The 144,179-nt window shown below is 36.9% G+C and overlaps 4 protein-coding genes and 2 long non-coding RNA genes across 10 annotated transcripts; 3 read left to right on the forward strand and 3 right to left on the reverse strand.

The window, feature by feature from the left end:
- Positions 1–2,967: 2,967 nt before the first annotated feature.
- Positions 2,968–58,686, reverse strand: mpp7b (MAGUK p55 scaffold protein 7b). Its single transcript, XM_065269968.2, has 15 exons — positions 58,578–58,686; positions 56,802–56,879; positions 53,312–53,392; positions 50,345–50,485; positions 47,542–47,623; positions 46,738–46,823; positions 45,310–45,384; positions 45,019–45,215; positions 44,560–44,624; positions 30,480–30,644; positions 24,340–24,420; positions 9,148–9,241; positions 7,101–7,209; positions 6,144–6,287; positions 2,968–3,161 (listed from the first exon to the last, which is right to left on the reverse strand). The coding sequence occupies exons 1-15, from the start codon at positions 58,647–58,649 to the stop codon at positions 2,970–2,972; spliced, it is 1,662 nt and encodes a 553-aa protein (XP_065126040.2). The 5' UTR covers positions 58,650–58,686; the 3' UTR covers positions 2,968–2,969.
- On the reverse strand, positions 10,148–17,698 carry LOC135751209 (uncharacterized). The gene is made up of 8 exons (XR_012336832.1): positions 17,576–17,698; positions 17,338–17,486; positions 16,933–17,127; positions 16,305–16,381; positions 15,905–15,992; positions 15,679–15,799; positions 10,741–10,779; positions 10,148–10,645 (listed from the first exon to the last, which is right to left on the reverse strand). It is a non-coding gene; the product is annotated as an uncharacterized lncRNA (long non-coding RNA).
- A 2,073-nt stretch (positions 58,687–60,759) lies between the features above and the next one.
- wacb (WW domain containing adaptor with coiled-coil b) lies at positions 60,760–79,857 on the forward strand. Of its 3 annotated transcripts, none has more exons than XM_065269969.2 (13): positions 60,760–61,008; positions 61,209–61,242; positions 61,829–62,021; positions 63,494–63,570; positions 69,612–69,727; positions 70,691–70,803; positions 70,927–71,163; positions 74,451–74,573; positions 74,993–75,138; positions 77,617–77,714; positions 77,949–78,117; positions 78,205–78,332; positions 78,435–79,857. In XM_065269969.2, exons 1-13 carry the CDS (start codon positions 60,968–60,970, stop codon positions 78,502–78,504), a joined length of 1,545 nt encoding a protein of 514 aa, XP_065126041.1. In that variant the 5' UTR covers positions 60,760–60,967; the 3' UTR covers positions 78,505–79,857. The 3 variants fall into 3 exon arrangements, with proteins under 3 accessions (XP_065126041.1, XP_065126048.1, XP_065126042.1); XM_065269976.2 differs by having other exon boundaries at positions 60,760–60,970; XM_065269970.2 differs by lacking the exon at positions 74,451–74,573.
- A 1,625-nt stretch (positions 79,858–81,482) lies between these two features.
- Positions 81,483–85,176, forward strand: bambib (BMP and activin membrane-bound inhibitor homolog (Xenopus laevis) b). Its single transcript, XM_065269989.2, has 3 exons — positions 81,483–81,932; positions 82,238–82,516; positions 84,471–85,176. Exons 1-3 carry the CDS (start codon positions 81,857–81,859, stop codon positions 84,875–84,877), a joined length of 762 nt encoding a protein of 253 aa, XP_065126061.1. The 5' UTR covers positions 81,483–81,856; the 3' UTR covers positions 84,878–85,176.
- A 39,959-nt stretch (positions 85,177–125,135) lies between these two features.
- Positions 125,136–127,784, forward strand: LOC135747660 (uncharacterized). 2 transcript variants are annotated; one of them, XR_012336927.1, is made up of 4 exons: positions 125,136–125,331; positions 126,084–126,123; positions 126,250–126,397; positions 127,116–127,784. It is a non-coding gene; the product is annotated as an uncharacterized lncRNA (long non-coding RNA). The 2 variants fall into 2 exon arrangements; XR_010531929.2 differs by lacking the exon at positions 125,136–125,331 and having other exon boundaries at positions 125,996–126,123.
- A 12,763-nt stretch (positions 127,785–140,547) lies between these two features.
- On the reverse strand, positions 140,548–143,395 carry adipoqb (adiponectin, C1Q and collagen domain containing, b). 2 transcript variants are annotated; one of them, XM_065270007.1, is made up of 3 exons: positions 143,282–143,395; positions 142,621–142,928; positions 140,548–141,931 (listed from the first exon to the last, which is right to left on the reverse strand). In XM_065270007.1, exons 2-3 carry the CDS (start codon positions 142,925–142,927, stop codon positions 141,393–141,395), a joined length of 846 nt encoding a protein of 281 aa, XP_065126079.1. In that variant the 5' UTR covers position 142,928; positions 143,282–143,395; the 3' UTR covers positions 140,548–141,392. The 2 variants fall into 2 exon arrangements, with proteins under 2 accessions (XP_065126079.1, XP_065126072.1); XM_065270000.1 differs by having other exon boundaries at positions 140,548–141,949.
- Between the last annotated feature and the right edge of the window lie 784 nt (positions 143,396–144,179).

Raw genomic sequence — 144,179 nt, forward strand, 5'->3', positions numbered from 1 at the left:
AAATCCGACAATGGCCTGCTAATGGACTGTTAGCAAAATCACAATTGAGGTTACACAGATGCGGTAACGTAGGACAAGTTTATAAAAGAATAAATAAAAAATGTGTGCCGGCACAAAAGCAGCCTGTTTCTGGAACCCGTCTTTGGAATTGAACCAAACGTTCCCATTTCTATAATTCTGTTGATTTATTGGTACTATAAAAACATTAAAATTGTGTGCTTTTTGTCATCGAACACAAGAGCGTTCATTGTAAAATATTTGTCTTTGAAATGTTTCAACTCAAATTTCAATAAATACTCTTTAAATTTAGATTTATGACCTATATAAACTGATGGATTCATAATCAATCTGTATCTTAACATCTCCATTGTATACACTTAACAAGAGTGTGAGATCTCAGGAGATGAATCAATTTACTCTGACTGAAGTTTCTTGACTAACTCTGGCTCCGATCATTGCATGGTTTGGCAAAAGGTGTGCAGGCTCTTTGCCGTCCAAAGCGAAGGTGTGGCCCTCTCGAGACCATTACGAGTGCACTTCTTAACCTTTTAGCACTCATCGTGAGTTAGTCTACTTAAAAAGCTATGTTTGACACAACCTCATATAAAATAACTTCCTTCTTTTGTAAACATGGGAGTAGTTATTGGAATGTCTTGTTTCTCTCGCTGACCACAAATGGTTGTTCTGTTTTGAGAGGTAATGAAGGACAGATCTTGACTATGGTTCAAGCAGCGGTCTGACAGGGAGGATGAAGTATGCTTTGTTTGATTTTAGGCTTTTGTTTGTAGTTAACATCAACATTGTTCTTGCGCTGATTCTAGTGCTCTACTTAGCGACCGAATCACGAAAGCACCGATTCTTTTGTTTCCAGCCGCTTTATTTAAATCGAAAAGTTATTTTAAATCCTTGTTCACAGCTCTGCTTGGGCTAGCCATATTTTTGTTGGCATCTTCAGTGCACGCGTGTCCACGCATTCAAAATGTCCTAGTCTGTTTAACGCACTCCGGCCTGGCTGTTCAGAATCAGATAGCCCTTTAATAGCAATGACGTCAGCCCATGAAGGAACCTGACCTCTTGTAAAGCCACAGAGCCTGGGCTTCCTACCCAGGCAGCTCCTTCGCACAAAACCATACAAATAAAGTGTCCAAATCTCTTTGTTGGTTCTATTCTAGCTTCTTTCTATGCATTATAAATCAATTACGGACAGCTAAAAGAAATACACCATTTGACATTTGGACAAGCTGTGACTGACCAATAAAATAATATCCTCCGCTGATACATGGAAACTTAAAGTGGAAAATGGTGGTTTCCTGCTTTAAACGTATGACTGTAATTTCATCATTAAAAAACTAAATAGCTCAGCAGGTGGATTATTACATTTTGTCTTAAACTCTGTGGAGAGCGGTATGGATAGGGATCGTGAAAAAGACCACACACTAGCAAAAATAGATGTCAGGTTTTTGGAGTACTACATATGGTAGTGTACATAGATTGGTTATAATAGAGAGAGACAACCACATTGTAGTTCTAGCGTAGTTGTTCACCCGCCACATGACTTTGAAAGTATGAAGGAGGACACTAAAAAAAATGCTTATTTTGCAGCTCCCCTAGAGTTAAACATTTGATTTTTACCGTTTTGGAATCCATTCAACTGATCTCAGGGTCTGGCGGTACCACTTTTAGCATAGCTTAGCATAAACCATTGGTCTGATTAGACCATTAGCATTGCACTAAAAAATTACCAAAGAGTTTCGATATTTTTCCTATTTAAAACTTCTGTAGTTACATTGTGTACTAAGACTGACAGAAAATTAAAAGTTACAACTTTGCTGCTGTGTAATATCATTGCGCCTGCTGCAGCCATGTTACGACAGCAAAGTCATTAATTATTACGCCAGAATGAGAGTGTAGTTCCTAGCCAAATTGGCCTAGAAAACCGCAAGTTTTAATGTAACTTTCTTATGAAGAGTCATGTATTAAATAAGAAAAATATCGAAACTCTTTGGTTATTTTTTAGCGTGATGCTAATGGTCTAATTAGATTCAATAAGCTATGCTAAAAGTGATACTGCCATACCCGAAGATCGGCTGAATGGATTTCAAAACGGTAAAAATCTAATGTTTAACTCTAGGGGAGCTGGAGTGTCCCTTTAAACGGCAGGTATAGTGTGTGTGGACTTCTGTCCCTCATGCTTGCTAGGCAGCTATCCAAGTTAACCCCAGAAACTCTGTTGTTACTCATCAGTTCTACTGAGTGCTGGTGAAAATAAATTTTACTTCCTCTTCTTGCTTCCAGAGGAAAGCTAGGTCACCTCTTTTCTGCGAAACCCGTGTGGGGAACTTGAGGTGCTTTGCATTGATCCTTTTGAGAGGTTGACCCACAGATCACCTCCTTTACTTGCAAACGTTAACTTTCCTCAGGAACACTTAGACATTTAAATCATTGTAAAGCCCCGGGTTAGGTTCAATGTCAGGAACAAATCTAAACTTGGATTGGAAATGTTCGAGTGCATAGAACTACCTGGACTTGTTTCAGAGGTCTAATCCAAAGTTCAATCTTGTAGTACAATTTTCAAAAAAAATAAATCGTAGTCCTACTTCACCTCACTTAAGTCAAATTGAGAACACATCTTTGCTGTGGAGATTCCACGTCTGCAAGTGATTAATGTCAGAACATGAGCCACAATGGGGCACCAAATCAATACATGAAGAGAAATCATCCATTAATATAACATAATGCATATCATTATGTAGGAATTGGGGCGGGGGGTTCGTCACAATTATTTGTTTTTTAACATAAACATTTGAAGTGCATGAAAGAACATTTTAATGCACTCTCACAGTATGTGTTTGCTGGATATGAATGGAGTTGATTCACGACTGGCCAGGACACTGCGAATAGTGTATTATTATTATAATCGAATGTTTTCTTATGCTGAAAATCTCCAAATGTTAACATACGTCTTCACATTAATTCGACCCCAAGACATGAGTCCATGTACGTGGGATCCACTGACTCTCTGTTTCAATCTTCTTGAGTTGGTCTCTCAGCTCAGTAAAAGCCATAGCCAGGTCATCATTGATGATGATTTTCTCAAACAAGTGGCTGTATTTACTCTCCATGGCTTGGGCACTGGTAATCATATCATTAAAGTCTTTTTCCTGTAAAAAAAAAAAACAAAAATAAAAAAATCTGTATGGTAGTACTGTGTTATTTAATTAATCTTCAAAAGAATCTTATTTTTTGTGTGGCAGTTTCTAAATCCACAGGATTTTTATTTGGTCTGGACATAAGAACCTTGAAGGATTCGTTTTCTGAAAAATTGCACAGTGATGAGTCAAAGAAAAGTCTTCATCATACTGCATCAATTACATGCAGTAATATTTTCCTAATATTTTTCATATAAATTTCAAATAAAATCCAAATAAAAATGGCAGAAAAATGCTCACACTGGGGTGGTACACTTTTAAAAAGTAGGGGAGAACCGGGGCAAAAGTAACTAACGCGGGACGAAAGTAACAAAGCAATTTTCTCCGAGCCCTGATAACGTTTGCATCCCAAACTATGACAGCATCTTTAGTACACAAACCCATGAAAGAGCTGACAAATATTGTGTTATTTACTCACTGTTTTCCGTGTGTAGATTAATTCCTAAAGCTGTCTTTTTTTACTTATATCACGTTGTGTTTTTCATTTCACGTGTTAAAGTACTGATCAATCTACAGGTTATTTAGTGACCTAACAGATCCTGAAGTTTCACTTTTCTGAGTTTTTCAAAATAAAAGTAAATCGTGTTTAAGCTGCTAATATTGTTGTATATGTTGAAAATTGATATTATTCTAATTTGATTTAATTTCATTTTCATAGTGTTCAAACTGTTGAAAACTTTTATTCTCAACAATTTAAGTTTGTACTGTTGGGTGCTTTTGTACGTAGCGTTAGTATGGAGCCCCTAAGGCAGGGGTGTCCAAAGTCGGTCCTGGAGGGCCGGTGTCCTGCAGAGTTTAGCTAAAACTTCCCTCCCCACACCTGCCTCAAAGTATCCAGTCTGCCTAAGACCTTGGGGCTGTTTACACTTGGTATTAAGATGTGTTTTCATCGATCTGATCACAAGTGGACGAGAGAGACACATTGCGTTTACACCTGGTATTTAAATCCGTCTCTTTTGTCCACTTTCGACCGCATCTGTCCTGAATACTGTGAGGGGGTGGTCTGTGAGACGGTGGGCGAGTCTCTCTGCTGTCATTCAAACGCGAGCGGGAGTAATTATGAGTTTATATGGACGCAAACTTATATTATGTCAGGGCCAGCTGCTTGTTTAGCAAGTATACATGCTGCACAGTGTTTTGTACGTTTATTTGTTGGAGCTTTCTCTGAATTTTCAGCGCAATTGATGAAATAGGATCGCGCAACTTTCACGCTTTCAAAACGAAACTACGGAGAACACCCCGCAGTAGTTTTATCAATAAAAGGCTAAAAATAGCGCTGTTCACCGTATGTTCACGGCAGAAGTCAAAAAAGACGTAAAATTAGTGTTTAATACCTCAGATTAGATAAATGGGCGGAGAGAAGGCGGTCGCATGTGGCTGTTCGAACGCATTCAACCACATTGCGTTCCGCAACTCCAAAGCGATCCGATCGAAAGTGGTTTCGACTACCTCTGAATGTGGTTGAAAGTGGTCAAAAGTGGACGCGTTCAAAACGTTTTGAACACCGTTTACACCTGGCATTAACGTCGTCCACTTGTGATCCGATCGACGAAAACGCATGTTAATGCCAAGTGTAAACAGCCTCCTTGATTAGCTGGATCAGGTGTGTTTGATTAGGGTTGGAATAAAACTCTGCAGAGACACCGGCCCTCCAGGAGCAGGAGTGGACACCCCGGGCCTAAGGGGACATGGAGCAAAAATTAAATAAAGTTTAGTTTCAAGTGCTCACGTGAAACTTTCATGTGCTCACGCAAAACCTTCATGTGCAAAATAAAAAAAAAAGTTTTTAGTTTTGCGTGCTCACGTGAAAGCGAAAGTTTCACGTGTGCGTGATAGTATCATGTGAACGCGCGATAGTTTCATGTGAGCACGCGATACTAAACTTAAAAAAAAAGTCTGCACATGAAGGTTTTACATGAGCACATGAAAGTTTTACGTGAGCACATGAAACTAAACGTTAGATTTTTTTACTCCAATGTCACCTTAGTGGCTCGGTACTTTTGAAGCATTTGATAAAACTGAAATTTTTAAATGAAAATGTAATTTAATATGTTTTTTTACAAAGATAAATTACAAAATATGTTTGCAGTTACATATTAATGAGGTCATAGTCATGTATACTTAATAAAAACCTGCTAAGTGTAATACAAAAATCTATCTTGTTTTGTTGTGTTACTTTTGTCCCTGCAGGACAAATTCACTACTTGTGTTTAAAGTGAAATTATACTGAAGTCGTTTTACATTTTTACAAAATTCCACCTGGTACTGATAGACCACACTTGTAAGTTATTTACCCCAGTAAAAATATATCTCTATCTATAACATTATCTTTTAAAATTAAGTTTTTCTGAAAAATGGTACTTTCGCAGCTGCTCTCCCCTGCTCTCACCTTTGCACCTACAGAGTTCATGTTAGTACCTCAAAAATACAAAATGTTACCAAATGTATACATATCAGTACCTATTGCATCTTAAAACTTCTTTTAAAGGGTACTGCTCCAGTGACGCTTGAGACCTATTTTTCTGACAGTGTACGTTCAAGATTGTATTAACTTTCTTTGTCTACATACATTAATAACCATTAAAAAACATAAGTTAAGATGCTTATCTATCTATCTATCTATCTATCTATCTATCTATCTATCTATCTATCTATCTATCTATCTATCTATCTATCTATCTATCTATCTATCTATATACAGTAGCAGTCCTCATAAATGGGCTTTTTATAGTCTGCTTATTATACTGTATGATTTATAATTGATTCACCCTTAAAAATCTGCCGTATCGAGCTGTAAAAAACCCCCAAACTATACTGATTTTTTACATATCTACAAGCGCACACAGTCATACACTCCAGACTTTCAAAGTATCTGACTGCAAACACGAACACAGGTGGCTGCGGCAGGAAACCACAATCATTATTATCTCTTACCGTAAATGTTTTTGTGGATTTCTGCTCATTTGGATTTGACAGAACTTTTGCTTTTCTTCGGCTCAGTTTCAAGCACTCAATTGATGGGGGCTTCACAAATACAACGTAGGGTTTAAACTCCGAAGTGTATAGGGTTGCTATAACCTATTAAATATGGAGATAAAACGTATAGACACATTTATATTTGGCACTTTGGTACATTCAAGCTATACATTCAATCAGTATTGTATACTGTATATTCCCTGCGAATCAAAACCATTCCCTTGCAGTTGTTGCTCTGCCACAGGAACACGGTAAACTAAACAGCAACATACGAGTACTACTCCTCAAAATAACACTGTTGTTTAGACATTGGCCTCAAATTAATTTTTCCATGTTGTTGTGACATTTCCATTTAAGCTCCTTTCACCAGTTCCAAATGAAAAGGTCATGGTCAAGAACATCTGTAAGCAGTAGAATGAAACACTTGACCATTTCCCAATATCTTTCTCAAAAGCCTTTCGCATCAGCCATGCATAATTTCAAATATGCAGCCGTGTAGTATGTTCATTAATACAGTGAGAATGTTTCTATAAATGTTTAAAAGCTGATGAAAAATAATCAGACCACAGGAAATGTACCAACTGGAGTGGAGTTGACAGAAGCTCCCTGTCCAGAATGACATAATTCCTGCCCTTGAGTCTATATTCCAAAGTCAACAGATATGACATGTAATATGGGGCTCCTTGGCTCTCTCAGACTCTGTTTATCCCTCTTTCCATAGTTCTCTCTCTCTCTCTCTCTCTCTCTCTCTCTCTCAAATCTTGCTCTAATTGTGGTATTTGTGTTATATGCTGAATGCGTGGTACTTTAATAATATGAAATGAAATATATACAATAATACATTCTTCAGGTGGTTTTGGTGTTGATAACACTTGTACATGGATATCTGATCCACGTGAAATATTTTTTACTTACATGTGGCTCCACATCGAGCAGACACACCTTGCCCTCCGCTAGGACCCTGCGCACCGAATCCACGCTCGTACCATAGTAGTTGCCATTGTGTTCACCGTACTCCAAAAACCTAAGTGAAACATTTCAGAGAGGATTAAATGGATGGAGCATTTAAACCCTTTTAATATCTGGAGCGTTTCGGATTTGTTAGCCAAGTTCTGGCTATAACTTAAAATAACAAAATAAATCATATATGAAAGACATTTAAGGATATATAAACATACATCTGTAGGTGATGTATTCCAGTTTGTTGTAGTATATCTTTGGCATGTTTAACATGTTTTATGAAAATACATTCACTGTGCAGTAATATGTGTTACTTGATGTGTCTGACTCCCGTAATCTCTCATTCTGGTGACATTTAGAGTAAGTTGAGTAGTATATTTCAGAGGAACATCCTTCCAGACTTCCAGTTTTGGCACAGTATGTTTTTATCCAATTTCTTGTGTTACACTTTGAATAGAAGCCAACTTTTTGATCATACATTTGAAGAATGATGCCAAAACACCCAACCAGGAACAATAAAGCATTAACAACATCAGATGTATTCTAATAAATTAAGTGGTTTATCATTTTGTGCCTGTGATACCTCGTCCTCCGTTATCAAGCTTGACATAAATATAACTTGTACTGTGCACACGCATCATGCTTTACACAGTAATATCTTTTGAAAGTAAACTTACAAGGAGAATCAGAAATGGAAAACATTTTTACTGTAAAGTTGTGGTTTGTCGTAAACTTTCCTTCACTTTATTCTTACATTTGTATCAAAGCAAAATCAATGTGTTAAAATGCAGATTGAGTTCTGATGTAAGTATGATCCTACTGCTAAGTTACTTCTGACTGTAAGTCGGGCTTTAACATTTGGCTCCAAGGCATTTATGATAATCAAAGATGATGGTAAACCGTTAAAGTGATTCAAAAAGCAGCCTGTGTTTCCTCTCTCTGGAAAGTCGGTCTGTCTGCTTTCTGTCATTACTGTCTCACTCTTTTTGACTTTTGTCTCTGTGTCTAACTAACAAGACAAAAAGTCATTTCAAACCACAAAGGGCTCTGAAAATATCCTTTTAGTTGAATATAATGTGACATTGTTCACAGACACATGCTTTTGAGATTTCCCCTCGCTTTGAGTGAAAATGGGAGGAATAAGAGAGTATCAGTTTAGGCTGTGATCTGGTTTTAAAGCGTTAACAAGGATTAAATGTGTGATTAAAAATCCAGAAACATTTTTAAAAACAGAAATGTGTCCCTCAGCTTCTTGTAAATCTTGTTTACGTTACACTTTTAGTTTTCTCTCAGACCAATGATCTATAGTGTTTTTACGTCACTTTTGGTATCAGCTCGGATTGCTTGGAACCCCAACCGAGGTGGTACGAAAAAAGTATTGGGTACAATGTACTGCACCCGATGGAAAAGCTCCCAAAAGTAAGCTGACCGACCCAAACTAAACCAAACTGTTAGGTACCATGCAATGGAAAAGCGCCATTTGTTAGTGGATACTGTATGCTCATGACATAATTTCATCATTGATACTAGCAAATTTCACTTTTTTAATGCATGACGCCTTTTTGTTTCTTTATTTATGTTAACATTTTAAACAATGAAAAAATAAGTAAAACAAAAGTTTTAAGGAGACTATATCAAAACGTAGCCCTCCAGATTGTGGTAGCCCTTGCTCACAAAAAGGTTGGAGACCCCTGTTGAGTCTTTTTTTCTTGCCCTCTCTATTCTATTTTATTCTTTTTAGTACTTTATCTATATGAAAGTGCTGTGTAACATAAAAAAGCTATTTAAATTAAGCTTTTATTTTTTTTTACAAAAGGATCGTTTTATTTTACATAATGAGATTATCTGTATTTTTAAACATGACACTACTAAACATAGTTGCACACCGAACAAAAGAGGTTAAACAAGCAAGCAGTGCAAAACAACTTAACACACAACCCAAAGTAGCCTCTACAATAATCTCTAACATGGGTTGGGTAGTACACATGAGCCGTTTGCTTACTTGTGGTTAAGAATATCTTTCTCAAATGTGTGTTTGGACACAAAGTGATACTCCACCCCATCTTTTTCTTGCTTTTTCTGCTCCCGAGTGGTATCTGTTGAAAAGAAAATACTGGCAATATCCAAACGCTTTAATGCAATAAAGATCCAATTTAACTGCTTAATACACAGCTTCGTAATGTTAACGTGATGCAACGGTTTTATGTAACAGCACAGTTGGACTTTTTGGAACTGATTTTGAGTCCACTGACGTTTAACATGACGAAGGCAGTCTGGTAGCATCTGGTCCAAAACTTTCTAGGGGTTATGTAGTATAAGACTTAGTTTAACTACACTCTCAGAAAAGAAAGGACATAATTGTACCTTTAGGGGTACAATGGCTTGTCACTGGGGCTGTACCCTCAAGGGTACAGTTTTTGTACCCTTAGCAGAGGGTACAAATTTGTACCCTTGTGATTTGTACCTTAAGAGACCAGTTTTGTACCTCTGGTGACAATTTTGTACCTTTATTTAACAGTACAAATATGGACCCTTCAAAAAGGGTACAAAATTGGCTTTGACAGGGTACACTCATTGATTATGCACTGTAAAAAGTTTATTGTCAAATTAACAGTAACTTACTGGCAACAATTATCCAGTAGTTCCTGTATTTCAAACAACAGTAAAATTACTGTAGAAAGAATGACAGTAGTTTAAAGCATACTGCAAAATGAAGTACAGTATTATACTGTTTTTTCTAAGATCAAACATACAGCATTTTACTGTTATACTGGAAATTTTACTGTTATTTATTTTACAGTATAAAATATATACTACTGTATTTTTCAATTTTACTGTTATTTATTTTACAGTATAAAATATATACTACTGTATTTTTCAATTTTACTGTTATTTATTTTACAGTGTAAAATATATACTACTGTGTTTTTTACGATTAAATTAAATACTGTTATTTTATCGGTTGGTGTTAAATATAAAGACAACAACTATATCTTTAAAAGCAGAAAATTTATTGTGCAGTTTTAACTGTATATTTGTAACAATATTAACAAAAATAACCAAAAAATGATTAGATTTTATACAAAAGGTTAAATAAAAATTAACAAAATCAGTCAGCAATCAATGTATCAAATGGTTGCCATAGTGTAGTTACCCTAAATGAGAAAACCACATCATACAATACAGTGAAAAGCATAATTACAATACAGTTTTTTTTGTAGGTAGTATGAGTGGTGGTGGCAGGATGAAGGTGTAGGTCAGGGGTAGGCAACATCGGTTCTGGAGTGCCAAAATCCTGCAGATTTTATTTCCAACCCTGATAAAACCTTGCCTACCTGTAGTTTTCAGGTGACTCTTTAGATCTAATTGTTCAGGTGTGTTTGTTTAGAGCTGGAGCAATACTCTGCAGGACAACGGCACTCCAGGACCGACATTTTCTACAGCTGGTGTAGGTGGTGGGGGCATCATATACAGCAGGGGGGACAGCACTTGTGATAATCCTGTAACAAATGATAAAAACAAATAAATAATAAGTCCAAAAATTAACTAATCATCTAAAATGCTTGTTTTTAGCAATAATGTACTTTGAGCTCACCAGTTATAATCTAGAACATGGCCAAGTCTCGAGATCCACCTTGAGAGAACAGAGAAAATATTACGGATAATGTTAAAATAACATTACATATTATTGAAAGCTTAAATAACCCAGTCGCAGTGCTGGTTGGTGACTTCTTTTTCGAGGGCGCACAATGCAAAGCTTGTCACAACATGTATTTAGCGCGTCATGTAAACTTATGTGCATCACGCATCATGTCAAGATGCTTCAAAGGGTTTTATTATAAAAGAGGCACTCACGTTTGCCAGATCTCGCTTAATCTCATGTGTAATCAGAGTTTAGTGTTAAGTTAGTGTCTTGCGAGTATTTTGTGAACGTGAGTGTCATAAAATCATAAACCCTTCTGACACTTTTACAGCAGGCACGTATTTTGACATAAGGCAAGATGCACATGGTTAACATGACGCAACGAACACATACTTTGACATGATGAGCAACACACATTACACTCTGAACACATATTTTGAATTTGCACCCCTTACGAGAGAAGTCACCAGCCACCACTGCGAAGTAGAATTACATTTTGAATAAATAATATTTAATAGACCACAGGTAGACTATTAAATATTTTCACATTCACATTTTCATATTTTGAGAGAATCGTCACGTCATCCCTATAATGTAAATATTAGCTTTAGCTTACTGCTAGCTTGCGCTGTGTCAAGCAAACATGTTGTTATCTGTGTTCTGCTATAAGTTTCCAAACACCCTTTTAGCGATGAAAAACATCCGCAGGTTGAGAATCCGGGACACCATAACAGTTTTTTCCAGACTTGCAGTTTGTGGCGGCACATTCGCGACGTGCACGTCCGCATTATATATTAGGGGTGTGCAAAAAAATCGATTCACATTTGAATCGCGATTAAAGCTTTGCCGATTCAGAATAGATTCATAGAATTCCAAAAATCGATTCATACATTTTTTTTAATGCCGTGTTACTATTGTCCTGAAATGAGTTTATTTCAGTATTCCTATATATGGCTTTGCTGCGTCGTATTCACTCTGACGCCTGCACACTCTTGTCACAGTGTTTCCCACACATTGACTTTACTTGGGCGCGCTGCCTAGTTATATTAAAAAGTGCCCAAGTATATCTGGCATCAAATTTTTTATCTTTTTTGTTTTTCTGTGATGATGACACTCTTAATAATGACATTTTGTGTGCGACATGATGAGTTCAGTATGCGTTCACGTGCTTTCTATTTCTCAATGAATTAGGATGCGACGCGAACAAGCTCGTGTGACATTCATGTTTCTGAACTTGAGCAGAGTTATACCATTAGAGGACTTCACGGAGCACCCACGGCCAGTATGGTTCCGGGTTTATATTTGAGATGGTCAGTCGGGTCCGGGTCAGTCATAGTTAAATTACTTCTGGTCCCAAAGTCTGATTAATATTGTGTGTAAAACCCGAGTCAATCGGAGAATGGCCGTGACCATGAGCGCTACCACGCTAAAGCTTCAGCGTGACGGCGGTTTCTATGGCTTGTTGATTTAAAAGACAAGACCACGCGCTGGATTTTCTGTCTCCCATTTTTTTCTATTATTATTAATCAGGGATGTGATTTTTCCGGATTAATCCGGAATTCCGGATTTTCCGACCTGAAAATGTGACCTACGTGAATCATGCAGATATGTAAAAAAAATAATAATAAGGGGGGAGGGGGGTATCTCACAGCCGTCGCCATGGTAACCCGGGACGGAACCACAATCGCCGTCCCCGCGCAACAGGGCCACACCGGTGGCAGATGACAAAGAGAAGCATTTTCCTTCCTTTCCAAGTATCAACAAGGACGTGTTTCTGACCGTTCGCAAATGGCGGATGGCGAAGTATGATTGTATTCACCAATCAGACCCGATCGTTTATCTCCTCTCTTCTCCTCATTTGCGACGTTTGGCTGTCACTCGCGTGACGCGAAACAAAGCGGCAAACATATACACGTCGGTTTACTTGGTGGATTTGGAGCAGCAATTTTCACAGAAATGAGAGGAAAAACGAGCGCCATTGCAGAATATCCTGGTGGCGACTGAGAGAGGGACGATGCAACAATATTGGTTCCGAAAAAAGGCAAGGAAATAAGTTACCTCATCGAGCCTGGTTTAACCTAACTGAGCATTACATTCGTGCATGAAACCTGATCGACGAACACGGAGGGGCGGGAATCGCGGGACGGAGTGTTTCTTCAGGCTCCGGCGTGAATATAAATTTCTCTTCTAAAGTTCGGTAAAAACACATAAATGGCTTAAAATCTTGTTTTATAATGAGAATCTCTCTTTCAGCGCGCCTACGTGTGTTTGCGCCGCGTGACAGCCGATTTGAATCTGACAGAGTTCGTCACTGTACATTAAAAAATCCCACACAGACATTACAGCGTAAATGCTAGGATTAAGATTGATTTTATATATAACAGATAATCTAGATACATTTACCCTAATACGTTTTTAAAAACATGGTAATGTTTTAATGTTTTGCTTTAGTGTTTTAATGCCAGACAATCATTGAAATGAGGGAAAAATGAAGAGAAAGGCAGCAGATATAGCATCCTTCTTCAGAAAGAGTAGCAAGAAGCAGCCAAACAAATCTTAGTAAAATACATTAAAGTAGCCTTCAAAATTCACATGATTCACATGAAAAAACATGGAGGTTGAATTATGACTATAAATTGTATGTTAATCTCAATTCATTTTAATAAAAATTAAATTATTGTAGCAATTGTATGTTACATTATTCTGATTAACACACTATAATACTTTAAGTATTTTAAGGTTGGATGATAGAGATTTTATATGCCACCCCAGAGTAACTGCTGGCCCCTGCCTGGCCACCCCTATGAAAAAATCCCTTGGTCTGCCACTGATTAGCAAAACTCAAAAAATACATTATATTATAAATCTTTACCCGGACAAGTGACTTTTGTGCATGGACAAGTGAAACACAAATTTACTTGTCCGAAGGACAAGTTCCTCAAAAAGTTAATGTCAAGCCCTGATAAACATATTACAACAATTTACGATTAACTAAGAATAATAGTAAACTTCATTATTGTTAATATTGTGACTCTTGATGAGTCTTGATGACGTATGCAGCTTAGAAATGCGACCTCCGGAAGGCTGCAGACTTAGGATTGAGAAACGGCCTCTGTATCATCGTTTGTTTCAAAGGTTTCGTAAAGTTTTAAGGTTGACCAGTTTGATTAAAATAAATAGCACCTGCACTTTTTTGTACAATTACTTCTATTTATTAGTGTCAACCTTCTATTGTTCATGTTTAACAGCTAACAAAGTTACTCATCTACAGGGGTCTAAAATTAGAAAAAGAGACCTTTAAGACACTTTATTATAACTAATGGTCCTGTGTAGCACATTTTACAGATATTTGTATTAAAATAATACTCTGGTAAAAATAGAAGTACTGATTTAACTTCTTTACTCAAGTAAAAGTATCAAAGTACAGGCTTGGAAGTGTATTTAAAGTATAAAATTAAAAGTAGCCATGCCTTTAGTTCTTAAGCCATTGCCTACATTTTATTTGGAAGTCGGCAAAATAGGCCTTCTTTTGACATGAACATTTGCATGTTGCACATCTAGCTGTTAAAGTTGGGTAAAAATGCAAAACAAAAATAAGTTAAAACATATTTTTTATCATGGTTGTTGATATAGAGAGAGGTGGTGATGGAGCAGTGGACAAGACACTTGCTTTTGATTCCCACTGTTACACATCCACCAAATAAGTTGTTATGTGTCATACTGTACAAAAAAGTAGCATGTTGCACATCTAGCTGTAAAATGAATTAAAATGTGTTTTTTTGTTAAAATAAGTTGTTATGGGTCCTACTTTACTATCCGTATAGATCCGCCACCAGTTTGATTGGCGTGTGTGTGTGTGGGGGGGGGGGGGGCTCAATATATTTTCCTGCTTTTTTGTCCTTAGCCAATCACATGCCTGATTAATAAACCATATATTTTCCAAAATCTATTGCACTGAACGAGCAAAGCTCAAGATTTACAAAACGCAAAACTGTAATGTAAAGTCCCCTGTCACTAAACAGCAAGTAGACTTTTGAATCTGAAATAATGAGTGGATTTAGCTTTTTTTATCGGCAAGAGAGAAATAGAAAGATAGGCATTTTTCCTGCTTCTGCTCTATCTAATAGAAATAATAACCATTATAACACCAGTCACATTTATAATCTATAGACCTGCACTGTCTATCATTAATATACTATATAATTGTATTTAATAGAGTTTGATAAAAGGGGTCATCTAATTGCTTCATAACAGTTTTTATTTTTGCATATAGACATAAAGTTATATTAAAACTACATTTAATTTGTTGTGTTTCTTTTCTTTAAAATTGTATGTCTACTACAATCAATCACATAGGAAAAAGTAAACTACATTTACATACTGTGAATCGTTTTTTTTAAATCAAGAATCGTTTTGAACCGAAAATTGATTTTGAATCGAATATTGAGCCTAAAAATCAGAATCGAATCGTGAAATTTTCTGAATCATGCACCCCTATTATATATGCTTAAATGCAACTTGAATGAGACTCAGCGGAACGCCGTCGACTGACGCCACGGGTTGAGTGTTTGAACAGAAACTGTCATGTGAGACAGAGGTAGTTATAAACGCGATGTGCAAACATCTATTTGTGGTGGCCAATTTTAATTTTGTGGCAGACTGAGAAATAAATGAATGTATGGGAATGTACAACAACGCTCTCACGTGTATGATGTCACAGCAGTAGGCAGCGTAAATATAACGACACGCCTATAATCCCTCCCACTCCGAAGTGATACTAAACTCGATGGAAAAGCTAACCACGCCAAAGTGAGGTGAGCTGACCCGACCCAAACTAAACTAAACCGTGGGGTACTATGCAATGGAAAAGCGCCATAAGAGATACAGTACCTCTGTTACCTCCACTTCTTCATTCAGGATATTGACACCATCCATTCTGATGCTGGCTCCTCACATCAAGGGGGTTTGAAGTGCCATGAAAAATTGTTGTTGGTGTTAGCTTTGCTGAATCCTGTGAAAATAAAATGTACTGAGTAACTAAGAATACAAGTTAAAGAGTTGAGTAATAAATTGCATCAAAATCTAAACTCTATTGTTAGCCAAACTCAAAACTTACATTTTCCAGACAAAAGTTAAACTTGCTGTATTCTCAAGATGAAGAAATAAAATGAGCAGTGCAGGGTTTTTCTCCATATCAGAAACACCTGTGTAAACATAAAAATAAAACACAAGTTATTGCCACACTGATTAAAATATACTGTACTAAGTATGGGAGCTGTAAGAGATTAATACACACTCATTAAATACACTCAGCAAGTAGTTGCTTACTTATAAATATTAAAATAATTATTAGATAAATTTAGTCATTGTTAATGTGCTCCCAACTGATGTGCTGTTCCAGTTCTGTGCATTTTTCAAGTGTATAGGCAGTTCCTGACCAAACGCTTGACCAGTCCAGTACAGTAAAGTAAAGTAATTGTTCAACATTTCAAATTGGGTATAAAAAATTCTTGTACCTTTTTGAGCCAGTATGTCCTGTCTTCAGATTTAGATGAAGGTCCTTCCCAAACCACATCTTGATGTCGTAAAGAATCTTAAACACATAACATTTCAACAGAATGATTCAGGGCACTTGCACAGTAATACCTGAAAATGAATAGATTTTGTTCTAACTCAGATGATCACATGATATTGTCATAATAACAACATAATAATAAGTAAGATATTGTTTCTGTCTTAATAGATTGATTGCAGGCTTTGCCTGATGCTAAATGCATGGTAAAAAAAAATTTATTAACAGATAATTGAACCACCACGTAAAAAAATAATAATAATTGAACCACGTGACTTCTCCCGATCATCCGGGACATATGACCATCATGTAATGGCAGCATATACAAAACAGGGATACAAAGGAAAACGTTGATCATTGGATTAATCCATATCAGGTCCTAGAACACATTTTCAGATCTCATGTCAGCAGAACACTAATACATTTTCACATAAATATTCGCGGATATTATTTAAATCCACAATACATCTTTGTGTATGGATCATAGTCCTATTATTAGCAGATGAACAAAAGTTATGTGACTGAAAAGAGTAGGCTTTTATGAAACTACACAATAATAAGTTAGTACTCACCCACTGTTTAAAAAAGCACTGCTGGTCTCAATCCAAGTGAGCAGACAAACACACCGCCACGCAACAAGCACAGGATCTCTTCAATGCGATTCCCGCTGTAGTGATGATCCCCACGCGATGGACGAGAGGACGAGCATGCAGGCGTAAAACTACAGTAGAAAAGTTGTCGTGGACTGTAGCCCAGATTTACATACACTAATAAAGAAGATAAAACATTGTTAAATCTATTATACGTCTTTTCAATACTTCTAGCTGCCATAATGTTCAGTCAAGTTCATGTTCAGTCATTAATGTATTATTTTAAACCTATTCCACAAATATTCATTACACAACGTATTCTGGCACAACATAATTCAAGTTTATAACGTTATTTATTTAACACATTAATTTCTTTCTCTTACTTACCTCAGCAAAGTCTCTGTCAACAGAACACGATAAGCTCAGACTCGCCCTGACCGTTAATTTGAAAATGCCCTGCGCGGGGTTTTACACAGTGAACATGCTTTCTTTTGCACACACCCAGACAATCGTTGTGAAGTTGCAGAAGTTGTTTGCTGTTATGACAGAGATTAAGTAAAATTTAGCCGAAAGAACCCTTTAGTGCCAATAAAGTCTCATACCAGATATTGCATATAGCACTTACCAGATAATGATGAAGTGAGTGAAGACAAACACGACGACACAATATCTCTTACAGTGTAATAGCTCTCTGTCATTTTGTGGTCACAAAATTAATGTTAGCATATACGTATTAATATTAACCCAGCAGACAGGGGCGTCATGCACCAATTTTTTTTAAGGGGGCACAGTGTCAACAGCTCACAGAAATTTGTGCATACACAGACATCAAACGAAATATTATAGAGCTTTCAGTCTTTTCCATGGCACTTACATTTCTAACAATCTGAAAACCGCTGCTTTCATGCAAAAACCTCCAAAATAAAAGTGATGACTACTTTCATATCATATACTATTCAATCGGAATAATGACACATTTGCATCATATTCACATCTGAAACGGCATGTTTTATTTAAGTCTTAATGGCTTGTTTAATTGTGTCATTAATGCATTTTGCACAACAACTACATTATCATATAAAATTAATGTAATTTTAAATCCATAAAGTATATAAACAACGAAAATGACATAAGCTATAGCCACGTGATTGATTTTAATGTTCAATAATGATTTTAAAAAATATGTTTAGATAAAATTATTAGAGGAACGGATTTTTGCATTAAATTTTACCTCATGTGAGCATGTGAGATTCCGCGCCCGCGTGAACTTTGGCGAACTTTGGCGTTGTGCCAAGAAGATGAATCTCTGCTAATATAACGTTGAGACGGTCACATTTAAAACCATACATTTTCTACACAGAGAAGGTCAACTGCACATTACCGTACTGGGGTTTGGAAATGTTGTGAGCGTTTCTAACACGTTTTAATTCCTCAGATAGCCAAATGCAGCAGCAAGCCAGCAACTTCAGAGAGCTCGTGAGCGCGCCCAGACACTGATGACGTCTGCGACTGCGCTCTGACTGCAGCCAGCGCCAGCTGCCGCCAGAATAAAAGTAATGTAACATGATCAAAACACTATCAAAACGGCGAAAATCTCCGAAAAGTGACAAGGATGCAGCACAGAATGTATAATATTGTGCATATTAACAGATTAAAAGTCAAATAACAGATTAATGGACGCTTATTTGATTTTGAGGTTGGATGAAAAATCCATTGGCTCAAAAAAACCAAGGGGGCAGGTGCCCCCTCAGTTTGAATGGGCATGACGCCTCTGCCAGCAGATATTAATAAAGAAATACGCGCTAGATGAGCAGAACAGATACGACGACACACACGCGTTCTCCCACTCCCCCTACTGACAGAACTGAGGAGCACATCATGTGACCGACTCGCGCCTGAACCCTCCGCATTTGTTTAATCAAATTCTAAAATTAGCGCTTTTTTAACTAATCGACTGCTATTTGAAGATTATACATATATATATTATCGCCTAAACTAATCTTAAAAATACATTTTGTGACCCAGAGGCAACAATATTAAGAACTGATGGTATGTCTATTGAATTGGCTGGTGATTTCATTAAAGCCTCAGAAAAGGCACGTGATTTATGTTAAAGGAACACACCGAGCATCTGATGTGAAAACAGACATTAAACCAAATATCTCACAAAAAATTAAGCATTTAAGATATAAATAGACGTTTGTAATTGTGTTTTGCAGTTGGTTGGTAATACTGTATTCAGAGTAATATTTCCCATAATGCATTGGAAAACTACAGTAGCCTACTGTACAAAGCTTATGCAGTAAAAAACTGTTGAAAATACATTAAAATACTGTGGAAACAACAAATCTACAGTAACAAACTGTAAACAACTTATACAGTAAGAAACTGTCGAGAAAAACAGTAAAAAACTGTGAAAACAACGAAAATTATTTACAGTGTGGTTTTAAAACTTATACATATATCTCAATCTAAGTACTGTAAACTTTAAATTATAAGTGCATATGACTCAATATATTTGTGTTGGTGTAGCCAATCGTTTAGTGTAAAGGTACATTTTAAACATTAGTATAAAAAAATGATAACAGAAAAGATAAAATACACAGTTTATTGAACAATCATTTATTTTACAAAAGGTTTAGATATAAAAGTAAATATAAATATATAAGAAGTGTGCTGTTCAGTCCAAATTCACAACATTAAAAACTAATATTACATTTACACTTTACTGATGAAATATCAAGTATTCCTTTATGACTTTAACAGACTGTCCAAACAGGGATATTTGAAAACAAAATCAGTGTGCTGTTCCTTAAACCAAACGACATTTAAACATTTTTTACAGGGCCACATCTGTCCTTGTCAAGCAGTGAGAAACACACAAATATAATTTTTTTCAGTGATAAAACTGTGGTGTACTCACAGCATAATGAGTAAATGAATAGGTCCATATGGAGTAACATTTCTTTAGTTTTTCTTGTGTTAATGACGTGTGGTAGAGGATAGTCAGTCAGCCTCCTTAATGGTAAAGATCGAAAACTGCTCTGGGCACGTTCATACTTATCTGTGAGAAAACACAAAAATATGAATACATTTTCCACTGACAGAACTGTGGTATACTCACAACATAAATAAATGTGGTACCTTAAAAGTTTTTGCGTGTCAGCCACCCTCAATGGTAAAGATCCAAACTTGCGCGGGAAACGTTTGTGCTAAACTGTGAGAAAACACACATAAATATGAATAAATTTTCCACTTACATAACTGTGGTGTACTCACACAACATAATAAATACATTAATAAATGTGGTAACGTTACCTTAAAAAGGTTTCTGTATAACTGACTGTTTGGTGGCGTGTAGACAGTCAGTCAGTTAATCTCCCCCCTGACTGACTGAGAGAGATTCAAACTTGCGCGGGAAACGTTTGCCCTAAACTGTGAGAAAACACATAAATATGAATACTTTTTCCACTTACAGAACTGTGGTGTACTTAATGCACATTAACCTGCTCATAAAAATTAGTCTGAGGCAATAGTGCTGTGTCAATATCGCGTTGACTCATCGTATACAACTTTACACAAATAACCGTAACCGAATCAGTATTAAAATGAAGAGCCACGACAAACAACACATTTTTAAAGTTTAAAAATGTTTTAAAGATGATGAATGAGTTTCCAGAGCTTACCTGTTAATGTTCTTTATGTGTCTGTCGCCCTCCTGCGCTGCTCTGTGAAACTGACTCCGACCGTGAGATGTGGGGGGATGGGCGCGTGTCAAAATAAAAGCGCGGGTTTTTTTTCGGTGTGTGTGAGGGATTCAGTTATTCAGTATTTATTCAGTTTAAATAATGGTTAATCAATTGCAGTTTTTGAGTTCATATCACAGTTTTTATTAAGTGAAATTAACTTTTTTTTCATTAAAATTTAAAATTTAAAATTAAACACACTGTCAATGAACATAAGAAAACTAATACTACTTCAATACCCATGTGTCCAACTAAAGGAAACAAAAATTGACACAATAGTTATTTACGTTACTGACCAGATTTACAGCAGTTGTCTAGAACAACAAATTAAAAAAAATGGCAAGAGACTGTCTCTTAACATTGTACCTTATCCTTTAAAAGAAATGGTACAAATATGTACCTTTTAATGCTTGCGAACAAATATGTACCTTTTTGACCCTCAAAAAGGTACATACATGTACCTTGAGGTCCAATAATGAGCCCTATGGGGTACTTTTGTGTTGATTGTACCTTGGGGGACAGAAATGGACCCCTACTGTACCCCTATTTCTGACAGTGTAGCCTGACTCACACAGAAAATATGTTCAGAGGTGAGCTTAACAAGACCAGAGGAGCTCGCCACACACCCTAACTCTAATTCTCCACACATTCTCCAAAATAAACTATAAACTTTTACCGCCATTGCGAGGGCAACAAGTCAGGCCGATTGTGATTTCTGTATGTCTGTGTCCATTTCTTATCATGTACAGGAAATCAAACAGATTGTTTTGTTTATGGGATTTGCAAACTAAGCTGATCTCTAAACCCTTAAAAATGCTGTTTTCAGACATTAAACAGCAAATACAACCCATTTCAACATGTCAGCTTTGCAGTACAATACTTTATATGGACCACTAGGGTTTATAGCAGTCAACTCAAGGAATTACAACAGAGGTATTAGTTGTGCTTATCTTTAGTTCATGTGTGGCTACCGGGTTTTCTAACTATTTTTTGCTGAATGGCACTCACTGCTCAGACTCCATAAATCAAATAAATGCATGTCAAACGTAGTTAGACCCGACCTTTGTCTCGCCGCAGTTCGGAAGCTTGAAACACGTCACAAATATGGCAAGCTGTTAGTTGGAGCTTCCAAAGGGGAAGAAGCAGGCAATACAGTACATCATGTTCCAACCTACAGCAGAATGTTGGTCAGTCTCCAAAACAGGGAGAAAAAGTGACACTGGTTTCTCCATCACTACATTGACAGTCTGTACAGTAAGTGCCTGAGATTACATATGTCCACATCGCTCTCAGACAATGAGAGTGGTAATAAATATGATTTTGAATGAGACTCATCCTCCACTGCCAGTATCATACGGCTTTAGGCCTCATTGTTGAACTGCCGTGTGGAAAAATTTGATGGTCTACGTACACAGATTTGGGATCAAGGCACATTGGCCTTTCTTTACAAAAATAAACACCTGTTGTTGATTCCTGTTTAGCTGCGTACTCGGAGGAAGCATTCTTGAGTTTTTAACTAAAAGTAGCGACGCTCCTGGAAAAAAGTAGCATCACGGTAGTACAGCTGTTTTCAAAAGCTTTTCAAATAACAGGCTAGTTTTTCCAATGAATGGTGATGTAGCATGACAAAACATCACATTGCTGTCTTAGGTCATAATGTATTGCACACAGCTTTACCACATTTGTTTTCCTAAACTGTCATTTCTCTCACATGAACAGTACTGTACAGTAGTGATGTTTAAAGTCTGATTCATTTAAAGGAATGGCAAGTCAAACAGTCCAGCAAATATAAATCATATTTCAGATACATTTCTGTAAATGTCTGTACAGCATACTTTAATCTGTGTTTGTATTCAAATATTTAGTTAAATGCGAGGTGTGACAAAAACCATCCTACATAATGTATAGAACATTCTCTGAAAATATAATCCTGATATCTTTATTGAGTAAGGCCATGTCAAAGATTGAAATCACTGTGAAATCAAACTTTGATGATCCTTATTTTATAATCAGATTATGATCAGAAGTTAGCCTAGATTTCACATACAAGTCGCATTTCGGCAGTGTTCAAATGATATCAAAGACAATGGGGGGGGGTCCTCTAGCTAAGCCCCCCAGTTATTCTTACAAGCTTTTAACACGTAGCCTTTGATTCTATTGCTATTTTATGTACAGTTGTGTTGTTATATTTTATTGTCTATTGATATTTTTTACTGGAAAGTGCCTTGTGCCACTTTTGGTTGTTGTAAGGACGCTCTATAAATAAAACTTGATTGATTGATTGATAGGGTCGGCATGATTTCACAAAATAAGATGTGATCCTGGATCAACGTGTTTTGTTGGTCCTCGACAGAGGTGATCTTAACATAGAGGCATAGGGGCCCCTACCAGTGGTCATATTAGGGGGGCCACAACCAACCTAATAATAAATAAATAAATAAATAAATAAAACCCTTATCATCATGAACACTTCAAAAGCATGGTCAATTGTATTAATATTCTTAAGAAATACGTTGAAACTTTGAAATAGTAGTTAAAATGTCCAGTTCATGTTTATCTGTCACTACACACATACACTCCATTCTTTCAAATTGAAATGGACTAGTCCATAACAGGGAAACACACACACACACGCACGCACGCACGCACGCACGCACGCACACACACACACACACACACACACACACACAATTACTTATTTTCAATTTTGGACTGTTTTTTTTACTTGGCATGTAAAAGATTAGTAACAATATTGGCTTTGATGCATTGCTAGTTTTTGTGCAGCATCAGATTTAATTTTTTTCTCCCTCATTTACTGTTCGTGGCTGTTTTTACCACATTGACTTTTTTCTCTATTTGTTTTTGTAGTGCTACACTTTGTGTTTTTTCTGCTTTCCATCTTCATTTTGGAGTAAAAAACATTTTTTTGTTCTCTTTTATAGATCGGATAGGGGGGCCCCATACATACCTTCGCCTTGGGCCCCCAATTTGCTAAATCCGCCACTGGTCCTGGATCAACGTTTTAATTAAAGAAACTCCAATTTACCCTAACCATTTACCCCTCAAATTAGTGGGAAATAATAGTTTGAGAAGAATTTTTTAAAACCCCAACCCAATCCTAAATCTAACAATCTGTCAATTCCTCCAGAAAACAGCGTAAGGCGCACTTAAGAGTTTACATTTATTTCCGACAGAATTCATATGGATTAGTTCATTGAGAAATTGGGACAAATAATGAACAGTATTGCTTTGTGGCAGCGCAGCAAGATAATTTTAAATTCATGTAGTATTTTAATTTTAATAAAAACTAGGGTATCCCAATTTATATTTTTGTGCTTTATCCCTCAATGCTTATGGTCCGGGACCACCCCAGCCACGCCCCCCCTCAAATCGAACACTGCATTTAGGATTATTTGGCCCCCTTACAGCAGTACAGTAAGTGTTCGTTTGTTGCTTGCATCGTAGTTTGACATTGTAGGTTGTCTGTAACATCATTAATAATGTATTGCACAATTTCAAATTAGCTTGGAGGTGTGAGCAACAATTCAGACAGCCACATAAATCTTCACAAAGTCATACCGGTTTTTCAAAACAGACAGATGTTGTCAGGTTGATTTATTGCAGATATGTTACATGAACTCACGTGGCACAGTTACACTGAAGTGCTCTGGGTCAGAGAGTAGAAGTTTCCTCTTTAACTCGGTCACACCAACACCACTCGGCCCTGTGCAACACACACACACAAAGCTTTAAAGCATGCGGTCTCAATAATTCACTCAATATAAATACACTCTAATCTAAATCTCCCTTCTCACAAAATACATTTTCATCACGCCAAAGTCAGTCCACTCATAATCTCTACTCAAGCATTTTTCTCTTTTATGTCAAGCCCACAAAACAGACCGAAAGCTTGGCTGGTTAAGTGGCACATGAGCGATTTCAGTGAAGTAACAGTTCGTAGACGGACATGTACTGTATTTAAAAGTGTACATGGACCGTCTGGGCCATGAAGTGGGCCTTTATTCCGGCATGCATCTGTTGTTTCCATCACTGGACTGTAAGCATAGGGATGATGGGGTAATGCTGTATTGATTTCAGCCTGTGGCTCCCGTCACTTGTACCCTTTCCAAAACACAGATCCTCTGTTCTGGCCCGCACACCCACAAAAGAAAAAGCCATATGCTGTAGTGAAAACTAAGAATTTGTCTGGTGCCCAATCAAAAAAGACTGAATGCTTGCGCGTGCCAGCCATGAACCGACTCGACTGTACAATCGGCGGGCGCATCTCTAGAAACAACAAAGGACGTATCCGCTCCACCTGCTGCATGTGGCCATCTTGGTGTTGAATGTTAGTCTATGAATTCCTCCCATGCTTGAAATAACTTTGGTGAACACATACTTTTTTTGTGCTGACTAACTAAAAATATTGCTACTAGTCTGTTTGAAATATTTAAATAAAAATGAAGCAGCAGTATTGCACAGTCATTTGTTGCACAGTAAAACGTTTAAGTTCTGTAGCACTGTTTAAGCTTTTTGTAAGGCTAACAAATGTGTTATTTGCAGCTTAATTGAATAAAAGGGCGATTGAGATGCGTATTGGATCGGTATCGGTATGGACAGATACTCAAGGTTGTGGTATCAACATCGGTATCATACATGAAAAAGTGGTATCGGCCAAGCCCTAGTAATAGGTACTAGTAATAACACGATATTGGCTTTTAAAGGTGCAGTGTGTTTTAGCGGCATCTAGTGGTGAGGTTGCGAATTGCAACCAATGGCTCAGTTCACTGCTCACCCCTCGCTTTTGAAATGCATAGAGAAGCTACGGTAGCCACCACCGTACAAACATGTCATCTTCGGAGACAACTTAGTAAAAAAGTTTGTCCGTAAAGGGTTTCTGTAGAAACATGGTGGCACAAAATGGCGACTTCCATGTTAGGGGACCCTCAGTATGTAGACAAAAACGTCTCATTCTAAGGTAATAAAAACATAACGGTTCGTTATAAAAGGTCTTCATACACCCCTGATGTACACCCCCTTCTTCTTCTTCTAAAAATTACACACTGCACCTTTAATTTTGTGATTATTGGCAATTCCGGTGTATTGCGAGGCCCCTATGCTGTAAGTTCGCCTCATTATGGCTTTCACAGTGAGTGTGAATTAAAAAATAATTGCATTAAAATTGCATTGAATTAAAAATAATAAAAAATAAAATATTCCATCTTCTAGTTTGACATACTGTATGATAGATGAGTATAAGGGCTTCCCTTTTGCCCGCCACTCATCTCACAAGCAAACCTGCGGCCTGATGGTCTTTGAAATATGTGAACCTGTCTGTGAAATCAGGTCTCATAAGCATTAAAGTTTGATTTCAGTCAATGATTATACACTCATTGATTTCAATCATTGACATGACCTTATTCTTTATATTATACAGGATGATTTTATATAAAAATCACTTTAGCTAGGTTTTCACAGGTGGGGTCACATATTTGCATGTTGTGTCTGTGGTCAGTTGCACAAACACATTAGGGAAGATACAGTTTATTATTTTTACAGAATGTTGTTTAGGCTACAGTTTTATATGGCATAGACAGAAAAGCAGAAATCATAGAGTTTGTCAAATTCAATGTTAACGTTCTGCATCCGTTAACTCATGAGAATGACACACATTAAGAGTGAAACTAGTAATTTGCGCAACAACCCGCTTATTATAAATCAGCAAGCAGCCTTGGTGGGCTAGAACTACATATTGTGAACAGCTTATTCACAATTATTATGTCTCATACAGTATATTCCAATATAACGTATACATATTCATTAGGTCATTTATTATTATTATTATTGAAAAATACTGTTTAAGCAGTTAATAAACTCCAAACTCTTTTTGCAGCGCTGTGTGTTTGAGACAGAAACCAAAGGATGCTGATGAATCGTAACAGGAATGGAAAAAGTCTTCTGTTTGTTTTTTATTCATATATCAATGGCAGACAAAGCAGGTTCTGACCTTGCTGAGGTGATTGTAGTTCTTTTGAAATAAATCCATAAAGGCCTGAACATATTGGCTCTTTGGTCAGCCTTGTCAAGGCTCACTTGAAGTCCATCAGCAATGGGATGGAGATCACTGCGCTCCTGTACATTTTCTGCTGTTTGTTTCACCATACACTTTGCCAGCTGCTGTTCTCGCCCCTAATATATCTAAAAATTAATGCTCCAAATTTACCACGGGACACATTTTTGGCGTAGCCGTGGATAAAAAAACTTGAATGATCTCACACGCTTCATCGAATTTCTAAGTAGAATATCATGCATTCGAAATTATACAAACATCAGAGCAATGTTGATGTCTCGGGCATATAGTTACTACTTTTGAAACAATGGAAATTTTCTGCATGATTTTAAAATCTAGACTCTCGTCAAGGGAGACTGATTAGAGTTTGTGCTTATGTCAACGTCTTCTGAATATTGTCATTTTCTAAACTCTTGTTGCTTATATAGGCTGTGGCAACTGAAGACTTAAATGACATGAAAAAATAGTGGCACCAGCTGTAAGGAAACTTGACTGCCATATTCAAGCATTTCTTTCATGTTTGGAGGATAAGCACAGGCTCATTTGGAGTCTGGCTTTGGAACCGTCGTGGAGGTGAACATTCTGCAGACCCAGGTCTATGTCCAGGCAGTATAATGAAAACAGATACATAGTGCACATAATACAGAAACATATGTTCATTTAACTATCAAGGCCTTTTCTTTGTATCTATATATGTTTCATAGTATTAATATTGAAGAATGTCCCTAAAGGAATTGTTCACCAAACAATAAAAAATCTGTCATCATGCTATTCCAAAGTCTTTCTTGCTCTATTCGTTTGTCATGAGACATGAGACATGCCAAAAGTTGTTAGGCTTGACGTCTATGTATACATAATTTTATTAATAATTTGATTTAAGTGACTCTGCCATGTTCTTGGAATATAGCACTTGAGTCATTTGGATCACTTCTATGCTACCTTAATGTCATTTTTGGAGCTTGAAAATTCTGAACCCCTTGACCTTACTGTAGCACAGACCGAAGCAGCTTTCTACTTTATGTGTGAGTTGGCCTCCAAAAATAATGAGCTCATGGTTTGTTTGTGCAAGCAGCTTATAATGATGTACAGTAACGTGGGGGTCCGGACCCACTACTGGGTTGCACAGTGGTATAAGGTGGGTCACGCAAAGTCACTTGGCTGTTGGAGTAAATGACACAAAAACAGTTTTGTCCTATTAATGACAATGGCTCTAATATCAGATATTTTAGCATTGCAATAAAACTCTAATTGAATGCATTCAATGACAATGAAAAATATATATACACTTTGTAGGTTTTTTTTTAATTGTGACAGTTTTATGCTTTTATTTTTATTATTTTTTTATTATATATATATATATATATATATATATATATATATATATATATATATATATATATATATATATATATATATATATATATATATATATATATATAATAAATACTTATATGGGAATGTTTTTTACCTTTTTGCGTAAGATGGGTATTATTGCTCAAAATGCCTAAATAGTGTAATATGTAATAAAAATACATTTAACGTGAAAAAATATATAAATTAAATATCACAATACCTGTAGCCAAATCATGTTAAAATGATACGCCAAAATACAATTTTATATATTAACTTGTTCCCCGCCACTGACGAGTTATCTTGTCAATAAAGAGAGAACATTTGCATTAAAAAACCATGTTCCTGGTGAATTTTTATGTTAATCTGCAATACCGTGATATTCCACTTACCCAATTTATGAAAAAACTGAAGCCTGAACGTTATTTACTAATTTTAAACTCTGTGTATGTTTCTATGATCATTCTGAATCTGATCTCTCACAAAATTCCTTCACAAAAATGCAATTATTTCAGCTTTTTGCTAAAAAATATTTTATTTTTAAAGACAAATACCCATATTTAAGAGTTTATAAGCAGAGAAAAAATATAGCCAGGATGAAAAGTTTTTCCCTGTTTTGTTTGTTTGTGTGTTTGTTTTAGGGATCAACCGATATGGATTTTTTAGTGCCGATGCCGATACAGCTTTTTGTTTCATCAGTCTTAGCCGACGATACAGGCTGCCGATCTTCTTGAGCCGATATTTGGAGCGATACTGCTTTTGCTCACTCGATTTACATCATAAAAATAACACAATGATGATGCCAAATGTTACAATTCTCAATTTAAAAAAGTAACATTTATTGAACTAAAAAAAAAATATATATATATATATTTAACAAATAGTAAAAACAGGTACAGGTGAGGGTGCTATGGAACCATGGACTGCACTCTTCACAATGACGAGGAACTATCAGCAAAGGATATTGATTTCTAGCACTTTACTACTACAAATATATATATATATATATATATATATATATATATATATATATATATATATATATATATATATATATATATATTCCTTGTGTCCATTTTGAGGCAAAACACAGGGCACTAATGTATTTTAAGATATTATTTTAGTCTAGGACTAATCCCTGTCCGGGAAACCGCCCCATAGAGATGAGAAATAAAAACCCGCTTTGTCCAGCTATGATCAGCTGTTAGGCCGAGCTTTCGATGTTGTCATGGAAAGGTTGGTTGTTTTTAGTCACATGACCTGCAATCGCTTGCGGCTTCCAGCACTCTGTCTGTAAATAATGCCGGAAAAAAATCGGCGAACATGGCAGCCACGTATCGACCGATGCCGATACACATAAAACTCGCAAATATCAGCCCGATATATCGTCTATGACTACTTTGTTTGTTTGTTTATTGTTGTTTGAAAGCAGATAGTCTGTTCTTTCATTTGATATATTTGTATGTTTATATATTTTTAGAAAAAAAAGCATTTCGTGAAAATCACAAAAAATGCTGGAGGGCAACTTTTCAAAAAATGGCTGGCGGGGAATGAGTTAAGTTTCACTTGCTGCTGGTAGATGCACTAATTTAGTAAACACATCTTTTGGTCATATTTAGGGGAATGGACAAACGACCTAAACAATCATACATGTTGGAGCTGGTTTGGCACAACATGAGAGTAAGTAAATGATAGCAGATTTTTTTGTTTTTCATTTTTAGCTACAATTTTCCCTTTAATAACACAATGTAAAAAAAAAATTGACTTAACTTACATTTTCAAGGTAACTTGGATGATGTAGTTCACCTAACTCAATTTACAAACAAGTTGAACCAACTTAAACTGATTAGGCAATAAGCAAATTTCTGTGTTTACTCAACTAGTGACTTACTGTAAGTCTTCTCAACTAAAACTGAGGAAATTGAGATTGTATAAATACCATTCCAGCATCCATAAAGTTAATCCGCACCCAAGTTGGGTCAATGGTAATTTAGTATATCTAATTCAGCTAACCTGCATGTTTTGGACTGTGGGAGTGTACACAGAAAGGTATCCTGAATAAAGTCTTTGTCTGACTTAGCCCTTGACCATTGTTTTTTTAAATTGCTTGTTCAGATTACTCAGTTTGGGAAGTTGGGTAAATGAATAGGACAAAAAGTTATATATCTAAGTCCAGTTCAACAAAATAATATTTGTTAGCTGGATGATTGTGCTTATTCCATTCAATGAACAAAATAATGAATTGACGCCCTTAACAAAAAAATATTTGTTCAAGTTACTTAATTTTCTTTGTTAAAAGAACATTTTGAAGTTGGATTTTTTACAGTGCAGCGTTACAGTGAATAAGATTAAATATTTCTCACCAGTTAGAAGCACAAGGCGATAAGGCTCCCCAGGCTGTCTGTTGTAAGGCAAAACCTCCATATATATTGGTTCAGGGATACTGCCATGCCCTTCAACCATCTCCTGTCTTGCTTGTTGACTCATGCTGTTCCTTTTGCTAAACCGGAAACTTCTCCTTAAACCAGCTGTGCAAAGAAGACAACTAAATCAGTTTAACTTTATTAAAACAATATAACAATATTCAGACATTTTTTTGTCATTTTTATCAAATTGAATTTACATAGTTATGTCATAATGTGTCAGACATGATTAAAGGATTCTCTTTTCTCCTATATTGAGTAATGTGTTTAGATATTACAGCGTAATTTGCTCAGAGTCATTACAAAGTAAAGACGCCAAAAATATTTGGATAGTTGTACTCACATCTGTTTCTTATTAGAAAGTGTGTTTGTCTGGATCATTAATATATGCTGTAGAATGCTGTCAATGTCTAAACTTGGACTGGAAAGGGTTCTTGGAACCCGACTTCAGACTTAAGGACCAAAAGAGGGTTAATAAAACTGAGAATTCAAAAGACTTCAATCTAAGAGGTTGTCAAAACAATAGGCCTGGCAAGGCAGCTGTTTGGTCCTGAAATGCATGCTCATGTGAGCGTAGCCGTGGCCTGCCGGAGAACCGTCAACGTGGATGTCAGAGTGATTCTTTCACCCATGAAGAACCTCATGCAGAAATTGCCCAACAGATCATTTCTGTAGTAAAACATTAAGGGTTTGATTCCTACAGATTATTAAAATATATACATCAAATGTATACAGCAGGTTGCTTTGGAGAGTATCAAATGCATAATATCTAGGGTGCAGACGATTTCTATTACATAATCATTAGGAGTAGACCAGCGTAGGCTATAAAAAAAACACATGGTAGTAAACACATTATATCATGACCATAGTAATAATGAGTGTTTTTTCTTCAATATTATAGCACAATAAGGAACCCAACCCTTTGTAAGGAAAAGTGTATAGATAGCCTACTGAATAGGAACAATCACTTCCTTATAGTAAGGACAATGTTGGCATTAAAGTACAAGCCTCATGCAGACAGTTTTGATATGCGGCTTTCACTAAGATTAATGAGTACATACTGTTTGATTCAGAGGAGCCTGGGAGTTTAAGATAAAGCCAAACTCTTTAAAATATAACAGGACTGCAGGCACAGATTACCAAAGGGCCAAATGTCTTAAACCATCCAGCTATACATCAGCAACTTAATTCGGCACATATAAATCAAGTATTGTGTAATCAACAACAGAAGCTGTGCATTTGTAGGACAAATTTGTGGCAAAGATGATATCATCAAGCACCATTTGTGATACAATGCAATTAAAATGATTTATAAGCCAATATAAAAATATTAAAAGACTAACTCAAAAGGGAGGAAAACATTTTTTGGGCCAAAAAAATAAATAAATGAATAAATATGAAAACTGGAGGCTATACAACAATCGCCCATGGCAAGTGTCATAAACACATTACAGAGTGTTGAATAGCTGTAGTGATGAGCCTGAACACAACGGTCTTGAGATGTAAAGCATATCTCACACTGTCTGCTGCTGTATCCTCTGTAAGTGTTTGATTGGTTTCACTAACATCAACATCTTCCAGACTTTTAGTGTCCCACACATACTGTAGGGTAATAACCAGTATGAAGGCCAGACTGCTTCTGTATAAATAAATCGAAAGAAAGCTAGGAAGGTTTGACAGAGATGATTAAACCAAGACCTGTAGATGTATTTTATTATTGTACTCCCACAAGATAAGAATCTCTTGACAGGATTTCTTTTTTATTGAGATCTTTAGATCTATTGTATTTTTGTTGTTTTTTTGCTTGTCTTTTGTAAAACAGATACATATGTATGTAGATTAAAAATCTGAATAATATAATTAAACAATATTGTCAACAAAAAAGTTCGGAAATAAAAAAACTTTTGTCAAGTAACATAAAAAACTTGCTTTATGTGGTAACATCCAACACAGGCCAGGATTGGCCATAGGGAGGACAATGGGCCAGTATGTTTTTTCTTTTGGCCACAAGGGCACTGTGTTGTCATGCTCCTGGGTTGAAGGTTGCTGTCCCTAGGCTGCCAGCACTCACACATTATCCAGCCCCACCGCTCTATGCCCAGGTTAATTGTGTCCCGAGTCCCTAACACTTATTGGAATAAATATTGCATTAGGGTCTATTAACATCTAAAACGCATCTGCTATTTAAAGCGCTTGTCTGTAAAAATGATTTGTGAGATGCACTTGCCGCGTATCTAGATATAAAATAAACTTAAGCACGAATGGCTTAAGTTTACGAATGGTAAAGTCATGGATGTTACAATAAATTGTCTAATAATCATTCATCGTCTATTGCAAGAATAACAAAAATCTATTTGATTAAAAACTCATTAGTTTATTGGAAAAAAGTACGTTTCATAAGAATATGATTTTTTAAGTAAAACTTAATTTTCAAAGTCCATTGTATATTTGTTCAAGGTAGGCCTTCTTACGTTGTTTGGCAATAAACATGATCTAAGTACTAGAAAATTAAGATAAGGATTTTTATTTTTTCATATTGTTTCCCCCGATACTTGATAAATCTTGGTCGTGTATTGTATATCAGGGGTTAACAAACTTTTTTCAACCCAACAGGTAATCTTAAGACCCACCATTTTTGTAAACAAACACATTTGTTCCCTTTCAGAAGTTTTTGATTATGTTTAATTGAATAATATTAAAATACCAGTAACACTTTACAATAAGGTTCATTAGTTAACATTAGCTGATGTATTAACTAACACAAACAAATCATGAGCAATACATTTGTTACAGCATTTATTGATTTTGTTAATGTAAGTTAATAGAAATAAAGCTTTTAATTGTTTGTTCATGTTAGTTCACAACGCGTTAACTAAAGTTAACAACATTTTAATAAAGTATTAGTAATTGTTGAAATTAACATTAACAAAGATTAATAAATGCTGTATAAGTGCAGTTCATTATGAGTTCATGTTAACTAATGTAGCTAACTAATGTTAACTAATGAACCTTATTGGAAAGTGTTGCCAAAATACCTTATGCTGCATGATTATGGCAAAAATCATAACAGCAAAGCCTACAGTGAAGAGCCGGTTTGGACTACAGCCCTCTACTTCCTGGTTGAATGACGTCAAAATAAGAGTTTCTGACTAAACTCCGCCCACTGGAATACATCAGTCGCCAGCTAAGCTCAAACGGCTCTGGCTAAGCTAAGCTGCTGTCGAATCACAACACACTAAACAAACTACACAGTCAGAACTCATTACGTATTTCTGAAGGAGGGGCTTCATATAACAATGAAGACATCAGCCCGTTTTTCAGGACAGTGAAAACAGTAAATTGTGTGAAAAATAGTGCGTTTTTTTACACATGAAACATGAACACATGTTATATTGCGCACTGTAAACACAATCAAAGCTTCAAAAACACAGGAAAAACGGGACATTTAAAGCCTATGTTTTGTGAAGGAATAGGGTTGTCTTTGAAATATGCTGTACGTAATAAAAAATGTGCAATTTTTATTCATACCATATCTAACAGACAGGAAAAAAACAAAAACTATGTCCAACAATGCAATAATGAAGCATTAGCATTTTGAGGTTAAAGAAAAACATTTCTTTACCACAACAATGCTGCTAAAGATATACTACGGACAATCTCGTAATGTACGACTCAATAATTCCATCAGCCTTCATACCCTTCTTCATGTTCCCAGATGATCTGGGTTAAAGTTACGAACATTACTGCTTGTTTCCATGCTGTTAGAGGAAAGCGGAGCGGCTGGCAGTAAATAAGCAGGATTTCATAATAAGTAGAGCTGACGAGCGGTGATCATGACATGGTGCTGACAGAGGCTGATATTATCTAGAGATTAGAGATTTCAAACCAGCAGCGTTTACCGTGTCGGAAAAATGACAGAAACGTGGCCACGTGACTGTTCTCGGAAAATTACACCAAGCAGGAGCCACCACTCCAGAAGGTAAATGTTCCTTAATTTATGGTCTACACAAAACAGGGCTTTAACCACATACATGTGGTTTCACAGAAGCCATGTTGTGGGCACCGTGAAGCCCTGGTTTACTGAAATGATATGGGCATCTTCAGCTCTGACATCAGTGGTAGAACAGACTACTTCAGTTTTATTATAAGTTACAAGGATTTTTGAGTTTTTGGAAGGGTTGACTCGAGAGCAAGATAATCCAAGCGGTCATGTTGTGTTCCAGACCTATAACATGGAAGATCAGTGTAGACAAGTAGTAATGGATCTCACACTAACAAACATATAAATTAGATGAAATAAGATACAACATAAGCTTAGACAAATCAACACTAATACAAGTGCCCCATATCAGGAGGATACCCTGTACAGATTCTCTCCAGGGATGACCATGGCTCAAACCAAAAATGTTTATTCAGTGTTTATGCAACTGAAGGTAAAATTATAAGAAAAACATACAGATGAACCCATATTTATCAACCACTAATCTGAATATGGTAGAATTGAAGCATTCCCCTTAATGTCTGTAGAAGTTACAACCCTGACATGGGTGCTGCTCTGCTCCAATGAGCCGTTAAATCATCGCTAGCGAATTACCGTGACCAATGAGGCAAGACAGACACCACATCCCATGCTGGGCAATTTGAAAAAGTCCGCTAATATGACGCAGAATGCTGCAATATCATTTTGTTACGCCTCTTCAGAAACCACACAGTGCACTTAACCTCATCAAGTACTCCAGCTATATAATCTGTCACAAACGGTAGATACAACTTATGACATATCAGATGTGGCTGGTTGCATCAGGCTGCATGTTAAAACCATCATCTGTTTAATGAAGACTTGTGATTGCCATATAACTGGAGTCGACTAATGCACACAAGCTGCGGCTACCTGACACCGAAACCATCCAAAAGATCTGGAGAAGCAAGCAAACGATCTGGAGTTTCAACCATGCATTAGTTTCTTGGCTCTTTGTAGCGTGTGGGACTGCATACTGATTAAATAATCTGGTTTGTAAATAGAGCCTGTTTTTAATGTGTCCCTGTTTTTCCATGTCTGGATCTTATTGGGATTCGCTGATACCTTTTCCAGGTTTCTCCAGTTTAATATCCCACCACACCTCTCCCTCATGAATCCTTTCATATCCCACAACGCCGTGGGCCTTGTATCTCTGCGAGCAGCACCTCTGAATTGTAGCGCTGAATAGATTTACAGAATAATGTGGACAATTGCTCAAAGAGCATCCAATGCTACTACACAGCAAAAATTGGAGAGTTAAAATTTCAGTGTTAAACATTTCTGAGTTGAATTCAACACCCAAAGAGTAAATTTAACATATTTAGAGTAAATTGTTGTTCAGAGTTGGAGTTAATCTACAGAGTTAATTATGCCGGTGTTAAACTAACTCCTTGGAGATGTAATTACACTCCGCCCACACATGTCAGTCTTCCATTTCCATGTGTCCTGGAGATTGAATTGTAAGTAAAACTAAATTGTTTACACTATTTTTTTTTAATGCTCTTCTGTAACTTTATCTTTTCTATCACCATCTCTGTTTGAAACATATAAAATTGCATTTTACATCTAACTTGTAAAGTTTGTTGGCTGTTTTATTTAAAGTCACCATCATTGTGATCAGTGTTTCCATTTCATTACCTCATTTGCATTTTAATGTTCACAGCTAAAGATGGCACACTTTTGCCTGCACCTACAAAGTGGTAATTTTAACAGCTAAATTACATGTGGGGTATTTTGAGCTAAAACTTCACATTTTCACTCTGGGAACACCAAATAGTTATTTTACATGTTAGAAATCTCATAATATGACCCCTTTAACACTTTTTTGAGTCAAAGAAACTCTGACCTAGTGTTAAAATTTTAACTCTGACATAGTGTTAAAAAATAACTAACACTTTTTTGAGTCAAAGAAACTCTGACCTAGTGTTAAAATTTTAACTCTGACCTAGTGTTAAAATATTAACTATCTTGAAAGTGTTAATTTAACTCTGATAAGTGTGGAGCTATATAAACTCTGAAAAAGTGTTGAAATTAACTCTGTGAGAGTTAATTTAACACTGGAGTTTTTGCTGTGTAGAGTTCTCCATCCGAAAGCATCCAGTTTTCCATCACATACCTGCTACAGTACACTACCACTGTGATAAATTTCAAAATTTAAACCTGGCACAATAACACCTATATGGCCGAGTCCCAATGTAATGTCTTAAGCATGTTGTCTAGAGGGACTGACGCTAGTTTGGCCATTGCGTGTCCTGGAGATTAGCCGCGGACATGCTGACTTTTGATGTGGGCTTGTGGTTGCCAAAAAGCTGAAAGCGGAGCATGTCTCTGCTAGAGTCATCCGGTAGCCTAGCTGCTAAATGAGCATAGTGTATGTCCGGCTGTCTGATGGTCTTTATCACTAATGGACCAGCACAAAGCACCTAGTCTGGAGCCATCAAAGCAAATTATGAATGCTCAAACCAGATCTGTCTAAATCTAAAACTAATGATGCTCACCTTGAATAAACATCATCTTTATAATGGTGTGCGAAAACACAAATGTAATGGGATGAGATGGATTTCTTTAATAACAGGCTCTTTATTTAAGGCGCACGTGGGGCTTTAGGACACAATGGCCATGTGCGCAAAGTATAAAAGAACGCACGGTGATAAGGTGATGACGTTACATTTTAGACAAACAGATCCTTACCTATATGAATGCCGCTTATTGCGCTGTAATCAACATCTTCTGAAGGCAGAGCAGAGAGAGAAAAGAAAAAAAAAGGCACTGATTAAAAATAATGCATTAGACTGGGTAAACCCAAGTTTAAATCCTAAGGAATGAATGGGGCTAGGCTAAATGCTAACACATTCATGACACGCTGTACAAAGATTAAGAGCATGCATTAAAAAAAGATAAGTATGTATTAATTTGTCTAAGTTGGGGTAACATAGTAAAATATTGAAAAACGGTGATGTTTTCCTTTTTAAGGGGTAGTTTTTTTTTTGCATTATTTGCTCACCCTCATGTCATTTGAATCCCCAGTATCCTTCATTGTTCTTCAAATACAGATTTTTTTGGTGTTGTTTGGTCTGTGTTTTAGGATTTATAAAACTGAAACAACAGCGACATCCACAACAAGAAATCACACGTCAAGTGGAGTTATTTACTTAAAGCAACACTATGTAGTTTTTTTACCTTTAAATAATGTCTCTAAAATTATTTCAGTGATAGAACAACTTTTAACTGGACAAATTGTACTGTTGCTGCAACCTGAGCAGCCTCATTGCTGCTACAAGCACACTCTGAAAGTGGCGGTGGAGGGTAGGAAACACAGCCCCGCCCCTCCCCCTGCCTGCAGAAGAGTTTCTGATACCAGGCACTGTTGCACTTTTCAACCACATGGGGGAGCTGTAAGTCATTTTTACATGGAAACTACATAGTGTTGCTTTAACACTTTTGAGTCACTCTATAGCTTGAAGGGTTTTCTGGTTACTATGGGAGTGGATGGTGACCACATGTATTTGGGTTTTGAAGAACAATGAAAGACACTTGGGGTTTAAATGACATGAGGGTGAGTAAATAATGCGCATTGAATAATGACAGGTATGTATTCATTCGTCTAAGTTGAGGTAAGAACGGAGCAAATATTGAAAAACGGTTGTGTTTTCCTTTAAAGTTACTGTTACGTCATTATGTGATAAAAAATAAAATTTACCTTCCATATCTGCTCCAAGTTTTAACAGAAAGAGAGAGAGAGAGGGAGGGAAGGAGAGAGATTGTAAATGCTTATTCAAAACTGCACTCAAAATACAGAAAAAAATGTGACATTTGCAGGAAAGTATTGTCAAGTGAGTTTTAAATGGGATAACAAGCACACTGTTTCGCTGTTTATTAGCTTGAATGATAATTTTGGGTATAAGGATTTTTCTAAAACAGTGTGGCAGTCTAATCAAGTTGCTGATTATTTACTTTAAACTGAAAATTATCTACATGTACTGATGTCTCTTAAATATAGTATGACTTTTATGTTGACTACAAAGTTTGTATTTGAACCTGATCCTCCTTGTATGCTAAAATAAAAATGTTCTACCTGACATCGTTGCATCTGAGTCATTAAGACTAAAATAGTACATTGTTAAAAGAGTTATTTTCCATTTTGTCACGTGTTCGCTCTGGTGACCCCTTAGAAAAAACAGTTACATGACGCCTGTTTTTAGAGGTTTCTACAAATACACCATGCTATCTGTCATAGAAAGAAGCAACACTTAAATACAGCAAAATAACAAGCACTTCATCAATCAATCTTACTGTATAATCAGTGAGGATGTGATGTCCTTTTAACTACCTAAATTTGGTACATCATTGAGGGTGAGAGTAAGAACGGCCCATTCCTTTAAAAACTCTAAACACCTCTCCTCATCGCCGCCCTTTCATTTGGTGGCTTTAGTATATAAACAATGAAATGATAGCAGGGTTTTCTGAGAGCAGTACCGTAAAGAAAGGAAAATGAAATTATTTTGGAAGAGTAAGAACATGCTTTTATTTCTCAAACGGATGAATTGAGGACCATAAATTCAAAGCTCACACTGTGTGTGTGGTCTGGTCTTTGTAACCACAATGCAGGGCAAGTCATCGATGTTCAATCCAATTGCCCTTCGTTCTGTAGCCAAGGTGGACTTTTGAAATAGTAATTGCAATTTTCTGTGACCACGCTCTACTTGTCCTAGCCATGTCCTCACCTGCGGTTTATTGTAGAATGATGTGTTTTGGGCTTTTTTAGGGATGCTAGTGGTGTTTTGACTTTAACGTGTGGCATTTTGGTGACCTTCTGCTCGGACACGGGCTCTCTGTGTTACGGGAAGGCTGTAAAGTGACCCCGTTCACCACTGACATGATGACTTTGAGTCTCTGAGCAGCTGTCATTCTCCACGCATTCAACCCGCAGATGGAGTTTTTATAGGAAAAGTTATCGCTTTGAACAGGCCTACAATGGCTTTTCAAGATGAGATGATCGAAGTACACCAGATCCGTTTATTCAGAATTCCATCCCTCTTCAATTCCCTAAACAATGGATACTGCAGCACAATGAACTTAACAAAAGGGCAAGTACTTTATGTTACATCGTAATTTTAAAGTTGAGATTATCATTATTATTTGAATGCCATTGACAAGTAATGATAGTATTAGCATATTGCACAGTTTTTTTTTTGTTATATTTAGGTAAAATTGTTCAGTTGCATTTTAACCCCCAATACTACATGGATGTGTGCCGCTTGCCGGTGCAAAGTAATGAAGATATTTCAGATGCTAGTTACATTAAGGGCGATTTGTTAGACCACTCTGTTTATTTACATTAAATCCTAAAATTATATAAATATTATAATTATAATAGGCTACACATTATAGAACAATGAAATCTAATTTAAAACAAAAACAACTTCTGATACCACAAGTATGTTGCATCTTTGATTATAATTCTTAAGATACAGTTGTTGCCTCTAAATTCAAATAGCTGCAGATTTTTTAAGGCCAGTTAAGCAAATAAACATCTTATTCATGTACTCAGTCTTTCTTGCCTGTTGCTTAAAGGAAAACACCACCGTTTTTCAATATTTTACTATGTTTTACCTCAACTTAGAAGAATTAATACATAGCCTACCTATGTTTTTTCAATGCGTGCACTTTTAATCTTTGTACAGCGCTTCTTAAACGAGTTAGCATCTAGCCCCATTCATTCCTATGGCTCCAAGCTAATGTTTTATTATGTGCCACCATATTTACTTGTGTAACTAGTCATGTAACATTCTTTAAATAGGCTTCTAAATTCATCCCTGTTTGGAGCCATAGGAATGAATGAGGCTAGGCTAAATGCTAACACATTCACAACACGCTGTACAAAGATTAAAGGTGCACACATTGAAAAAAGATAGGTATGTATTCATTCGTCTAAGTTGAGGTAAGACAGTAAAATATTGAAAAACAGTGGTGTTTTCCTTTAAAGGGATATTTACCCCAAAATAAAACTTCAAATAAAAAATGTCTAAAAAAAGAAAAGAAAAAATTCTAAATAAATAAATAATAAAAAAATTTAAAACAAAAGAAGATTTTTGATTGGTAAGCACACATCTGATTGTAACCATTGACAAAGTAGAAAAAACAAATATGATGTAATTTAATGCTGGGTACCATCAACTGTGTGCTTATCATCATTTATCAAAATATCTTCTTCATCATTTATCACAATACTTTCATAATATTTGTTTTCCTACTATGGAAGTCAAAGGTTACAATCAGCTGTGTGCCATCATTTATCAAAATATCTTCTTTTATGTTCATCAGAAAAAAGGAATTCATACAGGTTTAAAACAACATAAGGATGAGAAAATAATGACATATTTTTCATTTTTGGGTGAACTATCCCTTTAAATACAGAACAAATTGCCAATTGGAATCATCCATGAAAAATCATGATTAGTGCTTCACTAAAGTCATCTGTCAAAAGAACCAAATTCCTTAATTTAATCTCAAATTACAAATCTTCCTTTCTCTTTTAGCTTACCTCTTTAGTTACCTCTTAATACCTGTTATTAGTTAGTATTAGTTTTTATCAGTTTTTTATGCTCCTTATTGCAAATCTGCAGTAGATTTGTCATTTACAGTATTCCAGCAGTAATCTTCACTTGGTTCATTCGTCTTTGACAGTAACAGACTGCTCTGAGCAAGGCATCTGCAATCTTTTGTGGCTCAATATGACCATGTTCACACATAGTAAAACATTTTTTTAATATGTCTAACAGAGTCACTGTGAATTACAGCACTTCCTTAGACTTTATCAGGCTGTGCATTCAGCTCACGTCTCCAGAGGGCCACTCTAGGAAGATACCTGGCAACCTTACAAACTCTCTCATCTCAGGCTGTCACTAACATTCTCTGTAGTTCTCACACTTTATTTCCATGTCACTGTCTGAGACAATATTTCCTTTTCTGTTGTAAAATCATCCAGGCAGTGCTTGAAGTGGGGAAAAAAGGTTCCTTTACTTTTGTGCACATTAGATTTTGCTAGTACAACATGTGTGTGTGTGTGTGTGTGTGTGTGTGTGTGTGTGTGTGTGTGTGTGTGTGTGTGTGTGTGTGCGTCAGAGGTAGAATATTACCTTTGGGGATACATTTATCCAATTTAATGGTAAGTAATTTCACTTGTAATCTATTACACTGAAATATACTCATTTTCAAAAGGATAGAAAACTAAATTCTTTTATAAAATGTTTAAGATCAAAAGATGTTTACCTCATGAAACAGGCTTGTGAAGGTATTAGGGTACTGTATGGTAGGGTACAGCTGGTACTGGCCACTCATAGTCATGGTATTGTTAACATCACTGTCTTAGGTAATTGCAGCGTTGCTTGTGTTGCTACTATAGCAGACTGCCTGTTAGAACTGCAGGCGGAGGTTTACACACAGACAGTGTTTACTTGTGAAGTTCATCCTTGGTCCCCTTCAAACTAGGAAGGAAAACTTCCTTCCGGCTATTTTTCACATGTATTGTCGAGATGATAGATAAATCAGATAACTCACTTAGTGCCCCTCCCTGTACTGTTATGTCATTACTATTTATCACCCCTTCACTGATGCTTTGACTCGGAGAGACACAGTACCGCCAACATGTGAGAATTGCCGAAACGGAAGAAATAGTGCAGTACCGGCCCACTTCAAGCACTGGTTCCATTTTATGTCTCCATATAGCACTTTTTTTCAATAAATTGTCCGTGAAAGAAGATGCTAAACTTAAAATAAGTTTAATATAATAAATTCCTGTATAATATTATGTATTAATTGAGTTGTTTTATTTTACATTTCTTTTCAAAGGTATTTTGTGACCAGTCTGATTTACGGGTAAACTTTTATGTAATGAAATTATCTTATATTGTCTTGATGATATATTGGAGGCCAAAATTATTAAAACACCTGGCAGATCTAAAAAAATTGACAATTTTTGACTCCAAAACATGATTTAATTTCATAATGAGGGTTGCTCTGAGCACAACAAATGTACCAGACTTTGAGGGGACAAATAAGGAAAATGACCTAAATCTTCTTATGATGGCCCCCACTGTATCTACAAAGTCATCATTATGCTCTATAAACCATATAGAATAGAGCCATAAAGAGATTTAGGTCATTTTCCCTACTGACCCTCTCAATGTCCGTATTTCAACCCCATGAAGCAAATTTGGAGCGAGTTGAAAAATAAACTGCACCTGTTTAAAGGAAAGCCTTTGGTTTGAGTTGCAGAAGGCATGGGATAACATTACTGATGAAGTTCTGAGGAAATAGTGTATGTGACACTATGCCAGATAGACGTGCTTCTGTAATTGCTATATTGCAAAAGGTGGACATACAAAATATTACACTTAAAAGTGCATAAAAGAGTACAATTCACTTCATCTGATATTTGTTGTGTTCAGAGCAACCCTCATTATGAAATTAAATGTTTTGGAGGCAATAAAGGTCAATATTTTCAGATCTGTCAAGTTTTCATTGTAAAAAATCTTTGCTGCCTTTAATCAACTTAGATTTGCAAGTCATTTCAACTTACTATTATTTATCTTGACAAGAGATGAGTTGTTACAACTTAGAAAATAAAGTTGCCTTTTTTAACTATATTTTACAAGTTATAACAACTCATCTCTAATCAAGATAAATAATAGTAAGTTGAAATTATTTGTAAATCTGAGTTGATTAAACAAAAAAATTTAAGGCAGCAAAGAATGTTTTACAGTGTTAAACTAAATATAAATATTTAAAAAATATATTTACAATGGTTGAGACGGATGCTTGGCACAAAAAAATCACATACTTCCATACTATACAGCAGGCGAAAAGCGGTAGGCGGGCGAATAGTTATCCAAATTCATGATTCACGCAACGCGATTTACTAATGTTTGCACGTGTCTGGTATTTGCGTCATTATTTAACGCCTAAAAAGCATGTCTTAAATCATTTTGCGCTTGAAATAGCTGCAGAGAGCGCGTGATACAAGGGAAAATATTTTTTTAACATGTAACAGTTTTGAAACATACAGAGGAACATATTATAAAAAAAATGTTGTTTGCCAAGCCATGTTATTTTTTATTTGCTGAAGTAAATCACTAGGAGAAGTCACACAATACCAGGATTTTCAAAACTTCTTGTAAACCCTCATTTTTTGTCCTTCAGTTCTTTCCAGTGTACTATGACTTTGTTACCTGAGATTTCCCACCCCGTATTTTCCACTGCAATGTCCGTGGTGCCGAACTCAGCTCTGCTTATTTGCGACCATGAATTTATTTGCACTGCTCTTAATAGATTGTGTTGGTGATTATGGAAATCAGCTGTTGCATCTGTGTGATTTAATTTGCACCTTTTTAGTAAATAACCCGCAAATATTTCCACTACCATTGACGTTTTTTTGGAATTGCACTCTTATGCTAATTTGCCCCGTTTAGGAAATCTGTCCCTAAAGGGGGTCGCACACCGGACGCGCAGCTCAGCTCCGAGCCGTTCTAAAAAAAAATCGAACACATTGTTTTCTATGAGTTTACGCACACCGGCGCCGACAGGTGGTGCCTGTCCCCAGCTACAACTCAGGAAGTTGCTCAAATCCCTGTCGCGCCACAGAGCGCCATTCACATAGTTTAACATTAAATAACATCATATTTGTCCCAAATCATTAACGATTAACATTGGCTGCTAATTTATATTTTGCATATTGAAGTAGACGCTATCTGACTAAGCTCGCGCTATTTAATGTGCATTTCCGGTGTACAATATGCAACTCGACGCAGCGCTGAGCTGCGCGTCCGGTGTGCAAGCCCCTTTAGTGTCAATTGATGTCACTTCCTGAGTGTCTTCATTTGTTGTAATCGTCAAGCAATGTTGTAATCGTGAAACAAGGCTAAACATGACTAAAAAAAATCTTTCGGTGTACTGTTACAATACTGCTGTGTTTACTGTATTATCAGGGATTAAAGTTCTTACCAGTGAATGCATTCGATATGCTGGAAATCTGGAACAGAGCTTTAGGTCTCTGTAAAGCCACTCTCCTGCCGAGATGAACATCACGACACCAAAAACATTATAGTCAGCACTGTGATATTCTTGATCATTGTCACACAGCTGTCTAATCAAAGTCAGATCACAAGCTTTTGTCAGATCAAACTGAGGATTGATTTGGGCCAAAATGTGAAAGAATAGCAGCTTGATGGATTCCCACTGCAGTTGGATTTGATTCAGATTTTGATGAGAATGATTGTTTTACTTACAAGATTGAAGGCTTGACTAAGGGAGTGTCATTGACTGTGTCTAATTCACTACAGAGAACATGATGACAGGATCTATGCCTGACTCTCAATTCTGACAACAAAAGGATTTAGTTTCTTCTGTCTAGACTCGGAGAGAAACGTAGCAATAGTCTGATTATAAAAGTTTCTTGCATACCTCTGCTGAAGCTGTCTAGAGGGAATCAGTCCAGCTCTGGGGTTGGCCTCACCATGCTGTCTGGCCTGCCACCAGGTATCATCCTCTTGGCTTACAATCTGTAACACATCCCCTCTCATGAACTCCAACCCGGCGTCTTTGCACGGAATAGCAGGATCTGCATTGGGATCGTAATCAAAAAGTGCCCTCACGAAGATCTGCAAGAATGTATTTTGATGTCATTAGGTTTGGTTTTAATTATGTGGAGTGTAAGACAACAATGTGCTCAATCTAGACTTCTGACAAATAGACCTTGGTGTTTTTTGTCTTTGATTCTTCTTTGGTGCCTGGAATTACTTTAAAGGTCACGGCTCCCTCTGACAAGGCCTGGAAGAAGTGATTATTAACAGATACAGGTCCAAAGCAAGCTTACAATATATAGATTAAATAACACATACACTCACCTAAAGGATTATTAGAAACACCATACTAATACTGTGTTTGACCCCCTTTCACCTTCAGAACTGCCTTAATTCTACGCGGCATTGATTCAACAAGGTGCTGAAAGCATTCTTTAGAAATGTTGGCCCATATTTATAGGATAGCATCTTGCAGTTGATGGAGATTTGTGGGATGCACATCCAGAGCACATCCCAAAGATGCTCTGTAGGGTTGAGATCTTGTGACTGTGGGGACCATTTTAGTACAGTGAACTCATTGTCATGTTCAAGAAACCAGTTTGAAATTATTTGAGCTTTGTGACATGGTGCATTATCCTGCTGGAAGTAGCCATCAGAGGATAGGTAAATAGTGGTCATAAAGGGATGGACATGGTCAGAAACAATGTTCAGGTAGGCCGTGGCATTTAAACGATGCCCAATTGGCACTAAGGGGCCTAAAGTGTGCCAAGAAAACATCCCCCACACCATTACACCACCACCACCAGCCTGCACAGTGGTAACAAGGCATGATGGATCCATGTTCTCATTCTGTTTACGCCAAATTCGACTCTACCATCTGAATGTCTCAACAGAAATCGAGACTCAACCGACCAGGCAACATTTTTCCAGTCTTCAACTGTCCAATTTTGGTGAGCTCGTGCAAATTTCCTATTTGTAGTGGAGATGAGTGGTACCCGGTGGGGTCTTCTGCCATTGTAGCCCATCCGCCTCAAGGTTGTGCATGTTGTGGCTTCACAAATGCTTTGCTGCATACCTCGGTTGTAACGAGTTGTTATTTCAGTCAAAGTTGCTCTTCTATCAGCTTGAATCAGTCGGCCCATTCTCCTCTGACCTCTAGCATCAACAAGGTATTTTCACCCACAGGACTGCCACATGCTGGATGTTTTTCCCTTTTCACACCATTCTTTGTAAACCCTAAAAATGGTTGTGCGTGAAAATCCCAGTAACTCGGCAGATTGTGAAATACTCAGACGGTCCGTCTGGCATCAATAACCATGCCACGCTTAAAATTGCTTAAATCACCTTTCTTTCCCATTCTGACATTCATTTTGGAGTTCAGGGGATTGTCTTGACCAGGACCACATCCCTAAATGCATTGAAGCAACTGCCATGTGATTGGTTGATTAGATAATTACATTAATGAGAAATTGAACAGGTGGCCCTAATAATCCTTTAGGTGAGTGTATAAACAAAGACACAATGCAGGACTGGTATCCTCAGGAGAACATACAGACAAACACATACACAAATGCTTAAATGCATACAAACGGAGGCTTACTAGTATGGGAATAATGTCCTCCGGGTTCTTGTCCTCCATGGGAACTCCATTTACTTCCTTCAGCTTGTCACCTTTATAAATTAGACCTGTAATATTTAACAGGTGAAGAGCAACAAATTAGCTAAATCAATACAACACATTGTGTCTTTTTCATTGAGGCAAATCTGACTTTTGGATCCCTCACAGTTTAATGCTTTGAACTGACATGCAGAGATAGGAATTGGCAAAGGGCATACGTTCTTTGGGCAGTGTATACGTCTGAAACCTGATTTGCATAACTGTTGTTGTAAAACAGATGCTACTGTATAATAATGAAGATAGCAAGTTCAAATAAACAGTTCCTTCAGCGCGCATGATTCATTCTAGGTAAATTCCCACCTGTATATTCTTTAAAAAAATATTTTTGGATGTGAAACGAGCTTCTGTTGACATATAAGACTTCTAAGTAATGAAGCCACAGAATGACAGCTGTATACACATTATCTTTTCCCAGTTATTTTTCATTCAAAGTTACCTCCAGATGAATTGCAGGGACCATTAAACGCGGTGCAATCTGGGGCAAAGGCTTTAAATTTAACAATAATGGCTTTTCAATAGTTCCCCGAAACCCCTTGGGTTTCGCACAGAGCTCTTATTATCAAGAATGAGTTTTCACTGTAAAGAGTTGTTGAGTTGGTTACAGGTTTAATAGGTACAAAAAATCTTGATGTTATATTCAGACAAGAGTACTGGTACAGGCTTTCTCATATATGGACATCGGACTGGTGAACTTTTAACTTTAGAGTAGATGTAAATGTTTCTTACCACTTCGATCAGCAGCTCCTCCTCTCATAATCCGTGCCACAACTATATCTCCACTGGACTCATCTCTCTTTATAGTGGCTCCCTGGAACAAAGAAATGTTTACCAAGAAACTTTGAGCTGTCATTCAGAAATACAAATCGCAAAGTTCCAGCATTTATTCAAAGCAAATCGTCTGTAAAGCTCTAGTTCATATCTGAAGGGACCAATTACAAGCAAGCAATCCCAGTTTGCCTTGTAAATCGATTTGTGACTGTCAGGACGGGTCCAAGAAAACTGTACCGATATCTTCACAGAGGGTGATACAGGTGTGTTTACATTACAGAAACCTGAAGATATGCAAAAATTTGACAATTAAACCATGACGAAAAGTCGAGCCTAATGAAGGAAATTCTATTCCTGAAGGCTCAAATTAAGACAAGAAAGCTTTTGTTGAACTCACACAGCTTGTTGACATTACATGTCAAACATCTGATAAATGTATTTTAGTGTGTCAAGGAACAAATCAGCGGCCAGGTTTATTGGATCCGCATACTCGTAATGTTTGACCTTGATGAATTAGATACACGTCTGTGCATTTACTCATATTACGGCACTTCTCACTTAAAGATAATAATTTGAGATTTATTCACAAATTTTTGCACAATTTTGAGTGCCTCAGCTCTCGGGATGGTCAATACCACTGAGAAACCAATATTGTTTAGGTTAAACCCTCCAAAACAAATGAATAGCTTGCTAGAGTCCTAAAATAAACTCTAGTCAACATTTAAGTCCTCGCAGGGCCTCTTAGGTTTTAGGAGGTCACTCTAAGCTTCTACAAGCCTGCGAAAAAGTACACAATAAGCTACATGATGATAAACTAATAGTCAGGGTACATAGAGGACCATTACAGAAGTTAGGAGGCCCAGCATAGTTCCTTGACCACGAGCGAACCCAAAATGGCCTGTGGTCCTTAAACTCAGAGCTTAGGGCCCCTTTTAATGGTACAAAATCATCTCCGGCTTATGCAGAATTTGCGTGTTTCCTCTCATGTGCGGAACTGCTTTTTAAATAGAGAATGGAGAAACCACGACCCCATGTTTATAGCTCTCTATTCATGGTGTGGAGAAAACAGATGGGTTCTGGTCCGTACAGAACAATAAGTTTTAAGGTTCATTCAGTCTCATGGCAACATTACTGCTCCTCATCAATAAGGTATAACCTTCATCTCCTAATCCCATGGGAATCACATCAATTCACGGATCTGACGTCCATTAAACCGCAATCACAGGACCATCGGCCACGGCATAACTGCTGCTTGAGGCTGATTGTGCATGAGGTTTGATCCAGACCACAGAAACGATATAAGCTAAGATAGTGTAGTTTCATTTGATTATAGGACAGACAGACAAACAAAACATGTTGATTTATTTTTGTTTGGTGACAGCATCCATGTGTGTGTTCCCACACTGCTTGAAGATCTCGAGTCTTCTGTAACTTACAACATGTGCGATTTAGTCTCTGACAAATAACCTAAACCTCTTGACTAATTCATCATAGTCTATTCAATTCCAATCAGAATCACAATCGTGGCAGACAACAGATGGAAAAAAACATTCAGTCCAGTGAGCGGATGGCACGGAGGGACTCTTCGTCACGGACGTACCAAAAAATGATGATACACTTTCCGTTCGTTCTCTGGAATTCATAAAGCTCCATTCAAACGGCCGCCTCGTTCGGCGTTACTCGCCAGATTTTTTTACAGACAAAAAGAGACATAATAAGGGAAAGGCATTTTACATTATGATCGGGAAGGCAGCCATGCTGTGTGTCGGAACAAGAAGGACAAGCAACAATAAAAAGATAAACCTTGTTTGAGACGGTTCGTTCTGAAGTCGTGCGTTTTATTTGACGAGGGCTGTACAATGTTTCCTATTTGTTTTCAAACGTCACATCTAAGAAACACAAATGTAAGTGCAGATGGTTTTGTTCAATGATGGAAAATATGATTCTGAAGGTAGAGCTGAGGGCAAGACTGATCCAGGTTACGCTTTGATACTCTTTAGTATTATAATCCAAATCTTTACTCTAAATATGCGTGCCTTAATAATGCTGGTGATTGTAATCAAAAACAATTTTGTGAAGTTTTCCAAATCAAATTTCAGTGCCATGACCCTAACAGGATAGTTCACCCAAAAATGGGAACTCAGGTCATTATTTACTTATTCTCATATCCTTCCAAACCCATATGACTTTCTTTCTTATGTGAAACAAGTAGGAAAAAGTTGATATTGCTCTTTTCCACGCTGCTCTTGCTCATGTCAAACATGGCATGACAGGCTGCTCTTTTCCATACAATGAAAGGTGACCAGAGGTCATATCCAAAAATGACCATACAGATTACAATCCATGTGACACTTGTGCTATATATTCCAAGTTTCCAATGCCATAGCTTTGTGTGAGGAAATGAAAGATTATTATTTTTCACTGTTTGCTTATTCATAAAAACTTTACACAAAGTAATCAAATACTTCTCAATATTTTCCTGTTTTTTGTACTGTGAATCTGTACTGTATAAAGGTAAACAAAGCTGACTTGACTTGAAGCTTTCAGTTTAATCTAAGCATGAATGGTTTGATTTATGTTAATTTATAAGTTAAAATATGACAATGCATTACTTAAACAAGTAAAAAAAATCTAATTTAAAAAAAACGTAAGGGTTAAAGTTGACAAATTTCCTAGAAGCTCTTACATTTGTTCAGATCACAGTATTTTATTGGATGGCCTGCATTCTTATGACTTTTCTGATGTAACCAAAGGCACTCACCAGTGGCTCCTGGTTTTTAATCATACAAATGATCTTCACAGAGTCTTCTTCATCCTCTTTGTAATCATGCAATAGAGGCAAAGGAGGCAACCGAGGGTCATAGTCTTTTTGGGCCACCGTGTCATGCACTGAGAGAAGACCCTGAGGAGGACGATAAAGCACAGATGTGAGATGACTTTGATGAGGGTCATCAGATATCATGAGGGTACTGTGATGATGACTGTGTATGATCTCAATTATTACACTGCAAATATGGAAATTTTGATTTGAGATACAATAATTTTTTTTGTAAGAAGAAAGAGAATGGAGTGATACGATAGGCTTTAAACTAGTCATTTATGAAAATGGATGCCCGGGACAAAGGTCAGTTATACAGAAAAGCATTCATAAGTGAATCTGCAGCACATACACTGAAAAAAAAATGCTGGGTTATTTTTCCATTTTAACCCATTGTTGGGTCAAATATGTTTAACCCAAAGTTTTGTTAGTGCAAACCTAAAACACTACAGTCCTGCAACTGAAACTTTGTTCAAATTGTCTGTACTCCAGTCTGAAGACAAGCAACTCCAGGATGTCCCAGAGGAGAACATGCGTCTTGAACCAGGCCTGCTATGCTCTCCAGGAGCAGAGTGGACCGATGGGCACATTGTGTAAGATGCTGTGGGGGGGGGGGGGTTAAATTCCGAAAATGATGTAATAAAGTTTTTATTTTGTATATATATATATATATATATATATATATATATATACATACACTCACCTAAAGGATTATTAGGAACACCTGTTAAATTTCTAATTAATCCAATTATCTAATCAACCAATCACATGGCAGTTGCGATGTGTTTAGGGGTGTGGTCCTGGTGAAGACAATCTCCTGAACTCCAAACTGAATGTCAGAATGGGAAAGAAAGGTAATTTAAGCAGTTTTGAGCGTGGCATGGTTGTTGGTGCCAGAAGGGCCGGTCTGAGTATTTCACAATCTGCTGTTACTGGGATTTTCACGCACAACCATTTCTAGGGTTTACAAAGAATGGTGTGAAAAGGGAAAAGCATCCAGTATGCGGCAGTCCTGTGGACGAAAATGCCTTGTTGATGCTAGAGGTCAGAGGAGAATGGGCCGACTGATTCAAGCTGATAGAAGAGCAACTTTGACTGAAATAACCACTCGTTACAACCGCGGTATGGAGCAAAGCATTGAGGCGGATGGGCTACATCAGCAGAAGACCCCACTGGGTACCACTCATCTCCACTACAAATAGGAAAAAGAGGCTACAATTTGCACATTTCTCACCAAAATTGGACAGTTGAAGACTGGAAAAATGTTGCCTGGTCTGATGAGTCTCGATTTCTGTTGAGACATTCAGATGGTAGAGTCAGAATTTGGCGTAAACAGAATGAGAACATGGATCCATCATGCCTTGTTATCACTGTGCAGGCAGGTGGTGGTGGTGTAATGGTGTGGGGGATGTTTCCTTGGCACACTTTAGGCCCTTTAGTGCCAATTGGGCATCGTTTAAATGCCACGGCCAACCTGAGCATTGTTTCTGACCATGTCCATCCCTTTATGACCACCATGTACCCATCCTCTGATGGCTACTTCCAGCAGGATAATGCACCATGTCACAAAGCTCGAATCATTTCAAATTGGTTTCTTGAACATGACAATGAGTTCACTGTACTAAAATGGCCCCCACAGTCACCAGATCTCAACCCAATAGAGCATCTTTGGGATGTGGTGGAACCGGAGCTTTGTGCCCTGGATGTGCATCCCACAAATCTCCATCAACTGCAAGATGCTATCCTATCAAAATGGGCCAACATTTCTAAAGAATGCTTTCAGCACCTTGTTGAATCAATGGCACATAGAATTAAGGCAGTTCTGAAGGCAAAAAGGGGTCAAACACAGTATTATTTTGCACTGTAAAAAAAGTCCGTAAAAATTTCAATGTTATTGCAGCTGGGTTGCCGGTAATTTACCGTAGATTTACATTTATGTTATTTACTGGCAAGAGTTTGTTCAAAGTTAAATAATTTTAAATATTAACAAGTCTTTATCTTTACAGAATAAAACTATACAAAAACAGCCTCATGCAAAGCATTCTGGGAACCAGAAATCATCATCAACCTTTTTCTGTTTTTTGCTTCAGATTTTGTTTCCCAGAATGTTTTGCTTGATGCTGTTTTTTAGTTTTACTCTGTAAAGACAAAGACTTGTAAATGTTAAATGTTCATTTAACTTTGAACAAAATGTTGCCAGTAAATAACATAAATTTAAATCTACGGTAAATTACCGGCAACTCAGCTGCAATTTCTACGGATTTTTTTACAGTGTGGTGTTCCTAATAATCCTTTAGGTGAGGGTATATATATGTACTGTATATACTTTAGAAGAAAAATCTTCTTTATTGGCTTGATAAAACTCTTTCCACAATGAACATCACCTCACTTAGGAAACCTTGTTGCCTCATAAAATGTGCGAGCCAGATAAACGATCCAAAAACCAACATATTATTAATCTATAAGAAATAAAGCTGTCAAAGCCCTCATCTGTAAAACTTCTGAACTCCATAAACCTAATGTGTGTGTCTGGCTTTTAACAGGCCTAAAAGTCTATTTTCTTTAGTCCTTTTCTTGTCAAACTGACGCTTATAGTTAGAAAAACAGCTTAATTTCTATATTAGGTCAACTGTATATGATTACTGTACGTTTGATCAACTGTTCCAACAGAAGAATATCCATGCCAAAAGCAGACGACTTGTTTAGAGAAAAGAAAGAAACACGCATCATTTGGATTCATTCTCCACCAAATACTCTTCATGTGTCTTTTATCTAGCGACAAAAGCCCACCATCAATGCAAGAATTCCTTCATCTGCTTTTACTTTGAGTCACTTAAACTAGTATAGTAGAGATAGTCACGCTCCCTTGTGCTTGATCCTTTCAGATGCGAGCGTACATTCTCTTCTCACCTGTACATGAGGTTTGGCGAGCAGGTCCAATAGCTCTAATGTCTCTGGGCTGGCGACCGTGCCTCGCAGCTCCTCTGCCAACTGAAACATAAGGCAAATATTTTCAAAAGACATTTAGCATACGCAACTTAATAATGTCTATACAATATGTAATAACAGGCTCTGACCGCTCGATTCACTTACTTTATGCTCCAGGTATCATGGACTGATTTGGTGCCAGTTTGCTTTGGCAATGCTCAGGAGTCTGGTTCAATCTATCCAAACTCACTCGACAATATTATGCGAGTGTTTGCATAGCAGGTCAAAAAGCCACAGGACCAGGAGCCCTGGAGAAATTGTCGTTTCTGTTGTGGCTCAGCCAAACAACCACCAGCTAGACTGAATTTGGTTGTGAGTGACACCGGACCTGACATTAAACATACATTAAATCTCCACAACTGAAATTTTACACCAAGCTGCAAGGTAAGAAAATCACTTTTAATGGCTTAATGCTCCAAAATGTCCTCCTCACTTTAAGGCAGAGGGGAGATGGAAAGTGATATCGCTCTAAAACTACTTGTTGGCTTAATGAAATACAGCATACACAGACAGACACGAGCTTGAGATAATCTTCTGTTTCAGGAGTCTCTGCAGAGTTGAGCTGATACAGACAGGGATGATTGCTTTTGCAAAAGGTGCATGGCTTTTATATTATACGTTGGAAAACTGTAAAAGGGAGATAATAATAATGAGATTGGTTCTTTAAAAGGGATAGTTCATCCAAAAATGAAAATTCTGTCATCATTTACTCGCCCTCATGTTGTTCTAAATCTGTATGAGTTTCTTCAATCATAAGTTTCTTCACACAAAATAAGATATTTTGGTCACATATGGTAAGCACACCGTTGACGGTACCCATTAACTTCCAAAGTATTTGTTTGTTCTACTATGGAAGTCAAAGAGTGCCATCAACTTTTGGGTTACCGTCATTTACCAGAATATCCTCCTTTGTGTTAAACAGAATAAAGAAACTCATACAGATTTAAAACATCATGAGGGTGAGGACATTTTTGGGGTCATTTTTTGAATCTAAATTTTGTGGGAATAATTTGATTGGGAAGAATTTCTATCCATTTAAACAAATGCTTTTAAATAAATTTCCATTTAAAGAGCACCGATTACATTGCCAACAACAACGTTATTTTGTGTATTTGGTATAACACAATGTGTTTGCATGGTTCATGGTTCAAAAATACATTATTTTCAACATACCGTACATATTGTTTCTCCATAAATCCCTGTCGTTCTGAAAAGTGCAGTGTCATCCGATTGGCCAGCTAATCTGTATGTTGTGATTGGGCTGAATACCTCTGACGTCATCCAGAAATGTGACGCTCCACACCATGTTTTGAAGATTAGCTCACAATGCTGACGATGCAATATCGTCATTACTACCTTATCAATACAGAGCCGAATCTGATCCAGAAAATGCAGATTACCAAATTAATTGATAAACTTTCCCAGCGCATCTTGAGTAGGACGTAACAGATTGGTAACGTAAAGATTACTAAAACATTTACATCGTCTGCTTTCGTGATCATAGAAACGACAAACAACAAGCGCTACTCTGCACTGCACAAAACTGGTTTGAGTCATGGTTAAGTCAGTAGTAAATTTTTAAATATGAAAACATATACTACTTACAGGCTGTGAGTCAGAAGCGGACGAAATTATGATAATGACCACCGTTTTTACATCACCAAGTAAACTGTTGCCTACAATCCGTGTGTGTGTTGTAGTCAAAGAAAAAAAGATTTATGTTGGAAAGATAACTCGCGTCATTGTTTACTTTGGGATTTGTACCTTTGCATATTGTTGACATGTACTAATACACACTCACACACCAAAAGAAATGTAAAATGGATAGAATTGGATAATTGTTGCTCCTTAATTTCTGCTTTCCATGAGGGATAATAGCTCAAAGTTAATTGCACAGGTGAATAGAGTTTTTAGTGAACAAAAACATAGGTTTTAAACTAAAGCCTGAAGTATAGTTCAGTTTTTACACTTACACGAGGGTCCACGCACATGCGCGTACAGGAGTATCTTATGCAGTAGGCCAGGAGAGGTATTGCATTTTGTCGCAATGCGTTTGCGTCAAACTTCCGTGTACACATATGAGTTACATAAAATATGCTTTGCAAGGCTGTGCGTTCGACCGTGCACATAAAAAGCAAACTATACTCCAGGCTTTATAGCCAGAATTTCAGCGTGTTTTTTACTTAAGGCGCAGGTAAGAGATCACAGGCACAAAAATCTAATTTCCATAATGATCAAAGCAATCTATGAAGAGTAGCGCAAATTAGCGTAGGGTTTAAGACATGCTTTTTAAACATTAGGCTAAATAATGGCGCAAATACCAGTAAACTGACAATTGCAAACTTTAGTAAATCATGTTGCGTGATTCATTTAAATAGCACCTATTGTCCGATTCACGTTTTTACATTTTCTTTGCTGTGTAAGTGTGTATTAGTACGTTAACGATATGCAAAAGGTAAATACCCCAAAGTAAACGATGACGCGAGTTATCGTCTCCAATGTAAATCTCTTTTTTTGGACTACAACAAACACAGGGATTTTTGGTAACAGTTTACTTCCTGGAATTGGTGATGTAGACAATACCGACATCATCATGATTTCTCCCGCTTCGGACAAGTTAACTCCTGTTAGAATTGCATTGTGACTGAATCTTTCAAACATGGTAAGGAGCTAAACATTTCCGGCTGACGTCAGAGGTATTGAGGCCAATCACAATGTACAGATTTGCTGGCCAATCAGGGGCACAGAACTTTTCAAATCTGTGCATTTTAGGAAGAGAGTGAAATCTGGAGCTACAAAAATGTACTATATGTGTAAAAAATTTGTTTTTTAACCATAATCCCAGTGAGCACATTGTATTATACCAAATATACAAAATAACATTGTTTTTTAGCAATGAAATGGGTGCTCTTTAAATAGGCTACTCTCCTGTCCTTGAGTCTAAAGGGAAACTCTGTACTACATAATGTCAGTCTCAAAAAACAACTCCATGCCCTTTCAGCGCTTATTTTTCTCTGCATGTCTTTAGTAAATCCTGACAGTAGTTTTTTAATGCAAAAGAGGGATTTGCACAATTGCAAGCTGTTAATAAATCTAGCCCTAAATTAGAATTTTTATTCCACCTATAAAATAGCAAACATACTGTGTTTCTTTTCAGACATTTCAGTAGTCATCAGTATGGAACAGTATAAATGCATTTACACTGATTGTAACTAAAACCTCTTTCAGGTCCACTGAGCATTATCTAATAGCTCTGGTCTGGAGACACACAAACACCACAACTTACCTTAGAGGAGACTTTCATTCTTTTTATTTGTGTTAACTTTTCATGCTTTGTACAGCACTTTGGTCTGCTTCGGCGGTTTTTAAATGTGCTTTATAAATAAACATTGATTGATTGATTGAGACTTACACCCTGAACCAGGTCCTCTACGCTCTCCAGCAGTGGTGCAGGCTGCCTTTCCCTGTACTTCTGCAGCCTGTCATAAACCTATGAAAAGAAAAGAAGTGGCATTAAGCTGCAGTCTGCAGCCCCGGAGACTGTCTGACAACCCTGTTCACCCCCCAAAATTGGTCTGATAGCAAATTGTTTCTATGTATTATCTGAGTAATATGTCACTAGGGGTGATGATCGGATAAGCAGATAAGCCACAGACCTGTGCTAAATCTTTCAAACGAAATCTCCAGAACTTTAAGCAAAGACCATTGGCAATGAATGACCAACTGTCCGTCCATTGGCTGGACTTTTGTGTGTGTCGCAGGCAATGGGAAAACTATTAGAATTTTAGCCAAGAAAGATGTAATCATATTTATGGCCCTCACACAGCCAGCAATCCCTTATAAACACGAACATGTTTCATAACAGCTGTACAACTATGTAATTTTTTTAAAGATGATATCACACATCGAAAACAGACACACATGTAGGTTTCTGTAGAGATGGGATCAAGAAAACGGCACATATAAATCTGTACATTGTCAAATCTCACACATTATATGGATTCAAGCCAAAAAATAGCTAAATTCTTGAAATTAAATAGCTATCATATTTTCACAAAAAGGAATAAACACTCAGTGTTATGCAAAAGCTGAATTTCGCAAAGATGTATTCTTCTCACCCAAATCATATGCTGAATTTATTTCAGATTGTATGGTACTTTTTCCATAAAATTTCTCCTTGTTTGTAATGGCAGTGTAATTGCTTATTTTCCAACAGAAATGGCTCTGATTTTCTTTACAGTCACATGGCAGTGCCTTGGAAAAAGCAAGAACATTTTCTTCATGCGCACTTACTTTAATCCTTTAGTTGCATGTTTGTGTCTGGCACTGAAATTAGTTGGAACATGTTGTGCGGTGAGATTTGGTGAATCAATCTAAGATTTTTCTGTTTAATCTAAGACTCATGCTTTAATACAGTTGTTTGCTAATAAGTCATTTCATAGCTTGCCTCTTGGGAGACATTTGTGATTGTAACAAACATTTTTCTTCGAAATGGTCCTTTAACAGGTGTGTGTTTATGTGTGCATCTTATGACAGCATGCTATGCATGTTGCAGGTATTGATTATATAGTACATGTGTCAGAAAAGTTTTTTTAATTTCTCTAATGAATGCCAGATCGAATGGAAAATCTGATCTTGTCCTATACCATTCAATGACCTATTTGCAGCAAGGACTGTTAACAAACAGAGTGTCCAGAAGTCCAGCTGAGCTCTGTTTGGGCTTTTATCACTGTCTCGTCTTCCCCTTCCACCTCTCCTACCTCCCTGCTCACCAACCCACCACCTCACTCAGCATTGTAGACAGCATGTGCTGGATTCATTAGACCTGTCTGCCAGCAAATGATGATGCTGGGTGTGCGCACAACGCAGTGTTTGGGGATCTCAGCTTTCAACAGATTTCATCATAAAGATGCCTGCGAGTTTAATGCACAATATTTAAGAAAGAGCCTTAGTGAGTGAGTGCATGAGTTACGAAGTGAGTGAGTGAGTGAACACTTTAATGAAGTCAATGAAAGACAATGAATGAATGTGATTCAGTCAATCTCTAGTAAATGTCTTGCTATGGACAAGCCAATGGAATAACATGAACTGGAACATTTAAGTTCAAGCTGCACTGAAAAAGTGTATTCATTAAGTGGGCTAGTACCAACCTACTAATATACTGGTTGCTGCTAAAATAAACTCTGACCTTAATAAGCAGATGCACGGTATTGCCCATGAGCATGTCCTGTAGAAAAGTACTGTCCTCTGTGGTGTCCATGTGTGATTCTAACTCACAAAGCAAAGAGGCCAGTAGCCTACACACACCTGAGGATGGCAAGTGTAACATTTAGGAAAGAAATATAGGAAATTCCCTGAAGTGGGAATCTATAAATTATTGTACTGTAATGCTCATTATTTGTATCTTAAAGGAACAGTTCACTCAAAATGTAAAATTCTGTCATCATTTTCTCATCCTCATGTTGTTTTAAATCTGTATGAATTTCTTTTTTTCTGATGAACACAAAAGATGATATTTTGATAAAAGATGATAAGCACACAGCTTATTGTAACCATCGACTTCCATAGTAGGAAAACTAAACTAAAAATATTATGGAAGCATTGTGATAAATGAGGAAGAGGATATTTTAATAAATGATGATAAGAACACAGCTGATGGTACCCATTGAATTCCATCGTATTTGTTTTTCCTACTATGGTTACTATCAGCTGTGTGCTTATCATCTTTTATCAAAATATCTTCTTTTGTGTTTATCAGAAAAAATAAAATTCATACAGGTTTAGAACAACTTACGAATGAGAAAATGCTGACAGAATTTTCATTTTTGGGTGAACTGTCCCTTTAAATACCACAATATCGCCATCTACTGGAACTAAGTAAAACGTTTACAATTCACACACTATTTATTATATGATTTATTCAACTTGCCTAACACCTGCTGGAAAGCTTTTAAAAGAGACACAATACAAACCAACTAGAAGCAACTTAAACACGAAGCCATATTATTTTCTTAAAAGTCATTTTTACAGCACTATACATCGTACTCACCTCCTGGTCCAACGGGTGGGTTCATCATTATCTGTGTACGGTGAAGGAGATAAAGGGTTTTTTCGGAAGCCTGCTGAGGTAATGTTTGATGAAAATAATATTTTTAGACATTTTTTTTAAGATATTTTTATTTATTATAATTTCATAATTAATAACTGCATTAAATTGGTAAAACGTGTATTAAGACTGCAATAGTATAATTGCTAGTCCTTGGGTGCTTTCACATATGAGAATACTTCCATCTAGTGGTAAACATTGTCGTAAATATTTTAAAGGGATAGTTCACCTAAAAAGTGAAAATTCTGTCATCATCTCTCATCCTCATGTTGTTTTAAACCTGTATGAATTGTAACCATTGACCTCCATAGTAGGAAACAAAATTATAGAAGTATTGCGATAAATGACGAAGAAGATATTTTGATAAATGATGGCAGCATAGAGTTGACGGAACCCATTGAATTCCATCGTATATATATATATATTTTTACTAAAGTCAATGGTTACAATCAGATTTGATTATCCCTTTAACTTTGAGTCGTTATATTATATTATGTTTGCATTAAACAATGAGCTGAAAGTAGTCACAATACCTTTTTTTAATATTACAAATAAAGTATTTTTCAAAATAATAAAAACATTTTCCTACACTTACCTGGCTTGAAAAATATAGCTCAAATCCTTTTCAAAATGTTCCTCAGTTTTCTTCCAAAACTCAAAATTAAGTGTATGTCAATGGATCACTCACGGGCTTATATACGGCCAACTTGGTCTTTGAAAATGTTCAATACTGACTGACCCAAATAAAACAGATGACCAGAAACATCGATATAATCTCAGCATGTGACCTTATCTGTGCACACAACGTTAACGCATAAACGGCAGCCTTCCACGACAGACAGACAAACAAACACATTAAAAACACGTAAAAATTACACTTTGATAAAAAGCTGGCAAAATTGTTTTTTTTTCATGTGTTGGCCTCAATTCTTAACTAATCAAACTAAACTAATTAAAAAATATACAAAAAAGACTCTACATAAGTTTATTTGTAAACATAATTGCGTTATTTGATATGCTAAACATAAAAACCGTCAATTTTTTTCCATAAATAATTAGGTCGGCTACTAACATTATTAACTGTTACTAATGTAGCGTAAGACGTGAATAAAATAAATAATATTATTAAGTCATTGTCCAAGTTTGTATCCACCTTTGTATTAACATGTTTAATACCACATTTGACTAAAAACATCGGGAACACATCCAGTCGCGTGCACTTGCCTGCCGTTCTCTGACGCTTTGCTCGTGCACGTCTGGGTCACGAGCACTCTGCTCGTGCACTTGTGGGGCGCAGTCGCGAGCAAAACGAAACGATGGGCCGTCAGCTTTTTCCCGAATAGCGAAGCAGCATTGCAGCAGAGCTAATTTTACAGATATATCTGTGTATTAGGTGACAGTTATCTGTAACATTACGGTAGTTCAACTGAACTGCTCGAGCAGTAACACTTTTCCACATCCCTGCAGCATTAATGGTAATGCATGCAACGAATCCATCCAGACTTAATGATGGGTAAACACTCATTTACCTCCAGCTCGCACACTTTCAAAGCCGTAACGAACTGCATATCAAGTGATTTTTTGATGAACTGCATAGGCTACTCTTAGTTTTGTAGCAAGTTGTTTGCGTTGAGTTGTAGATCCTAAGTTAGCATTGTAGCTGGCTAGCCAGAAGCGCGTATCTGACTTTAATAACTTTTCTGTCTTTTACAGGTGTAATGATCGAAGAGATCCTCAAGCCTACCAGGTACCCAGTGAAATATTAAATCGTTAAAAGTAGTTACGTGTTTGAGTGAGAAGCCGAAATTGTGTCAAAAAGGGATTAGCCGGCTGTAGCATAACACTGGTGCTCACAGGCCTAGTTCCTGCTAGCTAACTGCAAATTATGATACACATTTCAATTCACGATTTTTGCTATTGCAATTAACCTATCTGGATGTAGCTAAATTACTATCAAATTTAACTGGACTAGAGTGTATTCACAGGCTTAACGTTTATTTACATTATATATACTTCGTATTTGCAAGCTTACTTCGTAGGTAGCTAGCCTAATTGCATTTCAATATTGCTTGCATTATAATGTCATATGCATTACTATCAGCAGCATGTGGTGTTATCAGACATCGGGTCAAATTGCAGTGTGCATTGACAGAAGGGGGGCATTAGGTTCCCTGACTAGCTATGGTTTAGTTTGTCAACATCCTCTTTAAATTCCCACCAAAACCACCAAGTTTACCTTTATTTGCATCTTTTTAAACCTGCTTGGTAGAAATATTTAAGATTAGTGTCTATTAAATCTTCTGGGATTCCTAACTCAAATTGTATTTTTTCAGCCTGTCAAGTATCAATCAAAGGGTCATTCAGCAAATGATCATCGCCATGAAAAGATGCGAGACTCATCAGACTCCACACCACCAACTAAAATGCTGCGGCGGTCAGACAGTCCAGACAACAAGCATAGTGAGGGAACAGGACACAGCCAAACAAAGGCACTCCATGTTCATCGGCCACGTGAGAGAGAGAGCGGTAAGAATACGAGCAAGAGGAGGTTGAAGATGACCAATTGCTCATGGTTTACATAATAAATAATATTATTATGTAGTCCTGTAATGCATTAGATTCAAATCCCAATATCATACTTGAACCTGTATCATTAACAACACATCATAAGTTCATATGTATGTTAGAAAGTGGCTTGTTGTTGACATTTTCAAGCAGGAACAACCAATGTGGACCACTTGTATTTTGACACTGTGATTGGCTTAACATGATCAGATTTTTTTCAAAACAATGTTGCAGTAAAATATGCCATACTGTTAAGTTACACACACTTATTTACATTTAATGATAGGTCCACATTTGTCATTAAAAGGTTTGGTTTTCTATGTCAAAAGTCACTGACATGGCATTAAAAAATGGCATATTGTTGCCTTAAACATGAACAATAAACATCATAGACGACAAAGATCCATTACTCAAAACCGTTTCAATAACAAATCATTAATAGTATCTATCATTACTAGTTTTCATTAGCAATACTTAGAAACAAAGCTGCTAATGATATTACATAATGTCTTTTTTACATTAACAGTCTTTTGCTTTTTAATTAGTATTATTTTAATAAACATGCATCTCTGGTAAGCTTCTCTTTTAAATTTGTCACAGACTAGCACTGAGGCGAATTAAGTTTGTTAGTGTGTCTGTTGATGCATGCACTCATGTGACATCTCAAATGCTTGGATCTGTATTTGCTGCGTTGTTTGCTGCTTCATTTTACACATTGTGCTTTTGTCAAACTGAAGCAGTTAAATAAAGAATAACCTTAATTATAATTTTTTGTCTTGAAAATGGGAAAAAGTCAAAAGCCACCATGATTATAAAATAAGGTTGGTTTTCAAATCCATAAGATATTTTTTTTATATAAAATATGTTCATGAACCAAATGAGATTGCAACGTTGTGTAAACACAGGATACTCTAAAACAACTTGTGCTCCTTTTACATTATTCTACTTCCTGCTGTTGCCACAATCATGAGGCTGCAGCAGGTGCACTGTTTATCTGGTAATCTTAAGTAGTCAGTGTCCCCTTAGTTTCTCAGAGAAAACCAATAAGTTACATGGCGTTGCCAATATTTTTTACCAAATGTTTGACATGGTTGTTTCTATATCTTTTACAAGCAGTGGTTGTGGTAATGGGGCCTAAACATTTATTGGTGTTTTCCATTTGAAAAAAAATACAAAAACAAGGCCTAAGAGGTTGAGTAGCATCTTGCTGGTCATATAATTAGAGATCCAATGGAAACTGCAGCTCATTGTGTCATGAGGCTATGTTTCCACAGCCAGTGGCCTGCTAACTCGTTCTTATAAAATAACAGTCCAGTGGGTTAATCAGACATGAAGAGGACTTGTATTACAAATAATTTATAATGCTAAAAAAGCTGTGGTCTCACAAGCTTGATCAATTGTTGCTAATGCTAACCATATTCATATTTCTCCAGGGGTCAGCTCTTCTCCACAGGAAAACTCTCATCACGTATCCAGTTCTCACCATAATCCAAACAGAACTTCAGACATGGTAGGTCAGCTTTCTTTTAAAAGTGGATGTATGCAAAATTGCATATTTTTAAGATCAACTAGTTGGTGGATTGTCTAAATAAGTTTGTTTTTTAAACTACTTGTGTTAAAGTGATTGTTCACATAAAAGTTTAAATTCTCATCATTTACTCACTCTCATGTTGTTACTAACCTGTATATATTTCTTTGTTCGATGAACACAAAGGTAAATATCTTCCTTCGTGTTCATCAGAACAAAGAAATATATACAGTTTTGTAACAACACAAGATGCCAGAATTGTCATTTTTGGGTAAACTATCCCTTTACGGAAGCCCTTTATGATTGAGCTGGTTAAAAGTCATGTTAACAAACACTGATTAGATGCGTTTCTTATTGGGCCTTTTTATATCTGGTCACTCCATGCGTTTTCTCTGATCACATAGCTATCTGATCGCAAAAAGAGATGGATTTAAATCCATTCGCTCAAACCACTTTAGGAGGTGGTCTGGACAAAAATGTAAATTCATCTGGTTGATGGAGCCACGTTTGTCAGTGCTTTATTCCTCCCAAACATAAGCACGTTACTCACAAGTTAGTGTGAATGTTTGTTGCTTAATAGAGCGATGACAGTGTGTAAAAAAACTTTCTAAAACCAATAATATAGTCCAGTGACGAACTCCGTTATATTAAACAAAAAATACAACTTTGAGAAAGTGTTTGCCTTGTTATGGTCCTTTCATCATCTTACTCTCCTGCTGCTCTGTACTGCTCGTCCCCTGCCAAACCTAAGTGCTGCCTTTGCAGGAATAGAAGATCAAATTAATATCAGTTTAGCCAAGATGCATTTATGTGGCAGAATCTAAGTGGAACACTTTTAGCAAATCAAATCTCGATCAGAAAAAACACATGACATGAAGTGACCGGGTGTAAAAAGACCCATTGTTGCATGGTTGGCATCTATGGTTACTAACAACAAATAAATTTATAAAATTTTAGGGCTGTCAAAATTAATGCGTTAACACAAATTCATTTTAACGGCACTTATTTTATTAACCGGGGATTAACGCAACACACAATTTCTGTTTGACCCTTGGTCTAGCCCACAGATGGATGAATTGAGACGCAGCAAGTGACCGTGCTGTCTAGATGAGGTTAGGGTCAGGAATCCAATGCTCTAAATGGTCATTAAACATCTAAAATTATCTGTACGTTTCCTGAGAGGTGTACTGTCCCAAATCCATAATCTAAAGCAAAGTTGCGTCTTCATTCACTTTTTGGTTTCGTTTGTAAAGCATGCAGAAATGATAGAAAATAGACTACAGGACTTGCTTGATGTTAAAATAATTATTAAGAGAGATAAAGTTTGGGACCTGATTGATGTTAAAACAGTTATAAAGAGTGACAAGACTCAAAAGCGATCTTTCCTGACGCTGACGTCTGAAACGCATGCACACAAACGCGGGAGTGCGTGACCCCTATATATATATATATATATATATATATCGTCGCTGCCCGATGAAACTCACGTATGTCCAAAACGGTTACTTTTCAGAAAGTGAAAAAAACACCGTATATCAAAAGCAGTTGAATGAAGCGTTGTCATACTTGGTACGGCATATTTACATGTAACCATATTCTTGCCAGTGTAATGATATAATCCACATTTGACCAAAATTGAGTTTAAATGGACATGCGTGCATATTTTACAGTAACTGTGATCGATACGCGTTCTTCCGATCATTAATTAGTGAGTGAAGTGAAGTGAGTATTTGCCAATGTATGGTAACCCATACTTGGAATGTGACCTCTGCATTTAACCCATCCAGTGAATAGTGAACACACGCACTGCAAGTCGTGAACACACAAACACCCGGAGCAGTGGGCAGCTATCCCTGCAGCGCCCGGGGAGCAATTAGGGTTAAGGTGCCTTGCTCAAGGGCACCACAGTCGCAACCCGCCGGTCGTGAGCCTCGAACCGGCAACGCTTGGGTTACAAGCCCGACACTCTAACCACTAGGCTACAACTGCCCGAATGGCCAATTAGAATGGCCAAGTTGCGTTTCGTATTGACAGATGAATACGCTCAGTTCATTAAATAGCCTACGTCTTAGTTAAATACGCTTACTTTATTTAATATTAATTATACATTTATTAAATGTCTCTTGCAAACTATGAAGGGACAATGAATCAATACACTGACATGGTAATGCTACACAGCAGGGGCGTCAGTTTGTGTTGAAAAGTGGTGGGGACAAAAGATCAGATAAAACATTACTGCAGGACAGGAAAAATATTGAATAACGGCGCATCAAAAATGGGCATAGCGTAGGCTAGTCAACAACAAGAAAATACTCAGCATTAGGCATGGGCCGGTATAAGATTCTGGCGGTATGATAACCTTTAGCAAAAATACCACGGTTTCACGGTGTTGCGGTTTTGCCATTGCAACACTAAAATGTGTTATTTTCAAATGCCAGGTACAATAAAGCCTTTAAATTATAATATGCTTTCAACACATATAATATTTTCGTAATGTATATTAAATGTAAACATCAAATCAATCATATGACTTCATGATTTAATGAATTTTGTATAAGCACAGCTCATACCTTGGAGACGGTATCACAGAACATTTTAGTGGTTTTGAAACCTTGACTGTTTTAAACCTCGGTATACCTTGAAACCGGTAATCGGCCCATGCCTACTCAGCATAAAACCCTCAACAATGTCGACTGCACACATGTAACAGTCCCTGCAACACCAGCTCAACCGAACAGTGCCAAAGCACCATACCGTAGAAAACAGCAGTGCTTTTAGTCAATGATTACAATGAATTTCATTACATATGTACAAGAAAACACACCATAAGCATACAACGCAACATATGTGACACTAGACCACAAAAGTCTTAAGCATCGCTTGATTTTTCAGAACATTTTAACCAAATGCTTTCAAAAAGTGGTGGGGACATCCCCAGCGTAAATAACACCAATGCTAGACAGATACTTTGTTTGCACAGTCCTACCGTAATTAAATCACTCCTAGATGTTCATCTGGCGTCCGGGGAAAACGTTTACCTCGATGAAGGAAAGTAATTGTCATGTTTATTTGGCTATATCCAGTGCTGAGCTTCGATGAAACTTTACGAGACCGGCGAGATGCTTCACAGGCGGAAGATATGCGGCGTGATTGACAGCTTTGACACCAAATGGGTATACGTGAAATTCAGATGACATGATTTCACAAGTTTTCATTGGCCATTTAGGTATGTGACTCATACTGTATACGGAAATGAACCTGGACATTCAATCTGTCGAAAAATCGGCAAAATGAACATACGTGATTTTCATCGGACAGCGACGATATATATATATATATATATATACATATACATAGACATCTACACAAAATTACAGTTTTAAAAATATCTGTTTTGACAAGAATTCACGCAGGTATGACCTATAATCTGTTATATCTAAAGTGATTGTTCGGTTAACTGTTGAGGAATGTACAGTCTTAGTAGGCTTATGCAAGGGTTTAATATAATGATACACAACAGATACAGTCTTGTTCAAAATAATAGCAGTACAATGTGACTAACCAGAATAATCAAGGTTTTTAGTATATTTTTTTATTGCTACGTGGCAAACAAGTTACCAGTAGGTTCAGTAGATTCTCAGAAAACAAATGAGACCCAGCATTCATGATATGCACGCTCTTAAGGCTGTGCAATTGGGCAATTAGTTGAATTAGTTGAAAGGGGTGTGTTCAAAAAAATAGCAGTGTGGCATTCAATAACTGAGGTCATCAATTTTGTGAAGAAACAGGTGTGAATCAGGTGGCCCCTATTTAAGGATGAAGCCAACACTTGTTGAACATGCATTTGAAAGCTGAGGAAAATGGGTCGTTCAAGACATTGTTCAGAAGAACAGCGTACTTTGATTAAAAAGTTGAATATAGGGGAAAACCTATAAAGAGGTGCAAAAAATGATAGGCTGTTCAGCTAAAATGATCTCCAATGCCTTAAAATGGAGAGCAAAACCAGAGAGACGTGGAAGAAAACGGAAGACAACCATCAAAATGGATAGAAGAATAACCAGAATGGCAAAGGCTCAGCCAATGATCACCTCCAGGATGATCAAAGACAGTCTGGAGTTACCTGTAAGTACTGTGACAGTTAGAAGACGTCTGTGTGAAGCTAATCTATTTTCAAGAATCCCCCGCAAAGTCCCTCTGTTAAAAAAAAGGCATGTGCAGAAGAGGTTACAATTTGCCAAAGAACACATCAACTGGCCTAAAGAGAAATGGAGGAACATTTTGTGGACTGATTAGAGTAAAATTGTTCTTTTTGGGTTCAAGGGCCACAGGCAGTTTGTGAGACGACCCCCAAACTCTGAATTCAAGCCACAGTACACAGTGAAGACAGTGAAGCATGGAGCATGATATGGGCATGTTTCTCCTACTATGGTGTTGGGCCTATTTATCGCATACCAGGGATCATGGATCAGTTTGCATATGTTAAAATACTTGAAGAGGTCATGTTGCCCTATGCTGAATAGGACATGCCCTTGAAATGGTTGTTTCAACAAGACAATGACCCAAAACACACTAGTAAACGGGCAAAGTCTTGGTTCCAAACCAACAAAATTAATGTTATGGAGTGGCAGCCCAATCTCCAGACCTTAATCCAATTGAGAACTTGTGGGGTGATATCAAAAATGCTGTTTCTGAAGCAAAACCAAGAAATGTGAATGAATTGTGGAATGTTGTTAAAGAATCATGGAGTGGAATAACAGCTGAGAGGTGCCACAAGTTGGTTGACTCCATGCCACACAGATGTCAAGCAGTTTTAAAAAACTGTGGTCATACAACTAAATATTAGTTTAGTGATTCACAGGATTGCTAAATCCCAGAAAAAAAAATGTTTGTACAAAATAGTTGTGAGTTTGTACAGTCAAAGGTAGACACTGCTATTTTTTTGAACACACCCCTTTCAACTAATTGCCCAATTGCACAGCCCTAAGAGCGTGCATATCATGAATGCTGGGTCTTGTTTGTTTTCTGAGAATCTACTGAACCTACTGGTAACTTGTTTGCCACGTAGCAATAAAAAATATACTAAAAACCTTGATTATTCTGGTTAGTCACATTGTACTGCTATTATTTTGAACAAGACTGTATCTGTTGTGTATCATTATATTAAACCCTTGCATAAGCCTACAGTATCTTAAAGCGGTCTGTCTCAATGTCAAAATTAAACAATAAAAGAAAAACCTATATTTAACATATATTGATATTGTTTTTGCTTTGCGTAAACAGGTGTTGTTCTGTCATGTTTTGTCAGATTCCTACAAATCATGCATTGTTTTGAAGTTTTTTAATAGAGAATGTTAAAATATAAATAACAAATTTTTGAAAAATTGCTCATTCCAACTCAATTTGCCAGCACAGGTCACAAATAATGCAGCAGCAAACAGAATTGGAGAAAGAACAATGTCTTCTAAAGGGAAAATCCTATATAAAACTATGGCTGATGGTTCTGTTGAAAATGTAAACAGGCTGTTGTAGACATACATTTGCCTATAGCGTATGTATTTGTCCAAATCCATGTTGATTAGAAAAATGTGTTGTGTTAAATTTAGGTAAATTTAGAACAAATAAAAATGTGAGATTAATCGTGAGTTAACTCATGAAATCATGCAATTAATCTTGATTAAATATTTTAATCTATTGACAACCCTATTAAATGTATAAACTTTGTTGCACAAATAACTGTGCTCATCAAAATATTCTGCATACTAACATTAACATTTATTGCAACAGGTGATATAAAGTCTTTGTAAAGTATTGTTTAATTGTTTGTAATTTTGTTAATAATAAAAATAGTCATAGTATTTTTTTTTTTTAAATAAATACATGTTTTTTTAACTTACAAAAATAAAAACATTTTACCAAAACAGAAGAGGTCACTAGTCAACCTCTATAATCATTTCAATCTGTTCTGTCCACCATGCTCTTTCTTTGTTAACTTGCATGTCTGTTGCATGTCATCTCTGTTGCAGCCGCGTGAACCAGCAGATGATTGGTCAGAGCATATCAGTTCCTCTGGGAAGAAGTACTACTATAACTGTAGGACAGAGGTCTCTCAGTGGGAGAAACCTAAGGAATGGCTGGAGAAGTGAGTTAATTTAAATACTTGCTTACTATCACTGACACCGAGGCTATGTTTAAATACAGGAATAGCTGTGTGATGAAGTGAAACTAAGGGGTTAATAAACGCATTCTGAAGCGCTTTCTATAGACCAGTTCAAAAGATGTAAACAACACTGGTCCAGAAGCACTTCCTGTTTCCGTTTTTTAACACTAGATAAACGTTGGGATAAAATAAACATATTAAACATATTAACCTGAATTAACTGAAGTTAAACAAACATCTTAAAGATAATAATATATTTAAAATAAAAAAATAACTGTCACAAACTGTAACAGGAAGTGTTTCTGGACCAGTGTTGTTTACATCATTTGAACTGGTCTATATAACGCACTTCACATAATATTAATCCTTATAACATATCTGTTTTATACCACGTGCATATATGTGCACAAAATGCAAGACTGAAACTAAGTTATGCACCGGACAGAAAGTTTAACTCCGGTTGTGGATGTGATCGATCGTCGATGCCACGCTCGAGTACTCGAGCAATCGATTACTCGGGCCCATCCCTAATGTGTGCCATGCAAGGAGGACTGGAGTTGAGAACCACTGATCTAGAGCAAGGAACGAGATATGAATATATGGTGTGCACAGCATAAAGTGTTGTTGCACTTTACTTTCTAAATGAAGGCTGCAGTACTGTAGTGTATGTTTTATTTACTTAAGTATAGGTATATTTATTTAAAATGGCAACAGCATCACAGTTATCACCGATTCGCGTTTACGTAGTTTACCCGGAGATGACAAGGTGTCGTTATCCTAAAAATGCACTTTGAAACCCATATTTAAAAGTTTGCAGGATCGCAAAAAGCCAGTAAACATTCAGCCAAACTCTATAAAAAGGCTGTCATTTACAGTTAATAACGTTGCCTTGTAAACCTGCTGACACTGCAACCATCAACTGACCCCAACTTCCTGTTTGAACAGAGAGCAGAAGCAGAGAGAAAGTGGTAAGACAGTGGTCAACAGCTTTCCCAAAGACAGAGATTACAGACATGAGGCGATGCAGGCCAGTGCCACAAGTGCCCTCAGTAGTGCAAGTAAGAACCTTCAAAACCACATTCTTTTGGGTAACATCAGTTTAAGGCAATATATTGATGTTCCCCTGTATGATTTTTAACTCAATGTTTTTTGTTTACCATTGATCCCTTTTTTTCCATCAGAATCTACTATAGCGGAAAACCCGCTATCGAACTCTTGTTATACCCAGCCTATGTCCCTAAACCCCTCCAGCACATCAAGCTCCTCCTCGTCCTCCACTGTGCCTGTATCTCCTTCCCTGCAAGCTTCAGCATCTACTCTGCTTCAGGACCCAGCACTCCTCCGACAGCTTTTGCCTGCACTACAGGCAACCCTGCAGATGAATCCTGGCAATGTGGACATGAGTAAAATTAATGAAGGTGAGAATGTCCATTGATTGTTTTGAATCCAGAGTAAACGGCAAGATGGCTTTTACTGTTGTAAAAGTGTAAAGTATACTGTATATAGATTTTATCTGTACATTGTATATTTTTACATTGTACAAATGAAAATGTATATCTGAGGCTGTATTGTTATGCTGCTGCTTTACTCTCACTGCAAATGTATAAATGAATCCCACAAAAAAGTCTTCTGATAGGAAGTGCTTACCAGTTTCATGAGCAGTTCCCTAATATTAGGTGACAGTTTTTGCAACTTCTATAAACCAAAAAATCCAGTCTTTCAGCTTTCCTTGCTGCTTCTGCTGTTATTTTTGACTTAAAGGCAGGGTCCATGATCTCTGAAAGCCAATGTTGACATTTTAAGTCTCCTAAACAAACACGCCCCTACCCCAATAGAATCTGGACCTTTTGTTGATAGACCCACTCCACACATATGCAACCCAGGCAACGATGTCGGTTAGTAGACACGCCCCTTACTGCTGATTGGCTAAAAGTGTGTTTTGGTAGTCGGCCCCACTTAAGGGCGATTTATAGTCGTGCGTAGGTCCTACGGCGTAGCAGCGACGGCGTAGGTTCCGCGTCGGTTTTCATTTATACTTGTGCGTCGCCGTCCGCGTCGACGTGCAAACACACGCGAAACCGCTGGTTGGCAGTAATCACGCGTGTAACCACAGTAGCAGCAGAAGTCCTCACATAAGAAGAAGCTAAGCAAGTTAACCCACAAACGAAGAAGAAATAGCAACTTGTTGTGTATAATTTGAGAAGACCAGCAATGATGGAAGTAAATAAACAGCGACTTATGTTTCAGTTTGAGTTAAATCACTCCTCAACTTGGCTCATCTTTGTTTTCACCGTCTCAAACGGAAATACCGATGACGCAGTTTTTTTACCTGACGGGAGGGGTTCTGGTGGACCAATCACAGCGCTTACGGTCCGCGTAGAGCCGACGCGCTGTTAGAAATTTTGTGAGGTGCGCGTCAGGCTACGCAGAGCTACGCACAGGCTACGGATAGCCTACGCCGTAGCTACGCCGTAGGACCTACGCACGACTATAAATCGCCCTTTACTTTTCCAAAGCGTTTTTTAAGGTATTGTGCACTCCGCCTTTAAAGGAATATTCCATTTTCTTAAAAGAAAAATCCAGATAATTTACTCACCACCATGTCATCCAAAATGTTGATGTCTTCCTTTGTTCAGTCGAGAAGAAATTATGTTTTTTGAGGAAAACATTGCAGGATTTTTCTCATTTTAATGGACTTTAATAGACACCAACAATTAACACTTAAATCAACACGTAACAGTTTTTTTCAACGGAGTTTCAAAGGACTATAAACGATCCCAAACGAGGCATAAGGGTCTTATCTAGCAAAACGATTGTCATTTTTGACAAGAAAAATAAAAAATATACAATTTTAAAGCACAACTTCTAGTCTAGATCCGGTCCAGCGCGACCTAACGTAAATGCGTAGTGACGTAGGGAGGTCACGTGTTACATATATAAAACGCACATTTGCGGACCATTGTAAACAATAAACTGACACAAAGACATTAATTAGTATCAGTTGACATACAACAACGTAGGAACGGTCCTCATCTCTACACTTGTAAACACTGGGGCGGAGTTTCGCGTACGTCCTCTGTGACCTCTTGACGTCATAACGTATTGCGTGGGGTCACGTTGGCGTATCACAACATGATCTAAACGAGAAGTTGTGCTTTAAAAGTGTATATTTGTTATTTTTCTTGTCAAAAATGACAATCGTTTTGCTAGATAAGACCCTTATGCCTCGTTTGGGATAGTTTATAGTTCTTTGAAACTCTGTTGAAAAAAACTGTTACGTGTTGAGTTAAGTGTTAATTGTTGGTGTCTATTAAAGTCCATTAAAATGAGAAAAATCCTGCAATGTTTTCCTCAAAAAACATAATTTCTTCTCGACTGAACAAAGAAAGACATCAACATTTTGGATGACATGGTGGTGAGTAAATTATCTGGATTTTTCTTTTAAGAAAATGGAATATTCCTTTAACTCTAGTTTAAAGGTGCAGTCATGGAGTTTTAGCGATATCTCGTGGTGAGAGTTGCAACCAACGGCTCATTCCAAAGGTAACCTGTCCTTTTCTAAACGCATATTGAAGCTATAGTAGCCGCCACAGGACAAACACATCATCATCTGAGACAACGTAGTGACAAAATACGCTCTATAGAACAGTTTGTCCATTTAGGGCTACTGTAGGAAAGTGAAGACGACTTCCATGTAAGAGGACCCACGGTGTATGTAGATAAAAACGACTCATTCTAAGGTAAAAAAACATATCTGTTTATTATGCAAGATCTTTACACACCACTGAAAACATAGTTATGTATATTACATTGTATTTCTGTATAGATCCTGCTAAATTTTACACATTGCACCTTTAAATCTCTCAATGACCACATGTGATTTAAGTGAGAACCACAATGCTTTTATCTTTCAGAGGCAAAGAAATCTGAAAGGAATAAGATTAACACATGGTGTATGCTTAAATAATAATAGTTAGGGTGGTTTCCCGTACAGGGATTAGCTTAAGACAGGACTAGGCCTTAGTTTAATTAGGGAATATAACTAGTTTTAAAAAACATCCCTTACTAAAAACATTACTTGTGTGCATTTTGAGGCAAAACAAAGGGCCCTGATGTATTTTAATATATGTCAGTGCAAGTTGTTTTCTGTTTGGACCGATCTTACATTTATTTTAGTCTAGGACTAGTCTAATCCCTTTCCGGGAAACTGCCCTTAAAAAAATAGTTTACCAAAAAATTTAAATTATATCCATTTATCCATCATTATTGTATCTCGGATGCATATTTCTTTATTTAGCTGATCTCTGTGTTAGGTTTATAGTTTTAAACTTTTTTGAGTCTGTGGAATGTTTTGGCTTATCTGATTCATTCCTTGACTGCATTGTTTATCTTTTCTAAAATCCACTTTGACTGCATTATCAACCATTTAAAAGAAACATAATAAGGATCCATCCTAATGCATAGTAAATAATACTTAAACTAGGCCTACACTCCGACTATTAAGTTTAGCCTTGGTCTGTAGTCTTGGCACCTCAACAATTGGTATTTTCACAATACTTTGATCCTCGGTCTGTTTGGTGAAAATATACAGTAAGCAAAAAGCGTTGCTTGATGTTTACCTGTTAAAGCCTCAGATTGCTTTCAGTGTGTCAGACTGCTTTGACTCTATGTATGTGTCTCTTTCTATCTTTGTGTTCCTCCCAAGTTCTCACAGCCGCTGTCACACAAGCTTCCTTACAGTCTATGCTTCATAAACTTCTCACTGCCGGATCCTCCGCTTTCAACGTCACTACTCTGCTTTCCCAAGCTGCTCAGCTGTCCACACAAGGTATGGCTGAAGTCCCAGTCACCCTCCACACCTCTGCTAACCAATGTTGTGCTGCAATTTGACTAATGCACATAGATGAGGAACTACATGGCTGTTGTACAGTACCATATTATATGAACGTTTTTAGGCAGAAACTACAGACACAAACACACACATTACATTATTTCTTAATAGTTAATTAGGTCAATTTGTTTTTTTTACTGTTGCCCAGCACAACTTGTAGTGTTGAAATAAAAATGTGTTTATTTGGCATGTTATATTGTGCTGTAATACTGTTTAAAAATGATCAACACATTGTAGGGAAGGTCTTTTGTTTTTGTTTTTGTTGTATAACAGATGCATGTATGTATGAACAGTAGATGTAAAATGTACTGATGGTCTCCATTCATAATATTTCTTACCGTTTTTCCAATAAACAGCACAACAGTCTGGGCAGTCGCCCATGTCATTAGCATCAGATGCTTCTTCGCCGAGGTCATATGTCTCTCCTAGAGTCAGCACACCTCAGACCAATGCTGTCTCGAAACCCTTGCACAGCTCTGCATCACTCTCCTCGCAGCCAAAGGTCAGTAGCATTTCCCTTAGGAGGATACACATTTAAAAATACACAATTGTTAGTTTTTCAAAACTGTTTGTCTGCCATAAAGTGTCCAAAAATGTTAAATATCTATTAGGGGCGCCCCGACTAAGGATTTACATATTCAAAGCAGAATTGTTACATTTTGCCTCTAGTCGACTAATCGTCTATGTGTGTGTGCATGGGTTGGGAGCATAGACTGAAAAAAGATGGACGACGCCTGTTCGCTCTCTTCCATTGGTGAAAAGTGAAGCCGCCAGTGTCCCGATATGGCGCTGACATCTTGGGTCTTGAGTCTGCGCAGTAGCGATTTCGGGACCAGTCATGCGCAATAGTGAACAGGAAGTAAAGCCGCGAAATCAAGACCCCGCCCTCGCTCTCGCAGAATGCGCATATCACACGATATCACAGCTGTCAATCATGACGTGACACCACTGTTTTTATATCATTAAATAACTAACTAAACACAAACTTATTTTAAAAACAAACATTTGAATTAACATCAGTGTGATAAAAACTACAATAAATGACAGAAACCAGCTTGGAAAAAAAATAATTGAAGTGTAATTAAATTGTTTAGTTGGTTCCCAGTCCCATTGAATTACATGGGGAGGCGGGGTTTATGACCTATACTGGGACCAGTCACTGGGGGGCGATCGAGACGTTTTGGCTTCACTTTTCAGGGCTTGTGCGGCACGCTTGGTTGGGAGGGACCAGGTAGTCAACAAATGGGTAACTTTTATTTTCTTTCACAAGTATCACACAGATAAAACTTTTTGATAAAGTGACCACAACTGTCTTTCAAGTAATGAACGGATATGAAACTGATGATTCATTTTTATCTTTTTTTAGGTTAAAATGAAAGGCAGTATAAACATTCGTTAAATGTTAAATGATTCTTCATAACGTTTTAAAGCCATGATGTACAGAACATCTCACAAAGATATAACAAAAAAATCCCTGCTTGCTTACTTTGACTTTGGTCATCTCTGTATTTACCTAAGGTACAGAAACACCTGATGATTCTTATATCATTTGTTTCAGAAATCACTTTTTTATCATTTGAAAGTGAACAATGATCAGAATATTAAATCACAAGAGAGACAATCGTGTCAGGCATTAATATGGGTAGCTTAACTTTTGACAATGCATAAAAAATTTTTTTAAACTTGAAGGTTTTTTGAGGTTTAGTTTGACAAATACCTAAACATGATCTTAAATATGACATGCAGAGCACCTAGTGCATTCGGGTAAATTGCATGTGCCCGCGCGCAACATCGATACAACGAAAGTCAGAATCAAGTAAGGTGCAGAACAATTGTTTAAAAAATGCCTCAAGTGCAGACGAACGAAACACAAGCCACAAATAGTTAAATCAATAACCCTGAGTCATCAATAAATAAAATTTAAATAAAGCCATTATTAAAATTGCCAGAATTGCCAGCTTCATCTTTTTAACTGCAGAAATGTTTTGCAATGGTTTATTTCACTTTTTCGGAATAGTGAAAACTTGTATCTTGTTATAAGTAAGGGTGGGCGATAAATCACCTGTGATTCTCATGCATATCTCATCAGTAAAACCTGCTTTCAAATGGAGCGGCATTTACTACACAGAGCCATAGTTCACATAGAAGCTCTGCAAAATTGCATAATCGGAGGTAATTTGTCCATGATTATGAACACGATTTTGCCTAGCTTCTCTGTGAAACATGGCTCTGTGTGGTAAATGCTGCTCCATTTGAAAGTAGGTGATGGCAATTTCCTACTAATCACAAAACCGGCTTTACTGATGAAGTGCGCATGAGAATCGCAAGCGATTTATCACCCACCCCTAGTTATAAGCACCTTTTGTAATATTGCCTCCCTATGACACATCACTTTTATTGTTTCAAAATCTTTGTAAGTCGCTTTGGATAAAAGCTTCTGATAAATGCCTAAATGTAATGTTATTGTATTAATGTATTAACCTGGTTACCTCTTCCCATATGGCCATGTAACCCTGTCACGGGGGTTGCTGCATTTATTCACGCACGTTTAAAATATTTATTGATAGATGCTTTTTCACATATTATTGGCATAACATTATCATAATAGGATGTATGTTAATGTATTGGGAGAACATTGTTATTTGTGAAATCAGATCATTTGCACCCTTAGATAGGCAAAATGTATGGTTCCTTATTACATAACACATCAGCGATGATTTGACTGTAAGATGGGTAGTCGAATCAGGCTTTTCCTATCCAAGCATCGAATCTTCGACTGTTTGGGGTCATAATATTTTATCATTCAAAACCTAAGAAAATGCTTTAGTGGAAAAGTGTACCTTTGCTATTCTTCTTTGATATACATTTGGACCCTTTTCTAAACCATTTGGAAACTCTATATACAGGTGTCCAAATACTTTTTTGCTACCAGTGTAGGTGGGTTTAATGTGTCAATACACAGAATTATTTGCAATTTCAGGTTAGTGCAGCAAATCAGAGACCAGGATCAACATCCCAGCAGTCCAGCAACTCTGTCAAACCCTTGGAATTTAGTGATCCCCGTCTTCACAGGCAGATGTACGGCTTTCTTCTTTTACTATACATTTACAATTATTTTGTAGCTGATGCTTGCATCCAAAGGTCTATTTTCTAAACTTGTTAGCAACATACCACATGTTGTGTTAGAGCACCATCTACTGGTTGAGTGTGGAAGTGCAGTTAAGGCTGTAATTTTAAGCCAAATATAAATGTTAAGCAGTTATGCTATTTCTTATTTCTGGGTAAGATGATGCCGTTTCTTTTGTTTTATAGCAGTCAAGAAGGTTTGTCAGGCCCCAACGGCAGTGCGGCCATCAGCATTCCTGCCTCAGGCACCACCTCTCGAACCCAAAGCACTTTCACTCCTTCTCTAGCATTGCACTTTGATGAAAATCTCATCAGGCATGTTCAAGGCTGGCCTTCAGAACATGTAGAGAAGCAGGTGCCTTTTTTGTATTTTGTGGTGTTTATTAAGATTTGCAAAGCATGATTAAGATTATTAATCGGGTTTATTCCTCAATTCACCAAGGTGTCACGGTTGCGTGAGGATATCCACAATATGGGAACCCTCTATATGTCAGAGATCTGCACTGAGATGAAAAACCTTCGCTCTTTAGTGCGAGTGTGTGAAATCCAGGCCACACTGAGAGAGCAAAGGTCTCGATACACAAATATTTCTCCATCTTTTGTGTCATTTTAAAATAACGTAGACTTGCACATTTCATAAAGTTAATATTTAATTGTTTTTTCCCCTCACAGGATTCTGTTTTTGAGACAACAGATTAAAGAACTTGACAAACTGAAGAATCAGAATTCCTTCATGGTTTGAGAGACCATTATGAAGCTCATGGCAGTCTTTCTCCAAACAAGCCACTGGTTGTTTGGACCCCTGCTCTCAGCCCGAGCCCTCAGAACTGCAGTTGAACTATAGGCTGCAGTGTCTGATATGGGACTGAGAAAAGATGAGCTTACAAAAGTGCTTATTGAGGCATCATGAGCTCGTAGATAAATTTGAATATCCTTTTTCTACAAGAGATATGTTCAGAAAAGCGCTCTCCAACTCTGAGTGACTAGTGAGGAATCATATATTGGCTCTGGTGATTCACGTGCTTGGTTTTCTTAAGGTTATGCTTGGATTGAAATCGTGTCTGTCACGCTGAGGGTTTATTATACTGCCATCCTGCAGTTGTCAGTGATTTGATGTAAATGACACCAGAAGGGCTCTCTTGTATAAGGATGCCAGTTATCAAAGTGACCAATTAAAATAAACCCAATCTTTCTCTTTGTATAAGGAAGCCAGTTATGAAAGTGACCAATTGAAAAAAATACAATCTTCAAAGCCATTGATTGACTGGCTGATTTCTTGCTCTTCAGGATTTAATAGGACGTATAAGTGATCTTCCTTAATTCACGACAAGCTTGTCTCACCAAGAGAAGCAAATTGGGTGCTAAGGATTTCTGAATTTTGAGGCACTTAAAAACTTTAGCTTGATGTGATAGATTCACATTTTCTGAGTTTGTGAACCCTGGTTAAATGGTTTTTGTCCCTACCTGTCTCTGATATTCTTGTTCTTTGTAGTGCTGTTACACATCTAACAGATTACTTTTACATGATGCACCCTATCACATTTTTTTTGTTATTATTGTTTTGAGTTGTTTGTGTTTGCTCGGCTGTACTTAAACTCATTAAATTGAGTTTATCCATTCCCCTATTGCCCACGTTCATATAGAAAGACACAATGAGATGATTTTGTGTTTTATACTGTATGAGCACTTGTTGCACACAAAAATCGCATCCCCTAGGTATGGAGGACAACTATGGGGCTGTGCAAACAGATATTTTCTGGAGAACCGTATCGCATTTTCTCAGCTTTTACATACAATTATATCATCCAGACTTTGAGAAGCCAGTAAGCTTTTAGTCAGCCTGACAGTTTGTGTTTAACAAGGATGCAAAAAATATATATATAACAAAAAAAGAAATTCCTCTTTGATGTTTGCAGCGTCATTCAGTTTCTGCCGTGTTGTCCTTTATGTCCTCACTGCCTTACAATGTGAGGTTTAAACTTAGACCAATTTAAATGCTTTAGTGTAAATAGAGTTCACTCTCTGATTAGAGATGGGTATGTTGCTTTGTATATGGTTTCTAAAAGTTAGAGGAAATAAAACATTTACCACATTATGCCTGGTACGAGTTTGCTCTTCCTTACTTAAAAATGCAGTTATTTTGTGCTGCCTTGTTGGTGCTTTTTGCGCTTACTCTATGGATAATGATTTTGCAAACAGATCAGCGTCATTTTCTCTTTGAAATTTGAAGCATGTAACGAGTCTGTCTTTAGTATGCCAGTGCATGCTAAGGATATTGTTTATTTTGCTATATATAGATGAAAAACTTAGATCATTGAATGCTTAGAAATGTGTAGTTAGTTACATAAATAATTGAACTTAATTAACCTTTAATTATGGAAATTAAGTTAAATGTATTTAATTATTATTATCTAAATAAATGTTACTTAAATGCAAATTAACCTAATTACGTGAAACTTGTTGACATAAAGTTCCAACGCTATTAAACTTCATTACAAACATAAAATTGCTCAACTGGACACAGCTAATTCATTGTCCTGGTTCAAGTTAAAGCGATAGTTCAACCAAAAATAAAATCATGACAAATCATGTTGTACTACACTTGTATCAGTTTATAATTTTGATAAGCACACAGCTGATTGGAACCATTGACTTCCATAGTAGGAATTTTTTTAATTTAAATGATAAATGATGAAGCATGAAGATGGTATTTTGATACATGATGGTAAGTGCACAGTTGATGGTACCCGTTGAATTACATCGCATTTGTTTTGTTTTTTACAATGGAAGTCAAGGTTAACAATCAGTCGTGTGCTCACCATCATTTATCAAAAAAGAAAAACAAAGATAAAAACCAAAAGGATGGGAAAATGATGACAGTATTTTGATTTTTGGGTGAACTATCCATTTAACCTAAAAAAACAAACATTGTAATCTACTTATAATACAAAAATATATTGTATAAACATAAAATATTGTAATATACTTGACTGTTGTATATTATGGTTATTGCTGCACTTTGTTAATAGTATTCTGTAGTAAAAAAAATACTAAAAGGAAATCTAGTTAATACAGTATATTTAATATTTATTATAGTAAGAATTAAAAACACTATAAATTCGTTATTTACTACAGTTCTCTACACTGTTAAAAAAATCCTTGTTGCACTTACATTTTTAAGTTGAATAAACTCAAATTTACAATTATAAAGAATTGTATTTAACTTTCTACTGTAATTATTTATAGTTATACTATTTTAGCTTTCTTGACTAGTAAGGAGTTGCTATAAAGGATAAAAAATAAAGTTTAAATAACTTATTGAATATAATAAACTTATTCAACTTTATTATTTATAGCAATTCCTCACTAAGAAAGTAGAAAATAATTGTGATTAAACTTTAGTTTAATTTAAGTGCAACAAGGATTTTTTTTTTTACAGTGTAGCCTATTAATACTAAAATAAGCTTCAGTTATTTTTATGTGTCAACTTAAAAACCGTATTGACAAACACAGCCCAGTTGTTTCGTTTCTTTTATAAGATTCGGGATGAATATTATTATATTTTAAGCTATATGTTTCCTGTATGTCTAAATTCGGTTTATTTATATACTTTATGGATCACACCCAAAACATCCGTGATGAACCTGAAGATGCACTAACCGCCTATGGTCACATGGGGAGGCAACAGTAACAACTTCTACATGCATGTCAATGGTCGAGCCCCACTGGCCGAGTGACTCTCTCAAATAGGCGGAGCTGATCTCTCTCATTCTGCAGTCTTCCATATTTAAGAGCGCTTACGCGGAGTGTGCACGCGATACGATCCTCGTAAATACCTGTGGAGATTCTCGCCTACGAATGAAAACAAATGGATTTTAATCCCAACAACTGCGCTTCTGCTGTCGTGCACACAGAGGATAACAACTGAAGGAGACGCGAGGACCGAGACGCGATGTGATCATTGTCATCCAAAAAATGCAACTACTTGGACAAAGTGAGTTGGACAAGGATTTGTGCAGTAACGCAGTCGTTTTGGGGTTGATTTACGTGTCGATGACCATCTGAAAGGGGGAAAGAAAGTATTTTTGACTCAAATGGAGCGGCACAGCAGTCTCGTGTCTATCTGGCTTCAGCTCGAGCTCTGCGCGATGGCTGTTCTCCTCGCTAAAGGTGAGTGCATAGAGCGGTCACAATAATGCACGCATCTACAAATACATGTAAATATTGATTTGAATTGTTAGCTCCTGAATTGACATTAATAATATTAAGTCCAAACTATTTCCAAAACTGTTTTCTTAAGTTGATGATGAATAATTTGACAAAATCTTTTAATGTTCATTATAAAATGTATCTAGTCATATTAATGATTGCATCAAAAATAAAGAAACGGTGCATGCCATATTGTGGCTTTGGATTGACTTACATTATATCAATGAGAGTAAGGAAAGAGATTAATTTTTCATTTGTTTTGACAGGAGAAATAAGGTGTTACTGCGACGCTCCCCATTGCGTGGCTACTGGTTACATGTGTAAATCGGAGCTTAACGCGTGTTTCACACGCATCTTAAACCCTCAGAGCAGCAAGTCTCCTCTCTCTCACGGGTGTTACGACCCTCTACTGAACTCTGGAAACATTTGCCATACAGAATCAACCTATGATACCATCCATGGACCCGCCACACTGCAGTGTTGCCATGAGGATATGTGTAATTACAGAGGCCTGCAAGATCTCACACACAGAGGAGAAAGTCATGGTACGCCTATATACCAATGTCTTTTTTAAAGACATTTTTTTTTGTTATTGCAAGTAATTGTTGGATACATCATCATTTAAATATCATCTTCTTCAGCAGTGCACACCTATTTGAGCCCAATTCAAAGTCAATACACTCAGAAAAAGTTGTTTTAACCCACACATGGTTGGGTAAAAAGTGACCTCTTTGAAAACCCAGCTCAATCACAAGATAAATATTTTTTACATATTTCATACATCATCCTTTTTGACCACCATGCCTTCTCGTTTTTAGTATTCTATTTGGAATTTAATAACTCTATGGGGCGGTTTCCCAGACAGGGCTTGTCCTAATCCCAGACTAAAATGCATATTTGAGATGCCTTAATTAAAAAACATCTTGCACTGGCATATCTTAACATATATATCAGTGCCATTGTTTTGTCTCAAGATACATACCAGTAATGTTTTATGTAAGGTATTATAAGGTTTGTAATGTCCTAATATAAACCCTGTCTGCCACTATATTGATCTACCTGGTCACTGTTATCCAATACCTTGCATTTAACCCATCCCAGTGAGTAGTGAACACGCGCACTACAAGTTGTGAACCACACACATGGAGCAGTGGGCAGTTATCATTATCACTGCAGCGCCCGGGGAGCAATTAAGGGAAACATGCCTTGCTCAAAGACTAAGGTGCGGTTCCCAGACAGGGATTAGAGTAGTCCTAGACTTAAATAAATTTAAGAGCTGTCCAAACTGAAAACAACCTGCACTGACATATCTTAATGCATCAGTGCCCTTTGTTTTGACTTAAAATGCGCACAAGTAATGTTTTTAGTATGACATGTTTGTTAAAACAAGTTATATTTCCTAATTAACTAAAGCCTAGTCCTGGAATAAACTAATCCCTGTCCGCAAAACCACCCATAAGTTTCACACCAGTTGCAACCTGCCAGTCGTGAGACTCAAACCAATGATCTTCAGGTTACAAGCCTGACTCTCTAACCATTAGGCCACGACTGCCCAATATAAATCACTTTCTCTGTAAATGTAGATAATACATTAAGGCCTGGTTTCACAAACAAGGCTTGACTAAAGCCAGGACTAGGCCTTAGTTAAATTAAGATGTTCATACATCCTTTATAAATGTGCATTAGAAAAAAACATTACTGGTGCGTATCTTGAGACAAATCAATGGCACTGGCATATTTTAAGATCTTTCTCAATGCAAGTTATTTTCAGTTGAGACAGCTCAAACTTAGTCTAGGACTAGCCTTAAGCCTTGTCTGTAAAACCGGGGGTAACACTCACTCTTAAAAAAAGATGCTTCATAGTGGCATAGAAAACCATTTTTGGCTGTAAGTATGGTTGCTTTATTTTTAAGAGTTGATTGCATGATTTACAATTTTACTAAACCTTTATAGCCTTGAACTAAACTATTAGAAGCAGTTTCCCAGACAGGGTTAAGATTTGTCCAGGACTAGGCTTTAGTTATATACATTTATGTCGTTTTTTACAAATAAAACTTTACAAAAACATTACTGTTGTGCATCTTAAGACCAAAGGGCTCTGATGTATGTTAAGATATGTCAGTGCAAGATGTTTTTAAATTAAGACTTAATCTGGGACTAGGGAAAGCCCTGTCCAGGAAACTGCCCTTTAAAGTCCCTCTGTATTATCATATATGTGGACATCACATTTTTTGTTGTTTGCACCATAATACTTAATTCTGTGTTACTGGAACCTGTTGTGCACAAACGTGGACAATTACACTGCTTCATGTTCAATGAAAAAAAAAATGGAAGAAGAGCTGGAAGAAATCTGAAATGCAAGCCAAATCAAAGCTTGGGTCTTATGAGGTTAAACAGCTTCAGTACAAAATTCACATTTCTTGTTAGTGAGAGCCTGTCTTTGCTTTCTTGTATTGTCTTTATAAACCTTGACTCTAGATTTTCTCTGTTTTCATTTAGACAGAAAAGCCGAGGGCAGCCGTCACGTAGTTGCGAGACTGCAGGAAATCCCCTCTTCCAAGGAGGTTTGGTTTCGTGCCGCAGTCATCACCGTACCCATCGCTGGTGGCCTTATCTTGGTGCTTCTCATCATGTTGGCCCTGCGCATGCTCCGCAGCGAAAATCGCAAGCTGAGGCAACAGCGTCTGGAGATGCTCTCCCGTCTTCACTACAGCTTCCACGGCCAGCACCTCACCAAGGGTCACGTGGCCAAACTGGACCTAGAGTGTATGGTTCCAGTGGGAGGCCATGAGAACTGCTGCCTGACCTGCGACAAGATTCAGCATTCTGACCTCAGCAGCCAGAGACTTTTCTCATTGGTCCACTGGGGAAAGTACAGCGGACGAGGCAAACTGGAGTTGGTCTGATAGCTGTGGAGTTTGTTTTCTCTTATGGATGTGGAAGGGACTTGTTTGACAGAGACTTTTTTCACTGCAAAAATGAGGTACTGCAAACAAGAAAAATTAAAGGACACTTGAAGGCACTAACCGTATGGTTGTTGCTCTAGAAGCACTTTACTTGAATTAGAGGCTTGAGGAGATGATGGACTGTTTGTATTATAGACTTTAGAGACGTGGAGCGGCTTCTTATCACCGAAGGATTCCAAAAACAATATTTTTTGTTTGGCAAATTGCACTTTTTGTATAAATAAATAAACTATGATTGATTTGCCTTAGTTGTGGGTTTAGACAGCGATACTCAACTGGTAAAGCATGGTTCTAACAACGTCAAAGTCATGGGTTAGGTTTCCATGAAAATAAATTGATTGATCAGACGCATGGTACCTTAAAGTAATACTCCAGCTAAATATCAAAATTACCCCATGATTTACTCAGCCTTAAAGGAACAGTATGTAGGATTGTGGACAAAACTGGTATTGCAATCACAAAACTTGTGGCTAAAACTGGTACCGCAATCACCCAACTGGTTGCCAATACACAAAATGACAACATAAACATCAGTTGAGGGCTGCAACTCCACTTCTTAAATGTGTCAGTGATATAAGTATTTGAAATGAAAATGATTCCTTAATGTCTAGTGACATATCAGGGCCATTTTATGATTAATTGATATAAATTTCTTACATACTGTTCCTTTAAGCAATCCAAGCTACATATGCACATCATCTTTCAGACAGACACATTTGGAGTTATTTAATTAAATATACTTGCTTTTCCAAGCGTATAATGGGAGAAAACAGGGAACAACTTCTGACTTTGAAGCCCAAAACAAGTGCAATCATCCTTTACAGAAATAATCCACACGGCTCCAAGAGGTTAATAAAGGTATTTTGTTGGTTATCGATGCTATATTGTAAGAAAAATATCCATAACTTGTATAAATATAATAACTAGCTTACGATAAAGATGCCATATTGTACTCACGCGATTCACCATAGTCACTGCGCACCAATGGCAACGAGTGCTCACTAGGCTAAAACTCTTGCGTGAATCAAAAATGTATCATATTATTCCTACACAATCGCATCAATTACCCGCAGATGACCTTAATTAACCTATTGGAGCCTTGTGAATTACTTCTGTGAAGGATGGATGCACTTTTTTGAAGTTTAAAGTCAGAAGTTGTTCCCTGATGCCTTTTTTCTACCGTTATAAGCTTGGAAGAGCAAGGACATTTACTTAAATAACTCCAAATGTGTTTTTCTGAAAAATGATGGACATCTGTATCTCGGATTGTTTGAGGTTGAGTACATCATGGGGTCATTTTGATATTTGGCTGGAGTATCCCTTTAAGGGCAGTTTTCCAGACAAGGTTAAGGTTAAGCCATGACAAGGCCTTATATATATTAGGACATTACAAAAACAATAGCATTGATATATGCTAAGATATGTCAGTGCAAGATGTTATTAAATTAAGGCAGCTCAAATAAGCATTTTGGCCTGGGATAAGCCCTTAGTCTGGGAAACCGCTCCTAAATGTACTGCAAGTCACTTTGGAGAAACTGCACAAAACTGATGTGCGGCCTTTAGTGTTAACATTCACCAGTTACACCTGAGTTGCTTCTGTAAAAATGGTTCAATGTAAATATAACATTTTCAATAAGAAATCAATGTAGTGTTGTCGTCTATGCTCTCAATACTCCTGATTCTGTTGTTCGCTGAAGTTTTGACATTGTGTTGGGTGGTACCGTGAGATTGAGCTGCAGGAAAGAACACAAGTTTCACAAGCATGATATTGACAAGCTCATTATCCCCAAAGGGAAAAGTCTTGGCTAATGCGTCAGCATGTCAACACGTGCACAGTTGCGAGCGCCTGACTGAGGCATTGGAATCATTAGCAGTAGCATGAGGGCATGTCAGTGTAATGTGGTAGCTATTACAATCATGTCTTGTTTTACAGTAGCACTACACTTCTGACTGACTCAGCCTGGAAACTCAAACTCTCTCACAGTTCAACTGCTGGCTGATGGGCTTCCGTGGAAGGAGGTTGGATGGGGAACAGAGGTTGAATCCTCTATATAATTTAGCATCTCACACTGCTTATTGTTAATACGGCTCGACTGAATTAAGGTGTGGTTGACAGTGGTTTCCACTAATGCCATTAGATTTCTTTTATGGTGCTCGTTGGCTTGTTTTCACTTCCTTTTCCATGGAGAAGTTGTGCAGTGGGTCTTAAAATCCTCTTATAAATAATCCCCTATGACAGCACAGCATTTCTTAGGTTATGAGTTGTTTGTTTCCTCACAAAGCAGGTTTTATATAAGAGGTGGCTTAGGAAATGCACTCGGTGCACTCGGAGGAAAAAGCGTGGGCTGTCCTTTTAAAGTTTTATTCCATTCTAAGATCCCGAGTCTTAACGGTCTCTTTCATACACCTCTCAAATTTGTCCTTGTACGCTTTCCAAATCATCCCGGGGCTGCACACTCAGCCTCTGGCTCAATGCACAAGAAGTTAACAGTTATTGTTGGCCCTTGGTTGAGAATGCGAGCGAATGGGATAAAAGGGATCTTCATCCCTGGTCCGCATACAGTATATTTTAAAACATAACTACTGTAGGTTTTTTTATGGGTGCTTATTTCAGAAATGGTAACAATGTTGCAAAATACGACTGTGGTGAAGTACGTTTTTGAACTGATATTCGTTCTTGGGTTTTTATTGTCAGGTCAGTGTCTAGCATTTCCCAGAAACCATTATATTATATTTGGATATATTTATGAGGCAAATGTTTATGGGCTGTTAACAATAACCGTCAACATGTTTCATACTCGCAGTACATTCTCATCCTCTCAAGTGGAGTGTAAAACTGCGCCGCTCAAACATGTCAGATAATATCAAAGTGTTTTAGAGCGAGTCTCAGAAACTGGAGAGAGTCCCTGCAGACAAATATAATGTGTTGAGAGAAAATAGCAAGACTACAACTTTATATAGGCTCAATAAAATAATCCGTTTTATTAGGTCTAACGTTTATTTTAAATTGGCATTGTACAGCATTGAATGACAGGGACATTTGTGTTGGTGTGTCCAGAATGGGGCGGTGTCAGATTTTGTGTGCGTGTTGGTTTGTGCCGTCAACCTCTTAAGAGTCCCTTAAATCCCAGGCTGCTCCAAACATGATCAGTAATGCGAGTTTGCACTTTGAACTTGCAGTGTGAGGAATGTGGATTAATGCATGAGAGCATAACAAGTTCTCTCTTCGAGGGCACATGGGGCAATCTCTCACCCACAACAGCTGAAATACAGAGGCACAATTTGAGAATATGAAGGAAAATGAGATATATTAGTTCAGGGGTCTCCAACCTTTTTGTAAGCAAGGGCTACCACAATGAATAAAACAATCTGGAGGGCTACTTTTTGAAATAGTCTACTCAAAGTGTTTTTATTTTACTTGTTGATTTTATTTTATTTAACTTGTTGATATGTTTAAGAATTGTTTAAAATGTCCATCGGCACCACGTTGGAGACCCTTACTACAAACATCTGTGAAGTGTAATAGTCATTTGGCTTAGTTAAATTTTCAAGAGTTTTATTTGAGTTAACCTCTTCAGGTTTTTGAAAAAGATTAAAGGGACACTCCACTTTTTTTGAAAATATACTCATTTTTCTGCTCCCCTAGAGTTAAACAAGTGGAGTCTGGCGCTACCACTTTTAGCATAGCTTAGCACAATCCATTGAATCTGATTAGACCATTAGCATCGCGCAAAAAAATAACCAAAGAGTGATATCACGCAGCACCCGAATATAGTCCCCTTAGTAACTTTCAATGGCAGGGGATTATTTTCGTGCAGTGCATAATATCAGTACGCCTGATGCAGCCATGTTATGGCAGCAAAGTCCTTAATTATTATGCCAGAATGAGAGTATAGTACCTAGCCAAATCTGCCTAGAAAATCGCAACTTTTAATTTTATGTCGGTCTTAGTACACGATGTAAGTACGGAAGTGTCAAGGTTTAAATAGGAAAATATTTAAATATTTTTTTAGCGCTATGCTAATGGTCTTATCAGATTCAATGGATTATGCTAAACTGAGCTAAAATTGGTAGCGCCAGACTCTGAGATTAGCGGGTAAAAATCAAATGTTTAACTCTAGGGGAGCTGGAAAATGAGTATATTTTAAAAAAAGTGGAGTGTCCCTTTAATTTCAAGCACTTTAGGAGAAAACTAAACTGATAGTGTTGCAACTTTCCTTGAATTTAAATTCTGCTGGATTGGACTCTCCAATTCGGTTCTTGTAAGGATGACCATTAAAAGATTAACTGCCTATATAAGCATTTCACATTTGAAGGAAAGGCTCAGCCAAAGCCAAACATTGGTTGGGTGGTGCATAGGGAGTTGGAGGGGGTAATGTTGACCAGACACTCGAAATCTGTAGGGTTTTTCATGACCCCCCTTTTCTACGTCCTTCAGTCACACTACTCTGCTTACAGACAGGAAGTACTTAGTAACCTACTGTTTACTTCAGAAATTGCAGACACTCAATACCCAAGGGCTCTGACACTGGAACCCTTTCAATGTTCATCTTTTGATTTTTCACTCGTAGTCTTGGAAGTAACTAGAAAAACATGTTTTAAAGGGCACATATTATGCCCACTTTTACAAGATGTAATACAAGTCTCATGTTTGCCTAGAATATGTCTGTGAAGTTTCAACTCAAAATACCCCACAGATCATTTGTTATAGCATGTCAAAAATGCCCCTATTTGGGTGGGAGCAAAAAGCGCTGCTTTCATGTGTCTACTTTTAAATGCAAATGAGCTACAACTCCTCACTCCCTTACCAAAAGACAGTGAGCCCTTTTGGTTAAAAATAGATCTGGTTCTGAATACAGTCTGGGACAATAGTATCTTTAGCCGCATTACAATGTGCTAAAAAACACGTTTAGGGGTCGATCACACCAAACGCATTTATGACAGTTCCAGGCGCCTTTTTTGAATGATATTCTATGGGCAGGGAGTGTATGCTAACACCTTGCGGTTTTGCCGCTGCACACGCATTTGAAGGAGGGCTGAGAGCGGAAAAGTGCCCGATGTCATTCACGTCTTTCCATTGTCCAATCGAATGAGGGGAGAGGTGAGTCTTTCGTTGTGGTGACGTAGGTTTCAAGTTGTTTGGATCAACCGGACTCCACTCAATCACTGTCTCCTGCGTGTTTGTGCACCTCTCACCTTCAAACAAGGTCAGAGCAAGCGCCCTCTTTTTAAAGTTTCTGCTAATATGACAGTTGACAGCAAAAGAGCGCTCACGCTTCAATATTTGAGTGACAAGACAGCTGACTCAGTGGTTGCCTATCAATATAAAAAGCCGTGTCGCACTGCTCTTTTTTTAACCGTGTTTGGTGTGATAAGCCCCTAAGAAAACATTTTGGCTAAGGCCCTGTCCACATGTACATGGGTATTTGTCAAAACCGTACCTTTTTCTATGCGGTTTGGCCATTCGTCCACATGCAAACGCAGTATCAGGTGACTGAAACACAACTTTTACAAAAAATCGTGCCAGGGTCAAGATTTTTGGAAACTCTGGTTGCAGCGTCGTCGTTTTTGGCGTGTGACGTGTTGAGGGTAAACTCTGCAATGGCTTCCTATTGGCAAACATGGCTTTACGGTTAGCTGTTGGTTTGGCATGCTGTTGAGAGCGCTTCATTTTGCGTTTGCGTGTGGATGTGGAGATTTTTTTTGACACAGGAGGGAAAAACTCAGTTTGTAAAAATAACCGTGTACGTGTAAACTATAAATTACCCAGTCGGTCAGTGGCTGTGGGCAGGGTTTTGTATGTGTGATGTCACATTAACAAGGGATTCAAAACAGCTATTTAATTCAATTTTATTTATATAATTGTTTAATTGTTTCAAAGCAGCTTTACAATAATAGATGCAGGAGAAAACAGAAAAAGCGATGGACAATATAAGCAGGAGAATACAGCGGCTAAGATTAAACCGTACTAGCGAGCGTAGTAATAATGTAACGTATTCGACTTTTTTAGTCAGGAGGGGAAAAAACCCTTAAGAGAGAGTCAGACTGATTCTGATAGCTGATTCTATAGAGGATATATTATATAATAGATACAATTTTACTGGAATTAAAACATTTTAAATAATACATATCTATATAATATACACAAATAAATAGATTAAAATCGGTGGTCAGACATTGGCTGGGCATCATGTTTAATGAGACTGTTTTGGTTTAATAGGGATTAAAAAGCAGAGAGTGGATTTTTTATTGTATGGTTGTTGTGTTCACACTGCCAACACACATTTATGTCCAAACACCTTGTAAAAGTGAATTCTGCATAATATGTGCCTATTGTTTCTTTTTTGAGTGTCTTTTGATCTAAAAATCAAATGAAATTCACATTTGAGGTAAGAGAAAATTTCATTGGTTAGCACCATGCATTGGAAGCATTCTTAACATAACTTACATACGATTTTTTTTTGGAGGGTTAACTATGATCTTGTTTAGAGAAAGGAAGTAGTATAGAGAAAAACAATAAAGCACATTTGTGTAGAAATAGGGCAAACTGAGTTAGTGGACTTTATATTGGCCTAGGATAAATATTCAGTATATAGTAGTTTTATTGAAGACCTTTATATGTAAACCTTCTTATTTCACTACATCTTGGCAATTAAACTGGCCAATTTCAAAGAACAAGTCTGGCACAATGAACTCATGCAGTGTTCCCCAAATGTTTATCTTGAAACTTAAAGCAACACTCACAACAATGTTAAAAGCAGATTGTAAATTAAACGAACAAACCTGCGGTCGTATTTAATAGAATTTTAACACAAACAATAGAAGTTTAATATCATTTTTTTCTTGTGTTTAGCATATAAAGAGCCGGAGAGATGTGAGGCATGATGCGAAACTGAACTGCACGCGAAGCAGTTATTTTCTGCCTACTGTTTAAATGAGGGAGTGACCTTCACAACTGTAATTTTCAGAACGGTGATTAAAGTTTTGAATGCGAGTTTGCAAATGACAGATCTTCAAAAAGCCACGCAGTTCCGCTGAAAAGACTACATTCTTGTTTATTAAAGCCTTATGCTAACTGCTAAAGAACAATTTTCAGTACGCAAAAGCAGTCATTACACAAACGGATATGAGAAGCGACAGGAATTGAGCTACTGTATGATTCAGATGGCATTTGCGAATAAGGCTTTCGATTGAGTAATATTGCATGTAATGCAGCACCACCCTTTGTCCCCGCAGCATCCTGGCTACCAATGCCTTGTGGCTTTTGTTAAATACTGGTTAGTTGGTGTACATACAGTAAGGATTTAAGCTGAAGACAGGAGGATTTACTGTGCAGTAGCGGGTGAGGAGAGGTGGCCTTGCTGATCTAGGCTCAGTTCCTTCTTTGTTTCTAAAAATTTTACTATTTGTGTCTGCTGAATGAATCTATTCAGTATTTAAATATATGATGAATTAAAAATAAAAATTCACAGAAAAAATAAAGCCAGGCTGTAGAGGCAGTAGGTGTAGTAAGAGTCAGGCATTTTTTCTTTCAGTCTGTCAAATGTTGTGTTGACCTCTGGGATGTGTAGTATGAGGTGATAGTCGGTGTAGAGGATCAAAGGAACACAAAGCTCCTTGGAGGCTTGGACACCAGATCTTCCCCGATCATGTCCTGTCATGCTCGTAATTACACAAAGCTATCTACTTCAGAGCCAAACCCTTAGACTCCATGTTATTATCTCTCTCTCTCTCTCTCTCTCTCTCTCTCTCTCTCTCTCTCTCTCTCTCTCTCTCTCTCTCTCTCTCTCTCTCTCTCTCTCCAGCACAGGATGTTCGTGTATGTAGGATGTAATTTTATTCCCATTTGAATGACTACCAATGACCAACCAGAAACAAATGTTCCAATGCATCAGTGCAGATCATGTATAATCACACACTAAATACATGTTCAAACTTCATACAATGGAAGGGAATGGTGACCAAGAGGTGAATATGTCTGAAGAAGACAACAAGAACATAACACATTATGCTAAATGTTTCTTTTTCATAACATTAAAGTAATATCTTCTGGAATGTTTGGAATCACATTGGGGTGAATAAATAAGAAGGGAAATTTCATTTTGGGTGAACTATTCCTTCAAGTTGTTATTGTACAATGAGCCATTCATATTTTGTTACAACCCTACATATTCAGCTTAAACAGAAGGTTAGATATGGCTGCCAGATATGCGTAAATGATCCATTTATATTCATTCTCCTCAATTTGGTTAGCGTTAGCTAAAGCATCCACATAATCCAAGGAGAAGCGTGAAGGGCAACTTGAAATGATATTCTTGTTATTGTATTTGTTGACCCCTAAATGAGTTGTACCATTTATATACTGTTGTAGGCCTACAATTATTAGGCTTTGACTTCCATGTGCTACACTCTAAAAATGGTTTTGTGTTCATTTTGACCCATAATGGATAAATATTGGAAAGAACACATGCTGGGTTAAACATGACCCAATGTTGGGTTGTTGTTATGCAACTGGGGGTATAATAACACAGCAGTTGGGTTAAAGCAACCCAGCATTGGGCCAATTTTAACCCAGCGGTGTGTTCTGTCCAATATTTACCCATTACGGGTCAAAATTACCCCAACCATTTAGGGAAAGATGTATACATTTGCTAACAGTACTTTTGAGGTACTAATATGGACTCTTTGTTGACAATAATATGTACTACTGAAGTAGGGGTGCGCGTGCGCGAGGCAAAAACTAAGGCGGGGTTGGTGTAACACGGACTGTTTACATTGTTGCACAATGTTGAGCATTTTGATTTTCCAGTATTTTTTTCACACTGCCAAAAGACGATGGGCTCTATCTTACACCCAGCGCAATGCGCGACGCAAGTGTCTTTTGCTAGTTTCCACCATGCGCAAATATCATTTTCACGTTTAGCGCCACGTTGTTTAAATAGCAAATGCATTTACTCCCCCTTTTGTGCCCATGGGCGTTCTGGTCTGAAAACCAGGTGTGTTCAGGCGCATTGTTGGCACGTTGCTATTTTGAGGCAACTAAAATAGGCGCAATAGTGTTTTTTGTTATTTAAAGAGCGCATTAGTAATATATGCCTATAAACGGGACGACAACCCGGGTTCGCTTATCACATACATGAATGGCAGCAGCACAAAAACGTTTTTAAATATGAAAGATTAAAGGATTGAATGTAAAAGATTATTATTGAGTCTCTTGGACATAAATGAGGACTAATTATGAAATGTTAGACGGCGCAAGGAGCTGCTTCACCTGTAGCCTGGTAAGTAAATAAATGCTTTGCTTTAAACAAATGCATCTGTTTTTAAATGTTTTTTTTTAATGCTACCTCACGGATTTATTGTATATGATGACTCTGTGGATATGGTGAGATGAGAAACATTTTTAAGTAATGCTTAAAAAAACTGACGCTGTCCAAGTGCTGAAACGTGCGGAGAGCCATTTGTAAATTCTTTATCTCCTGTTTGTTACAAATATAGTATTTAGTATTTTTTATAGTAGTATTTTTAGAGTACAAACCTTTTCTTACTTGTAAATTATTTTTTGATGATATTGGATAGCCATACATTTAAAGCAATTAAAATCCTGCTTTTTTACTTCCATGACTAAAAGAAAATGGGTTTTAAAGGCTTTAATAAAAAATTATTTCAATGCACGTGAAAAACAACACAATTATTTAACATTAATCCTAAACTGGGGATCTTCTTACTCCGTTAAGTTTTTCGGTTTACAAAGTCCGTCATCTAAATAGATATTAGACATAGCGCCAGCGCAACTTGCTTTGAAAGGGGATGAGAGGTGAGACTCATTGGTTTACGCCCAAAACTGGTTTATTGCACATTACGCCCAAAATACTCCCATTACTCATTAAAAAAGAAGGACCAACCCCTTTTCGACCACAAACCATTTTCCCGTCGTTAAATTAGCAAAAGTGGATTCGGACACGCCCATTTAGACGTTGCGCTGTGCGCTTTAGACAATGCGCTTAGATCGTTAAAATAGAGCCCGATCTCCCGCAAATTATTGTAAATGTATAATGTTTTTCCAAAGAGTTATTGATGACGAGTGTTTTGGTGGCATGTAAGTACATTTTTTCATCATATGTTTTTTCGGTTTCTAAGTTGAAGGTGTAGGATACCAAATCCATTTCTATGTCATATTAATCAGTGTCTCGTTGACTAAAACATTGCATCGTTTTGAAATATGTCTGCAGCTCTTAGCAACTTTTTGGTGGGCTTGAATATATTTTGACCCAGTGGGGTTAATTGTAACGCTGTGTTACAACTAACCTCTCAGCATTTACGATATGAAAAAAACCGCTAATGTTAGCGTAATTCTTACAGTTGTTTTAAATAGGCTACACACGAATGATTGCTGGCTGACAACAAAATAAATGTGCCTGTCTTATCAAAAATCGTGTGTCAAATTTTTTTTTTAATTTCTTTAATATTGATTGAATAAGGTCAGGAATGAATGATTGAGCCAAAACCAAAAAGCGTTAGCTTGTGCCCTATTCTATTATTACTTTAATTATTCATTATTTATAGCACACAGTTTAAAACAGTAACAACATGAGGGTGAGTAAATGATGAGAGATTTTTAATTTTTAGGTGAACTATCACTTTAAGTAGTGTCCATCTTTTCAAATTCCTAGTGTATTGAATTGCGCATTTGGTAACGATGATGATGTTGATCAGGCAGTCAAACTAGCTCACTTGAGCTCTGCCATGTTCACAGAGATGCCAGATGAATTGCATGACATTATGCTTGAGAAACAGGAAGAGATGAAATCGGACGTCTGATCTGATTAAGGCACTTTAAAACTGGTGGTTTTGTTTGAGATGTATAAGACCAAAAAATACATGCCCTTAAGTGCAGATAGAAAAGGCAGTTTATATAACGTTAGTATATCCATAAATTACCAACATTTGTATGCCCTCTAATCTACTAAGGTCATTAAATACTTTAATGCATTTGAATCCCTAAAAAATTCATTCAAGGCTTAATTCAAAAAACATCAGCGCACTAAACAAAATGAGCTGGACAAGCAATAATGGGGTGACTCAGCAGAAAGAGGAAGATGTAATTTAATTTTGCTTTCAAAATATATCCGTAGTCGTTCTCTTGTGCTGCAATGCATTATGGTAGCTTTTGAAGATAGCTCCATTGTGCAGACACATTGTGCTCTCTCTCTCTCTTTCTCTCTCTCTCTCTCTCTCGCGCTCTTCTAAATCAAGCGACAGTAAGTCAAGCCAGCGCCTGGTGCTTCTAATTATGGGGCCGGAAGATTGTAGGGTTTGAAGTCATCTTCATAGGCCAGCCAAGATTACAGTTCTGCATCTTTGCTTGAGAACGAAATAACGAAAGTATTGTATTCAGATGCATAAATGTCATTTTTCAATTTTGGCTTTTGCTTTTTTTTAGGGGGGTCTTATGAGGGATAAAAATTTATATAAACAAGGAAAAAATATTTTGGAATAATAAGAATAATCACAATAATCAACAATAATCCAATTTTCGGATTTAATTTAAGGGTGTGTTTACACGAGAACAGTTTAAATGATCCCTGTTCACATGGATCCATAAAAATTTCTTAAAATGCTGTATTATTAAGCACATGGCGATGTCACTCAGTGTCTGGTAGGTGGTAGGGTTGCATAACGATTAATCGCGATGAGTCTATTGCAGAATAAAGGTTTTTGTTTACATCATATATTTGTGCGAACTCTGAATAATAATTATGTATATATAAATATGCACACATGCATGTATAATTAAAAAATAATAATTATATATTAAGTATAATTAAGTATAATATACATAAATATACAAATGTATATATACAGTTAAACAATCATTTCAATCACAACAAATCATTTATTCTGCAATCGATTAATCAAAATTAATCGTTATGCAACCCTGAAAACATATGCATAGTGTTTACATTGTTTCGTCACAAAATATTTTTTTATATCTAAACAAAGACGCCAACAGAATCAAATGCCATTGTTGTGTATATGAAAAGCCAAATTCATTTAAACAATAACGGCTCCTAAAAGTGAAGTTTGTAATTTGTTCTGTTCTAGCATCACCAAATAAAACTGCAGTAACAGCTTTGTTTTTACATTTTATGAAGAAAAGTACAGCTTGCCCGTGTAAAACCGCCGCAGTGCTCTATTTAGCCAAAACCACTCAGAACGGGACTCAAACCGGCACATTTCAGCTCACATTTAAAATATCTGTGTGTAATATAAAGCAGTAAGATTTGATTCGGGTTTATTCAGATGGGGATTTCGGTTTCATTGAAACTGACAGTTAACAACAGTGTTTCAGATGATGTGTGCGCTTGGATTCACTGTGGCTCCATTTATCAAACAAAGTCTGACAGTTTGTTGTTAGAAGATGCTTAAATGGAGCCATATACACACATTTTCGGCATAACACATTGACAGTTCTTACCTGCTTTAGTTTACACTTCCCCTTACATAACCTCTGCGTAAGGGTTCTTCTTGTTTTGCAGCATTTTATTTGAGCATCCCTATTAACAGTCTTTTGAATGAACACTTAAGTGCAGTTTGTAAATGATGAATGGATTTTAAAGAATGGCTGAATGACAAACAGAGCTTTTGAAGTAAGCATGCTGTTATAACCTCTCCAATTAGAAGATCTGATAAGATCAACCAGGAATGTAAGTTGGAGGTGTGCTATTTTTCTAGTAACGCTCATGAACAGTCAGCAAACTGTGATCTCGAATCAACTTCCTCTGTCCATAGAGTTTGTGACTGTGATGTTGACGCACATACTGTATTGTGTTTAAAGCACACATGTGTTTAATGACTTGTTTTCTTATAGCTGATCCCTTGTGTAAGTGGTTTCTTTGAGCTGTATGTGCAGAAGGGCGTCTTGCCGAGTCCTGCCCTGTGATTGCTGAGCTCGTCTCTGTGTTTAAATGTGCGCTGCTCTGTAATTATATGTGTGCCAGGCTGTCTGCAGAAAAACAGGCTCTCAGAAAGAGAGAGAGAGCCTCAGGCCTGGGATGAGAGGAGTGTGGAGACGCTCCCATCTTTGTTATTTAATACAGACAGACAGTCGTGGCTCCACGCCACTTTTTCTTCTTTAAAGTCTGGGTTTTTGGCTTGTAATACCCAATCATGAGGTGGCTGATTCATACCTGAGTGAACCTGAATGAAATCCTGCTACTGCAGAGACATTAACACACGTTACACTTACACCTGCCAGCCTGACAAAGGTTAACTGAATGTTAGGAGTATAGTTTATGATCAGTGGTTCCCACGCCGGTTCAGGACCGTAGTTGTCTTTGGCCAGACCTGCAGGCAAAAATTGAGATACATCTGTCTTTGCTTTTACCTGCAGCTTCTGTTAAGAATAAACACCACAGTCCTAGAATTGAACCTTAGCCTCTTCCTTCCTCCACCCAAAAATCTTTTTGGTGGTTGTTTGTGGCAGTTTAGAAGATTCTCCTTTTGTCATTTTGTTTTTTAGGTGTGTTTCAAATTGCTTTGTGGAGTTTACTGTACTGCATAATGATGGGATGTGATACAACAGTGATATTATAGTCAACCAGTATTCCAGTGTAATCTTAAAATGACTGGGTTATTTTTGACCCATAATGGGTAAATATTGGGCAGAACACACCATTGGGTTAAACTGACCCAATGATGGGTTGTTTTAACCCAACTGCTGGGTTATTAAACCCCATGCTTGCATAACAACAACCCAACATTGGATCATTTTTAACCAAGCATTGGGGTCATTATTAACCAACCATGTGGTCTGTCCAATATTTACCCATTATAGGTCAAAAATAACCCAGCCATTTTTGGAGTGTGGGTACAATCTAAAAAAAATATGCAGTTTTTTTTCGACCCAGCATTGGGGCAAAAAGGAAGAAACCCAGCCACTGGATTAAATTAACCCAGAAAATGTTTATATTCAACCCAACAATGGGTTAAAACAATCCAACATTTTGGGTTGAAACAACATGGGTTAAATTACAACCCAACGGGTTGGGTTTATCACTTTTTGACCCAGCGTTGGGTTGAAAATAACCAAGCATTTATAGTGTAATGGGTAGTTGGAAAATAACATTCTTCATTAAAATATTAGTTTCAAATCTATTTAACTACATTTATTTTATATAAGTAACTAAAGTATTTTTTCATTTCAGCTGTAACAACATAAACAAACGGCTTTTGTGGACCAAACTTAACTTGTGGTAGACTTCCGAATAGTATCAATACCAACAGATCCCCTCTTAAGTAGATTAATTCTGATAACAAGCAAAACAAATAACCAGTACACTCTAAAAAACAAACGGTGCTATATAGCACCAAAACAGTTGCTTTGGATCGTAACGATAGAAGAACCATTTTTAGTGCCATATAGCACCGGTGAAGAACCAGTGAAGCACCAGTGAAGCACCAGTGAAGCACCAGTGAAGCACCTGTGTAGAACCATATAGTGCTATGTAGAACCATATGTGGTGCTATATGGCCCCTATATGGTTCTACACTGGTGCTTCACTGGTGCTTCACTGGTGCTTCACTGGTTCTTCACCGGTGCTATATGGCACTAAAATGGTTCTTCTATCGTTACGATCCAAAGCAATTGTTTTGGTGCTATATAGCACCGTTTGTTTTTTTAGAGTGTAGAATATAGTTCAAAATAAAGCATATCAATCAATGTTAGATTACAGATCCTTAAAGGGGACATTTCACAAGACTTTTTAAAGATGTAAAATAAATCTTTGGTGTCCCCAGAGTAAATATGTGAAGTTTTAGCTCAAAATACTATATAGATAATTTATTATAACATGTTAAAATTGGCACTTTGTAGGTGTGAGCAAAAATGTGTCGTTTTTGGGTGTGTCCTTTAATATGCAAATGAGCTAATCTCTGCCTCAAATGGCAGTGCTGTGGTTGGATAGTGCAGATTTGACATCACAAGGGGAGCCAAATTTCAACGACCTATTTTTTCACATCCTTGGAGAGAATAGTTTACAAAACTAAGTTACTGGGTTGATCTTTTTCACACATTTTCGAGTTGATAAAAGCCCTGGGGACCCAATTATAGCACTTAAACATGAAAAAGTCAGTGCGCCCTCAATAAAGAAGTAACCGGCCACCACTGCATGGGTCCAAATAAATGTATAAGCTTCCAGTGGTGGTCGGTGACTTCTTTATTCGAGGGGGCTCAATGCGAAAATTGTCACAACATGTATGTAACCCGTCATTGTTGTTATTTAATTAATAAAATAATTATTGTCTACACATAAAATTGGAAATTTTGAATGATGAGACTCCATGAGTGTAATGAATAAAACAAGCACTGATGATAGTTATTTATAATTAAAACAAGGTTATATCAGTACAGCATATGTAGCAGGTCACAGTACTGCTCCATGTTTCATGTCAGCTACCAAATACTGTACTGGTACCAAATGCTCTAAATGTTTGCTGATGTTATGTTTCCCCACAAAGGAAGTACTGTTAGTGGAAGGAATGGAAGGGACACCTCTGGCCATTACAAACAGACTGATTTCTGCCAGTAGTCTGTTTGTATTAATAGCCTCATCAAACGTGGAAGTGGCATCGGGAACCATTTGTGGTCACCCCACAAATGAATATTACCTTCCTACTGAAACTATTCCCTACAGGGCTTAGGGTGTAAAAACAAATGGGCACATCAGTAAATTGACATCTGTTGGTGGTTTGTCTGGACTCCAGAACAGAACTGGATTTGATTTGGCCTCAGCACTTTAGACTATTAGATTGTTTAAGCAAAGACCTTGATCTCTATGAAAACTCTCAATCTGGTCCTCAATAATTACACCAGCTATTTATAACCACTTTGGCACACATACAGTATGAGCAATGTCCCTTTGAATATGTGTGAAATGTGAGTGATTCAGATTGATTTCAGAACAACCCGATTGTTAATTTGTCTTTAACGTTTGTATTGTATTATCTTGAAAAGTTTTAATATGAAGTGTCTGAAAGAGGTAAATATAAAAGAAAACATGAGTAAGCCTATTCCCTCTGTTTTTCATAAAAACGCTTTTAACCTGGGCGACTGCGCTCTCTATAAAGTCACTCTGAGAGGGCCTCATTTTATTTGGTTCAAACAGGAGGTTCATGTTAACGCCATCACCAACTGTACACAAGAGAGTGCCTGGTCCTCATACTGAGGGTCTGGAGTTCATTAAGCCCTTTGGTGGGTGGAGAGAGGAATACATCCCTGAAGCAGGAGGACATGGGCTGCATGCTTACTTCTGGGTACAGGGGCAAACACCTGTAATGACTGGGTAGCTTGTATTAGGTGGTTTTGTAGTGATGGAAAACAGAATTGGTTTATTATGAAATTTAAGAGAAACTGAAGCTTTGTTTAATAGTTTATAGCTTCATATGTTGTTAGCCAGTCAGAACTCATTTCCTAAACATGTAGACGCTTCTGTGCTCTACATGTGTTCTGCGTGTATGGCGGCTGCTAAGTAGTTAATTTTCTGTGCATTTAGGAAGAGTGAAGAGTTGGATCAATTAAAAAATACTTCAGTTAATAACACCTAAACATTTAAGGGAGAAAATTTAAGTTGAAAAAAATTATTAAGTGTTATTAAGTGTATTTTTTAAGTTGATCCAACTCATTTTCCCAGGGTTTATCCTAATCCCAGATTAAAATGCATGTTTGAGCTGTCTTAACTGAAAGCTTTGACTGACAGATCTAAAAGTGCATAATTTACATTGTTTTGTCTTAAGATGCACCACAGTAATGTTTTTTGTAAGGTATGTTTGTAAAAACTACTTAATTGTCCTGATATAACTAAGGCCTGTATGGTTTAATCTAAACCCTGTCTATGAAACGACCCCTCATCAGTGTCTCAAACTATGCCTGCAGATTTTCAGCCAAATTCCCATAGTTTAGAGACTTCAATGTGAATTCAAGCATTTCTCATCCAATACTATACTTCAAGCAAATTAAAGCGTAACTAAACCCCTGGTCAGAGCCTGACTCCACCCACTGCAATATTTGAAAAATGCAAGAAAAGTGGGCAGATCCCAACGGAGATAGAGGGGACAAACTAAGTGTGTGGTGAGATCGTAACAAGGGCGTGGTGATCTTGAACATGCTTACGTCACGAGTCATTTCTTGGACCCAACATCCAATAGGAAAATTCAACTGCAGTAGCCACCGTTCAACCTCAAGAGGGCAGTACTCAGACGTTTTTACACCATATATTGTAGTATTGAAACACTTTATATCCAAATGTCAAAAAACTTACTAAAATCAATGAACAGCACTAATAAAGCATCATTCTTACAGATCATTAACTAAAAAAAGTTGGTTTGGGGTTTAGTTACTCTTTAAAGTTATTATACAACTCTGCAGATGCTTTCTTTAAGGGATTTACAAAATTGAATATATTCTGTATAATATACTCACTCAACAATTTGTCTTCTTGGAATTATAAGGTATCTGCATTCTGGATAGTTTTGAATTATTGAGCTACAAAGTTTATGCATTCCATAAAGCAAATGGTAAACAAGTCTCTTTTGTACATGAAAATGACAGAGACCCCACTGAAAAAAAAATTATTCATTCAATTTACTCAATTTTTTAAGGTAAGTGGTTGTAATCAATTTATTTAAGCTAGATTATACAAAAGTTTTTTTTCTATTTGTTTTGTTTTGTTGTTTAGCTTAAATAAATTGATTGCAATCATTTACCGTAAAAAATTAGTAAATTAATTATTTTTTTTTCAGTGTAAATGTACAATATCAAAACCCTTAAATTTGATAATGGGGATCAACTGCAGATAGAACCTTTCTAATTTTAAAAATTACTTTTTGCTTGGAAGTGTATGGTTATTGCTCAACTTTAATTGATTCGACCAAGTTCAAGAAACACAAGCATTATAATTTTGTTTTAAAACATAAAATTAGTATTAGGATTTTGAGCTTTAAGGCAATTACGGTAAAAACTGAATAAATCGCACAGTGGCTGCATGATTTTCTTACTGATATTTAGCGCCATTTCAGCAAGTGACGTTTTTGCTCCCTTCGTAGCTCACCGGATGGAAACGCATGCTTTATTCGCGAAGGTTTAGTGTGATATTCCAGTTATGTGCATAAATTTAATACAGAAAATATGGGAACATGACTAGAAAAGAGCCAATAAAAAATTTATCTATTACTACTTGACTCTTAATGTGAGTTATTAGGACGTTAGCGCTGCTGGCTAATGTGATGTCTATGAAAATAAACTCTTCTGCAACAAAAAAGCCTGGAATTTGGGCTGCTGACAAGATCATCAATAAAATAGTCGATCATTTTGATAAAAAAATAGCGTTGTGTATTTGTTTAGTCTTCATTGATTTTGAGTTTTCTGCTCTCTGTCCCGCTCTCATGTGACTGAGCGAAGCAGACAGGCAATACAATGAAGAAACCTGATCCTGATTGGTCCTCTTGTGTGCATTCAAAGTGCTGATTGGCTCAAAAATAGAGCCTTGAAAAACCAAGATTTGACTTTTTTGTTTTCTGAATAAAAAGTTCCACATTGTACAAAACAGAATCACATAATTTAAAATAACTACATTTTGAAAAAATGTCAGATAAAACCGTTAAATTAATATCTTAAAATTATGAATTTTATGTATTTGTTTTCTGTTTCCCTAATTCATTGTAGTTTTTTTTTTAAAGAAATGTCATACTCATAAATAAAACAAATACTTCCATTAGTCTCCAGAGCAATAAGAGAGCAACCATAAGCCTTAAAATGTTTCCTCTGGAAATAATTTTTCCTAATACAAATTATGAAAGTACATAGCTGTGGCTAGTCTGACTTGGGTTCTTTCATTTGTCTAACTTTGTACCCTTAGTACCTTGAGACCTTGAGGCCAGTTCCCTATATCCCTCATTATTCCACCTCTTCTAGAGACGACCACATTCCTGCGTTTCACAACCATAAACAACTATTAGGCTAATGGGTAGAAAAATCATTACAGGGGAACATCTGTGAACCCCAAAGGTTTCAGTTAATGCAGTGAAGGGAGTGCTGGTGTCCAGTAACACTGCGTCTGATTGGCCTGATGCAGCTTATCTTATTTTCAAGCTCCTCCTCTGTGCGCTCTCCTCTAAAGTCTGTCAGTTGATGGGGATTTGAGCAGAGGGGATGAAAGGGGGAGTTACATTTAAAAAGGAAAGCCTAAATTAAACAAACAGATGGAAACATTTAGACCCTGAGTGGTATGATGCCCCCTCCAGTCAGAATATATACTGTAATGCCCTTTCATTTAGCCAGCCTCAGATTTAAGGATGTAACTGCAAATCGAGGAGGGTAAACTGTCAAGCAAAAGAAGAAAAAACGGGGAGAAATGAAAATGATCTCTGAGTGTAAATCACATAATTACAGGGCCCAGAGAGGAATACAGGCTTCTTAAATGAAACCTGCTTCCCAACAGGACTTCCACTTCAATAACTGCACACATGCAGGAAGCCCCAGGGCAAACAGACATCCAGAATCAGAGTCAGATTTAGCCAGCTTTACTTTATTCTGTGTAATAAATTCGGGCCTGCTTATGAATTCAAACAATACAGGGGATGCCAGAGGACTGCAAAATAAAGAGACGCACTCATAAAGCCTCTCGTGGTTAGCGGTAAAATCTGATATCCTTTGTTTGGATTGTTATTAGTATGTGACCAGTTTCCTCCTCTCTTTTCTCCAAGCATAATGTCGTGTTTTTAAGCCACACTGGAGCTGTAAGTGAACTAAATATCCCGGAGAGGACCTCCGTACAGACCTCATAAACACTACGAACTTGCAATTTCAGCCCCCCTCCAACTCTTTGACCACTCCCACACTCTCTCTGTCGTGAGCATGCAGGCATGAAAATACTTTCCCAAATGGAGATAATTGGGGGGAAAGAGCTCTGCTCTGTCTCCCTAATCAACTCACACAACAATCGCTGGATTGTTCCGGAAGGCTGGTGACACAAAACCTTGTCCTGCAACATTTGAGCTGTAATTAGCAAGCACTTACTGTCATGCATGTCAGATGCGGTTATGTGGTGGATTGAAGCGAACAATGGATAAGCGCAGGCATGGTGGTTTCGTAGTCGTGTAGACCTACTGTATGAATTACTGTACACTCCTTACATTTTTCTGTCTAGGTGGAGGCAATGTCAAACTCGAAGACTTTTGTTGGAGGTGATGGTTTATTCGCAGAGCCTCTTTTCAGATCTCTGAGAAAATTCCATCTTTCCGATGGAAACAAGACCCTTGTTGATTTATTTACTGTACCTTTCCAGACTCCATTCTTTGTGGCTTCATTATATCAGCATTGTTTACGTACGCTACGTACTTAACATAAATATTTCCGAGATGCGGTTCAAAGCTGAAAGCTGAACGTATTTGTCTTTGGCGAAGTGAGTTTGTTTTCATTTGAAGCTTTAATAAAGGGGTTTTCAAGCAGGATGTCGTCTGTATGAAATGTTATGTTCTCATAAAAATAATAGATGTCATGCAAAACATCTCTATGTATTTACAATAATCTTATATTGATTTTGGGCTATAATCATTTAGGTCTGGAGCACTGAGGAAATAAGCTGATGGGAGATCTTTGTTGAAAATGTGTTTACAAGAGTTTTTTTTTTAAACAAGACATAGGTAAGCATTCAAAACGTTATAATATAATGATAAAAGAAACGCTCACGTTTGCCAGATACTTGCAAAATCTCATGCGTAATCAGAGTTTACTGTTAAGGGAGTGTCTTTGTATTTGTGAATGTGAGCGTCATAAACAGTTTTGACGCGTGTGCAGCAAGCACTTATTTTGACAAAACATGTGATGAACATGATTCACATGACGCAACAAACACATATTTTGAAAACACGAGCAACACATGACACTCCGAACACATATTTTAAATTAGCGCTCCTCGGATGAGCAGGCACGAGCCGCCACTGTTTCCAACAGATATTTTATCAAAACTTGTGGCTTCTAAAGACTGTACGTTACAACACGTAAACATCAAGTTAGCAACACATCAGCGTTGTATAGCCGTTTACAATATATTTTATTTTCAAAAAGAAAGACAGAAAATAATTTCTATACAATATTGCAAGTATAATATATATATATATATATATATATATATATATATATATATATATACACACACACACACACACACACACACACACACACACACACACACACACACACACACACACACACACACACACACACACACACAAAGTAGCCTATGTCACAAAAGTGAATACACCCCTCACATTCACATTAATATTATCACAAATGTTTTTATTATAACGGTAATACAAAGATTTTCCAAGACAGAAAGAGGTTTTCACCCAGAACAAGACATGCAAGGGTCAAGTATTAGGGAATTTAAAGATTTTTTTAATTATTGGCAGAAAACATGCTGCCAAGCTGTTATTTAATGTATGTTGTTCTCACCTTCTCTTACCAGTCCTTATTCCTCTTACATCAATTATCATTGTCATCTCATAGTGTAGTGGCATTTCACATACTCTTTCTGAAACTTCCTCCACCAATAAAAAATCCCATCCACACAACCAGCATGACATATGCACACACAGTGCAGCACACTGGTGACTAAGGTCATAGCTTACTGTGTTTTAAATGCTACAATAAGTCAAACAACATCACCAAGACAAAAACTTTGCAGATAAACCAACCAGCATGAATCACAGCATGACATTTCTTGCATGACGTTTTTTTTCCAAAAAGGTACTTATGTATTTTTCTGAAACAGAGTTATCCTGATTGAAATCATTACACTATTAAAGTAACGGTGCTACAAAAGTTTCTTTGCAAATGACGCTATAGAAAAAATGGTAACGCTTTAGATTACAGCCCGGAAAGTACTGGGTAAGTACAGGGAATTTACAGCGTATGTTTCTGTAATTATAGTTTACTTATGAAGTACGTACGTGTAATTATAATGGAACAATTTATAATATTTGGGGAATAAAAGGGTAACAACCAGGAAAAATACAAATAATATTTGCAGTAAAGTACTGCATAAGTACAGCGAATTTACAGCATACATTTATGTAATTATAGTGTACTTATAAAGTACATACGTGTAATTTTAAGGGAACAATTTATAATATTTTTGGAACAAAGGGGTAACAAGTGCCACTTTAATTTACAGCCTGCAGATGTTGTATTTACTCTTTAACTACGTGAAACAAGGGGGTAACAAGTGCCACTTTAATTTACAGCCTGCAGATGTTGTATTTACTCTGTAACTACGTGAAACAAGGGGGTAACAAATGCCACTTTAATTTACAGCCCGCAGATTCTGTACTTACTCCTACTACGTGAAACAAGGGGGTAAAATTTTTTGACTTAGACTGTAACAACACAAAACAATGGTATATTTACACAGTAACTACAGAAAATACACTCTTAGAAAGGATGTGTTAATTTTTTACACATCTTTGTGTTAAGTTTTTAACACATTATGTGTAATTTTAACACATTATGTGTCATTTTGTGTTGATTTTGTGTTAAAATATCACACAAGTTGTGTTTAAAGTAACACAAAATGTGTTGTTTCCATAATAACACAGAGATGGGTGGATTCTGGGACAACGCATTTAGTGTGTCTAAATGCGTGTTTAGTGTGTTTTAACACATTTGTGTTTTTAACAAATTTGTTCTAAGAGTGTAGTTCTAGTTTTGCTTGCTTTGTTTTCACCATAGTTGCCTTGCCTATTTTTAATTTTGCTTGAAGACCCAACAAATTCCTGTACTCTTTTTCTTTCTTAAGGTAAGTAACCTTTATTGAAAATTCTAAATAAATGTTATCGTACTAATAAATAGCATAAACACATTAACTAAATTTCAAGTTTTGTTGTTTAGTAATCTAAAATACTTACTGCATATATTTATTTGTATTTTTCCTGGTTGTTACCCCTTTGTTCCCCAAATATTATAAATTGTTCCATTATAATTACACGTACGTACTTCATAAGTACATTATAATTACAGAAACATACATTGTAAATTCGCTGTACTTACGCAGTACTTTCCGGGCTGTAATCTAAAGCGTTACCGAAAAACATTCTTAAAGGGCACACGGCCGGCAGCTGGTTGAAGGCAGGTGATGGTGATTTCCTACTAATCAGTGAACTAACTGACGAGATGCGTGTGACAATCACATGCAGTTTAATAAATAGAATATAATGCTCTGTTCCACACTCCGGAGCAGAAGGTGGCGGTAATGCTCTTAATTACGTTGGTTGCCAGCCGGCATTAAAATCCAAAAAGAAGAAGACAATCGCATGCGATTTATCATGCAGAACTAATTTTAAGTTACATTATGGAGTCTGAGAAAACTGAAAATAAAATATATTGTAAACGGCTATGCAACGCTAATGTGATGCTGACATGTTGCTAACTTGATGCTTACGTGTTGTAACGTACAGTCTTTAGAAGCCACAAGTTTTGATAAAATATCTGTTGGAAACAGTGGCAGCTCGTGACTGCTCATCCGAGGGACGCTAATTCAAAATATGTGTTCGGAGTGTCATGTGTGTTGCTCGTGTTTTCAAAATATGTGTTTGTTGCGTCATGTGAACCATGTGCATCACGTGTTAAAATGTCAAAATAAGTGCCTGCCGCACACACGTCAAAACCGTTTATGATAAAAGAGACACTCACGTTCACAAAATACACGCAAGACACTCCCTTAACAGTACACTCTAAAAAAACAAACGGTGCTATATAGCACCAAAACTGTTGCTTTGGATCGTAACCATAAAAGAACCATTTTTAGTGCCATATAGCACCAGTGAAGCACCTGTGTAGCACCAGTGAAGCACCAGTGTAGAACCATATGTGGTGCTATAGTGGTTCTACACTGGTGCTTCACTGGTGCTTCACTGGTGCAAGAGATTTTTGCGAGTATCTGGCAAACGCGAGCGTTTCTTTTATCATAAACACTTTAGACGCATCTGCAGCAGGCAATTATTTTGACAAGACACGTGATGCACATAGGATCACTCAACCAGCAAAACACAAATTTTGAAATTACGAAGAAAAAAACAGATGACGGGCTACATACATGCTGTGACAAACTTCGCATCAAACGCCCTCGAAAAAAGAAGTCACCGGCCACCACTGGCTGGAAACCAGACGTTGTTTGTTTTCCTAAGTTACAAACAACTTTTGGTGTTTTTTTTTTGTTTACAACCTAACATTTAGTATACAGAAATTGACATTTAGTGTACTTAATTGGTAATGTTATTTCAACGGTGTTATTCACTTATAAAAAACAGGCCTATTAGAAGAGAGACTCATGAAACTTACCTGTTCTTAGCAGAGCTCCAAAAATCCAAACACCTTTCAAAAGTCGATTTGCATAATATGTGCTCTTCAAAAAAAAACTTTTAAAAGTCTAAAGAACTTTAGATGTTAAGCACTTGGATACAGAAAGGTTCAGAAAGTTTTGGATGCATAAAAGCTCTTACAATTGCCTAAAACATTGTGTACCTTTATTTTTGAGAGTGTATAAGAATTTGAATACAGATATTAAATTAATTAAATATTAAAGGGGACATATCATGAAAATCTGACTTTTCCATGTTTAAGTGCTATAATTATCAACCCAGTAACTTTTGGTAAACCATTCTCTACAAGCATGTGGAAAAAAATAGGTCCCCTTGTGATGTCAGAAGGGGATAATACCGCCCCTTAATCTGCACTATCCAACCACAGCACTGCCCTTTTGTGCGGAGAGAGAAAAAATAATTGACATCACATTTAAGTTTCAATTTTAACAAACCACTCTGTGTCACGGTGATCCGTGTCATGTTTTGTGTCTGTTCTATATTGTCATCACCTGGACACTTGTTAAAGGCTCTCTAAGCGAATCTGCGAGACGTTAGTTGTTGTTGACGTTTGAAACTGTTTTCAAACAGATGGAGCGTAGCTAACTCCCCCCCCCCTCCCTTCCGTGCTTTCATGAACGCGCCCAACCCCCACCCCCAAATCCTTTTTGTCGTTTATTGGCTGGAATACTTTGTTTTGTTTTGTGATGCTAGGTTTGGCCAGTATGTTGATATTGCCGTTTGTGAAGCCTGGGCTGTCTACAGAGATCGCGTTTTTTTACAGTTTGATCAGCGGACAAGCAGCAAGCAGATAGTGAGATGTTTCCGGTATGTAACAAAAAATGTTTTATGGTCTAAAACGCTTCAATTCGCTTAGAGCGCCTTTAATTATCACATCATTCATTCCACCTGTGTGTCATTAGTCTTTGTGTATTTATACCAGTGTTTGTGTCACACTCATTGCCGGATCATTGTCATTGCTACCCCGTCTGTTCCCTGTATTGGATGTTCCTGTGTTCACTGTGTTATCCCTCGTGTTTGATCTTTAAATGTTATTTATTTTGGAACCTTGCGTTTGCGTCCTGTCTCTCCAACCCAGTCGTGACAGAATGATCCGGCCAAACTGGACGCAGCAGGTTCACGGAGGGCGGCTCCCCCAGGAGTTTCGTCGAGGTGGAGTAGTGACATTGGGGTTCATTCCCCATCAGCCCCGATGTCTCTTGGGGACCACCGTGAGCGATCGCTCGCTCCTGCGAGCATGCAGGAGGAGGATCGGCCCAGGCGGTCCCCCAACGGTTGAGTCGTCGTCGATGGTCCCTCGGAGGACCACCATCCTGCTCGCAGGGGGATCCGGAACGGACCACGCCCGATCATTTCCCCGGGGTGGCTACCGAGAGAGGGTCTCCGTTTCCGCGAGGGGATGGGAGATGACTTCCGGGGGCAGCTGATCGTCGGCGATTCCCAGGAAGGGGGTATTCGTCTGCCTCGGTTCTCGGAGCGATCGCTCCGGTTCTCCTGGCGCAGTCCGGCCAACCGTTCCTGTTGGTCTCATCCCGGCGGCTGCCAGCTTCGCCAGGGTCCCCAAGCCCTCCACTCCTCCCTTGGACTCTCGCTACCAGACTTTGTTTTTGTTTTGTTTTTATGTGAGTGTCTGGTAGCCACTCGTAGAGGGAGGGGTTATGTCACGGTGATCTGTGTCATGTTTTGTGTCTGTTCTATATTGTCATCACCTGGACACTTGTTAATTATCACATCATTCATTCCACCTGTGTGTCATTAGTCTTTGTGTATTTATACCAGTGTTTGTGTCACACTCATTGCCGGATCATTGTCATTGCTATCCCGTCTGTTCCCTGTATTGGATGTTCCTGTGTTCACTGTGTTATCCCTCGTGTTTGATCATTAAATGTTATTTATTTTGGAACCTTGCGTTTGCGTCCTGTCTCTCCAACCCAGTCGTGACACTCTGGGGACACCAAAGATTTATTTTACTGTATCTTTAAAAAGTCTTGTGAAATGTCCCCTTTAAAATAATTGTGTGCATTTGCTATTATTATTCTAGACATTAAAGGGCGATTTATAGTCGTGCGTAGGTCCTACGGCGTAGCTACGGCGTAGGCTATCCGTAGCCTGTGCGTAGCTCTGCGTAGCCTGACGCGCACCTCACAAAATTTCTAACAGCGCGTCGGCTCTACACGGACCGTAAGCGCTGTGATTGGTCCACCAAAACCCCTCCCGTCAGGTAAAAAAACTGCGTCATAGGTATTTCCGTTTGAGACGGTGAAAACAAAGATGAGCCAAGTTGAGGAGTGATTTAACTCAAACTGAAACATAAATCGCTGTTTATTTACTTCCATCATTGCTGGTCTTCTCAAATTATACACAACAAGTTGCTATTTCTTCTTCGTTTGTGGGTTAACTTGCTTAGCTTCTTCTTATGTGAGGACTTCTGCTGCTACTGTGGTTACACGCGTGATTACTGCCAACCAGCGGTTTCGCGTGTCTTTGCACGTCGACGCGGACGGCGACGCACAAGTATAAATGAAAACCGACGCGGAACCTACGCCGTCCCTGCTACGCCGTAGGACCTACGCACGACTATAAATCGCCCTTAAGGATGTGTAAAAATGTGACCCTGTCTGTAAAATCCAGGCTAAAGTCTCAATCTAATTATGTGATTAGGAGCATCAAAGTTGATTTCAGTCATTGGTTTAAAATATGATCACTCTTTGACATGGCCTTACTTCGGTCAGTATTAAGGATTTCATTGTTATATTTTCTTTAATATTGAATACATTAAGTAAGATGACTTTATATAGAAAACTGTAAATAAAAAATGACTTAAGCTGGGTTTTCACAGATAGGGTCACAATATTCATGACTTTTGGTGGAGTTGCTACTAAAGTAACTGGTCTGAGAGTTCAGACACATCTAGTGCCAGACTCTGCTCTTTAATCATTAAAGACCAACAATCTTACTGCAGGCAGACAGAAAGACAAACAGTCCAGATCCTGTTCTATGTTGAATCAATGATCACAGTCTATGTTTCTTCCTCCCCCGACTCCTGTGTCACAGCACAGGACTGATAAGAGATAAAGCTCTCTCGTTCCTCTATCTTTGACTTCCTGACCTCTCCCAAAACCAAACAGTACAGACCACAAGATTAGTGGATATGATGGCAAATGCTATATTTCATTTTTGGCAGAGCCAGAAATTTAGCAGTTGCATAGTGTGACCGATCCTATCACAGACAGATGACAGTCATCCTTAATCTGAATTTTCAGGACCATAGCATGCATGATGTCTATGATATCTTACAAAAGACTGTAATTGGTGTGATTGACTTTTACTTAAATATTTGATTAAAAAATGTGTTGTTTCAACTTAAAAAGGTAAGTGTTCGTGTGCTGCCTTAAAATGTTAAATTAACTAACAAAATACTAACATTTTTACCCATTTTTAAGTGTTCTCCTATTTAACATTTGATAGATAGCCCATTCTCCTAAAATGTTTTTAGTTCGTCTTGTATAGCTGCTCATGGTTTTTATTTTATAAAAATCCAAAAAAAAATTTAGCATTATAATTGGATGCTGAACTAAGTTCACACAGAAATGTCTCTCCTAAATAAACATAATGAGCTTCCCATCCTTTTGTCCAACTGCCTGGAAGCCCTTAAAAACGTAACACTATAAATCAAAATACTAGTTGAGAAGGAGAGAGAGATAGCTGTAATTAAGGTCAGTCTGATGGTCACAGGGAATGACAGCCCTGGGGGAGAGGTTGTTATCTGACCTGAAGGACCCTGAGGTGCCACTTCCCTGCCTGATTAGATCTCTGATGCTGGAATGTCTGTTTTGTGACCGCGCTCAGAGAGATCACAGACACGAGGAATCACAAGTCACACATCTAATGAGTCACGTGATCCATTAGTACTTCATTCACTTTTTCAAAACCTGGTCGGCACATGGTGCTAGAAACAGGGACGAAAGGAAACCTTAAACTCAAACTGACATAAAGAGGAAAGACAACACACATAAAATATGTCGAAAGGCTGAATCTCACTTGCCAAGAACATGTCTGGATCATATTTTACTCCAAAATCAACTGAAAAATAACTTTAAAGAGACCGACTAAACTCCAAATTTCAAAAGATCTCACACATTATAAAGTTAAAAAGTGTTTCATTGTTGTTTAAAAATCTTGCAATGCAAATATTATTTTAAACAAAATATATGTTTTTACACTGCAAAAAATGACTTTCTTACAAAGTATTTTTGTCTTGTTTCAGTAGAAATATCTAAAAAATCTTAAATCAAGATGTATTTTCTTTATGAGCAAAATGACCTAAGAAAAAATTTCTAGTTTTTAGACGAAAAATATACAATTTAAGTCAATTTGTGCTTAAAACAAGCAAAAATAACTGCCAATGGTGTGAGAATTAATTATTTAAGAAAAAAGTAAGCTTATTTCAAGATTTTTTTCTCACCCCATTGGTAGATATTTTTGCTTTTAAGCACAAATTGACTCAAATTATATATTTTTGGTCTAAAAAACTGAATTTTTTCTTAGGTCATTTCAAAAAGCTCATCACACCGCAAAAAATGACTTTCTTACTTAGTATTTTTTTCTTGTTTTCAGGAGAAATATCAAAAAAAATCTTAAATCAAGATGTATTTTCTTTATGAGCAAAATGACCTCAGAAAAACATCTAGTTTTTAGACCAAAAATATTAAATTTAAGTCAATTTGTGGATAAAACAAGCAAAAAATCTGCCAATGGGGTAAGCAAATTTTCCGTGAAATTTTCTTGAATTAAGTGTTTTTTGCTTAACCCATTGGCAGATTTTTTTGCTTGTAAAAAAATGTTTTTTTCTTAGGTCATTTCAAAAAGCTCATCACACCGCAAAAAAAAAAATGACTTTCTTACTTAGAATTTTTGTCTTGTTTTCTGTATAAAAATTCTTAAATCAAGATGTTTTTTCTTGATGAACAAAATGACCTAAAAAAATAAGTCTAGTTTTTAGACAAAATGTATTAAATTTAAGTGAATTTGTGGATAAAACAAGCAAAAAAATCTGCCAATGGGGTAAGCAAATTTTGCGTGGAAATTTTCTTGAATTAAGTGTTTTTTGCTTAACCCATTGGCAGATTTTTTTGCTTGTTTAATCCACAAATTCACTTAAATTTTATATTTTTATGTCTTAAAAGTAGCCTTATTTTCGTAGGTTATTTTGCTCATAAAGAAAATGCATCTTAACTAGAGAATTTTTAGATATTTGTGCTTAAAACAGGACAAAAATACTAACTAAGAAAGTCATTTTTTGCAGTGTTGACATATAACATTTTGATTCAAGAATTTTTAGATATTTCTACTAAAAACAAGACAAAAATACGAAGAAATTTTATTTTTTTTGCAGTGAATCCATACTGAAACATTACCTGGACATGTTTGTGTGAAATGCATTTAGACTTTGTTAAAACCAGGTAAGGAATTATGTAAACATAAATTTGCTAAGGTTTAAGCATTTAACATGCCGCAAACAAGGCAACAATCAAGATCAGATCTATAAAATGTGTTATTATTTCCAATGTTGTTCCAGTGTTTTTAATGCTGAAATCAACACTGGAAACTCAGCTTCCTGATAATTCACCATAATTAAGGGCCTGCTTAAAAAAAACCAACAACAATAAATTTGCAAAAACTCAAAGCTTTAAGCTGCCCAAATGTTGGGGGAAATACAGCTCTTGGCTGTTGGTTGAATTCAGCAGAGAGTTTAAGAGAAATTAAGTTTTCTTACTGTGGTTACCTAATTAAACACTTTTGGAGACACAAACTCTATTATATGCAGTCAAGATGCCGATTTCTCCAAGCAATATTGTGAAATGCATATATGTGTGATGCCATTGTGTAAGAGTACAATTTCAAATCTCTAGCCGGGCGATCAGTCATAAACCTCAAGGTCTTCTGAAGGATCGAAACCCACTCAGTGTGTTTACACACAGACCAAAAAGTTTACCCTTGAGTTTAGAAACAATTTGGCAAAGGATATGGGTGTATTTATCCACTGATTTTATAGGCTCATTAAAAAGTGGAATGGATTATGGACCTGGAATACATTATGGGAAAAAGAGAATCAGGAGCGGAAACAACATTGGCTCCTTTACCAATGCCAGCAGCCGAATCCCTTATATGGGCCTTTTTCCATCACCCTTGTGCTTGACAGCTCTCAGCTGCCACCCAGATGATCCATGACCAAACGTGTCACACTTCTCAGTGTTGCATATCTACAGTATGTTCAGTCATGTTAGAAATATTGCTTCATCATTTATTGTGCTTGCATGTAATGTTGTGAGTGTCAGTACTTATGGTACTTTCACTTAAAGCTTGTTTTAAGTTATTTCGCCAATACAAGGGTTTTAGATGCATTAATACTTTTAATGAAATGCTACACTATGAAATACAATGCATGTTTCTTTTCCTGCAAAAGCCTAATGTTTAAATTTGCTAAATGTTATAAGCAATCAATAAGCTCAGCACCTAAAAGTAATTTAAACTGTGTGCTTACTTAAATTCTTGTCCCATTACTGTTCTGTATTTGGAGTCTCACGAAATGACGTACAATAGTCACGTAATTGTTTGATTCTTTTTCATAATACTGTCACTAATTTCCTGAATTTTTTGTGATCATATTAGGAATTTCTCTCATGAAATTATGTACCACGTAATTGTTTTATTCTCTTTCGTACTGTCACGAATTTCTGCATTTTTGTTTTGTGATCATATCACGAATTTCTCTCAAGAAATTATGTACCTATAGTCACGTAATTTTTTGATTCTTTTTTTGTGATACTGTCACGAATTTCCGAATTTTTTTCTGATCGTATCACGAATTACTGTTTATGTGTCATTGTCACTTATTGGCTACTCAACTGTTTTGGCCTATTTTCTTACCGTTGTTGCTTCGGTTTAGGGTAAGATTTACATAAAATGACATCCTTACCCAAACTCAACTCTAACCATAACGTCAGCAACAATGGCTTAAAAATTAGAAAATATAAAAAAATCAGAAAATGTCTAAACCAATACTTAAAGTAACATTCTAACGCAAACACCAAATCTAACCCTACATCGAGGCGACAATGGTTTGAAAATAGGAAAAAGCAGTTGAGTAACCAATACGTGACAATGACACATAAACAGAAATTTGTGATACGATCACAAAAAAAACAACGCAGAAATTTGTGACAGTATCACAAAAAAGAATAAAAAAATTACGTGACTATAGGTGCATAATTTCGTGAGACTGGTTTGTGTGTTATTCTTTAACGTAGATTCACTAAATAAAATAAATCAAAAAATAAATCATCTTTAATCATTTCATCTGCAAGTTTTGAATTCCACTTCCATTGGCTAAAATGGTGTCCATTTAACAGAAGAAAGTCAGTTGGTTACTGAAGTTGCTTACAATTTTTTACATTTATATTTTTGGGGCGAGCTATTCTTTTAAGTTGTAGAGGACAGGCACTCTTGACCCTTTTCTAAAAACAAAGAAGAGCCTGATGTCTCTTTCTGGACTGCCTGGTGCCATAGAGACTAACAGGACTGCCCTCAGGGCCAGGAATGGTTCACCACAAATGTTCCTGTTAGTCTGAGACTTGGGGCTTTGTCACTAACCTGAAAGAGATTCCTCTGTTGGGTCAAGGATGTGGTTACTGTAAGTGCTGTGAGAATGGTTTACTTCTTCTTTAGCAGACTAAGGGAAAATTATAATTTTGTTTAGCCAGGGAAACAGATCTATGTTTTGCAAGCGTTAATATAGAGTTATAGCTGAAAAAGACTTTTGTTTCCTTTTTCCAAAGTGACTCCACAAGATCACAGATGAGTCAAGAAACTATTTCAAAATACCTGACTGACCAAAATCATAATCTATTTCGAGGGGTGTAGACTGAGGTATAAGCGCCTTCTGCAATCTTGTTTGTTTTTCCAGTGTAGTGTTGCAGCGTAACAAAGTCTTGCAGTTTATACAGTTGTATTTTTATCAATTTTTATTGTGCTTGATGTAGTGATAAAACACACTCTCTCCCAATGCGCATATATAATATTGGGATATTGGTTTCTTCACACAGCTGATAATAGTTTTACAGAGTTTTAAACCCCTGAGAGTTTATCAGCAAAATATTTACTTAAAGGTACCATATAAAACATATTTAAGTAACATGTAGTGTAGTTTAACAAGCTACAAGTACCTTCACCAACACAACTCCATTCACACATCATTAGGACATTAAACTTAAATTATTAGTCTACATAATGTTCCTTAAGTCTCTATCTTGCCATCAAACATTAAAAAAGGCTACATTATGTAAGCGGCATAACTGTAATTCTGACATGCCTACATTTGTTTCAGCATTATACATTAATTAAGACAAGGACAATTTCTGCCATGTCATTTATTGGACAAAAGTTTTTATTAGAAAAAGAATACTGTGGTATTTCGAGATCATTTAGTTTGAATGTGTCTTGCCAAGAAAAGAAAGATTGTTCACTTATTTGAAACGTGTCTCTCTGTGTATGCACTTTTGAGTGCACTTAAACATGAGCATACACAGAGATGGAGGACGAATTCGAAACGGTGCTCCGGGAAAAAAATGCAGCATAAACAATTGCTCCACATAAAGTGTAAATTACGTTGTTTTTCAGTGCTTTATTCGCCAAATGTATTTTAATGGACTACAGTATGAGACACAGTAGCGTAACTCTCTATCAAGTTTATACAAAAAGAGTTCTGATCTTTCAAGTGCATAGGGATAATCAAGTTTGATTGGAGTTGGACCAGACACATTCAACCGCATGTGCGTCTGTGCGTACAGAAAATTGATTTCACTTTAGCGCCTTTTTGTGGTTAAATTGTTTAAAATCACTTACTGTAAGTGTTAACACTTGCAAGCCTTTGAAACAAGTGCAAATGTTCAACTTTCACAATATGTTAATTTGCGTATAAATCTGCGAATCGCATGCGAGCCGAACCGTGGGTCGTGATCTGTACGGATCACAGATCAACTGCGATCTGTTACACCACTAATTAGTATTAAAAAAACAAACAACTTGAGATACTTGGTAGCCTACAGCCTACTTGGAGACTTGGGCTTGAGTAAGTTAGGCTACTTGCTGGTGGCAAGCTTTTCATTTCTCTGATGAGTCCGTAAGTTAACTTCACCGAGTTATATTGCACAGAAATCTTGTCAAAGAATGAAAAAAATACCATTATTTTAAATAAATGATTCTGTTCCGAACATATATTTTTTAAAAGTTTCTAGTTTTCATTCCGTGAAAGCCTTGCTTGACAGTAAGAATGCATTTAGGAAAGCTAGCTTGCTGCTGAAAAAAGTACTATTTTATAGAGTCATAATATATTTTAGCACTTATATTATTTAACCCCAATAAACTGTTACTGTCTCAAGTGGCAAGGAATTCACTGAAGATAAAGTCTGTTTGCAGCACGTGTGCTTTTTTGAAGACAAATCCTTCATATTTTCTTATCTTTTGTTATCACTTCTGTTGCCGGTTTTTACTCACTCCAATGATCTGTCTGGACCTGCTGACTATATGGTGAGATGCAGAGTTGTACCTGCTTATCACAGGCTGCCATCAGAGCCCTCTTGTCCTTCTGTGGCCTATAACTGCTCCCTGCAAACCCGGTGGTCTCTCTGGCAGCAGCAACAACAAAGGTGGCTTGTGAACCATAGAATCACCTTTTCATCATTACAGTGATTATCTTTAACCCTCTTGTAACTTGTAATCTTGTTACCAGTGTGGACACATCCTTTTTAGCAAATGTCCATTACTAAACTATTTTAATGAATTGAATGTGGTTAAGAAAAAAGCAATCATCAATGTACAAACTGAAGCTTAAATATTGCTTATACTGTATGCATTATAAAAGGAAATGAATAAGAGACCCATGAGTTTTTTAAATATCTATTACATAGCTCAGGGCATGTCTGAACTTATAGCCCTCGACAGTGGGATCTGGTGGCCACAAGGCCCTAATTCTTTACTTAACAATAGTCTGTAGACTCTTCAATTGCAGATATACTGTAGATGGAAGAAGACCCATATCTGACTGAGTCCGAAATCACATACTCTGACTGTAGGTACTGAATTAGATAACGTACCTACTCATCGACCATTATAACAGTAGGCTCTTTGGTTATTTTTATTTTTTAGAGCGATGCTAATGGTCTAATCAAATTCAATGGATTGTGCTAAGCTAGGCTAAAAGTGGTACCACCAGACCTGGAGATCAGCTGAATGGATTCCAAAACGGTAAAAATCAAATGTTTAACCCCATGGGAGCTTTTTTTTTTTTTAAATTGGAGTGTCCCTATAAACCACACCTGAGCAGGCACATGACAATACCAAAGCATTCTGGTGGAAGGTTTTGTTAGTGTTCCTGTACACTCTAAAAAAAAAAACGGTTCTATATAGCACCAAAAGTGGTTCTTTGCTCGTAACCACAGAAGAACCATTTTTAGTGCCATATAGCACCGGTGAAGCACTAGTAAAGCACCTGTGTAGAACCATATAGTGCTATGTGGAACCATATGTGGTGCTATAGTGGTGCTATATGGCCCCTATATGGTTCTACACTGGTGCTTCAATGGTGCTATATGGCACTAAAAATGGTTCTTCTATAATTACGAGCAAAGAACCACTTTTGGTGCTATATAGCACCGTTTGTTTTTAGAGTGTAGCTCAATTGGTGGGATTGGTTTGAAGGGAAAAAGGTCATGGGTTCAAGCCCAGGGAGCACATAGTAATAAATTGTATAACTGCATTGTAGTGTAAGCTACTTTGGATAAATGTGTCTGCCAAAAGCATAAAAATAAATATTGTTTTTGAATCATTTTTATTTAAACTGCAGTATGCATGACTACATGACTACAGGCTTTAGTAATACAGCACTGCAGAGATCACACATTTATGTTCATAGCAGCAAACCATTAATGTTCCATCCTCACTTATTTTCTGAAAAGGATTGTATCGGTTTATTTTTCTATCCATTTTTTTCTTTTCGGTTCGTCTATTAAGTTTTTTCCCTTTCCGTTCCACATCGCAAGCGATCCTGGGAACATTGCGCGCCCTTTTGCCCCTAGCCGCAGTAATGGAGAAAGAGTCAAACATTTATTTTCCTGCTTCTCTTTGTGCGGAGGCATGTTGTTTTCATTGGTCTGGGGAGACGGTACCGTGAAAAGTTCTGGAGAACATGCACCTTTGTGAGAGGCAACTCACTATCCCACACACATTGCATGTGATCGGCGCTGTAAGTATTACTGTGGCTTTTCCCCCTCCCCACGTATAAATATAGGGCAAGCGATGACTGATCCAAGCTAATAAAAGTCCTGACTGCAACATTATTGTTCTTTCATTGCAATTTGGTAATCCGCCTGACATTTACTTGTCTACTAACAATTTAATAAGGCTGTTTTGGATGGGTTTTGAAAGCAGCAGCATGTAGAACATTAGCCAGGCTATAAATCTTTGTGTCAGGCTATAACAGCTTGACGTGATATAATGGCTGTTGATGTCAGCATTAACTAGAAATAATATTACGCCCACGTTATGTTATTTTCTGTCCAACAGGATGTTTGTTGAACATTATAAGACTTGGTTAAAATTATAAGGGTCACTTGGTTTATGAAAGGTGACTTTCAAAGTGTACCTTAATAAATGTTCCATTCTGTCAACGATAATTGTCTACCATTGTGTGATCCTACCTCTCCTCTGTATTCTTAGGTCATTCGCTTACGTATGCTCTTTCGTCAAGACAACGGAGTCTTGTGAAAAAACACCTGGTTTAAGATTGGGAGGTTCCTCTGAACTGTTGCTGAACCTGTGCTGATGAGGTACATGGAAATCCAGTATTAAGAAAAACACACTTTCTGTTTCCTAAAACACAACATGGCTTAAATCCTTCCCATTTAATCTTGGATCTAATGCCAGCTGCAACTTTCCAGTAAAGAGAAACTTTTGATACAGCCTGTCTCATTCAGATAAAGAGCCAAAGTCTTTTTTTTTTCTTTGAGAAGTACCATCATGCATGCAGTTAAGCAGGTTTATCTCCTCACCTTTGGCCTCTGATTACTATATTAACCACTGACGTGTTCTCATGTTTACTGAAACTTACAAGAGGGAGATGTGGCAAACATGAACAAAAAAAAACTATTTATCGAATTATTCCGTACAGTTTACAAATCCTTGCCAATGCCATACATTGTGAAACCAAAACTTAAGAATTCAGCATTCCCTGAGCTTTCTATTTACATGGGCAGATCTTGTTTGGAAAAAGATTAATCATTGGCATCTTTGTGCCGTACCACGGCGTCCTAAACTCATCCACAACATTAAATCTGCCATTTTCTGGTTAGCTGTAGATATGGATCAGCATGAGGCTGTTACATGAGCCACATGCCCCTCTGACTTCCTTTTCCAAACAGCACTTTGACAGGGGAAATAAAACCAATACAACCCTGAGAATCATGCATGCCACATCTCCCAGAGTACTGCCGGACATATAGGGAATCGGGATAAGGTTTCAGTGCATGGTTTTTGTCAGTTCAAACCCCATTTTGTATACGTGGAAATAAGTTGTTTAGGTTATTTGCTCATGGTAAAACTTCTGCAACTAGTTTAAACTTTTTAATTGTAAAAAGTGGTGTGTTTACTTTAGATTGTCAACACCTAAATAACCTTTTGTATTGTTTTATGTCATAAGCCATACACTGTCAAATTTAAAATATTTGCACTTAAATTTTTAGGTATATCCACTTGGATTTGCAAGTCATTTCAACTTTTATTTTTTATCTTGACTGGTGATGAGATGTTGTAACTTCTAAAATAAAGTTGAAATTACTAAGGGATTGTTCACCCAAAAAATAAAAATTCTGTCATCATTTACTTACCCTCATGTTTGTAGGCCTGTATACATTTCTTTTTTCTGATGAACACAACAGAAGAAATTTTTATAAATGATGATAAGTAAACAAGTGGTGTTAACCATTGACTTCAATAGTAGGAAAAACAAATCCTAACATCATTTATCACAATAATTCCATAGTGTTTATCCTACTATGGATTACTAAAACATTAAAACCATGTCCACATTTGTGACCGTAGAAATGAAAAACAACAAGCGCTACTCTGAACTGCTCAAAACTTGGGTTTGGATCATGGTTTAGTCAGTAATAAATTCTTTAAATATGAAAACATAGACTACTTACAGACTGTGAGTCGTAAGCGGGTGGAATTATGATAATGTCGGTTTTGTCCACATCATTCGACCTTTTGCATATCGTTAACATGTACTAATAAACACTTACACACCAAAGGAAATGTAAAATCGTGAATTGGATAATAGTTGTCACTGGTTGTTTTATGTCTTGAGATTGATCACCTCAGGCATATAAATATTTACATATTAATTTGCATATTACATACTTTTAAATTTTTACATACAGTTTTCAAACTGCACAAATGAAAGTTGACAGTAAGGGATTCTATGAATGACTGGATAAATGTTGGCTTTTTCTCATACAAACCCATTAAATTACCCTCGGAAAACCCCCAATATAGTCATATGAACTGCTTTTTTCTTGTTTGGAGCTTGATAGCCTCTAGTTACCATTTGGTTTAATTGTACGGAAAAAACTGCATAAACATCCTGCCTGACATTTCCTCTTAAATACAACAGAAGATAGAAAATATTACAGGTTTGGAACGATATGAGGATAAAGAAATTATGTGAATTACAGAATGTTTATTTTTGGGTGAACTGGTATACCTAAAGGAAATGAATTTCTTTTCTTTCTCGAATGACTGGATTTCTTTTGTTTAAGAAAAAAGTATCTTTGATCATGCACGTGTTTTCTCTTCTTTTACCACAGGACATGGTTTAGCGTAGCTCTGTAAAGAATCCACTTCTGATGAGCTTGGTTTTGCTGCACTGAATCATGACCATCTTGACGTAAATGTGGTTGCCAATTCCTGAGCCTTGCGGAGATAATCATAGACTTCAGGCCATGAATGCTTCAGGGCAAGAAAATATTTTCATATTGTTCAACCATGCAAAAATAGACGCTTACACACAATCTGTTCCGTTATTTGTTCCTTCACGGGTCGTCTGAGAAACATAACCATCTCAATCATTTTGAGTGTGTTTGTATTGGCTCTTAGAAGTAATATTGTAAATATATACGTTTTTATGAATGCATCCTTCAGTGGATATAAATTGCGTTGCAAAAGTTAAAACACTAAGAAGGTTTTGTTAGTGTATTATAAAGTACAGCACACCAGCTCTAGTATCGGCAATTTCATCTGTGAAACTCACCTCCAGGCTCTTTGCGCAAACTAAAACCAGACCTGGTTCAATCCTCAAAGCTAATGTGACACTGAGATAAATACAATTAAGCCCAGCCAGAGGAAAGCCGGACTTATTATTGTTTATCTTAAAACCTGACTCCATGTCTCCCTCTGGCCCAATGCCAGGACACATCAGAGTTTTCTCTCCATAGTCTAGAAGTCAAGAGTATGAAACAGAGAAGAAACATTCCACTCGAACATTTACATAAATGACAGAGATTCTTTGTTCTTTATGGTTGAATCATATATGGACAAAACCAACTGTTGGATTAAATTAGTGTTAAATTAGTTTTCCAACCATGTTTTAAAACAGCGTGGCCTTTTTTCAGCACAGAAATGAATATTTCTGTGCTAAACTTAAAGAGCTGACCACAAATTTACTTGCATTACACCACATTGCTTCAACCATTGTTGCTGTGGTTGGGATGCTAAAGCAAACAGACCAGTTTTAATGTGCACTTTTCAGAGAAAAGTAACAACTGACAGTATATACATACAGTATCTGTACAGTACATGTTAAACTGGGATAGAAGAAAGAATCTTAATATAGAAAAATTAAATGGATAACATTTCAGACTATTTACAATAAACCATCATGCTAATCCTTTCGTTATGATTTAAAGCATGGGTCTTCAACAGGGGGTCCGGGGCCCCTTGGGGGTCCGTGGTGGTATTACTGGGGGTCCCCCAAATATTATTTTAATTTAATTTTTTTTTTGAAAAATGAAATTAGGCATTAATCAAAAATGCATTAATAAACTAATAACACAAATTATAAAAAAAACTTGATTGAAGTGAATGTTCCCATATATAATATAATACTTTACTAAAATAAAGGTGCCCTGATATGTAGTTATTTAAAATGCAATGTTAAATGCAAATTTAAAAGTATGTTAACAGTATGTGAATATGTATACAAAAAAGAAAATTGTATATATTTGTAATGTAACCATCAAAACAAAAAATATAAATCCAGTTTTAATTTGATACATTTATTGGGGGTCCTTGGTCCTTCTCTCTATCCAATAAGGGGTCCTTGGACTGAAAAAGGTTGAAGACCTCTGATTTAAAGGGATAGTTCACCTTAAAATGAAAATTCTGTTATCATTTACTCATGCTCAAGTTGTTCTAAACCTGTATGAATTTCTTTATTCTGATGAACACAAAAGAGGATATTTTGAGAAATGATGGTACACTGAAAAAAATGGACTTGGTTGGTCTTTGAATTTAAATAAAATAAACATGTATATGCAACACAAAATATTTATATTCCTTGTGTAAACATAATTTAATTGATTAGGATGAAAATGTTTTGTTTGAATGTAAAATGAACACATTATTCTCACATTGATTAAAATCGATTGAATTGAATACTTAAAGCAATAAAATTGAGTTTGCACACAAAATGGCACCTCCTGAGCAGAAGGTGGCAGTAACGCTCAATGAAAAGGACGTCAATCGCCATAAAAGAAGAATAAACATCGTTTGTTTTGGGCGCCAAAATGAAGACTCAGCAGCAGTCAGTCAGAAGAACTCTCTCAGACGGACACCACGTTATTAAAGTAAGTTCTATTATTTATTTATGTTCACTTTATACTTGATACATCTTCACTAGATAGACAGTTTTTTTGTACAATATGTAGCCATTGCAATGCCTTGTAGTAAAAATGAGTTTGGAGGATGTTGGTGGAGTAAGTTAACGTTACAGTCAGTCAGTCAGTCAGTAAGTGTAAGGCTCATAAAGAAAAACAGCGTTTTAAAAATGTCAGCTGTATAACGTTATTTCACGTTTGGTAGTTTTATCCGAGTTGAAAACTGTCAGATTTGAGTTGACTTTTGAGGCACTTTTTACTCCGTTGTTCTATGGAAACGGTTCAAGACAAATAAAACGCTAACCAAACGTTATTCTGTCCAGAGTAACGTTATCAATGTAAGTAATTTACCAGATGATATCAATTGACTACATTAATAATGACATTGCGTATGAAACAAACTGTCTGCTTAATCAGATGAACAGACCCGCGTCAGTTATTCGTGACTTCACTACGCCACGAGCAACACTTGATTCTATTAGAAAATGCTTTTTTAAATGTCTCGCGTGACGTCTGGTATATTAACTGAAAAAAAAATCGCTTTGAAGTGACCACACCTTAAAGCTGACGTTTTCAGAAGAGCACCTTGTTTTAAGATCTCATTTTGTCCAAAATTGCGTCCTATGACAGATATAATACTTATTTCATTATTGCTCTGTATGTGTGACCTTAATCATTTGAGGTTGTGTGTTGATTTCACCTCTGAATTTTTCCTCTTATAGGTCCATCATCCTTGCATGCGCTACACACTCAAAAGCATTGGTAAGTAATTCCTATCACTGTTTTACTGCTGTTAGGAGCTAAATCTTATTTTTGTAACTAATATACATGTATTATTCTTTGACTCGCAGTACTCAAATATACAATGGTTGGTTCATTTGTTTTCAGATAAATGCTGAATTTAAAAGAATCACTACTGTCTTATGTTCCTGCGTGTCACCTGGACCTCCAATCCAAAAACCTGACGAAACTCTTCTATCAGAAAGGAGGACAGCCAGCAAACAGACTTCAAACAATGAATGATCAAATGACAGAAGTAAGTAATATAGATTCATAGACATAAAAATGTGTAAACATTGTTGGAAGAACAGAAAATGTAGTATGTTTTAGTTACATCTTTTGGCACAAGGGTCATTAAAACACCTGGGAAGATTTAAAGGGGTAGTTCACCCAAAAATAAAAATTCTCATCACTTACTCCCTATCATGTTGTTACAAACCTTTATAAATGTCTTTGTTCTGATGAACACTAAGGAAGATATTTTGAGGAATGTTTGATCCCAAACCAATCATAAGCCCCATTCACTTCCATAGTGGGGAAAAATAATACTTTTGAAGTGAATGGGGCTCATGAACAGTTTGGTTGCAAACATTCCTCAAAATAAATGTCTTCCTTCGTGTTCACCAGAAAACAGACATTTATACAGGTCTGTAACAACATGAGAGTGAGAAAATGAGATAATTCACTTTTGCTGTGATTGTCAGGTATGGTAGCACACACTCGAAATGTGGCCTCTTTATTTAACTCATCTCAGTGTAGTGAACACACACACACACACCTGGAGCAGTGGACAGTGCAGCTGCCTTGCTTTGTAACCCATTTATTTGTAACCAATTGTAACATGCTGTGGCAATGCACATGGGTCTGTATACTTACATTTATATTTGTTTGCATTGTACTAATTTCCAATGACACTTTTATTGTAACAGTAACTTTTTTCTGTTTCTTTAACTACATTTGTCTGTTTTGTACAGGGCATGAATGAAGTCAGCATCAGTGTGGTCATTTGAAGACACCACTGTTGGGATTTGTGCTCTCAAACAACATGCTTCTTGTGATGAAGAAGAGGATCTTTGTATAGTCCTGGAAGGCATGAAGGTGTTGCAACATCGTGCCATGTTGTTTGAGCTGATGTATGCCTTAAACCTGAGCTATCCTGATCTCTGCTTTATTTTTGAAGAAATCCAAAAGATTTTAATGGAACTGCATTGAGCGTAACTTTAACGAACCGTTTCTTTCAGTGAAAGGATCAGAAAGACTGTGCTGCTAATTTATGTTCTGTTTATCGGTTTTAAGTGTTTTTTCTTATTAAAACATTAACAGTTTGCTGCTCAGAGTTGATTTTGGAAATGGTTGTTGTATTTTGTTTTTGTTGAATCTTTGATTATCAGTTTATACAAATGCTGTAGCTCTGACTTTCTGAAGGATTGATATTTTCCAGTTTGTAAATCCATTTAAAAAATAATAGTACATACTGTTTTGCATGTCTCTTTGGAATGCAGTGTTTGTGCTTTAGCACTTCTAAATCTACTGTGATAGTAACTATTTTAAACATTTGGGTCAGTTTCACAGATGGGGCTTTTCCTAGTCCCAGACTTTTGCAATGCCTTAATTTGAAAACATATTGCACTGACATATCTTGACATATATCAGTGCCATTGTTTTGTCTCAAGATCCAGTGTTGTTTTTGTAAGGTAGGTTTGTTTGTAAACTTTTTTTTGTAAAAAATATCCTAATATAACTAGGGCCTAGTCATGGCTTAATCTACAACCTGTCTGGGAAATTGCCCCTTTGTATGTACTGCATGTGCTGATTGTTGTAATAGTAATTGACTGTTATTGAATTAATGTGTAGTGATTTAAGTGAATTGATGATTTGAAAGCAGTGGTTTGCCTCAATATCACTAAACATTTGTTCAAAACTCTTTGCTTTTTATGCCAATGCAAATGTATTTAAAAAAGAAATAAATAACATTTGGATAATTATGGGTGATTATTCTGGTGCCAGAGACATAATGAAATTGCTTTAGAGTTACATAATCCCATAATATAAGCATTAAAAAAGCATGTTGGAATTACAGATGAAAATCTAGTCCCCTTACATAATTAAATTACTTAAACATTACAAAATAAATGTGTTATAGTAAAGAGAAATATCACTTTGAGTCAACATATTGCTATTAGACTACTTAAAACAATTAAAATGTTTTGATCTGACACATAAAAATTAAATGAGGAAAATTATGTTGGTTTTACACAATCGGATTATGTGGGACCGATGTACACATTAAAATTACGTAAATTGAAAGGATTTTTTTTTTCAGTGTATGCACACAGCAGATAGTGACCACTGACTTCCATAGTAGGAAAAAAATATTTTGGGAATATTCTGATAAATGATGAAGAAAATATTTTGATAAATGATGGTAAGCACACAGTCGACCGTACCCATTAAATTCCATCATATTTTTTTCCTACTATGAAAGTCAATGGTCACTGTCTTCTGTGTGTTTACCATCATTTCTCAAAATGTCTTCTTTTGTGTTCATCAGAATAAAGAAATTCATACAGGTTTAGAACAACATGAGGATGAGTAAATAATGACAGAATTTTCATTTTAAGGTGAACTATCCCTTTAATTTTTGTATAGGTGCAACACCCACTACAGTCAAACCATCCTGACATAACATTTCAAAATTATATGGAATCAGAGGTAAATGCTATTGTGTGCACTATTGTCTAAAATGACTCAACTGTTGAACTGATATGATGCTTATCAACATAGCCCCTATCTTGAGGCCCAGTTAATCAGGTCTCCAAACATTTCTTCACAGGGAGAGGAAAATATGTCTGAATCTTATCCCTTTTATCTATGCCTTGTTACTCTGACAAATGAAAGAATCCAAATATGTTTTTCCTTCTAATCTAGAAAAAAACGACCCCAGATGAAAGTATGCCGTTTGTAATGAATAAAGAGATGTGTACAGCAATGGCTGGGGGTCTCTCAGATTGAAAGATTACTCCACAATCCCCTTCAACCTCCATCTGGTTTTGTTTATTCTAGTTGCTGGTACTGCGGGCTCCTCTGGAGTTGACCTTTGCTGGGGTCTAATGCTTATGAGGAACTTTAGATAGATTAACTCGAGCTCAATGTGTTGAATGGAGATATAATCTGCTCTTGCATTGGCCGTGGCAGAATTTTCATATTCATATAGTATTGTTATGCTCCAGAAATGCTGTTGCTTATACATTGCTTTGAACATTTGGGGTGGTTATTAGCTTAAGCCAGGACTAGGCCTTAGTTTAAAGAGTAACTAAACCATTTGGTTTCTAAAGAATTTTTATTAAAAAAATCTTTATTTGCTTACAATTTATTCTCAATGCAGTTTACAGTAGGAGAAACAAGCAATGATGTAACAGTGAATTGTTGATTTTCCTTCATTTAAGTGAAAAATATGCAAAAAATTCACACATTGACTATTTTTCAGACATCTTAATAATTGTCCAATCACACAACAAAGTCAAGTATGCACGCAGCATACTTTCACCTGGTCTTGCGTGACAGTAAATGTAATATACAGTCTCCTTCCTGCTACCAAAAGTTTTCCTCAAAGATATCAACACGCATCATTGCATGGCACATGGCAAAATCTGTAAGATGTCTGTGGAACAGTAGACACATCAGTATGATATTTACTCAGCAGATAAGACCCATGTCTTTGTCCGTTTGTCTATTCAAAGTCAGGGCTCTGTCACTGTGTGTACTATAAGCCTGCAGTGGGCCTGGAATGTGTGCTGTGTAAATTATCTGATAAATGGTGCAGATGTGGTTGTTTTGCCTGAGATACAATTGTAAGCTTTCTTGTGTAGTCCAGCTACAAATTCTTCAAAATATCTACATAATAAAGACAGTCACTTTTAGATATAAGAATAACAAACTTACAAAAATAAATGCTGACACTTTATTTCATTAGTCCATTTTAGAGTTATATAAAGGCCTACATTAACTATAACTTCTTACCCATCATTAGAGTATGAGTAGATTGTTTGCTTATCATCTGCTGACACTTTATTGTGATGAACAGACCTTCTACTGACTATAAGTATCTTTACAGCTACATGTTAAAGGGAGACTCCACTTTTGATATTACGCAATACCCGAAAATGATCCCCTTGGTAACTTTCAAAAGCAGGGGACTACTTTCGGGCAGTGCTTGATATCATTGCGCCTCCTGCAGCCATGTTACCGCAGCAAAGTCCTTGATTATTACGCCAGAATGAGAGTATAGTTCATAGCCATATCTGCCTAGAAAATCGCAGCGTTTAATTTTCCGTCGGTCTTAGTACACGATGTAACTACAGAAGAGTCAAGTTTTAAATAGGAAAAATAAAGAAACTCAGAGATCAGCTGAATTGATTCCAAAACTGTAAAAATCTAATGTTTAACTCTAGGGGAGATGGAAAATGAGCATATTTTCAAAAAAGTGGAGTGTCCCTTTAACGTATTCTGCTAACCCTAATTGCCAAAACAAGCTAATAATACTTCAAATAAAGTGTAGCCAAATCCATTAAATTTAATTTGAAATGGTGACATGTCATCTAATGAAACTGTAAAATTAATGATTGTCAAACAGGTTTCACAAACACTCCCTAAAGGTTTCATTGGTCAAACAAACAAATGTGAATCTCCCATTAAAGGGATAAAAATAAAATTCTGATAGACTTCCATAGTAGGAATAAAAAATATTACGGAATTTAATGGGTAACGTCAACTGTGTGCTTTCCATCATTTATCAAAATATTTTCTTCATCATTTATCACAATACTTCCAAAATACTTTTTCCTACTATGGAAGTTAATGGTCACTATCTGCTGTGTGTTTACCATCATTATCTTTTTTTGTGTTCATCAGAAAAAAGAAATTCATGCAGGTTTAGAACAACATGAGGATGAGTAAATGATGACAGAATTTTTATTTTTGGGTGAACTATCCCTTTAAAGGAGACATATCATGCTAAATCCACTTTCTTGGCTCTTAAATGCATTTTGTTGTATATTTGTAGTGTTTATAAGTACATAAAAGTTGAAATTAGTCTCTTCAGGTGCTTTGTTGATATCTTTATATTCTGTTTTGGTCATATTTTCCAACCGGTTCTGATTTTTCTATTATCTATTACGTTTTTTGAACAATTACGTCACAGTATTTGCAGCGGAACTGCTAAATAAAGACATCGACTTCCAGCCCAACACTACGAGCAATCCGCCATTTTATATTTCTCGCTGCGATATTGTAGTCCAAGCTCAAGGATGCAGAAGTTACGAGAGCGTAAGAAATGTACTCACATCTGTGGGTAAAGTCATTTTTGTGTGCTCGAGGCACTTTAAGGATAACTACTTCACCAATCTCCGCCAGTATAAAGAAGGATTTGCCGATAGACTTCTTCTGATTGAGGGGTCAATTACTTCTTTCTTTGGAGACGACGAGCAGAGCACTTCGGTAAGCAGTTTATAACTTAAAGTAAAAAAGTAAAGTACACGGTGGTCATGGTTTAGCAGTGCTGTTTCTCACTCCGAAGGCTGCAGCCTGCGGAGATCGCTTTTGGGCATCAAGCTTGGGTTAAAGTTAACTGAGCATCACATTTGCAAGTCATGAGCATATTACAACAACTTACGATTAACTAAGAATAATAGTAAACTTTATAATTGTTAATATTCTGAAATAAGACCGTCTTGATGACGTATGCAGCCTAGATATGCGACCTCCGGAGGCTGCAGCCTCACACCATTGCGATACCTCCATATGAAGACATTGTTCTGCAGGTTCGTCGTCTTCATTTTCCTCTCAGTCCGTTTCCGACTCTGGCGCGGACATATAAGGCTGGATGGACAAGTCTTCCATTGTTGACATTTTGTGAATAACGAGTAAATAAAAAGTTTCTGTGCAGCTAGATAATCGTATCTCTGCTATAAAACTACAAAAATGGCCGAACGGGGTGGAGTTTAACCGAGTGTCACCTCTGCAACCTGAAGAGGGGGCAGGGTATGACGTGCATTTAAAAAGACAGTACCAAAACGAGTTGCTCTCAGATGCACATCAGAAAAGGGGTAGAAAGGGGGCCTGTGGGGCTATAATAATGAGGAATTCAGACCCAAGCATTGCAGTTTCGCTTTATATAGACCACAAATAGATGATTTATATGTAAAAAGGACAGATTTAAAAGCATGATATGTCTGCTTTAAATTCACAGCACTGGCTAAACCGGTGTTGTCAGATCTGTTTGAGATGCTCAGACAAACTAAGTGATGTTCTGATAGCAACACAAAGCCAAATTATTTATTTTATGTACTGTATACAGCTTATAGCTGTGTTTGGATATCAAGCTTGCATAGTAACATTTAAAAATAATGTATTGTTCAGATGTGATGAACTTTTAGACAAAATAAATTTGTTTTTTGTTTGAAACATTGTTGAGTCATTTAAATATCTATTCAGTTCATAAATAAAGTTATTTGAATCTGCACAAGAGATCAGGTTTCTCTGTACAGGTCCAGTCAAAGAACAGATAAGAAACTTGAGGTTCTGAAACATCATTAAATATCATTAAAATAAAACAAATGATACCCTTTAAATATGTCTCTATTGAGATCTTTTCATTCCATAGAATCTGTTCATATCTCTTAATCTAGAAGATGAAGAGGAAGTGTAAAACCTCCCTCTGTATATTCACTGTCTGCCAGTCTATGACTCCTCTGTGTTCAGGCCACACAAAGTGTACAGGGCCTCATGCTTCACTCAGCAACCTTCAGAAGGTCCTGATCCTAACTGCACTTCTGAGTGATTTCTGACCTCCCTCACAGGCTCAGGTGGAGACCACCAGGTAAAGAACACAGTGATAGACAGACAGAGGCACATGGCTGGACAGAAATAGGGAGAGTGGTGGTGCAATATAGAATATAATGACTGGATAGTTCACTGTTGATATGTTCACTGAGATTATTTTGGCCATTTTAAAGAGGGGTACTATATGCAGTTATGTATAGACCCTTTTACTGTTTGTATATTGATGATGTGGCAGTGTATGCGCCCGCATTTAGGCAACGGAAGTATGGCAAGAATCAGCAGTGAAGCAACACAGAGAAAGTTATTTTAAATAGTTGACTGGCTACCAGATCCGTGTATTATAGTGGAGTGGATAGAAGACTAAAGAATAAAGAATAAAGTTGCCAGATACATATACTTATATTAGTATATTATATTAGTGTAACCAAATGCAACAACCACATTTTGATGCTGGGAAACCGTTTCTTTCTGAGTTGCTAACACGTTAGAACCACTGGGGAATAACACCACTTCTGTTGCCTAAATGCGCGCGCAGGCTATTTGATTGCGTGAGCTGTAAAAGGGTCTATACATGTGTATTATATAGATATAACATACAGTACTGTGCAAAAGTCTTAGGCCACCACCACCAGCTTTGTTGTTTAAGCAAAGTTTTAATGTCCATCCATATTTATTTTTTACTCTTTTTATTAAAGGGGCCATGGCACAAGACTTTTTTAAGATGTCAAATAAATCTTTTGTGTTCCCAGAGCACATATGTGAAGTTTTAGCTTAAAATACCATATAGATACTTTTTTATAGCATGTTAAAATTGCCACTTTGTAGGTGTGTGCAAAAATGTGCCGTTTTGGGTGTGTCCTTTAAAATACAAATCAGCTGATGAAATTCAAACACTGCTCATAATGATGATGGTTTGTTGAAATTGAAACTCAATTGTGCTGTGAATTATTTTCTCTCTCTCTTTTTTTCTGCACTAAATGGCAGTGCTATGGTTGAATAGTGCAGATTAAGGGACAGTATTATTATAATAAGAGCTCCTTATGACATCATAAGGAGAGCTACATTTCAACAACCTATTTTTCATGTGCTTGTAGAGAATGGTTTACCAAAACTAAGTTACTGGGTTGATCTTTTTCACATTTTCTAGGTTGATAGAAGCACTGGGGACCCAATCATAGCACTTAAACATGGAAAAAGTCAGATTTTCATGCCATGGCCCCTTTAAGATACAAAGAGAAAATACAGGAAATATGTACACAAAATTAAAAACAAAACAATTTTAAGGACTAAATGTCTTCTTCAGGCATCAGTCAGTATGTAGTGTGACATCTCTTGACACTAAACACATCTTGAGTTTTTTGCGGAGACTGAAGTCCTGAAGTCATTCGATTAGAATTAGAATTTAGGATTTAATTTTATTTAGGTTTAAGTGATCCTGCAGCTGCCTGCTATTGCTCAAGTGGAAGAGGATTTTACCCTAAATACTTGACACTTCAGCTTATACTTTTATACTATTTTTAATACTACATACACATTTCCTGTATTTTCGGGTTGTATTCTAATAAAGAGACTGAGAAATAATTACATATGATCACTATAACATTGCAAAAACAACACATCTAATGGAAGTAAGACATTTGCACAGTACTGTATTATTACATATTATATATAATAATAAAATGATTATTTATTAATTCGGCAGCCATTGAAGGAGTAAATATTTGATAAAGATTTGTAATTGTCTGTACTAACTCAGGTTCTTTTTAAAGGGAAAGATAAACGACAAAAACAGACAAATGTAGCATCCCGATTTCAACAGAATGCATATTTTATATCATGATTATATGTGAATTTGTTCACAAACATGCATATGATTAGCCGAAAAAGGAATGAATCAATGAATAAAGCACTACCCATAGCCCCAAGGTCACTGAGGTGCAATGAAATTGTATTAAAACATACAAACTATATTGTACAAATTCATTTGGAATATGTACATATTGTCATTAAACTGTTGAAAATATAAAATGTAAAAATTTAAATCATTACTGTAATATTAATCAAATTTACATAGGCCTACATGCTTTTAATTTAGGTTTTAAAGGGTTGCCAAAACATACTGTAACAAAGATCATTAAAATATTCGGTGGTCATTCCGTTTAACGTCTGTCATCATTACGTATTTTTACAGAAAATACATTGCTATATAAAATTCATCTGCTCAACACGGTCTGGAAGTTTATCTTATTTCTTAATAGCAATGTCCGGTAATGCTTTAGATTACAGCCCGGAAAGTACTGGGTAAGTACAGGGAATTTACAGCGTATGTTTCTGTAATTATAGTTTACTCATGAAGTACGTACGTGTAATTATAAGGGAACAATTTATAATATTTGGGGAATTAAAGGGTAACAACCAGGAAAAATACAAATAATATATGCAGTAAAGTACTGCGTAAGTACAGCGAATTTACAGCATACATTTCTGTAATTATAGTGTACTTATAAAGGGAATTTTAAGGGAACAATTTTTAATATTTTCGGAACAAAGGGGTAACAAGTGCCACTTTAATTTACAGCCCGCAGATGTTGTATTTACTCTTTAACTACGTGAAACAAGGGGGTAACAAGTGCCACTTTAATTTACAGCCCGCAGATTCTGTACTTACTCCTACTACGTGAAACAAGGGGGTAAAATTTTTTGACTTAGACTGTAACAACACAAAACAATGGTATATTTACACAGTAACTACAGAAAATACACTCTTAGAAAGGATGTGTTAATTTTTTTACACATCTTTGTGTGTTGAGTTTTTAACACATTACGTGTAATTGTAACACATTATGTGTCATTTTGTGTTGATTTTGTGTTAAAATATCACACAAGTTGTGTTAAAAGTAACACAAAATGTGTTGTTTCCATAATAACACAGAGATGGATGGATTCTGGGACAACGCATTTAGTATGTCGTCCCAGAATCAACACTAATGTGTTGTTTTTAACACATTCGTTCTAAGAGTGTAGTTCTAGTTTTGCTTGCTTTGTTTTCACCAAAGTTGCCTTGCCTATTTTTAATTTTGCTTGATGACCCAACAAATTCCTGTACTCTTTTTCTTTCTTAAGGTAAGTAACCTTTATTGAAAATTCTAAATAAATTGTATTGTATAGCATAAACACATTAACTGAATTTCAAGTTTTGTTGTTTAGTAATCTATAATACTTACTGCATATATTATTTCTATTTTTCCTGGTTGTTACCCCTTTGTTCCCCAAATATTATAAATTGTTCCCTTATAATTACACGTACGTACTTCATAAATAAACTATAATTACAGAAACATACGCTGTAAATTCGCTGTACTTATGCAGTACTTTACTACATATATTATTTGTATTTTTCCTGGTTGTTACCCCTTTATTCCCCAAATATTATAAATTGTTCCCTTATAATTACACGTACGTATATTATATGTAAACTGTAATTACAGAAACATACGCTGTAAATTCACTGTACTTACGCAGTACTTTCCGGGCTGTAATCTAAAGCGTTACCCAATGTCCAATAGCAATAAGCACTGAAATGACCACAGCACAGATGACCTGCTGTTGCTCTAATAATATTTCATATCCAACAATGTCCAGTAAAAGGAAAGAAAGTCATGGGTATTGGTCAAGCTCATTTTAGCTCTGTGCATAAGCTGCGTATGTCGGTCCAAACCAGAAGGAGGCCACAAATACATCTCTTTCCCGGATGCGTCTGAGGCAGAGACCCCGGTGAACTTTGCAACCGAGGCCATATTCTTCAAGATATGATTTACCTGCGATTTAAAACTATTATAAACAAAACCATTGTGCTAAATTTACTATTAAGCTGTTAATGTTCTTTTGAACAAAATGCACATACGTCTGTACCTGCTAACAGTATAAAAAGAGTATGCTGTAAGTCAGCATGAAGGTACTGGGATGGCTGTGGTCGGAAAAGGCATGTGTCCTTTTTTATATTTTATTTTCCTGCCAATGAAGTTCTGCCTTCAAAAAATGCAAATCCAAACCATCTATTTATAGCTGTGTGGATCTACAAAAAAGGGCTGATTCAGTAAACAAAGGATTTTGTTTATACTTCCCAATGACAAGCAGACGTGCAAATGGATGCAGGCATTGTTTGTGCCATGCAGTGTCAAAAATGTCATCTGAGTAGTGCATTGACGGCACTATAGTTTCAAATAAGGCCTTTACATTAGTTTTTGCAGAGAATCTGTTATGGGTTCCCTGGAATAATTTGGGCAGTCTGAGAAAGATAACATATGTTGGATGTTTATCATAAAGCAAATGGACCCAGTAATAAAGGGTCCCGGCCCTCCATAACCTCTCAAATCCACCCAAAATATACTCCAAGATTAAAGGACAAGATACACAACTTCTAAATACCCTGAGACTATCCAGCCCACGGCACTTCAAACATCTATTCAGTTTATATGGTCACATCGCCATTGTGTACAGTTGATCACCATCTTGTACAACCATGTCCTTTAATCCATTTAAAGTATATGACTAACTCTGCAAACAGCCCACGCTCTAATTGTAACTGTAGTCTAAATCTATTGCACATGTTTGAGATGCTATCAGACCAATGTGAAGTGTGGGGGGGCAGGACTCTGATGGCTGCTGTTAGGAGATAATACAGATATATCTGTCTGTGCATTCAAAGTATGTTTGAAAAGGATCTGTGCTTGTTTTAGTATGCTGTGTATCAAGGATGGCAGTTTATCTCGATTGAGTTTCTGATAATGGTTATATTATCTTTCCAATAGAGTCGAATTACTACACCTTCCACAACCTAACCATAAGCACAACTCTTCTGCACAAAGGGAACCGCAAAACTCAAAAATATTGTAAAATTCTCTAAATCTCCAACATAAATAAACATTAAGCACTAACAAGTCCTTTTTCCTGAAAACTGCATAACACTTTAATCAAAAAGTACTCCCCTAATGCAGTCCCATGCATGGCATGATTCGAACTGGCAATGATCCACCCAGCTTTATTAGTGGTGCTTTAACACAACAAGAATCATTCACGTAGTCCCAGCTCAAATACTATAAATCAAGTTATTTGATTCAATTAATTTTTTTTAGGGCTGAATTAACTTATGTAACTTTAAGCAACACTATGTAGTTTTTTTACCTTTAAATAATGTCTCTAAAATTATTTCAGTGATAGAACAACTTTTTACTGGACAAATTGTACTGTTGCTACAACCTGAGCAGCCTCCTAGCTGCTACAAGCACACTCTGAAAGTGGCGGTGGAGGGTAGGAAACACAGCCCTGCCCCTCCCCCTGCCTTCAAAAGAGTGTCTGATACCAGGAACTGTTGCGCTTTTCAACCACATGGGGGAGCTGTAAGTCATTTTTACATGGAAACTACATAGTGTTGCTTTAAGTCCCTTACGAAAATGGTTTCAGTACAGTTGAACTAAAAAGATTAGGAAAATGTTACAAAAACTGGAAATATTCAAGTTGGTAGAATTTTCTTTATTAAATTAAGTTTACACTACTTAATATATTTAATAACATTGAGCATCTGTGTTTCAAAAATCTGTTTAAAAATTCACAGTGTGAATATTTAATTTCCTTTTTGTGTTACACAGAAGAAAGTTATATGGGTTTGGAACAACATAATTGTGCTACACTCCCAGATAAAAAGGTACAAAAGCTGTCACTGGGGCGGTAAAGGTAAAAGTATGGTACCTTTGAGGTACATACTGGTTTCTCAAAGGTACAAGTCTGTACCAAAATGGATTGACTTAAAGAGCACATATTGTCCGATTCATGTTTTTACATTTCCTTTGGTGTATAAATGTGTATAGATTTGCAAAAGGTACAAACCCCAAAGTAAACGATGATGTGAGATATTGTCTCCAACGTAAATCTCTTTTCTTGGACTACAACAAACACACGGATTGTAGGCAACAGTTTACTTCCTTGGGGATGTAGACAAGACTGACATTATCATAATTCCTTCCGCTTCGCACTCACAGCCTGTAAGTTAACTCATGTTAGCAACCGAATCTTTTAAAAATGGTAAGGAGCGTCTTATTTCCGTCCGACGTATTCAGGCCAGTCACAACATACAGATTAGCTGGCCAATTAGGGACACCGTGCTTTTCAAATCCATGCGTTTCAGAAAAATAATGAAATCTGGAGCTAAAAATGTACGGTAACCGGAAAATAATGTGTTTTTTAACCATAAACCACACAAACACATTGTATTATACCAAATACACAAAATAACGTTTTTTAGCTATGAAATAGGTGCACTTTAATGAATTAACGTCCTGGTGACAATTTTGTAACGTTTTTTCTGAGTTAAATTTGTCAATAAAAACACATTCCGCAGACGTACACAGATAAGTAGTTTGTTCTTTTTCATTGAATTTACATGCTTTCTTTTATGTTGCTGTTATCTTCACCTCTGCTCTGAAGCTGAAATCAGTCATTAGTGAAATGAGGGGGGAGTGTGTCATGATGGGGACCGGAGTGATAGTGTCAGGAGTAAGAGCCGAAGAGAGGGACTTGATGAATGAGTCCTCGGCTCTAGAACAGCTTCACACAACAGCAAGCAGTCATACGGGCTTGAAGCTGGCCCCTTGTCCTGCTAACATGAGTGAGAACACCTGTAGAAAGGGTGGTCCTAATTTAGGGCTTAACACACACGTGGGCATCAGGTACACACACACACATTCTGGTTTCCATGTTTTGTGGGGACATTCCATAGACATAATGCATTTTATACCATACAAACTGTATATTCTATTTCCCTTACCTACCCCATTCCCTAACCCCAACCATCACAGAAACTCTTCTCCTACTTCACATTTTCAAGAAACATCATTCTGTTTGATTTATAAGCTTGTTTCCTCATACAAGGTCACAAAAATACTGGTATTCCTATATCTTTGTGGGAACACACACACACACACACACACACACACACACACACACACACACACACACACACACACACACACACACACACAAATAAAGTGTGTCATGCATTTAAGAGACATTTACAAAACAATGGCAAAGAATATATGATAATATAATGACATGCATGCAATTTGTAGAATACACAACGGAATACACAGCTTCATTTCAATGATGGTGAAAGATGATTTTTTTCACGACAGAAAGTGTAGTAAGTTCATTATCCAGCAGGGGCTTCCTGGGCAACCCTAACCGGCCAAACACTGACCCCTTTTGGGGAAACAAATAATTTTAAGACCTGAAATTTTACATTCACAGAAGAATTTTGCTGCCATCTTGAGTAGGATATGAGTACTGTCATTTCATTACATTGTGACACCTTTCTTATATTGTTTTTCTGTCAAAAACAAAGCAAGGGACTTTAAAAAACTCAATGAGTTAATATACATGTCCTTTTTGACTGATAAAAGCATGTGTGTTTCAAGGTCATAGACCAGATTTTCACCAACCCTGCTTATATTACCTTAATATGTGAGATCATTTTCCAGAGTCCAGACATTTGAATTTGCCAGACAAAAGAAATCAAATTATTATTAAATAATTTATTCATATGTTCCGAATTATATCCTAGCACAAAAACTACTTGTTGCCGAAAATCATTACAATGATGATACACAACAATTCGATCAGACTTAACATCATTTCCAAATTTAAAATGTAAAGGAATAGTTCACACAAAAATAAAAATTCTGTCATTATTTATTCATTCTCATGTTGTTACAAACCTGTATACATTTCTTTGGTCTAATGAACACAACAGAAGATAATTTGAGGAATGTTTGTAACCAAACCGTTTATGAACCCCATTCACTTCCATCCAAAAAAGAATACTATGGAAGTGAATGGGATTCGTTTACAAACATTCCTCAAAATATCTTCCTTGTATACAGTATAAATGTATACAGGTTTGTCACAACATGAAGGTGAATAAATGATAACAGAATTTAAATTTTTGGGTAAACTATCCCTTTTAAGTTTATCATATCAGAGGCGGGTTTTAGGGACAGCTTTTACTCCCTCACTGACCGCAGCGATTAAAACAAAAATAAACTGGACCCCAATTGGACCCCATGCACGCACAGTAACAACTGTTGGGGCTGGACCGTGGCCAGTGAAATACACACCAGAATCTTGAATACATACTGTCACAGAGACGACTGGAACACTGTACAAACCTTGCTTTGTTTATATACTGTAATGTTACATTAAAATAAACCTTATACAGTATGGCAAAAATTTAACACACAATACTGTAATGATGTAAAAACACTTCTTAGTCCAGGCCTGCAACATTTGTCACTAGATATAATGAAAAAGCTATTTTTTTTATTAGAGTAAGATCTCATTCCCAATCATTCAGGGTATTTTCAACGTCTCCGGGCAGGAACAGGAATGTCGGGATACAGGAGGAAACCAGAGAAGGTGGAGTCGTTGGTGTTATCTGCATACACTCCACCAACAGTCTCGTCTCCATAGACCTGCAGCCACACCTCGTCCCCTGCCTCCAGTCTTAGTATAATAGATCCTGATGCCTGATCCACATTGTCTTCCTGGTACTGGTCATAAGTGAACATGATAGCTTTGTCATTCTTGTAGAGGCTGATCTTAGCGTCTTTGGTGTAGACTGTCAGATGATAAGTAAAAAAATACACCCCAGGCAGATTGCAGCGGAACTTGCCGGAAACATCATCGTAGTGGTGCTGGTCATTATAGAAGAACTTGTTGAAGCGAATTGGCAGGTTGTTGGCAGAAACAATTTCACTGAGACCTACACTGAAGGCCGAGTGGTAGGACTGTGAACTTTCACCACGGGTCCCTTTCAGACCTGGGTTTCCAGGAAAGCCTCTCGGTCCAGCTGGGCCGACATCCCCCTTCTCCCCTGGATCTCCTTTTTCACCTGGTTCACCTACCCCAAAAATAGATGCTTGGCATTGGGCATAGCAAATAAGTGAAAAAGAATGACTAAAAATATTCATTACTTAAAGGTGCAGTGTACAGATTTTAGCGGCATCTAGCAGTGAGATTGTGAATTGCAACCAATGGCCAAGTCCACCGTTTACCGAAATGCATAGAGAAGCTACAGTAGTCGCCACAGGACAGACATCATGTTGTCTAAGACAAAATACAGTAGTGACAAAACGCACTCTTTAGAGTAGTTTGTCCATTTAGGGCTACTGTAGAAAATGGCTGCACAAAATGGCAACTTCCATGTAAGGGGACCCGCAGTGTATGTAGATAAAAATGGCTCATTCTGAGGTTATAAAAAAATACAGTTTATTATGTATCGTCTTTATACACCACTGATAATATAGAGTTATGTATATTATTACATTTCTGTCATTAGATCCTTTTAAAAGTTACACACTGCATCTTTAATGTATTGTATAAAATACAGTATGGCCACAAAGTTACTTATAAGAAAAATATTCCAGCATTATCTTTTGAGGATAAAGTCCAGCATTATTTGTTTGATGTTTGTTTATATGTTAGTCGGACAACTTGCTATGATATTATATTTCTTAGGGGCCACTGTACAGGCTGTTACCACCCTTAGTCAGCAACAAAGCATCTAAATGTACAGGCTCTTACTCTAACCTTTATCTCCTTTCTCGCCCCTTGGTCCATCACGCCCATCTCTGCCATCTCTCCCAGGTTTCCCACTGTGCCCAGGTGTGCCAGGAACACCTCCCATCCACATAGCACATGGCTGTCTATCATCAGGTTGACTGACATCTGCCCCTGGACCCTCAGGCTCTTCTACCTTTATAACAACATCTCCTCGACCTTCAGTCTGTTCATTCACTGCTGGCTCCTCTAGTTTCTCCTTTACAAGACCTTCATTTTGACCTTCACCAAGTTGTCCAATAAGTAGGATTCCAAAAACAAACCACAGTAGCTTCATCCTGGTGCAAAGTGAAATATCGAGGCAACAAAGTTTGTCTTTTGTTTGTCTGCCACATTTACATTTATTATTTAGTAGATGCTTTTATCCAACGTGACTTACAAATGAAAAAGCATTTCACATTCTGTTACATGAGCCAAAAATAAGCTTAGTCTACAAAGCTATGTTTACAAATAGCAATAGAGTTAAAGCTAGGGAGAGATGAACAATATAAAAGAGACTTTCAATCAAAGTTCAACACAATTGCACAATACTACATATGAAATATCAATGTTTGAGTACTGACTAAAGCCTAAAATGAACTGAGAAGCCATACTCCTCCAATAGGTTTTTAATTGTAATCACTTACAGTACCTGATTTAAGCGTATGTCCTCAAAAATGAAAAGTACAAGACAGTGACTGAGGAACAGCCACACAGAGCAACTGACTTGTTGGAGAAGTACAACTGTCAATAGCTTTACTGGACTATATTTAGTTTCCCAGCCTGAATTTATTTATGGCCATTGAATTAAAAGGGCAGTGGTCTCACTACTAAGGGCTTACTGCCCCTCTTCACACTGAGATCCTGAAGCATTGTCTGTAAAATTTGTTACAACTTATCCAAAATAAAAACAGAAGAGAACAAAAAAATGAAAATACTTGTAAAATACCTGTAACTAGTTAAAAAAACTAGATGAAGCTGTTTAACTTAATTTTTTAAGTTAAAGTGGCATAAAATGTTGATTTGACAAAAATGCTGCATTTTTTACAGTATCCATCTAAATATTCATCCTATTGAGAAAACTGCATCTACATCTTTCATTTATCACATTATTTATTTACCTTTATTTAACCAGGAGGTCCCATTGAGATTCAGAATCTCTTTTGCAAGAGAGACCTGGCCAAGGTAGCAGCCAAATCACAAAAAATGCACATGACAAACACCAAATTACATTTTCACAATATAAAAGTACAAAATATTCAAATATATAAAACACAATGAGACTCTTAAGAGAAACAAGAACATGTCTCCATCACAATACTCTTTACAGTAGTTTTAAAATCATTTATGGACATAAGGGTTTCTAACTTTATCTTTTTTGCAGATTGTTCCACCCCCAAGGTGCTAGATAAGAAAAAGCAGTTCTTCCCAATTCAGTTGTAACTCGTGGCACATTAAAAAGCAACCACTTTGAAGAGCGTAGCTGGTAGGTACCAGAGCAGACATGACTTACAGTACAATATATTATGAGATGATATTGTACAGTAGTC

This window comes from Paramisgurnus dabryanus, chromosome 6, assembly GCF_030506205.2.
Source record: "Paramisgurnus dabryanus chromosome 6, PD_genome_1.1, whole genome shotgun sequence".
Taxonomy (NCBI): Eukaryota; Metazoa; Chordata; class Actinopteri; order Cypriniformes; family Cobitidae; genus Paramisgurnus; species Paramisgurnus dabryanus.

Bases quoted from the DNA above. Each gene is read 5' to 3' on its own strand.
- mpp7b (XM_065269968.2), bottom strand. From the start codon at position 58,649: ATGGACACCACAGAGGACAGTACTTTTCTACAGGACATGCTCATGGGC. The intron at 44,625-45,018 runs GTATGCAAGAAA...TCATCTCGGCAG, and splicing joins TCTAGACAGCTTCAGCAGAG to GAGAGTGGCTTTACAGAGAC. The intron at 3,162-6,143 runs GTAAGAGATAAT...TTTTTTTTACAG, and splicing joins AATCCACAAAAACATTTACG to GAAAAAGACTTTAATGATAT.
- wacb (XM_065269969.2), top strand. From the start codon at position 60,968: ATGGTAATGCATGCAACGAATCCATCCAGACTTAATGATGG. The intron at 70,804-70,926 runs GTAAGAACCTTC...TTTTTCCATCAG, and splicing joins AAGTGCCCTCAGTAGTGCAA to AATCTACTATAGCGGAAAAC. The intron at 75,139-77,616 runs GTCAGTAGCATT...TTGCAATTTCAG, and splicing joins CACTCTCCTCGCAGCCAAAG to GTTAGTGCAGCAAATCAGAG.
- bambib (XM_065269989.2), top strand. From the start codon at position 81,857: ATGGAGCGGCACAGCAGTCTCGTGTCTATCTGGCTTCAGCTCGAGCTC. The intron at 81,933-82,237 runs GTGAGTGCATAG...TTGTTTTGACAG, and splicing joins GGCTGTTCTCCTCGCTAAAG to GAGAAATAAGGTGTTACTGC. The intron at 82,517-84,470 runs GTACGCCTATAT...GTTTTCATTTAG, and splicing joins ACACAGAGGAGAAAGTCATG to ACAGAAAAGCCGAGGGCAGC.
- adipoqb (XM_065270000.1), bottom strand. From the start codon at position 142,927: ATGAAGCTACTGTGGTTTGTTTTTGGAATCCTACTTATTGGACAACTT. The intron at 141,950-142,620 runs GTTAGAGTAAGA...CCCAATGCCAAG, and splicing joins GGGCGAGAAAGGAGATAAAG to CATCTATTTTTGGGGTAGGT.